General features: G+C 37.7%; 3 protein-coding genes, 2 long non-coding RNA genes, 1 other non-coding gene and 5 pseudogenes across 8 annotated transcripts in view; 7 read left to right on the top strand and 4 right to left on the bottom strand.

Annotated features, from left to right (window-relative positions):
• Positions 1-13,948: 13,948 nt before the first annotated feature.
• On the top strand, positions 13,949-16,008 carry LOC147292269 (hypothetical protein At1g04090-like). The gene is made up of 2 exons (XM_086237287.1): positions 13,949-14,136; positions 14,300-16,008. The coding sequence occupies exons 1-2, from the start codon at positions 14,022-14,024 to the stop codon at positions 15,847-15,849; spliced, it is 1,665 nt and encodes a 554-aa protein (XP_086093413.1). The 5' UTR covers positions 13,949-14,021; the 3' UTR covers positions 15,850-16,008.
• Positions 16,009-17,291: 1,283 nt separating this feature from the next.
• Positions 17,292-21,382, bottom strand: LOC147292268 (uncharacterized; annotated as a pseudogene).
• Positions 21,383-21,587: 205 nt separating this feature from the next.
• LOC147292267 (small nucleolar RNA R71) lies at positions 21,588-21,694 on the top strand. Its single transcript, XR_015121571.1, has one exon. It is a non-coding gene; the product is annotated as a small nucleolar RNA R71 (small nucleolar RNA).
• A 9,040-nt stretch (positions 21,695-30,734) lies between these two features.
• On the top strand, positions 30,735-32,208 carry LOC147292266 (uncharacterized; annotated as a pseudogene).
• A 1,668-nt stretch (positions 32,209-33,876) lies between these two features.
• On the top strand, positions 33,877-35,783 carry LOC147292265 (uncharacterized). Its single transcript, XR_015121460.1, has 4 exons — positions 33,877-34,075; positions 34,163-34,208; positions 34,656-34,739; positions 35,333-35,783. It is a non-coding gene; the product is annotated as an uncharacterized LOC147292265 (long non-coding RNA).
• Positions 35,784-41,878: 6,095 nt separating this feature from the next.
• Positions 41,879-47,109, top strand: LOC147292264 (cation/H(+) antiporter 15 pseudogene; annotated as a pseudogene).
• Positions 47,110-51,401: 4,292 nt separating this feature from the next.
• On the bottom strand, positions 51,402-55,710 carry LOC147292263 (uncharacterized; annotated as a pseudogene). Its single transcript, XR_015121185.1, has 11 exons — positions 55,416-55,710; positions 55,112-55,324; positions 54,915-55,007; positions 54,714-54,830; positions 54,178-54,635; positions 54,001-54,096; positions 53,664-53,912; positions 53,335-53,582; positions 53,059-53,229; positions 52,527-52,622; positions 51,402-51,700 (listed from the first exon to the last, which is right to left on the bottom strand). The product of XR_015121185.1 is annotated as an uncharacterized LOC147292263 (transcript).
• A 301-nt stretch (positions 55,711-56,011) lies between these two features.
• Positions 56,012-57,837, bottom strand: LOC147292262 (uncharacterized). Its single transcript, XM_086236156.1, has 3 exons — positions 56,951-57,837; positions 56,750-56,855; positions 56,012-56,665 (listed from the first exon to the last, which is right to left on the bottom strand). The coding sequence occupies exons 1-3, from the start codon at positions 57,820-57,822 to the stop codon at positions 56,012-56,014; spliced, it is 1,632 nt and encodes a 543-aa protein (XP_086092282.1). The 5' UTR covers positions 57,823-57,837.
• A 2,228-nt stretch (positions 57,838-60,065) lies between these two features.
• Positions 60,066-60,856, top strand: LOC147292261 (uncharacterized). The gene is made up of 3 exons (XR_015121186.1): positions 60,066-60,202; positions 60,290-60,335; positions 60,783-60,856. It is a non-coding gene; the product is annotated as an uncharacterized LOC147292261 (long non-coding RNA).
• A 37,246-nt stretch (positions 60,857-98,102) lies between these two features.
• LOC147292260 (UPSTREAM OF FLC protein (DUF966)) lies at positions 98,103-102,085 on the top strand. Its single transcript, XM_086238465.1, has 6 exons — positions 98,103-98,230; positions 98,360-98,429; positions 98,530-98,648; positions 98,924-99,593; positions 101,085-101,195; positions 101,682-102,085. The coding sequence occupies exons 1-6, from the start codon at positions 98,161-98,163 to the stop codon at positions 101,854-101,856; spliced, it is 1,215 nt and encodes a 404-aa protein (XP_086094591.1). The 5' UTR covers positions 98,103-98,160; the 3' UTR covers positions 101,857-102,085.
• A 10,997-nt stretch (positions 102,086-113,082) lies between these two features.
• Positions 113,083-114,136, bottom strand: part of LOC147292259 (cation/H(+) antiporter 15 pseudogene) — a 3,741-nt pseudogene continuing 2,687 nt past the window's right edge. The window contains exon 3 of the transcript XR_015121121.1: positions 113,083-114,136. This exon is cut by the window's right edge and continues 159 nt beyond it. The product of XR_015121121.1 is annotated as a cation/H(+) antiporter 15 pseudogene (transcript).

The raw sequence follows: 114,136 nt of genomic DNA, 5'->3' as shown, positions 1-114,136 counted from the left end.
AAACAGCTCATACTACACCACATCAGCATCTTCATTATTTAACTCGAAAAAAATAAAAGTCCAAAGAGAAAAAAGAACTCACCAAAACTGACGTGGAAAAGTTAACCCCGTGACTCTTATTTTGGTTTTTTTTTTTTTTTCTTGTCATCTTCTTGCCTGAACCACATTCTGTCTTTCTCTATGTTGTCCTTCTGCATCCCTTTCTGTTTCCACTATTTCCAACCATGACCGATATGTATTCTATAGAAGTAACCTTTGCCCATATCTGTCAAGTTTGGTTTGGTTTATAAATTTCCACAATTCCAACTAACAATGAAAGAACCCAAGCGGAAGAAAATATATAGTGGGTAATTTTAAACCCCCTAACCAACCTAAAAGTTTCCCTAAATCCCTACCCATCTAGAAACTCTCCCAAAACCCCCTAAAACTTATAATACCTTTTTTACCCTTCTGACGCACTCTGTTGCGTGTGCTAACGCTCTCTGACGCGCGCTGACGTGGATCAGTGAAACTAAATTTCAGAAATTCAATTACACTAAAATTCAATTACCCTAAAAAAAAAATATAATTTTACATTATTATTAACTAGAATAAAAAATAATACACTATTATTTTCTACGAAAAAATAATAATAATTACACCTTTACTTGACAAAAATAACAATTATATCAATTCAGTGTTTCACTAGAGAATAAATTCAATTTCAGTGAATTCAGTTTCAGTGCATTCATTAAATTCAAATTCAATTACACCTTGACTTGAAAAAAAAAAAAACAATTACATCAATTCAATTTCACTAAAAACTAAATTCAGTTTCATTAAAAACTAAATCACTGATACTGAATTCCTAAAACAGAATTCAGTAACCTAAAACCATAAAACTAAACTGAATTCATTGAAATTAAATTAAATTAAATTTCAGTGAATTCAAATTCAGTTTCACTTAATGCACTGAAACTGAATTTAGTGAAACTCACACCCTAAGCTATGTCATCGGCGTCCACATCTCCGATCTCAAACTCAAACCATAGACTACACCGTTGTCGTCCAGATTTCGAATATTCGACCACCTCACATGCGCCGAGTACACGACTCATAAATGAATCACCTTTTTCACTTCTCCCAACCATGCAATGAACTCTGGTCCTTTGGTCCTATACAACAGTAATCACCAAAAACGTGAGGCTGCCTAGATTTGTTTCCACCTGCAAATTTGATTCATAATTAATATGCATTTCAGGACCACAATTTCATTCAGAATTCATCTAAAACTCACAGTTGAAACTGTTTCATAAACTGAAACTATTTAATCTCAATAAAATTCCCTAAAACAAACCAAAAGATCCAAACTTTTAACAATTTTCTTCCTTTTTATATCTTTCTCCACAACCAAATAGAACTCCCAATAGTTCAAAAAAAACAAGTAAAAAAAAAAAAGCAAAGCGCAAGCTCTCATTTTTCCAACAAAACCAAACACAGTGAAACTGAATTTCTGATATTGAAGATTGAAGCACCCTCATTCAGATATTCATTGTTAAAAGCAAACATTTAGATACAAATAGTACATAAAATGGATATGCTCAGACTTCATACACCTATATTAATAAATATAAAAGCAAACATTTAGATACCATTAGTACATAAACATGTTTCCTCACCTGCTTCGAGTACATCAGTATTTTGTCAAATTCCCTTCTCTCAGCAAAAGGTACAACAACTTTTGGAGTTGCTTTGGCTTTAATATATATTTTCAAAGCCAAATCATTTTCAACAGTCTACAAGGAAAAGATCAGAGACATTAACATAAATTACAAATCTGAAAGTTAGGCATGCTAAATATGCATAAATTGAAATTGCGAAGCAAACCTTCACAAGATCTCTTAGTTCCTCCTTACATTCCAGTTTGTCCTCTGCCACCAGTTTTCCAAAAGGTTCTTCTTGTTCTGGTTCACAACAAGACGTGATAATTCCAATGACTCCAGTGACTTGAGCTTCCCTATTGTCAAGAGTGTCCCAAAGTACTGCAACAAAGGCGGTGTTTGCCCGGTTTGGACAGGAACACTCTGCAACATAAAGGAGAGAACAAAAAACAAAATTATTAAAGCATGAATCGAAGCCAAAAAAATGAACAAAATCAGGTCTTAATTGCCACCACTTGTGGCAGAGCCGCCGCAGTGGCCGTGAGGTTCAATTTGGGGTTTCTTGATTCATCAACAATTGGACCAATCTAAACACATATAATTGAAAAGCACAACGATGAGAAGAAGATGGGTACCTGACTCGACGGAAACTGTTACCGGAACACAGAGATCGCCGACAAGGATGTCGCCGGCTTCTCTCCTTTGAAACGACGAGCCTAGGGGTCGTCCAAATCTTCTGATGGCACCAGTGGACTCAGGACGAAGAGAGGAAGCCATCCATGGCGGTCCGGCACCTCGTCGTTGCCGGAATCAGCGGATCTCCAGCGAGGGAGCTCGGGTCTGCCTAGACCCGATCCTGCGTGGACGCTAGCTTTCATGGCGAGTGGAGCATGCGCCAGCGACAGCCACGTGGAGAGAGAGAGAGAGAGAGAGAGAGAGAGAGAGAGAGAGAGAGAGAGAGAGAGAGAGAGAGAGAGAGAAGAGTCTGATTTGTGAGTGAGTCTAATATGATTTGTATTACAATCAATGAGAGAGATTAAAAAAGGGTAAAACTGGAATATTAAAAAAATAGGGGTCAAACTATTAGTTGACTAGGGGGTTTTGGGAAAGATTAAATGTCCAATAGGGGGTTGGGAAATAGTTTTATTAAGGGTGGAGGTTTATAAATAATCAAGCTCAAAGTAGGGGATTTTAAATAGTTTACTATATATATATCAACAATCAATAATCCGAAAAATAAAATAACTATGAATTCCATAATCATATGACCTAGGCTCTAATAACACTGTTAGAAATAATGGCTAAGGATTGATCATAATAATAATTATTATAGAAAACACAGCGGAAAGAATAAATTAAAATTTTTCTCATCAAACCCAATACCTAGGATACAATCATATGCATATATGAAATTCAAATAACGAATAATAATAAAGACATACCTTCTTTTGTTCGTCGATAGAGCTATTCTTGTCCATGGTGGCTTCTTCTACTCTTTTGATTCACCAAAGCACCACAATGTCGTGCCTCTAAGAAATAGTCCACAAGTTAAGTGATCAATTAAGCAAGGTAGATGAGAGAGATGATTGGGAGTGCTATCTTCCTTCAACTCTCTTTTCTCTCTATGTGAGTTCTATCTTTGTTTTCTGCTCTTTCACAAACACACAGTAAATAAAAGAACGTACTTCTCAAAGTCTGAACCTTATGTGGACTCTTTCGTTTTTAACTGATGATAAATAACCTTTATTTATATTGTTATTAGGAAATCAAATTTCCCAAAGTCCAAGGGGTACTGGGTAGGAGGGGGGGGGGGAAGTAGGTTGTTGGGATATTTCTATTTATTTCACATTTATCCAAAAATAAATTACCAAGTCAAACTTGGTTGATCAGACTTAGGTTGATGATTTTATCCAAACCATTTACTAAGTCAAATATCCCAATTATATATATACCTACATATATATATATATATATACCTACATATATATAATTAAAATTTTCATAATATAAATATCTCATCTTAATTATTACGGGTTTTGCTTAAATCCAACTTACTTGGGCTTTACGCATTGCATAGGTACGACCCAAATAATAATTATAATTACAAGCTCAAATCCAATTTGAACTTTAATTAATTATTCTCAATAAATAATTTCCAACCAAATAATTAATTAATCTCATCAATTAATTATATTTTCCATCTATGTTCTATTGCTTGGTCATCAACCTTATATAGAGTATGACCTCTTAGGTTCTAATTCTTCTAGCAGTGGAATATATCGTTTTCCATTAGAAACACTTCTAAAATAAGAATAATTAATAAAAAGTATTTATTAATTAATTATAGCTTATATACTGGGCCTCCTTTTCTTCTATCTCCTTCTTCTTCTTCACATTTCATTTCTTCTTCTCCTTCGGCCACTCCGATCCCTATCCTCTTTCCATATCATTCTCACCTTCCCCTCCTCTTTTTTTTTATTTTTTTTTATTTTTTTTTTATGTGTTTGATTATTGGGTATGGCTGGGTACGGGTGGGCTAGGTTTGGGTTCGGGTTGGGGCTGGGTTCAGGGTGGGGCTGGGTTTGAGTATGGCTGGGTTTGGGTTGCTGGGTGTTTGGCTTTTCTGTGAAGGAAGGGAGGGTTTTGATTAAGGGGTTTTGATTTCTAAGTTTTTGTGATTTTTTACTCTTTACAGGCAATCTTGGATCTGTTTGGTGTGGGGGAGGCTGAGATTTTGGAGAGTAAGTCTTATTCTTAACAACAATCTATTGGGTTAGTGTATCGTTTTTTGTTTTTTGAATTAACTCAATTTAGTGTCTTTCAACAGGCAACATAAAACAGTGCTTAGACGAAAATTGCAACGATCGACGTTGCGATAACTCACAGAATTAAGTGACAAGACTTTTCATGAGTGGTTCAAGGTTCATGTCAATGTTGAATATACAGCTAATCCTATGTCAATATTTGAGGATTTACGTTGGTTAGCAAATGGTCGTGATATAACTGTGAAGAGATATAAGAGTTATGTCAGCTATGGTTTTAGATTCCGAGTAAAATATGTGGATGATAAGACAACCGATTGACACAAATTAGACAATCGATTGACACAAATTGGCAAGTGTTATATGTTGTTGATCCAATTGACACAAATTGGAATGTCGTAGTTAAAACACAACCGAGAGATCTTTTTGACGTGCTTGAGGATGGAGATGCAGTTGATCGATCACTAGGCCACACAACATCTAGATGATCAAGTGTTTGACAACGAGGAGATGGAGACTAGGATTGGCGTGGATGGGACGCATGTTAATGAAAGCTTACCTTTGCTTAATGAGCTTGACATTGCGGGTGAAGATGAGCTTGATGATGATCTTGAATGACAAATGTAATCACTTATTTTGTGTTTTAGTGTTTTTTTATCTTTTGTGATCACTTATTTTGTGTTTCTTATGAACTCTTGTGTAATATTGTTTTTACATAGTGGATATCTTTTATGTTGGACTAAGTCCCGTGCTTTTACCTTTCGAGGGTTTTCCATATTAAAATAAATCCTTGTGTTGATTTATTAATTATTCACACACGTTTATTATATTATGCATTGGAAATTCATTAATTAGATGAGTAGTTCGGAGGGTAATATGGACCAACACTTGGAAGAAGGTGGTACTCACAATGTGCAAGGTACTTTATTTGTACTTAACTTATTACCATTTATTTTATTAATGAACCCCCAATTATTATTTTTTAATATAATCGTTTAATTATCATCGTGCAATTCAACCCCCTAGGAAGGGTCATGGTCTAGGAAAGAACCTTGGGGTGACACTCCCAATAGAAAAGAATATTGTGCTTTTGATGATAAGGGTAGAATCATTAGCAAAAATTAGGCAAAATTTCCTCACCTATTGACCAAGTTGGTGAAGGACCTTCCACTCAAAAGGCAATGGAAAGATGTGGATGGAAATCTGAAGTTAGTGGCGCGGGATCGTTTATGGGTAATAATAAATTGCTTAAATTTTGAAGTTTATTAGTATTTAAATATTGACAAGTCTTATTACATTTTGGGTGTAGGGAACCATGATATTGAGCGAGGAAGATCAAGCTAGGATGCCCGTCATTAGAGACACAACTTAGAAGTTGATGGAGAAAGCGTGGAGAGACAATAAAGCAGAATTGAAGCGCGTTCACTATACTCCACATATGGGCACCGAGGAGTGGTTAGTATGTCCGAATCATGTGCGTTAGGAGGATTGGCTTGAGATGGTAGCGTATTGGGATAACCCAAGAACCCAAGTATGACATAATAATAAATTGTTGATCTTATAATATAGTTATTGCATAATTGCTTTGGTATTGGTTAATTGCATGCTATTTTTTCCTAATTTTGTAGGAGATTGCGGAAAAGAAAAAACAAAATAGAGTTGCACAAACGATGAACCACACAGGTGGAACTCAGAGTTTTGCAGTCAATCGACATAATTATGTAAGTAAATTAATCAAATTTATTAAAATCTTATTTAAATTTTATACATTTAGGGTTTTCAATTCTTAGAGGAATTAATTATTGTGTTTATGGATTACATAATAAGTTCCAAGAGCATGGACGTGAGCCCGACATCATCTCCTTTAAAAAAAAAAAAAACATACCCGTAAGGATGAAAGAAGGTCTTGGGTTGATGCAGCATTTTGTATATATCTATTTTTAAGACTTATTCACACCACTTGTGAAAATTAAATGTTTTCATTTTGTCACTCGAACTTCATAATGTTATTGTAAAAACTCCATTCCGTCAACTTCATCCAAAAATCTGTTGAAAGAGTTGGTGTGGCACATATGTGTCACTCATTGGACCCAGAACCCACCATGTAGACAAAAAATTATTAAAAAATTACTCTAATGTTAAAAAAAAAATCAACTAAAGAAAAAACAAAAAGATCCAGTACCCACCCTCCCCTTTCTACCCCAACCCACCACCTACGCCTCCCTTCCTCATCGTTGGTGGCACCTCCCACCGTCGGGGACTTTCCCTCCTCTCTCCTCTCTCTTTCCATATCTCCGACTCTTCCCTCCCTCCCACCGCTGGGCGGAGGCTTGGGCTGCTTGTCAGAGCAGTGTTGCAGGGTATGGTGCTTGGCTGCTATGACGAGGTGGTAGAGGCGTGGGTGCTAACTGCGCGCTGGGCTTGCGGTGGCAAGGCGAGCCTCGGGCTGGTGTGCAGCAGCGGCGTTGAGCTCGGAGGCGGCTGCTTGATGTGAGCACAGAGAAGGCTGAGCTCAATGGTGGCGCTGCTTGGCAGAGGTGCTGCGTACGGAGGCACTGAGGTCGGGCTTGGCTGTGGCAAACCGGCACCGGGAGTAATCAAAATAAGACATGCACCGGCATGAACTTCATCAACCATCTTCCCCTAAAGTGAAGAATCAGAAATGTCTCGGGAGTAAAACAAGACATGTTCATGGAAGGTGACATCCATGGTCACATAAAACTTGTGAGAAGACGGGTGAAAACACCAGTAGCCTTTATGAGAACCACTATAGCCAACTAAAACACATTCTAAGGCACGAGAATCAAGCTTAGATTGTTGGTGTGAGTGCAAATGAACATAAACTACACAACCAAAAACCTTAGGCTCTAAGTGGAGAACAGAAGGCAAAGAGCAAAAATCAGATAAGGCATCCAATGGCCGCCTGAAGTCTAAAACACTGGAAGGTGTTCTGTTGATTAAGTACACAACAAAATTTAAGGCATCGCCCCACATGTGAGATGGTACATGGCCTCTAAGAAGTAGAGATCTAGAAACCTCCAAAAGGTGTCCGTTCTTGCGCTCAGCCACCCCATTTTGTTGGGCAGAGTGAGGACAAGATGTTTGATGGAGAATGCCAACAGAATGTAGAAAATCTGTTAATTCCCTATTAACATACTCTCCACCATTGTCTGATCGGAGAACTTTTATAGAAGAATCAAACTAAGTTAATATCATCTGATGAAAAAGTTTGAATATGGTGCACACATCACTTTTATTCCGCATAAAATATATCCAGGTCACTCTTGTACAATCATCAATAAACGTAATGAACCAACGCATTCCATTAGTTGTAGAGAGTGAGGCAGGTCCCCAAACATCCGAATGTATTAATGAAAAAGGAGTGGCACCTCTAGTACTACTTGGATAAAAAACCGTACGATGGCTTTTGGACAAAACACAAGTAGCATGGGAAAAATTTGAAATATTATATCCAGTAAATAATTTAGGAAATAACCTCCTAAGATAGCCGAATGATAGATGACCCAGTCGCTGATGCCACAACCAAATCTTTCGCTTATTCTCCAAAGAACAAGTACTATCATGATGAACAATATTACCACCACCGTCTGATCTTGTGAAACCACAATCCAGTTAGTACAATCCACCCCTTCGTTTACCAGTGCCAATCGTTTCCTTGGTATTGATGTCCTAAAAAACACAATGAGTGAGAAAAAAACTGGGAATATAATTATAAGATTTGGTTAATTGGCTGACAGATAAAAGGTTACAATTAAGTGAAGGTACAAACAAAGTGTCGGAGAGAGATAAAGAAGAGGTTAACAAAACGGTACCAACTCCAATGACTGGGGAAGATACTCATTGACATTAATGATAAAGGACTTTGGACAGTTAGAAGACATACGCTGGAACAAATAGCGATCACAAGTCATATGATTTGATGCACCTGTGTCAATTATCCAAGTACTATCACATGTAAATTCCGGAGTACTCAAAGCATAATTGAATGTACCTGACGTGGCAATGAAGCCGGAAGCAGTGACAAAATTTCTTCTGGGAGCCGGCTCTTCCACTTTGGAGACAAAAGTTGTCGAAGATGACTTCTTAAGAGTAATCAAGGAAGATATATCCCTTTTTTTTCTTTTCTTTTTTCTTTTCTTTTCTTTTCTTTTAAATAAATATAAACATAAATAAATATAAACATCAGATATATATTAATCAAACATATTAAGGAAACTCAGTAAGATATACCGAGCTGTGCGGGGCAGAAGATGAAGACCGACTTTGATGAACAGGCAGACTTCTTCTGACAGTGGAACCGGAGGATCGGCAAGACTAGGGGTGTGATTTGGATTGGAAAATCTGAATCCGACCGATTCTAATCCGAAAATTTTCAATTTTGGAACGTCCGAATCAAATCTGAAATCCGAAAATGCCGAATTCTGAAAATTCCGAAAAAGGTTGGATTAGAATTGGAATGTATCTATAAATTCTGATCCAATCCGAAATTTTTCAAAGGCATTCCGATTCGATATTTTTGAAATTATTGCAATTTATTCCGTATTTATATTAATATTATATCATTTATTTAGTTTTTTACTATATGTTTCATTAATTTGTTATTTGTTTCAAACATACACATACATATATATTAAAAAAAAATAACTAATACTATTAATATAAACATATGTATATTATAAATATATGTGTATCATAATAACGTAAATGCTAATAAAAGCACCCACATTTTTTGTACGAGTAATTACTAATTTTTTTTGTTTATTTTTACTAATAACAAAAAGTAACGTGAAGATTCCGATTTTTTATCTGAAAATTTCGAATTTTTATCCGAAAGTTCTGAAAATGTGATATTCCGAAAAAAATTCAAAAATTCCGAGAGATCTGAAAATTCCAAATTGGAATGAGATGTTGAAATTCCGATTTTTTGGAATGGAAATTGGAAAAGAAATTTCATTCCGAAATTTTTTGGATTGGAATTGGAACACCCTATTTTCGATCCGATCCGTCTGAAACACACCCCTAGGCAAGACTCAAGGAGGCATCGCAAGTGTGAGCAGTGCTGATTTGAGCAGTGCGCGCGGGTTGCGAATCACGACAATCATGGCGAATCGTGAAGACTGGTCGAAGGATCGCACAGAGAGCAGCAGTGGCACAAAGGACATGTGCACGACAATGCAGAGTTGCGTCGCGACGGGCTGGAGTTGAGCAGCCGATTCGCAGGCGCGCGGTGGTGTGCTACAGACCTAATCTGCGACACCACATCACGGGCTGGGCGCGGCTGGGGTCGCTAGCTGCAGTGGTGGCAGGCCGTGGTGGATTGCGGCAAAGGTCGCAGTAGGCTGGGTCAGCCAGCGGTGGCTGAAAGTGTTGGGTAGAACACCTTGGTCTGGGTAGAACTATGCTCACACACCCAGAACAAGGTCAGTATAGAACTTTGGATTTTATGGATAAATCACTAACCAATTTGATCAAGAAACACACCTAAAGTCTAATAACAAACTCTGATTCCTACGATAAAGGAGAGGAAACCAGAGGTGGCTCTGATACCATGCTAAAATGCTTTAGGAGAATAATTTTCTGATACTGTATTCATCTTCAAAAGGAGGTATAAATAAGATGTTACAAAGTACATGGAAAGTTTACAAGGTTAACTCTCCACCAACCATCATGTGTTTACAAGGTCACAAATCCCATAAATCCCTCTAATCCTATTAATTACAATCTCATGAATTCCTCTACAATTATGATAAGATGACGCATGCCAACAGCAGCAAGCTCCAATCATAAAGTTGTTTTTTTTTTTTTTTTTTTAATGCTTTAGATTAAGGTAGGTGAAGTAGATGAGAAACGGGAAAAAGACGGCTTTGAAGAGAAAAGAATTTTCTCATCTCATCTCAGAGTCCACGTACGGAAATCTCTAAGGATGTGGCTGGAGAAATTTTGGAGTTTGGTATTTATATTTACACTCAAAAGTCTATGAAACTCTATCATTTAGTTAAATTTATGAAAGTCAATGACTTTTTGAATACTAGGTGACTTTTATAAAGTTCTTAAAAATTCTGATTGAATACCACTTGACTTTTATGAAATTCATAAAAGTTTTAGTTAAATATAACTTGACTTTTATAGACTATTTAAAAATCTATATTGAATACAACTAAATTTTCAAATTCCATTGAATTCTAGACCGAACACACCCCCCTAAACAATGCAAATCCATGGGAGAATTAGTGATGGATCAGCTTTCAATTAATAATTATATTCATGGTCAAGTCCAACTGCTGATGACATCTATTACAACATGCAAAACTTAAAGGTTCAGCTCTAACAAATTAATAACAAATATGCTGTGGGGCTGCCTTGCAGGGGTGGAATTACTAAACTGGAAAGAGAGGTTGGTTTGGAAAAGCCTTTATACTCTTCATTAGTACGTATCAGATTTTCCTCTAGGCTGCATTTAACATGTGCATGACTTTACCTAATTAAAGCATAACCAACAAGAATATCTCCCATGTTTGATGTTCCCCTGTTTTGTAAGTGTAGGCGCAACGGATTTTATTTTATTTTATTTTCCCAAAGCAAGTGAATGATATGATGTACGTAGCTAAAAAAAATAAGCAAATTTACCTCACCACTATTTAGGCTGGGCGGCTACCTCTACATTTATTAAACCAAATCCATCTCAACCCAAATTCTCTTCTTTTTGTGACCCAAATAACCTAGATAAATTATTATTTTATCTTTTACTTATTATCTTTGGATAATAAATAATTAAAATTCAAACAGAAACAAATAAATGATCTGAATCCATTCAGCCCATCAAAGCTAGAATTGCTTAAATTTACATTTGATTAATTCACCGCGCATTTTCCATTTGTAAGGAATAAGTAGTATATATGGTAAAATTACTTAATTAACCCAGTCTGATAATGTATAAAACTGAGTTTAGCTTGTGCACAATGATAATGCACATATAATATTTTTTTTTGGTTAAAAGGGCAGATGCACATATAATATTGCTTTATAGAGATAGATGCAAGATTGCTCCAAAAATGAAGAAGAGGTAGATGCAAGACAGCCAACACTTACCGGCCCGCATGTAAGTTTATTTCGTTGAAAAATCAAACAATGGGGCCTTGTTTGGTTTTCAATAAATATTTTGTGAGTAAATTCAGTATATATTCTTTCCTTACCACATAGTTTATCCTGTTTGGTGAGCATACTAATAATTAATTAATTATATGGTTGCCACAATAATGCCAAAGGAGTAGATGCTGTATGACCAAGAATGAAATTTCGAAAATTTCGCCGAAATTTTCGTTTTTGGGGAGCCCCGAAATTTTATAACATACCCATTAATTTTCGATAATTTTTCGGCGAAATTTTTGAAATTTCACTTAAATTTCGGCCGAAATTTCGAAGCTGCCACACGTGTATTTTTGTAAACTTTCGACGAAATTTCACCTAAATTTCGGCGAAATTTCACCCAAATTTCGTCGAAATTTCAAACCCATCCATTTTTAACACTTCCCAGCCCCTCCCCTGGCGACTTTTCTGCATTTCCCAGCCCTCCTCCGGCGACTTTTCTGCATTTCCCAGCCCTCCTCTGGCGACTTCTCTGCATTTCCTAGCCCCCCCCCGGCCGGCTTCCCCCCGTGACCCCAGAACAGAGATCGACGGCGAAAGAGAGTGAGGTGACGGAGATGCAAGGGAGAGAGAGGGAAGAGAGAGAACTGAGAAACAAAGATGAGGAAGAGAGAGAGAGAGAGAGAGAGAGAGAGAGAGAGAGAGAGAGAGAGAGAGAGAGAGAGAGAGAGAGAGGAGCAGGGGCACAACATTGAGAAAGGAGTGAAAAAGATATGTATATCACTGTATGACTAGGGTTAAGTGGTTAACTGGTAGTACAGGAATAAATAAATAATATAGAATATTAATGCTTTAAATCAAATCTTGGTGGAGGATGATTCAGGCGAACCTATCCATCTGGTTAGTGTTGAGTGGTTAACAAATATAATATAATATACTCAAAAAGCTTATTCAAAGGCTAGCTGTAAGCCTTTAAGCGGGTGGGTATTACTTTTTTTTTTTGGCCATCAGCATATTGGCTATTAGTATTACAAATTGGTGGAAGTAATAGCCTAATAGGTTTTATAATTTTTTAGAGTTCTAGAGTTTTAGGAATATCGAGTATAAAAAATTTAATAATAAAAAAATATATATAAACTAAACAACTATATAAACATAATTATATAATTTTTGTACCAAAAAAAACATAATTACATAATTTATGGGTATTAACTAGTTTAATTAAAAACTTTGTACTAAAAGTCTAAAACTATATACATTATATATTTAAATCTGTTTTTTTGTCAGACATTAGGGTATTAAAAATGTAATAAAACCTAATTAAAAGTTTAAAACAATATAAACTATAATATGGTTTTTTTTATTTAGAAAAACTATAATATGGGTTTAGTAATTTTATATAAGTTTATAAACTAAATATCACTATGGAGTATTTAAGTTTATAATTTTATATAAGTTTGTAAGTATATAAGTTTAATATAATTTAGGGTTTAGGGAGTGGTTTATTGTTGATGGTTTATGGTTTTGGAGGTAGGGTTGAGTAAATTTAATAATATACGGTATAGGGTATATAGAGAGTATAACCTTATAGGGTATATAGAGGGTATAGCCTTACATGGTCTAGGGTATATGGAGGGTTATAGCCTTACATGATATATGGTATATAGAGGGTATATAGTTTAGGGTTTAGGGTATGAGGTGTTATTTATATCATTATTAATCAGTGACCCATTTTTCTAATAGTATTTGCATTCAGCGCGCATTATATTCACCTTATATCACATGAAACCTACTATATATTTGGTTTCTTCAATATTTTTTATCTATGTAGTAGATAGTATGTTAAATAAACATATGGTCAAGTTTCATTCAAAATTTCCGTATTTTGATAGTAATTTACGTCGTTTTTGTCTAATTTTATCGAAATCGAAATCGAAATTTTAATCGAAATTTCTGCGAAAATTTCCATCGAAAATTTCCTCGAAATCGAAATTACACTCCTTGGATACTGATCGATGGAGTACTCTCTCTCTCTCAGAGCCTCTCGTACACGATAATCCCTCTTAAGAAAGCAGCTTGGTGTAGAAGAGAAGTTGAACAATTAATGTTTGGAAGCATGTACTTAAAGCCAAATTCCATCGAAAATTTCCTCGAAATCGAAATTACACTCCTTGGATGCTGATCGATGGAGTACTCTCTCTCTCTCTCTCTCGTACACGATAATCCCTCTTAAGAAAGCAGCTTGGTGTAGAAGAGAAGTTGAACAATTAATGTTTGGAAGCATGTACTTAAAGCCAAATTGGCTTGCTTGCACGACACATACATACATATCTATCACATATATCCAACTCCAAGGCCAGGCTGGTTCGTGGTCCTTTTTATGCCCATTAATTGTCTTTGTTGTCTATGACATTTATAACTTAACAGAATATGCTTTTTCTTCTTCTTCTTCCATCTGCTTTATTCTACCTTGTGCCTTTCTTTGAAGACATCAGCATTCAAGTACTCAACAATGGGAAATTGCCTTGCTCTCTCACCTTCAACAAGGAATGTTTCCAAGAAAAGTAAGGCTTTGCCGATCGAAACCACATTCAAGCTTCCCTCTCCATTACCCACTTGGCCACCTGGTAAGTATGTGTACACTCGATGGATGGATGGATCTTATAACATTAGTTTGATGATTTCATTGATCATCTTTGATCAGTTTATTAATTTCAAATGTACGTATATATAAATGTGACCTGGACATAACATGATTGATGATGATATATGGGTGGATGCATGTTGCAGGTGATGGGTTCGCAAGTGGAATCATCGATCTGGGAGGATTACAAGTGTGTCAGATATCATCTTTCGACAAAGTTTGGGCTACCCACGAGGGGGGACCAGACAACCTTGGGGCAACCTTCTTCGAACCTTCGCCCCTACCCCAAGGATTCTATATGCTTGGTTGCTACAGCCAGCCCAACAACAAGCCCCTTTCCGGATGGGCCCTTGCTGCCTTCCCCTCCTTACCTGGAGCTTTACAGAAACCAATTGATTACACTCTGGTGTGGAGTAGTGAGTCCTTCAACATACAGAAAGAGGGTAATGGCTACTTCTGGTTACCCACACCCCAAGATGGTTATGAAGCCCTAGGCATTGTTGTCACTACCTCGCCTGAGAAGCCATCCCTTGATAAAATCAGGTGCATTCGATCCGACCTCACTGACCACTGCGAGCCTGACTCCTGGATCTGGGGACCAGCAGCTACTATTGATGCCAACGGATTCAATGTATATAGTCTCAGACCCAGCAGTAGGGGAGCCCAAGCTGTGGGTGTCCGCGTTGGCACATTCATAGCCCAACATGGTAATGCTACATCTACTCCTTCTATGCCTTGTTTGAAGAATAAACTTTCTACGGCTTCTATGCCCAACCTAACTCAAATTGAGGCATTACTTCAAGCTTACTCTCCATTCATATACTTCCATCCGGATGAAGTATACCTTCCTTCTTCGGTGGGTTGGTTTTTCACCAATGGGGCGCTTCTCTACAGCAAAGAAGAAATATCAAAACCCGTCCCAATCGACCCGAGTGGCTCCAACCTTCCCCAAGGTGGCTCAAATGATGGTTCCTATTGGTTGGACCTACCCGTGGATGGTGGGGCCAAAGAAAGAGTGAAAAAGGGAGATCTACTCGACTCTCAGGTTTATGTACACATTAAACCCATGTTGGGCTCAACATTCACCGACATAGCTATATGGGTCTTCTACCCTTTCAATGGGCCTGCAAGGGCCAAAGTTGAGTTTGTCAATATTTCATTAGGGAAGATAGGTGAGCATGTTGGTGATTGGGAGCATGTGACCCTAAGAGTCAGCAATTTCACTGGGGAACTGTGGAGGGTCTTCTTCTCTCAGCACAGTGGGGGCATATGGGTGGACGCTTCCGAGCTTGAGTTTCAAAATGGCAACAAACCCGTGGCCTATGCATCTTTGCATGGCCATGCCTTGTATCCCAAGCCAGGACTTGTTCTGCAAGGGAATGGAAGAATAGGAATAAGGAATGATACTGCCAAGAGTAAAATGGTACTGGACACTGGACTAAGGCCTTTACTAATTGCAGCCAAGTATTTGGGCTCCGCTATTACTGAGCCACCATGGCTGAACTACTCGAGGGAATGGGGTCCAACAATAAGTTATGATATTGCGGATGAAATAAAAAAGGTAGAGAAACTTTTGCCTGGAAAGCTCAAATCTGCCTTTGGGAGTTTCGTAAAGAGCCTACCAAATGAAGTACTAGGGGAAGAAGGCCCTACAGGTCCCAAGATGAAGAACAACTGGAGTGGTGATGAAGTTTGAGGGTTTAGTTATGTTAAGACTATGAACACCACACACTATATGTCTATATGTGTGTTTAAATGTGTAATGTGAAAGGAGTCAAAAAGAAAGTGGGATATGTACGTAATTGGATTTGGTTGGTTGAATTAGCATATTATTTAAATTCTAATAAAATGTGTGTTACAGTCAACTTATTTTATTTATTGTTTTTTAATGTTTTGATCCCGACTGGTGATTATATACTCCAAAGTATTAAACTCTTTCGAAAATGTGATCAGAAAGTGAAAAAAAGCAATAATAATTATGCGTTTGTTTGATGATGAAAACAAACGTCCTACAGAAAGAGACTATATCTCTACTATTATACGTCATAAGCTAGCCACTATTTGGTGTTACGTACATACTTCACCAAAATATTGTTTTCATATTATAGATACCATTGTGTCACACCCCAAATTAGGGCTGTCACTTTGAGCATGTGGCAGCGCCACATTGATCACCAACCTTGAGATAAAGTCATCCCAAAGTCAATGATCAATGTAAAGCTTAATCAACACAGATAGTTATCTAAAAATTAGAGTAAAATTTTTATTTTTAAATAAACAAATACAACCAACAGGAGCTTGCATAAGTGGTGAGTTTGTAAGTTTAAAAATAAATTCATGAAATAGAAATTTAAACCCTTGCTTTAAAATTCAGTGAAGGAAGCAATACAATAAAAGTGAATTCATTAAACCTTCCTTAAATGATAAACCAGTTATAAATCCATCAAATGAAGTGAGTAATGAGTCATTCTATTCCTTGGAGTATCAAGTCAACAGATTTCTCAAACTAAAAGATAAAATAAAGGTGAAAATAGGAAAAAGATTGTTACACAATCATCCATACTAGGATCCTCTTCACTCACTACTACAAAAATAGGCTTTGATGACGTTGTTTCTACGTCATCTTTGACATTTTAGGACGCTTCTCAAAAGCATACTCTATGTGGGTGTAAGTCTACAATTATGACGCAGAAAAAGCGTCATCAAAACTATTATATAACATTCTTTAAGCGTCATGAAATCTCGTAAAAAGTGATCTTATATAAATATCATGACATATAAAAAGTGTTATAAATCCTTAAATTGAGCGTCGTTATATCTATTTTAGGACATCTACAGAGTGTCCTTAATCGTTCAAATGAGTGTCCCTAAAGAGAAACAAAGACATCTATAAAGCGTTATTAAAACTTGCAAATCCTCCAAAAAAAATATTAACCATGAAATACATAAATTAACCTATATATTATTCATTACAAACACAATAATTAATTAAAAAGAAATTCATGAAATTAAATATATAAACCAAAACGTAATACATAAATGTCACTAAAGCCATCAAAATTCAAATGGCTTATTACAAAAATGTTTCCCACCATCACTAATGATAGTGCACAAAGCCAACAAAGAATGCAATTTTTTTCATTCTTGACGCCATAATGGGGTGGCAACTCGATGGGTGACGCCATTATTTTTCATTAAATGTTCAACTGGCTTATTACAAAAATGTTTCCCACCATCACTAATGATAGTGCGTGGGGTCCCAAATCGAGTGAAAATGTTTTCCTTCAAGAAACGAAGCACTACCCTATGGTCATTGGTTTTACATGCAATTGCCTCTACCCACTTGGACACAAAATCCACACCCACAAGTATGTACAAATTGCCAAAGGAATTAGGAAAGGGTCCCATAAAATCAATGCCCCAAACATCAAAGATTAATTTCGACAACAAGTATTGGGTTCAAAGGCATCATGTTTCTCCTAGTGAGACTCCCTAACTTTTGGCATCTCTCACAAGATTGGCAATACACATAGGCATCACGAAAAAAGGAAGGCCAATAGAAACCATATTGAAGGATCTTGGCGGCGGTTTTCTTAGCACTAAAGTGGCCTCCACAAGCATGGTCATGACAAAAAGAAATGATATTGGATTGCTCACTATTCGGGACACATCTCCTAATGATTTGATCAGGGCAATATTTGTACAAGTAAAGATCATCCCAAAAATAATGCTTGACCCTAGCTAGAAACTTAGATCTATCTTGCTTGGTCCAATGGGAAGGCATCTTATTAGTGACAAGGAAATTCACAATATCCGCATACCATGGTGTTTGGGAAACAAGCATAAGTTGCTCATCAGGAAATGTCTCAGTGATAGGAATGGACTCCTCACATGACTCAACTATCAATCTAGAAAGATGATCGGCAACTACATTTTCGGACCCCTTTTGTCACGGATTTCAATGTCAAATTCTTGGAGTAAGAGGATCCAACGGATTAGTCGGGGTTTAACATCTTTTTTAGACAAAAGGTATTTTAAAGCCGCATAATCAGAATAAACAATAACCTTTGTGCCTAAAAGGTAAGACCTAAACTTGTCTAACGCAAAGACAACCGCCAAAAGTTCTTTTTCAGTGGTGGAGTAGTTAAGTTGAGCATTAGTGAGAGTCTTGCTTGCATAACAAATGACATGGGGCAACCTACCAATTCGTTGTCCCAAAACAGCACCTATGGCGTAATCAGAAGCATCATACATAATCTCAAAGGGTTCACTCCACACGGGAGGTCTAATGATGGGAGCGGAGGTCAACAAAGATTTAAGTTTATCAAAGGCACGGATACAATCATCATCAAAGACAAAAGAGAAATCCTTGGCAAGTAAATTGCACAAGGGACGTGAAATTTTGCTAAAATCTTTGATGAATCTTCGATAAAAACCGGCATGTCCTAAGAAAGATTTAATTTCCTTAATAGTACGTGGAGGTGAAAGATTAGAAATTAGATCAACTTTAGCCTTATCAACCTCAATTCCCTTAGAAGAAATGATATGCCCCAATACAATACCCTTTTTGACCATGAAGTGACATTTTTCCCAATTTAAAACAAGATTTTTCTCCTTGCAACGAATTAAAATCAATAAAAGATGGTGCAAACATTCATCAAAAGAAGACCCAAAGACCGAAAAATCATCCATAAAAACCTCAAGAAACCGCTCTACCATGTCGGAGAAAATAGAAATCTTGCACCTTTGAAAGGTGGCGGGTGCGTTACATAACCCAAAAGGCATGCGATGGTAAGCGAAAGTACCAAATGGGCAAATGAAGGTGGTCTTTTCTTGGTCCTCGGGTGCAATGGGGATTTGGTTGTACCCAGAATAGCCATCAAGAAAGCAATAATAGGCATGACCGGCTAATCTCTCAAGCATTTGGTCAATGAAAGGAAGAGGGAAGTGATCTTTTTTAGTGACGGCATTCAATTTCCTATAATCTATGCACACACGTCAACCGGTTTGCACTCATGTGGGAATCAATTCATTGTCATCATTTTTCACAACGGTGATGCCAGACTTCTTTGGAACAACTTGGACAGGGCTCACCCAATGACTATCGGAAATGAGGCAAATGACACCAACATCTAACAATTTCAAAACCTCACTCCTCACTACTTCCTTTATGGCAAGATTTAAACATCTTTGGGGCTCACGAGAAGTCTTGGTATTATCCTCTAAGTGGATCTATGCATGACAATGGATGGAGAAATGCCTTTAATGTCAGCAATGGACCAACCTATGGCTTCCTTATGTTCCCTCAAAATTTTCACAAGCTTGCATTCTTGCTCATTATTTAAATCGGAGGCTATGATCACGGGCAAGGTATCAGAAGATCCTAAAAACACATACTTGAGGTTATCAGGTAATGGTTTGAGATCTAGCTTGGGTGGCTCAACAGTGGAAGGAAGTGGAGGATTTTTGGAAAGAGGAAGAGGTTCTACCCTTGGTTTCTAATTGGTGGTGTTCATGATAGGTGTGGAGTCCAAAAGTGCATTGACTTCTTCTATGGCTTCATTAAAATCAAAGTTACAACCAAAGTGGGCTAAGCATGCTTCTAGAGGGTCCTTAACACTATCTCTATGGAAAGAGTTTACCACTATTTGTTCGATTAAATTAACCTAACAAATGCTATCCTCACCCTCTTGTGATTGGTGACTTATGTTAAAAATATTAAGATCCATAGTTAAGTTCCCAAACGACAAATTCATGACTCCATTCCTACAATTAATTTGGGCATTTGCGGTGGCAAGGAATAGACGTCCTAAAATTACCGGAATTTGATCACAAACATTGGTCACGGGTTGGGTGTCAAGTACAATGAAATCCACGGGAAAATAAAACTCATTCACTTTGACCAAAACATCTTCCACCATTCCCTTAGGAATTTTAACCGACCTATCTGCTAAAGAAAGAGTCACCAAGGTTGGTTTCATCTCTCCTAAACCAAGTTGCACATAAACGGAGTATGGTAAAAGGTTCACGCTTGCTCCTAAATCTAGCAATGCTCTTCCTATATGATGAGTTCCTATCGTGCATGCAATGGTAGGACAACCGAGATCCTTGTACTTAACCGGAATTCGATGCTCGATAATTGAACTAACTTGCTCGGTGAGAAAGGCTTGCTTTGGAACGTTGGTTCTCCTTTTTATGGTGCAAAGGTCTTTCAAAAATTTGACATAAAAAGGCACTTCTTTGATGGCATCTAAGAAGGGAATATTGATATGGACTTGCTTGAACACTTCTAGGATGTCATTAAATTGTGCATTTTTCTTTGTCTTAGCCAACCTATGAGGAAATGGGGCTTTGGGGACAAAAGTTAGAGAAGAATCAACAATTAAAGGCTCTTTTTCTTTTGACTTGATAATGTGATCAACATTAGGCTCTAGACCACCTAATCTATTTGTTTCATTTTTTTCATTTTCATCCTTTTCTTTTTCCAAATTGGGCATTTGAACCTTATTATCAATTTGCTTACCCGACCTAAGGGTTGTGATGAACTTGACATGCTCATGAGTATTGGATTAACTAGATGCATCAATATGAAATTGACCATTTGGATTAGGAATGGGTTGACTTGAAAATTTTCCCTTCTCTCTCTCCCCCACAATGTTAGCTAATTGACCAATTTGATGTTCTAGCTTTGCAATGACTTGTGTATTTTGGTGGGTAGAAGCTTTAACCTCAACAAAGGCTTGACCGGTCAATTGCATGAACTTTTGGAGTGTGTCCTCTAAGGGTGATGATGAATTTTGTTGTGGGCCAACACTTTGTGGAGTGGGATGAGGAACATAGGAAACATGAGAATATGAGGGATTAGGAGGACATAATGAATTGTTTGGCATTGAATTTCCTCCTAAATGTGTTTGGGGTTGGCCTTGTCTCCAAGAAAAATTTGGGTGATTCTTCCAATTGGGGTTGTAGGTCTCGGAAAAGGTACCTTGATTCACAAACGGCTTCCTAAAATTGTTAAGGGCATTCGCATACTCAACATTACTCTCGGAAAAAGTATACAAGGAAGGACACGCTTGGACATTATGCATCGGGCTAGCACAATGAGAACAAACCTCATTTTGGACATGGTTAACGACACTCATGGTTTGACTCAAGGCCAAGGGCTCTACCTTTCTCGTTAGGCTCTCAATCTTAGACCCTAAGTCTACATCGCCTCTCACTTCATACATCCCCCCACGCTTTGGTTCTTTGGCTTGTCTATCATGTGGGTTGGAGAAATCCCATTAATGAGAATTTTTGGATAATTTTTCAAAAAAATTATAGGCTTGCTCTTCCCCAAGATTTAAAAACGCACCCCCATTCATGGACTCTACCATATTGCGATTTATTTGAGTTAAACCGTTGTAAAAGTATTGCACCAAATGCCACGTCTCGAAACCATGGTGATGACATCTCAAAATTAAATCCTTGAATCGCTCCCAACTCTCATAAAACTGCTCATCGTCTTTTTGTCTAAACTCCGAAATGTCTCTCCTAAGCGCGTTAGTCCTAGACATTGGAAAGAATTTTAACAAATTTTTTTTAATAAGTTGATCCCATGAAGTGATGGAATCGGGGGGTTGGGAGTTCAACCAAGCTTTCGCTTTGTCCTTAACCGAAAATGGGAATAAACGGAGACGTACGGACTCATCGGGAAAATTTTAGTATCTAGAGGTTGAGCAAATTTCAATGAATTCTTTAACATGTGTGTACGGGTCCTCTCGATCCAATCTGTGGTAGGAGGGCAACAATTGAATGATGTGGAGTTTAATCTCAAAATCCGTGGTTTGTCAGAAAAGTGTATATGATGAATGGGTCAAGGTAAATCTACACATATCCTATTCAATATTGCTAATATTTTCTTATGAATTATTGATTTTATGTTCTATGATATGTGGTAATTGTAGACAAGAAAGGAGGCAAGTGGATTGTATGGTAAGTCATTTCCATTGTACTATATATTGGGAGAGATATATGGAAGAGAACATGCTATTGGTGCAAATGTTGGTAATGATGATGATGATGAAGAGGAAATTAGACGCGAGGATGCAAACATTGATCATAAACGTGGTGTGGACAATGATTTTGGTGAAAATGTGAATCTGAATAATGTTGATAGGAATATGGAATCACACTCTGAAGGGTTGGAAGAGTATGATTTATCATTTACACAACCAAGTGACCAACAAGGAAGACACACACAAAGTACTCCAAGTGTTTCAGATCATGGTCGTAGGGTGAAAGTGAAGGTTATGGAAGAGATAAGTAGGAATTTTGGGAGTATGTCAGCTTCCATGGCCGCAATGACATCTAAGTTTGATGTGATGGTAAGGATGATGAGAGCAAAATACTCTCTTAACGGACGAATTTCAATGTTTTCACCCATTTCAATTATCGATTCAATTCTTTTCTTTAAATGTCTAAGTGTTCTCTCAAGTTCAAGGTCAAAAGGTGCTAAATCGTGATTCAATGAACAGCGACCAAGCATACACTAGACGGCTTTTAAGAAAAGAATTTCAAAAACTTTTTTTTTTAATTTTTTTAATTTTTTTAATTAATTAATTAACTACCCTTTTTTAAACGAAAATATGGACAAACTAACAAACAAAGCAAACACAACTAAACAAAATCACAAAACAAGGAGTTAATCCAGACAAGCAATTTAATTATTTTTGATTTAGCCTTGGGAGGTGTCTTTTAGACAATCCTAATCTTGATTAAGCACTAGACAAGCTCCTCCTCTCTTTTAAAGCAAATTAGTGGCGTACCGATATAAGATTCTCAAAAATACAACCAGGCCGGTTCCGGAGGCAGTGGAGGAGTCACAGACGGTCTCTCTTAAAAACCAGTCCCCTTTAAGCATCAAGATGATTGCAACCTTAAAGAACCTTTCTAGACATTGTACTTTCAAAAACACTCACCGGAGTATCCACTAATTGACTCCTTCCAAGAGGGTCCTATGAGCTTTGTGAACCCTTTGGCCAATGTCTACTTGATTTTAATTAAATTGAGTTTGGGATTAAAAAATGCAAGAGATGGTTAGCCTAGGTGGGCAAGGACTTGGTGATTAAATCCAATCCTTATCTTGTTGGGGGTGAATGCCCTTACTAGTTGATTATGCAAGAATGCTAATTGAAGATGCAACAACCAACAAAACAAAGATATATGGAAGTTGAAATTGCACAAGTAAGGAAAACACCACTCAAGAAAGCTTTAAAAAGAAAAAGTTTAGAGTATACCACTAGTGTGGTGACATTGGCCACAACACACTAGGAGAAGGCAACCAAACTTTTGCTAGCAATTCCCCTTTCTTGATGACCACACCTTTGCAAACTTCTCCCCAATGCAAGCACTAAAAAGAAAATACTAGAATAAATACTAAAACTACAACAAAAGGAGAAAGGGAAATAGAACTAAAATAAAAATAAACAAGAGATGAAAATAGGAAAAGAGAAATGAAATAAGAGGAAATAGAAATTACCTTATCTAATGTTGCAATGGATAAGATGCACAACACAACAATAAATAAGATCTAACCAAATTATACTAAATGACAAAAATATTTGATTTTTTTTTTTTTTAACAATAAATAAAAGCAAGAAGAAAAATTCAACAATTGAAACTAGATGCAACAACCTAAAGACAACAAAGAAATAAATATGCTACTATATATATAATTTTGTTTTTAAAATTAGATGCCAAAGAAGACAAAACTAATGGTAAAGAAAATAAAAGATGATGCTAGATACTAGTTATGGAAACTATAAAGAAAGAGAAAACTATAAATATGCTAAATAAAAACAAGAATTTATATTTATCACAAGCACAAAATAAAGAAGACCACTAGAATAAAAAATAAACTATAAATGGTAAACTATAAATATATAATTTTTTTTTCTTTCTTTTCTTGGCACCTACAAGAGAAGAGATGCAAGAAAGTGTAAAGAAAAATTTTTATTTTTTATTTTTTTGGCACTTATAAAAGTGGGAAAAAGAACAAGGAAACTTAAAAAATACAAATTAAAGGAAAATTCGAATTTTTTTTTTAAATTTTATTTTATTGTTTTGTTTTGTTTTGTTTTTTTATTTTTTTGTTTAGAAAAGCAAAATAAATGAAAACTAGTGGAAGATTTAAACTAACAAAAAGCCTAAACTAGTGCATCAAAACACTCCCCGGCAACGGCGCCAAAAACTTGTTGTAAAATTTTATTTACTCGCAAATATACGAGTCTAGTAGTATATTAACGAGGTTGAACCTCAAGGAGTGATGAAAAATGATACACTAAACTTAAACTTAAGTAAATTTAAAACTAACCTAGTTTGGAAATTTTTTTGGTTTGTGAGGCAACTTAAAATAAAATGCAACTAAATTAAAAAGCAAATAAGTAGATGAAAAGAGAATAAAGTAAATATAGGTGTAAGAAATTAAATATTAAATCTAGAAAGAAAAATAACAACTTTTTGGTTATAGAAGCTAAACAATGGTATAAGAACCAAGGTTAGGGTTCCACACCACTTATGAACATATTGAATGAGATTTTTAGTAATTTTTCCAAAAAGGAGGGCACCCAAGAATCACTTGATGCCCTTTTATAAAGATAAATATGAATTAAGCACAAAAATGGAAGATTTATATGGTAGATCTTGATTTTTCTTAGAAAGTACAAATTTAAAGCAACTCAAGTGAACCAAAACTAAGGAACAACTAGAGTTCAAAAAGGTTTGTGTTTTAAAAGATTAACCGTAAAGCTAAAATGTGGAAAGAGGATCTAACTACCCATAATATATGACATTATGGGTGAAAGAGGATCTCTTTCTCATTTTAATATCAAAATCTAAAGCTTGTAGGATCTTAAACAAGGGAAAAATTAACATAAAGATCTCATTTAATAATGTGCATGGTGGTGCTTCCCCCTTACCTTGGTAAGGGGGTTTAGTGACCACTCTTGAGCTTATATCTTAAATAAAAGTAAAGAAATAAATAAATGAACATGAAATTTAAAGAACAATAAAATAAATAACACTACTAACAATAAAGTAAATAACTACATAAAATAAAAGGCATAAAGTAAATAAAAGATTAGGAGAAGAGAGAAGAGAGACATAATATTAAAGTTAACCATAAAATAAAGAACTACATAAAATAAAAGGCATAAAGTAAATAAAAGATTAGGAGAAGAGAGAAGAGAGACATAATATTAAAATTTCATTAATTAAAATGCAAGAACATTACATTTCTATTCTCTCCCAAACATCATAGCCAAATGGCTTGAGAGAGAAATCCTAAAAGAATACTAGAAAAGGCAGAAAATTAAATTGTAGAGTAAAAGATTGTGGTAAAGGGGCTGAATGCTTCCTTATATAGGCAAATACTAGGGCTAGTGATGGACAAGGATCAGCACAAAATTTGGTGCAAGGCTGGAAATATCTGAGATTTCTGCCACATGTCGCATGCTGATTGACTAAGAGAGGATATTTGTGAAAGGAGAAATGCGGAAGGAAAACGCTGGAGAAAGGCTGTGCACAGCTGCAAGAGGTGCCACGTGTCGCCTGCTGGTTGGAGGAAGAGATGATTAATGAAGTGTGGCTTGCGGCTGGGAAATGGAAATGCGACTGCTTTGAAGAACGTGAGAGAGAGAGAAAGAGAAGAGGGACCGGCTTGCGGCTTGCAACTTGGAAGTGGCTCACATGGGTGAGAGAAATGAGAGTAATCATGAAACGCCCCGAACCTCGGGCCCATGAAAATACTGAACATCAAACTGTTAAATCTATTTTCTCTTACTTTTGAGCCATGCACAACAACATAAGTAAATATAATTCTGTCATAAACATTTTAAACAAACCACTGAGTAAAAGCAATTAAATAAATCTTTCTGGGTCCCACTGCCTCGTCTTCTCCCCACTGCTTCCTCAGCCTGCTTATCCTGCAAAACACAAATCCTACACCACATCCAAGCATCAAGAAAATCAAAATATCTCAATTTCACATCAAATCTCATCAATAATAACAATTATACTTTGACAAGTCAATTGCCTAACTATCGACCATTAACCTCAACCTCAATCAAACACGTCCTAATTAATAACCTCAATGCATAGACACTATCATTTCCATCCTCACGATTCAAGCCTAGACTTTACCAAGTCCTAGCAAACAAATGCAATACAAGCAACCAAACAACCATCTATCTAATTTCACACACTTCGTTTCTTGGAAATCCTCCAGCTTTATAACTACTTTCAAAAATCTCCTTTCAAAACCATTTTTAAATCCCCTCAGCCTTAAGTCAAACTCTGAACTGAATTTATCCTTGGAAGCTAATATCTCGAAACACTTATTTTTAAAACTCACATCATTCTCGTACCTGTACTGTAGACAATGTCCTGGCCACAATCCCGCACTCGGGCAGGCTCAAATCCTAGCCACAATCTCGTACGGATGACCCTTCCGCACGAGCAGGCTTGTATCCTGGCCACAATCCCGTATGGAGGGGTCTCTCCATACAAGCAGGCTCATATCCTAGCCACAATCTCATACGGAGGGGTCTCTCCGTACAAGCAGGCTCGTATCCTAGCCACAATCTCATACGGAGGGGTCTCTCCGTACGAGCAGGCTCGTATCCTAGCCACAATCTCGTACGGAGGGGTCTCTCCGTACGAGCAGGCTCGTATCCTAGCCACAATCTCGTACGGAGGGGTCTCTCCGTACGAGCAGGCTCGTATCCTAGCCACAATCTCGTACGGAGGGGTCTCTCCGTACGAGCAGGCTCGTATCCTAGCCACAATCTCATACGGAGGGGTCTCTCCGTACGAGCAGGCTCGTATTTTAGCCACAATCTCGTACGGAGGGGTCTCTCCGTACGAGCAGGCTCGTATCCTAGCCACAATCTCGTACGGAGGGGTCTCTCCGTACGAGCAGGCTTGTATCCTAGCCACAATCTCATACGGAGGGGTCTCTCCGTACAAGCAGGCTCGTATCCTAGCCACAATCTCATACGGAGGGGTCTCTCCGTACGAGCAGGCTCATATCCTAGCCACAATCTCATACGGAGGGGTCTCTCCGTACGAGCAGGCTCGTCCAATCCGTACTCGCATTTCCAACTCACAACATTTTTCCCAAAATTTCTCTGAACTCTGCCGAATCCTTCCGAATTTGATCCCCGTTTATAAACCATCACTTGTCTGTCACTCGAAACATACTAACATTTCCTCAATAATTAATTTGATCATTTTGTATATAATAACTGCCTAATCATCAATCATTAATCTTGACTATAAACAATCTTTCTTTAATTTGGTGACTCTCCTCTAAGAAACTCCATAATTCCCAAATAATTCCTTCACCTCAAATCCTCGTCAATTCATTCTCCCAATTCAAATCCTACACCTAATCTTCTCTAGCGTAAAGCGGCAAATCTATAAAACAGACAATTAAACCACGCGAAAGACTAAAATACCCTTCACGGTGCCATTGCTCGGACACCAAATCCGGCAGCATAACGGCATCGGGAATGATATTTCCCAAGCCCCTGTACCTGTTAAGACCAGACAGCCAATATTTAAATATTCAGGTTTCAGAATTTGGCCGTTCAATGACCGAAATGGGCGGTAACCACCACGCACGGTGGCTACCCAGCCCCAAATTACACACATTACTCACCCATACGTAAACAAACCCTAGGGTTGGCCTCTAAAAGTCCTGGGGAGGCTGATAAACAAGAAAAACCACCCAACTCACCGCCACAAGTGGCGGAGCCGTCGGTGGCAGCGGCAGCACAACCTAAAAACATCCAAATTCAACTCCAAACAATCTTAATCATATAATAGAACCTTCAATTGCACTTAACCATCACAAATTTGAGTCCGATTTCAAGATATTCAAAACAGACATAAACCCAAAAATTCGAATCTCTAAAATCTCAAAATTGAACATCAACACCTTAAGGGAAAGATTACCCGTACCTAGAGGATCGATTTTGTCAACTGGATCGATGGCCATTTATCGCCGGAAACGCCGGAATCGGCAGCGGAAGCCGCTGGCCTTCTCAACCTCGATCTGCCGTCGTGGAGCGTCGGGTGGACAATCGGAGCACACCACCGTGCTCGGCTCGACGAGAGGAAGTTTCCAGGGCCGGAGCTGGGCTGCGAAGACGCCGGAAACGGCGAGTCAACGCCGGAGCTCTAAACGGGCGAAAACTGGATTCTCGGTTTCTGCGCGATTTCTGGGTGATCCGAGACTAGGAGAAGAGAGAGAGAGTGACGACGAGCAACCTGGGCCAAACACCCAGCCTAGCTGCCGCCGGACGCGCCGCCACGCGCCGGTGACAGGCGCAGCAAGGGTGAGAGGCGAGAGAGAACAGAGACGCGAGGGAGAGAGAGCCCAAAACCGGGGAGAGAGGAGAGAGAATAAAAAAAAAGGAGAGAGAGAAGATTCTAGAGAGAGAGAGAGAGTTCTAAAAAAAATCTGATTTTTAAACCCAATTTGTCCATTTTACGAAATTGCCCCTTGATTCAAACGCCCATATCTTTCAAACTGTAACTCCGATTGACGCGTGCCGCGTGTCTACGAACTCGTGAACTCGAGACCTATCTAACGGACCCAAAGTCAAAAATCAAAGGCCCATTTATTTTAAAAGTCAACTTTGGGTCGGGTCGTTACAAATCAAGTGAAGGAGTTGCGACTGGAGGTGGAAGGGAAAAAAATGGAGAATGCCACGTGTCGTCATTGTATTGGCTGGAGCCAATATTAATCAAAGGAATTTAATTTGGGCGGAAGTGGCGAGTGACTCTTCGCCTCCCATTGGGCTGGGCCGGCTGCTTCCTCTTTTAGGCTTCAATCTCTCCACTTGGGCTGGGCTTGTTCTTCTTCCTTTATTTGTTTTGGGCTTTGGGCTTTTGTTTTCATTTTCTTTAATTAAGCCTACAAAATTAAAATAAACTAATTAAAAAAAATAAAATCTAATAGACAGTTAAATAAAACTTATTAAAATCTAGGAATTAAGACAAAAACTAATAAAACCCACTAATTAATTAAATAATAAAAATAAGAATTTAAAACACTAAAAATGCTCAAAGACATAGACAAAAATATATGATTTTAAGGATAAAATATGTATATAAATTAAGCTCAACAATGATTTACATGTACTGAACGTGACCGTCTGAACGAATACCTGTCAACATAGAGTATTACTCACCCGTCAACAGGAATTCATTAAGTCTTGATAATACAACTGGTCCCTAGACTTGAGACGCCACAATTGTTTTATACACTCAGTTGCTATGCTTTAACTATATTATAAGGTTAAGCTCCTAGAGTTTAGTTAAAGGTAAAAATTGGGACATGCGTGTGTTCAACATATGAGCTATCACTCCTGGTAATAGGAGAGATGTTCAAAGAGCTAACAGATGTTTAGATTCAAGAATCTCTGACCAAATGGAAGGATCTAAGAATGCAATGGAAGGAGGCTTGGATCTAAGAATCTTTGGCCAAATGGAAGGAGGCAATGGAAGCATTTGATCCCCTAATTAAGTGAGTGCGGGCCGAGGTAGCTACGTACCCATCATTCTATATTTAATGGGTCTTCCAATTTATGGTGTTTTATACTTCCAATGTTATTGGTCATGGTGCCTTGCCTATAGGTCCCTTTTGATTTACATAAACATAGGTCCTATCATTGAGTCAAGGGACCTCCCCTATTTTATGTCAAGTGCCCCATGCTCTTTTCTCATTTGATATGGACCCATTCTAAGTAAAAGGGATATATTGACCCATATAAAAGGGAGGCAATTTTCGCACTCCCATTTTTTCTAGTTGCACAACTTTTTTTTTTTAAAATGTTTTTCTTATATTTTTTATTTATATTTCCAAATTTGCCCTTTATAAACTTTCAAAATATTTTTACTCTTATTTTTATCTCTTTTAACACGTTTTCGTTTTATATCAACAAATCCGGATCCTATCCAGTCTCAGTACAATATTCCTCTACTTTTATCTTTTATTTGGTCTGGAACAATTCCTCCACTAAACTTACATAGGTTGATTTGTTTTTTTTTTAGCTGTGTTTCAATAAAATGACACCGTTTCTTCTATTCATAGTCTTTGCACTTTTGCCATTATGCTTTGCTCTCTATCTTCCCCTCTCTTTTTCTAATATTGCTTCTCTTTCTTCATCTCTCTCTCTCTCCCTTTTTATATGATATATATTTGTTGAGGAGAGTAAAGTCAACTAGACAACAGGAGCAAAATCAGAGATCTCCTTGATTTACTGCTGTACAATAGCCATTTATATTTCCTTTCCTTTACTGCATATATTGCATTGATTTAGGATTCATATTAAATTAGGCAGCTAGTCTAGGCTAATACTTAGGATCATGTTTCTTGTCTATTTGTATAAAAAGGTCTGATGTACATCAATAGTATTCATCAATTCAGAATAATAAAGCTTTACATGGTATCAGAGCACCATCGCTCCTGATAACAAAAAAAAAAAACTCCAGTAGCCCATCACAGCCACTTTCTCCATCCTTCTGTCAGTAACCATGACACAAGGAGATAACTCATTCACACATCAGACCAATTCCAAATCCTCAGCCAAGCTTGAGAACCAATATGAAAATCCAAACGATCCCCTATACCTCCACCACTCAGATCAACCCGGTGCTGTTCTTGTTACGCAGTTGCTGAACGACGACAATTACGGCACATGGAGCAGAGCCATGATTATGGCGCTTAGCACCAAAAACAAAGAAGGTCTCATCAATGGCACAATTAAGCAGCCACCGCAGACTTCAATCATCGAGCTACAACAATGGACCCGTTGTAACAATCTTGTGAAATCTTGGCTTCTTAACTCAATTTCACAAGACATCCGTGCTAGTGTCATATACAATGAGCTTGCCTCTGATATCTGGACTGAACTCAAGGAACGCTTCTCACGTGTCAATAGCGTTCACCTATTCCATATTGAACAAGCCATTCATGATTGCATCCAAGATGGCATGACGATCAGCGCCTACTATACAAAGCTCAAGGGATTATGGGATGAACGAGACTCTCTGTGTTCTATCCCAAGCTGCAACTGTGGCACCGTGAAAGAAGTACTGCAATTTCAACAAAATCAGAAGACCATGAAGTTTCTCATAGGTCTTAATGAAACATATGCTGCAGTACGTGGACAAATACTACTCATGGATCCACTTCCAACTGTCAACCGGGCACATTCACTCATTCTCCAAGATGAGAAACAACGATCAGTTTTTACAGGGAAAAATAATGCACCCGAAGCCACTGCCTTTGCTGTCAGGGACAATTCTCGTGGGTCTGGAAGGAATTTTGCACCGAAAAATCCTCATCTTAAATGTGATCGCTGCGACAAGATTGGGCATACCTCCGAGACTTGTCGATCTCATCTCAAGTGTGATTTTTGTGGCTGGAAAGGGCACACAATTGATGTTTGCCGAAAATTACAGAAGGTCAACACCTTGGGGCAAAATCTGGGACCAAAGCCAATCATGCTGATGCCAACACAGCAGCACCACCACCTCTTTCATCTCTCACACTCACACCGGAGCAGTATCACAATCTCATGACAATTCTTGGTAATACTCAGTCGAATCCTATGGCTAACCATGTTGGTACCTCTTCCACCATGAGTAATCTTTCAGGTAACAGCATTTGTGCTTCTGTTTGTGGCAAAACCACACGTTGGATCCTTGATAGTGGAGCCACTGATCATATGGTTTGTTCAGTTACATGTCTTACTACTAGTTTCCCTGTTACTAACCGATTTGTGCATCTTCCAAATGGTGCTCTTGCTGCCATTACACATATTGGGAGTGTTCAATTCTCACCACACTTTGTCCTCCATAACGTTCTTTGTGTTCCTTCATTCCAATTGAACTTGATCTCTATTAGCAAAATTTCACAACATTCTCATTATTTCACACTCTTTGCTCATAATACTTGTATGATTCAGGACCAACGATCGGGGAGGATGATTGGGATGGGAACTAAGCAAGGAGGACTATACTATCTTGATACCTTGCAGAAAACTGAGTGCAATGCGGCAATTGTGGCAGCCAACCCGCCTTCTCAGCTTTGGCATCAACATCTTGGCCATCTTTCCAATAAGAACTTTCGTTTACTTTCCAAAATTATTCCAAATATTCATTTTTGTGATGTTAAGGATTGCTTGATTTGCCCATTGGCTAAACAAACTCGCTCTCAATTTCCAATTAGTTCTATTCATACTCATTCACCATTCGAGTTATTACATGTTGATATTTGGGGAGGGTATCATGTCCCTTCCATCAATGGGGCGCGATATTTTCTCACTATAGTTGATGATTATACTCGTTGCACTTGGGTCTATTTGATGCATTCTAAATCTGATACATCTTATTTTCTCACTTCTTTCATTAACCTTGTTGAAACACAGTTTTCTACTAAAGTTAAAATTCTTCGCAGTGATAATGGCCCTGAGTTCACATTGGCCAAATTTTATTCTGAAAAAGGGATTTATCACCAAACCAGTTGTGTTTCTACCCCGCAACAAAATGGGGTAGCCGAGAGGAAACATCGTCATCTTCTCAATGTGGCTCGTGCATTACTCTTTCAGGCTAACCTTCCAAAACAATTCTGGGGAGATGCCATTCTAACCGCAACTTATCTCATCAATCGTACACCAACACCCCTTTTAAAAGGTAAGACACCATATGAGATGCTTTTTCATAAGTCACCTACCTATGATCATTTGCGGGTGTTTGGGTGTCTCTGTTTTGCCTCTACACATCATTATCGTCCCACCAAGTTCGATGCACGAGCCACCCGATGTCTTTTTCTTGGCTATCCCTATGGTCAAAAAGGTTATCGCATGTATGATCTCACCTCGGGTAAAGTTTTTGTCTCTCGTGATGTTCTCTTTTATGAACATATTTTTCCTTTATCTTCTTCCGCTGCAGTTCCTACTCCTGTTTTCCCACCACCACAAGAACTATTGTGAGACCCGGAAATTTTCAAATTTATTTTGTGATTTTTCCGTATTTTCAAAAAAGGTTTTATAGAATTTATTTCTTGGAAAATCTAATTTCTTTTCACCTTGAGCTTTAAATTGTTTGACCAGCTTTGACTAGGGTTTTGACCCAAGTTAGAACTTTAAAAGGTAGTAATTTTACTCACGAACCCAACGGTGCAAGTCTCGTATTATTCCGAGTCCGGGAGATTATTTTATAAATTTCCTAAATTTTCTTAGTTTGTGGAGCTTGAAATTTTCGAATTTTTTTAAAGGGAAAATTGGTAATTTGACCTCATAGTTAATTAGTACTAGTCGATACGAGTCCGTAGTATTTTTCGGGATATTTTTCTGAGTCCCGAGCTATTTTTAATTAATTTTTGAAGTTGGGGAATATAGGAAAAAGAAAATAAAATAGGAAATCACCAGATCGCGCCACGTGGCACGATCTGGAGCGTCCATCGCTGCATGGCAGCAAGATCTGATGGCTGCATGTGCAGCCAAGTGTTAGTACACATGCCACGTGTCACTTCCCCATTGGCCCATTTTGTGACGGTTGACTTGAGTCAACCCAGTCAACTCGGATGAGTCAACCGAGTTGACTCACTCTCTCTCCCTATAAATAGTGCCGCACATCCCAGCTGATTTTCATCCCATTTCAGCCGCACGCTTCCCAAGAGAGAGCTTCTCTCTCCTCTCTCCTCCTTTCTCTCTCTTCTTCAATCTTGTTTTGAGTTTATCTTGAGTTCTGGAGCTCCGATCGACGATCCGATTTCGCCTACGCGATCGTGGCGACGAGCTCTTCAATTCTAGTAGTGTGAAGGCTATGTTTTGGTGAAGTTTTAAAAAAATCATTTCTGAGCTCCATAGGTAATTTCTTGATCCCTGTCGAACTTCTGCTAAAATTTTGTTAAATTAATCTCTTGTTAATTAGGTTCTTTTAATCTTGTTACTTAGCAAGTCTAGTAGTACCGAGACTTTGCCCGTGGGAAGTCTTCAACAGGTATACCCTTAACCCAGCTTATTTAATCTGCAGTTATTTAAGTTGTGGTTATAGACGGAACGCTGTTTAACTGTTGTTATCAAATGAACTTAATAAATATTGAGGCCATATCAGTGGTAACCAAATAACGTGATGACTAAGGTCAGTCCATGAGCATACAGGCGTTGGGTACTGAGCCAGAGCTCCCTCAGTTTCCCCATGCACTGACCTGGTCACGTTGTAGGTTCATATCTGATCAACCTCCTCGACAATAAATTAAAATGGATATAGAAACCACACGGTCTGACATGACTGTTTGCCTCGGGGTGCAAGGTCATATCGGATTAAGAATTCAGAGAAGCCTAGCAGTTACGCTAGTGCCAAACCTCTGAATTATACCTGGTCTTAACAGACAAGGTCATCGATTTACGTGAAGACCGTTTTTAACACCAGTTGTTGTCAAACTAGGAACTCCAGTTACCTAAAGGAGATCGTTGCGACGTGGCAAATTGTGATTTGTACTCGAAAACAGGCAAAAGCTTTGGACGCTAGGTAGGGGGACAACACACTCTGACTAGTGGATTTCCTGCATGTACTATATAATAAATACTGTGTGATAAAGATGCATGTTTTTGATTGGCATATCTGCTTGGTTTTATGATGATGAGAATGATGACTGTTATGCATATTCTCGTGAGATTGTTATTGTGTTTGACTTGAGAGTGAAAGGTCCCTTACGGTAGACCCTGGGTTTCGATCCCCAAAACCTCATGAGGGGTTGTACGGACGGACTGGTCGATTGTCCTTCTTGGGAGGCCAGTCTAGGCGGTACAACCATGAAATGGCCACTTTCGCTACCCTGTCCCGGTCAAATGACTGCAGGACTTTGTTATGTTTTTGTGAGAGGGTAGTTAGCCCTAACGGCTGGTCAACAGGTATGATTCTGAACTTGGGCCCGGAAAACTGTATTTTGAAAACTGTATGAGCATGTTACTAGTTTTACAAAGCTTGACAACTGGTTTGTGTTGTGCATTGGATTTTAAATTATCTCAAACTATTTTTCAAACCTAGCAGGGAGTTCCCTGAGGGGGAGCAATGAACGTATGTGATGCTCACCCCTACATTGTTGTTTTTCTCCCTCTCAGGTGCTGCGCGTGTGGACTTTGACGGCCTCGATTGAGGGGTGGTGGTGCGGTCTCGAGCTTGTCAACTCCTGTGTTCCTGTTTAGTCAGTATATTTCCTTGGGCAGGTCCTTGGTGTCCTTTTACTATCTTTATATACCCTTGGTCATATCTTGTATATACACTGAGTCCTTGGGTTGTCTACTTTTAAATTATCGAGTCTATATAAACAGTTTCTTTGAAGTTACTCTAAACAATAGTAGCTCCGAGGGTTGGTTTAATTATAAATTAATTATTTCTGAATAAATTTTCCGCTGCAAACTCAAGCACTCTGATCCAACCCATTTTTACTAAACCAAAAGGCTTAACCTATTTTGTGGATATTTGGGATTATAACACCGGGGGATTGGTTGTTGTAGTCTCTGGTATTCTCAAGATAGGTGCCTCTGTTACGTACCCGGGTTTCGGGGCGTGACAACTATTTTCGGAGAATTCTCCTCATTCAAGTTCAGCTGACACTGCTCAAGCAACAGCTCATATCAATCCCCCTGACATTGCTCAATCACCAGTTGTTCCTCCTCTTTCCGTTTCCGGTCTCAGCAATGATGATCATACTCAATCCATCTCCTCTCCAGTTCCCGCTGGATCATCTGCTTCTACCAGCGACACTATCATACCTCGCGCACCTATCCCTTCTCCACCTACCACCACTACCATGCCTATTCATTCACCCTCTCCGCCTGCGGCTCCTACATCTACTCGACCCACACGTGCCACACAAACGCCCGGTTATCTCAATGAATATCAAGTTGGTATTACTCTTCCTTCTCGTTCCTCCCCATCATCTAACTCGGCCGTGGTTCAATCTCCAGGTATTCCTTATCCCCTTTCTCATGTTCTTTCCTATGATCGTTTATCTTCCTCACATCGTGCTTTTACCATAGCTCTTTCTATCGAGACAGAACCTCGTTCTTTTTTACAGGCTGTTAAGGATCCCAAATGGCGCCATGCCATGCAACAAGAACTTACTGCCCTTGAAGCTAATGGCACTTGGTCACTCCAATCATTACCTCCTGGGAAGAAACCTATCGGTTGCAAGTGGGTTTATAAGATTAAACTCAAACCGGATGGATCTGTTGACCGTTACAAAGCCCGTCTTGTTGCTAAGGGCTATAGTCAGATTGAAGGATTGGATTATCGGGAAACTTTTGCCCCTGTTGCCAAGCATGTCACCATTCGTCTTCTCCTTGCCATCGCTGCTACCCAGAACTGGCATCTTCACCAGCTTGATGTTAATAATGCATTTCTCCATGGTGATCTTAATGAAGATGTTTACATGACTCTACCACCCGGTTTCGGACGAAAGGGGGAGACTCGGGTTTGCAAACTTCACAAATCCTTGTACGGGCTCAAACAAGCATCCCGACAATGGTTTCTCAAGCTCTCCTCGTCACTGAAACAAGCAGGATTTCAACAATCCAAAGCTGATTATTCCTTATTTGTCCAATCCCGAGATGGTAACTTTACTGCTGTCCTTGTCTATGTAGATGATGTTATTTTGGCAGGTAACAATTTGCAAGATATAGAGGCAACCAAATCATTTCTAAAGCAGCAGTTCAAATTGAAAGATCTTGGTTCACTGAAGTATTTCTTAGGAATTGAGGTTGCTCGATCCAACAAAGGGATAGTGCTCTCACAAAGAAAATATGCTCTTGAGATTCTTGAAGATGCAGGCTATCTCGGTGCCAAACCAGCCTCATTTCCAATGGAACAAAATATCTCTCTTAGTCGATCTGATGGTGATTGTATCAATGATCCTTCCTCATATCGTCGGCTTGTAGGACGACTCATTTATTTAACAATTACACGTCCAGATCTTGTATATTCAGTTCATATCCTAAGCCAGTTTATGGACAAGCCACGCGTCCCACATCTAGAGGCTGCTCATCGTGTTCTCCGTTACATTAAGAACACCCCTGGCCAAGGAATTTTTCTCTCTGCCACAAGTCAGATACAGCTAAATGCTTTTTGTGATGCAGATTGGGCTAGATGCCCAGACACAAGAAGGTCTGTCACTGGATACTGCATATTTCTTGGACGATCCTTAGTTTCTTGGAAAACCAAGAAGCAAACCATAGTGTCACGATCCAGTGCAGAAGCAGAGTACCGGTCCATGGCTGCTACATGTTCTGAAATTACTTGGTTAAAATACATATTGCAAGACTTGAGAATCACACATTCACATCCTGTCAAATTATATTGTGACAATCAAGCTGCTCTGCATATTGCTTCAAATCCAGTTTTTCATGAAAGAACAAAGCATATAGAAATTGATTGTCATCTCATCCGGGAGAAGATTCAAGAAGGCATGATCAAAACTGCACGCATCCCTACATTTCAGCAGCCAGCAGATATCTTCACCAAAGCATTAAGTTCGTCACAATTTATGACTTTACTTGGCAAGTTGGGAATTATCAACATACATTCCAACTTGAGGGGGAGTGTTGAGGAGAGTAAAGTCAACTAGACAACAGGAGCAAAATCAGAGATCTCCTTGATTTACTGATGTACAATAGCCATTTATATTTCCTTTCCTTTACTGCATATATTGCATTGATTTAGGATTCATATTAAATTAGGCAGCTAGTCTAGGCTAATACTTAGGATCATGTTTCTTGTCTATTTGTATAAAAAGGTCTGATGTACATCAATAGTATTCATCAATTCAGAATAATAAAGCTTTACAATATTGAAGAAAAATTTAACTTTGTATAGAATTAATTAAGAAGCTCCATTAACTTGTGTTTTTTTTCTTCTTTCTTCCATTTTTTTTTCTTAATTGATGATGTATTATGGACTTGTTTTACTCGGGTGAGATGAATCTACCCAATCAAAGTGGAGAAACAAATTAAGTAAAAGTAGGTAATCTATACTAGCTAGGGCCTTGGATCACTACAAGAAAAGTACTCATTTGCAGCATTCAATAAATGCCGCAAATGATATTTTGCAGCGTTTTATTAAACATTGTATATTGAGACGTTGCAAAAGACACCTTGTTTTTGCAACGTTTATTTCATGTTATTCAGAAATGCTGCAAATGATATTTTATAACATTTTTTCATCGTTGGATATTGACTTTTATAACAGTTGGATAATGTTGCAAAAGTTCCATTCACAACATATTTTTAACATTGCAAAAGAGGTCTTACATCCCCCACAAATATTATTCATAACATATAATAAATGTTGCTAAGATATTAGATTGCAAATGTTGTTATATATTACTCAGCTTGCAACATTGTTTAAATGCTGCGAATATTGGTTCTTTTTTTTTTTTTACATCATTATTCTCTTGATTAACCATTATTGTTCAATTAGAAATATTTTAATACACCCACTAACTTCTAAAATGCTCCTCTCAAAGTCATCCATGAATCAAAATAGACATTGAAAAAATTAAATAAAATCAAGTGAATAATAAATCGCATTCTTACAATTAATTATAAAATATCACATAGTAAAATAATTACATCATTTCGCCACCTTAGTTTTTAGTGGAAATTACAAAAGATCTTAAATAAATTCAACTAGAAGTTAAATTCTACATCAGACCAACTATGTAGAACAAAATAAGGTCACCTACTTCTAACATACACCAAATGCATGTGTAGACCACAAAAAGGTCAATATATACATTATCAACTAGAGCCAAAATAATGGTCAAGATGGAGCTACAAAAGACCAAATATGCACAACCTCAAAAACATATCCTGCATTGGTATAGCTAGACCATGTGTAGAACCAAAAACACTTTAGTTAGACTTTGGACCTAGAAAGATCACCCTTCTACATAATAGCCAAAAACTACATTGTTCTAAATTAAGTACTTAATTTAGAACAACGTAGTTTTTGGGTCAAGCAATAGTACTTCCAATTGCATCATCAACCACATTAAACTTTGACGTTGGACGATATAATGGAGTATCTTCTAATACTGTAAGTGTCACCCAAACCTTCCAACAATCTGGTCCAAGACAAATATGGTGTAGGAGTCTTAATTTGCCCATGTTCCTTGAAATATTACTGAGGTAGGAATGAAGAATCAAGTACAGTAAAAGTCTTTGTGAGAGATCATCAAAGACATTTTATATATATATATATATATAAAACTAGGGATGTAAATTTTTTATAGAAAAAATTGATTTATCTGAGTTATAGAGATCTGGAAAATTAGAGAAAAAGATCAAGATATAGAGCAAAAGAGAAATTGAACGAATCTAGAAAATCTAAATGAAGAGAGCTAGAAAGCATGAAGGGTAGATTTGGAAATATAAATATAAAAAATTTATAAAAATAATTAAAAAATAAAGGGTTTTTTTCATATCTAGTACCTGAACTTTGACCATTGTCTTAATGTGGTACCTAAACTTTTATTTGTCCCAATTGAATACCTAAACTTTTATTTTGTGTCTAATAGGTACCAAAATGAATTTCTGTTAAAATTATCAACAAAAATTAAGGGCAATATAGTCACTTCAAAAAATTTATATTTTAATTTTTAATTTTTAATTTTTTTTGTTTGTTGTGTGTGTTTTTTTAATAATTTTAAACATATAAAGAAAATAATTAAAATATACTTTGACTATATTGCCCCTAATTTTTATTGACAATTTTAACAAAAATTCATTTTGGTACCTATTAGACACAAAATAAAAGTTTAGGTACTCAATTGGGACAAATAAAAGTTTAGGTACCACATTAAGACAAGGGTCAAAGTTTAGGTACTAAATATGAAATAAACCCAAAAATACAAATGATTGCAAATAAAGAAAATGAGAGTGTGAAAATCGCCTCCCATATAAAAAAATATATTCATGGTCCCACAATCGCCTCTCAAATGAACCCATGTGTATTTGCTATGGTGCACTCTGTGGTCAGGGTGACCACTTAAGGCAATAGTTGTTTGGGAGGAATGTTTTGATGGTGCTATATATATATATATAACTTTTATTGCTATAGTTTTCATCTCACCATTGCTTTTAATATTTAGTTGTTTTTAGTCTATACAATATCAATTATCTAGCTAGCAGGTGTGTGTGTGTGTGTTTTCTTTTGGGCTCGTTTGGTTCACGGAATTAATTTCTTGGGAAATCAATTCCTTTGCATTTTCCAGGAGGAAGGGAATGTGAAATTTCCTTTCCTGTGTTTGGAAAGCTTAGGAAAGTAAACTATGAATTGGAAGCACTAGCCTCTTCGAACTCGCTCCCGCAAGTACGAAACCGTTCTTTCTATTGTACAAACACCAATATTTTGGCAAGCATAATCAGTTTAATAGATAACGGAAAGTAAATTTGAAAAAATTAATTAAGGAGAGAGAGGCGGCAAACCAATTCTCATGTGCAGGAAAGTAAATTTGGGAAATAGATAACCGATCATTGGATTTAAGCCAAAAATGATCTCAGCCATTCAGACCCTGTGATAATTCGAAAACCGTTCTGTTTTATTATATAGATGAGAGACATGTTAATATTAAAGTGTTTTGGCTAACGTTATTGTTTCTAGTGATGTATGTGATATTTTTCACTTAGTAGGCATACCTATACATATTTTGTACAAAAAAAAAATAAAAAATAAATTTCTTGCACAGAAAACTAACATTATTGCATGTATGAGATAACATCGTTATGTGATAATATATTTATATATGGTAAGAAAATAACAACGTATGTATATGCAGTAACAATGTATATAAAGAGGTTCGTTTTTTAAGGAAAAGGTTAGTTTTTTTTTTTTTTTTTTCTTTTAGATTTAGGGGGAGGCAAAATCATACTTAGGTGCAGATCGAATAACAAACTCTATAACCCTTCCATCTGGGTTGTCCATCAACTGAGAGAAAAAGGTTAGTTAGTTGGTTATTTCGAAGTACCAAAATTAAAAAAGATAGTTAGTTGGTTATTTCCAAACTTCGTTACCTTGTAAAAGACTAACAAATAACCTCATAATTGAATGAAAAATTGTATAGCAAAGAGGATGAGGATGATCAATAATATTGATGATTAGAAAACGAAAAAAAGATAACAGAACAATCGTACTCACCTTACAATATATACAACTACGTACGCCCTTTTATCAACATTTTAAATTGCTTAGAGCCTTCCCCTCCCTCCTTCATCCCCTTCTCTCTCTCTCTCTCTAGCTCTCTCTCTCTCTCTCTCTCTCTCTCTCTCTCTCTCTCTCTCTCTCTCTCTCTCTCTCTCTCTCTCTCATGGTGGTCCGAGCTTTAATTTCTCTTTAGCGATCTTAATTTTTAATTCTCTTTCCCAGATATACCTCTATCTTGTTGGGAAAGGGTTTTCGCCACTGGATGTAAATAATAAGGAAAGAGGACAAAAAAGAGAAGACCTATTTAATTTGGGTAAGGAGAAGAATAAGCTACAATGAAGGGAGCAACATATGTTTTAACGACAGCCTCAAAAGGTGCTATGCAGGTATGTTATAATAGAACAATAACATATGAAAGTGGGCTATGGCGTGTTGAAAACCCCTTGATGTCATCTCTCCCACTCTTTGTTCTCCAAATGGTCACCATCATGTTCATCAATCGCATCGTCATGCTCGCCCTCAAACCTTTCCACCAACCACGGATTGTCGCCAATATTCTTGTGAGTAATACATCCCTATTACTCTATTATTGATGCTATATTTTACTATTTAATTGGTGTGCTTAAGAAATACACACATACACATATTGACATATATATATAATACCGTTCTCCTATGCAATATTTCCCATATTCCTAAAGGTGTCTCTTTCTGTAAATTGTCACATATAGAGTTAGGACTTTTGGACATAATATTCTAAGAAAAATAATAAATGAATTAGGCTAGTGCCAAAAAACGAATAACACAATTTTTACCGACAAACTTATTTAACTTGTAATGTATAAAAATATTTTTGTTTTCATCTTTCTTCATTTTTAATATGGCATCTTAAGAATACTTATAAATTTAGATTCTTTTTTATTGGTTCGCACTTCGCACTGAGTGGACTTTTATTTTATTAGGGGAGTATAGATGATGAATTTGTTTTGAAGATAATGATATGTCTTGCCCTTGACTTTTTGGTTCACGAGATATGTGTCCACTTGAACACCACACAATTAATAATCAAGTATAATTACAATTTACTAGCATTCAATTAGAACCCGTATTTAGCATTATTGAGATTCAAATGCTTATATTAAGTTCCCTTTCTAAACATCCCATTCACCTATTGTTTCCACTCACCGCCACCCTTATTTTTCTGAAATCATATTACCTGATATTGTTGGAGAGTATATAGAACATGGAGAATGTGAAATCTTGCATATATGCAGAATATAAAAGGTTTGGGCCGGTCCATCATTTCTAGTTGGTTTTAAATTAGATGCTACAATTTCTTCATGTATTGCATATGTCAAGTTCAACGATTATACATGCTCCCACGTCATGTAAAAGGTCTTTGGCCTACTCTCCACCCAATGTCTATTGGTCTTGGATTAGATGCTCAAATTTCAACTAATTATTATAGAGTTCTACATATCAAGTTGTAGAGTCCGGCGAATAGCAGGGACTAATTATGGGGGACTATGAGGGACAATTTTATAAGAGTCTTTAGATTAATCAAATGACACCTAGTTTGTCGGTTTAATTATGTTAAGTTTTAATTTTGAGATTAATCCAGAATTAAAACCTAACATATAATCTCCACAAATCTTATTCTACATTCTAGGAGGATATGGCGTAAACCCGTCGACGGATGAGGTAAAAAAGGGGACGAGGAAGAAAATGGATTAGGGTGAGGTTAAATATGTGCCATTGAATTAATCTAAGGGCTTTTATAAAATAGTCTCTCATAATTAGTCCTTTATACTAGCCATTCTGTCAAGTTGTATTGCATGTATTCATGGTTAAGTAGAGGCCTTGTATCTTCAGAATGAGAACACAACTTGTATTTAAAGAACACGTTTACTAGCTAGAACTGAATCTGTCAAAAGCTTTCCTATCCCTCTCTTTTTTGCATATATATCCTAAATATCCTAAAGACAATTTTCCTTCAGAAAATAATTTTATGCAAGGATATATATATAACTAGCTAGTCTCACTGCATGCTATTCCGCCGGAGAAGTTTTTTCTATTGCGCATATGTTGTTATTTTGGGCAATATTGTCAGTTATCATGCCACAATCACTCTAAATCTAATTTGCATGGTACGTAATAAGGTTTCTTATTTGTTGCTGCTAGTTTTTTTTTGCTTAATTTTTATATTAATTTTTTCCTTAGACGGAGATTGGATCAAGAACAAGTTCTTGAATATTACCAGTGTCTGTTTTATTTCTTAATTTTTGTTTCTACTTTATATTTTTGTTGACAGAAGTTGGATCAAGGACAACTTCTTAAACATGGCTGGTGCATGCTATTTCTTTTCTTAATTTTAATATTTAGTTTTCTCTTAATATATAGAAGTTGGCTCATAATGTTGTTTATTTTATGAATTTATCTCTTTTAATTAAATTACATTTCTTCTGCATGACATTTTTATGAATTATGGACAATTTTAAAATTACGAATGTTTACCAAACTGGAGGAGTTCTCTCTTTATATATATATATATATATATTAAAATTTTATTGAAGTGATGAAAGGAAAATTGGGTGAGGAAAAAGATAGCGGGAATAGAAGTAGAAGTACTATATATATATATATAGTGTTTAACAAAATTATGACTAATGAATTATATGCAGGGTGGTGTGCTACTGGGTCCATCTCTCATTGGCAGGACAAATTTTTTAAGAGCCTACGTATTTCCTTTCAGCACCATGTTGTCCACACAGACTTTGGCAAACTTGGGCATCGTATATTACATGTTCTTTGTGGGGCTAGACCTTGATTTCAAGCCAATAATAGGTGCTGGAAAGAAGACTCTCAGCATTGCTCTTGTGGGCATTGTCTTTGCTGTCCCCCTCGGGTGGGCCTTGTATCGTTTTTTGTTCTTCAGCGACTTTACTTCACAAACAAAAAACAAGCCCACTGTGAAAGGACCCATATTTTGGGGCATTGCCCTCGCCACTACCAACTTCGCAGATCTCGCTCGAATCCTTGCAGACTTCAAGCTCTTCCACACTGAGATTGGAAGACTTGCCTTATCTGCAGCAGTTATCTCCGACTTGTTCTCGTGGTTTCTTCTTCTTGTAACAATGGCCATAATCAATGAGCAAATATATACGGTCCTGTCCACCTTGGCCTTCATTGGATTATGTGTTTTTGTAGTTCGCCCAGCTCTCTCGTGGGTAATTCGTTGCACAACAAAAGAGGATAGCTACAATGAACTCCATATATGCTTTGTTCTAGCCGGTATTGTGCTATGTGGGTTCATAACCGATGCCTGTGGTTCGCACTCTATGGTGGGGCCTTTTGTGTTGGGAGCTATTATGCCTAGGGGAGACCTCAATAATGTGCTCCTAAAGAGGGTTGGAAACTTTGTGTCCGAGTTTCTCATGTCTCTTTTCTTCTTAGTTATAGGGTTAAGAACCAATACAAGGTTTATTCTCAATCAGATTGACAGAGCTAATGAAGAACAAACTGGAACTACCATATATCGATTTTTGGGGGTTATCATCGTGGCTTTTTTAGCTAAGGTTGTGAGCACTTTTGTTATAGCCTTAATCAACAAAATTCCACCTCGGGATAGTCTGGCTCTTGGACTACTTATGAACACCAAAGGCTTATTGGCTCTGCTTGTACTCAATGTTGCTCGAGACCTAAAGGTACCTATTATGCATGCATGTTTAAGTTATGTTTTTGAAATATTCTTTTACTTTATCTTAATTGAAAAGTATTTGGAAGTGTAAAATTACACATGTTGATCCATCATGCCGATTGATGAACATATGTAAGTTTGCACGAGTTGGGATGTCAACTCGATCATATATAACTATATATATATATATATATATATAGGAGTGCTCTAAAACTAATTAGTTAGCAAGTTAATTAATACGAAACTAACCATGCTTTTGAGACCACCACATAACTAATCTCATAATCTGAACTATTAATTATTTAGGTCATACTTCAAAGATCATCATTACAAAAAATCAACAAAATCGAAAATCATTTAGTCATCTAATTGAGATCAAATAAATAGACGATTAGTGTTTTCGATAAAAACATATAAATAGTTGTTGTTATAATTAAATGACTAAATGATTTTCGATTTTGGAGATTTTTTACAGGGATGATATTTGAAGTAGGGCCTAAAAAATAAATGGTTCGGATTTTTAGATTACATTGTGCGATGGGCCCAACATGGTGGTTAACTTTGTATTAACTTACTAACTAGTTAGTTTTAGAGCATTCTTATATACGAGATTCTTATATATATATATATTATATATATATAAAATCTTATACGTACCTTTCCATTCATTACTAATTTATTTTAGGTTGAGTGCCTTACCTTTCACATAATACTTCTCATAATATAAACCCCTTGAAATAACACTATATATATACACATATAACCATACCTGTAAATTATCTTTGAAATCTTTGATGTGTTGTGTACTAGGTCTTGGACAACCAAACGTTTGCAGTGATGATAGTTGTTTGTTTGGTAATGATGGTTCCGATTGGACCTTTTCTATCCATCACCTACAAGTCCACCAGGCGTGTCACCCAATACAAACTCAGGAACATACAAAGCGTAGGACCTAATACGGAAATTCGAATTCTTGCATGCACCCACACCTCATGCAACATAACAGGCATGATCAGCCTCCTCGAAGCTTCCAATCCAACCAAACAATCTCCAATCAGTGTCTTTGCCGTCCAACTCGTGGAGCTTATCGGTCATTCTTCGGCCATGTTGATCGTGCATGATGCTTGCAGGACCGACACGGATCACACCAATGAGGTACAATCTGACTTCAACTCCAATGCTTTTGAAAACTATGTGAAGCAAAGAGAAAACGTCTTCGTCCAAGCACTCACCGTGGTATCTCCGTACAACACCATGTATGAGGACATATGCAACTTGGCTGAGGACAAGTGTCTCAACCTCATAATCATTCCGTTCCACAAGCAATTTAGCATTAACGGAGGGATGGAAGATTCTAACCCTTCTCTCAAGAAGGTCAATAATGACGTGATTGCCAATGCACCGTGCTCCGTGGCTATCTTCGTCGATCGTGGACTTGCAACATCTAAAATTACCGACTCCAACAACAGCTCAGTAGGCTGCTACCACATTGCCATGCTTTTCATAGGAGGGGCAGACGATCGTGAGGCATTAGCATATGCATGGAGGATGGCTGGACATCCTAGGGTCAACTTGACAGTTGTACGACTTATTCCAAGTAAATATGCATTAGGAGTGGGATTAGATGCTGATGATAATGATGAAATTCTAGAGGCAATGGCAACGACTGGGAGGCAGAAACAACTCGATGACCTATACATGGATGAGTTTAGGCTCAGGTCCATGAACAATCCCTCCATAAAATTATTAGAGAAGCTAGTCAATAGTTGGGAAGAAACTCTCAACCTAATAAGTGTGATGGAAGTTAAATATGATTTGTATTTAGTGGGAAGAGGGCGTGGACCAGTCACAACAGTACAGTTATTGGATTGTGACGACTCTGATGACTTGGGACCTCTGGGGGATGCATTGGTGTCTTCAAGCTTTATGGCTAATACATCCATTCTTATAGTGAAGCACTATGACCCTATGGACGAAGTACAGGCGGAGGAGAAATATTAATGGCATTCTACTGATCTAACCTAGCCTAAGAAGTATGTATCATATGCATGCTAATAAGCTTTCCTGTTTTCTTCATATCATTTTCTTCCCTCTTCCTAAAGTTTGTCCCCCAATCCATTCTATATATGTAACTTCTCATAAGCGATGTAATTCTAGCCATGGGTTAGTTGTGGGGACTAGTACGTACAATTCCTTAAAAAACAAAGTATCTTATATATATTTACCAATTAAGCATTTGGGAAAATAAACCCAGTTTTACATAAAAACCAAATAAGCATAAATATCCATGAGTTTAGGAATTTGGATTATGATTGATATTTCAAATTTGGTGACTTGCTATCAAGTTTAATTTGGTAGCTTTTTTCAAATTTCAAAACTTCTTCTTGAGGGATATGCAGTGTGCGTACATGGGTGATGTCCTAGAAAATTCCAAGCATTTAAATTGAAGAAATTTAAATTTTTGGGCAATAATTTGGATTTTCTAGAATTTTTCTAGAATTATTTGAGATTTCTTTAATGGAAATACAATTTTCCTCGATAGTTTTGGATTTAAGGAATGATGTACGAAGGCCATTTGGTCAATGTAAGACCATAGGAAATTAGTACTCTTCGAGACAAATCCAACTCTTCTAACGGTGTGCCAATCAGAGTTCGGAAGATTAATCTATGCATGATCGAATTTCCAAAGTTGAATAGTTATTTGAAATTATTTGTTTTGGAGATATAATTTTTTGGAATATTTTTAATGTCAAATTATTATTTTGAAGCTTTAGATACTCATTGAGATGAGTCCGTAGGATTTTATGAAATAGTTTTTTAACTTCTTATGAGTTTTTGTTGATTTTTCAAAGTTTGATAGAATTTAGAAATTAAATAGGAAAAACGAAAATTCAAAAGGAGGGACACGTGGTGCGCCACGCAACGGGATCCTACGGCTTGGATGTCACTAGCACCTTGCCCACATATCAGCAGTCATGTCCCTTCGCCACATGTCACGAACATATTGGTCTACACCTGCGTTTGCCCAGATAATTAATACTTCCCTTCAATATATGAAATATCTATACATAAAATTTATATTATTCACATTTTAACTACTGCTATATACAACATTAATTTCAAATTCACAAATGGATACCTTGTTCGTTGTGAATTCATTAGTATAGTCACGTGAGTATTCGGTCCCAACCTTGTCCTCAGTGTCAGCCCCAACTTTTTCGTTGTTTCAAGTATAAGCATCATCATGTTGCTCGCTCTACACATAAAACCCTATATTCAACAGAAGGTAGCCAAACTAAATGTCTTTGTTCTGCAGATGATTGCCGAGCAAATGTACTAACATTCGGCTCTCCAAGTAACTGATCGGATCACTTCTACACAAATATCAGAATTTAATTCGGTGGCTTTCTGCCAAATATATATAAGTAATCTATTCGGTGGATAACTGCCAAATGGTATGAATGATATCTTCTATGATATTTATTTGCAATTATCATTCGGCGGTGATCAACCAAATAGTTTACTTATGTTTGGTTGACACTTGCCGAAATTTTTAGAACCATTCGGCCCTAGTTCGCTGAACGAATTGCGACCAGAAATGAAAGAATACGAAAAAATATTTTAAAAAAAAAAACTCAAAAATTTACTATTATACCTCATCTGAAGATAAATAAGCTAGGGACGAGTGAAGACTTCATTCATCAAAACTAATATGCTTTTCTACAATATTATTACTTATATATATAGAATAAAGAGAGAAGTTTTAGAGTTTAGTGGATGAAAAATGAAAAAGTGAGGTTATAGGAGGAGGGGTGTACGTGCCTGAAATGTTGTCGTTGGGGTTTAGGAGTGTTGGGTTTAGGGTGCGTAGAGAGTTTTTTTTTTTTTTTCCAAAAATTATGGGTTATCCATTAAAGTCTTTTTACTTTGTGTCAAATATCACAAATTAAGTAAGGAGATGTATAGTGAGAGAGAATGAGATGTATATAGCAGTACTCTAAAGTTGAAACAAATAAATTAAGTCTTTTCAAAACGGCGGTGAATTAATTTTGGTAAAAAGTTGGCCTGGTAAGTTGTAACTCTATTTGTCAAATCGCGGGGAAATTTGATAAAGCTCCGGTACATATATAGATAGGGTTGCAACCAAATTAATCTGGTCATATTCCACATATATATCCTAACCGTAGTAATATGTTATAAATTTATAATTAACCTAAATACCTATTATTCATTTGTACGTCTCTCTCTCTTTCTCTTTCTCTCTCTCTCTGCATACTTACTTACCAAAGGGATGAAAAAAGCAACAAATTAATAATAATTTATAGAAGCAAAAACAAGGTAATCTCGACAATCGATGATTCCTTTTTGTTCCGCCAGAAAGTGTAGCAGTTTCCAAATATATATTATATATATATTCTCCATATATGGTTCATGGTTGTGTTACTTGTTTGTACCCATTTGTTCAAATAGGCTATGTGGCAAGGAGAAGGCTCAATTCAAGTATAGTTTTAGCCCAAAGTCAAAAGCCCAGAGCATGTCCGAGGCCCATTAGATGCTCGGGAAGCACAAAGAAGATCTCGACGAGATCCCTTGCTAAGAAAGCTGTTAGGACAAAAGAATAAAGCTAGTACCAAAATGAAAAGTGTCCTGTGAAAGCTATCAAGATAAGTACAAAGTTTGGAAGGTCATTAGTGAACGTACAAGTGTCAGCAATCCAGAGGTAGGTGTACTAGGGTTTCAGCGTCACCTTTACTATAAAGACCCTACTAAGGAAAGCTGTAAGGAGGACTATACACACTCGTACCCAAAAAATCTTTGCAATACTGCAAATCAAATTGGCATTGCCATGCATTGAATTTCCTTTATAGTTCTTATCTTTCCCTTTGAGGAATTTCTTTATTACTAAGTCTTGCATTTAATTTTAGTTACGTTGCATTTAGTTCAAATGATTGTACTCGATTTCAGTTTATTTCAGTGATATTTAATCCTTCTTTGAGTATTAAATTTCAGATCTAGTTGTTTATTGGCCATTTATTGCATCATTTCCAGTTATGTTTAGTTAATATATTGTGATTTCCGATTCGATCATCTTATGGCTAGATCTGTAGTTGAAAACTACTATTGTTGATCAGCTAACCTTGAACTCGGCTTACTTCCTTATTGAGGGTGTTTCCATTTTCAAATTTATTACTTGTGATCTAGTAGTTAACCATTGCAAATCCACATTGTCACGATAAGAAAGAAATGTTGAAAGTCCTGGAATGCCCAGGCGAAGAAAAGAACCTATACGAAGTTTAAAATTCTCTTTTGGCACAGTCGTTTGATTACTTTGTTTATCGCTTTTATTTTAAGTTTTATTGATATTTGTACTCATCCAAGTACAAACGAATACTTGGTGGCACGCCTTTTCCAAAAAGAATCAATGATATGAACTAGATCATAGACGTACACGTGGTTAGCAACATTTTCGACCATAACATAAATTGGCACGCCCAGTGGGACATACTTTTTCTTTTACTTGGTTGCCTTTTCACTTTTTACATTTTCGGTTTGCTTTATCCTTTTTGTTGTTAGTGCATGCATGGTTGAGACCCGTCGAGGGTTTGTAAGGAGAGTGGTACAAGAAATACAAAATAGGGGTGTAACTCACTACTACAAAAATCTTCATAGATGACACAGTTTACATGTCATCTTTGACATTTAATGACACCATGGAATAGAGTCATCTATGTGGGTGTCATTAAAAGTCACATTAGATAACACATTTTAGGTGTCATCTAATATTTATCATGACATCTAAAAAGTGTCATAAAAACTTAATTTAAGTGTCATCATAGATATTACATGCATTACATCTAAAAAGTGTCATAAAAACTAAATTTAAGTATCATAATAGGTATTACATGACATCTAAACAGTGTCATAACAACTAAATTTAAGTATCATAATAAGTATTACATGACATCTAAACAGTGTCATAACAACTAATTTTAAGTATCATAATAGGTATTACATGACATCTAAACAGTGTCATAACAACTAAATTTAAGTATCATAATAGGTATTATATGACATCTAAACAGTGTTATAATAACTAATTTGAAGTATCATAATAGGTATTACATGACATCTAAACAATGTCATAAATCAGTATAAATTTGCATTTATATATATTTTTTCAACATTGCATATATATATATATATAATTTTATGGCTTTTAAAACCATATACTAATTAAAGAATGCTTGATAAACTAAAAATATATTTAATTGCACTGCAAAAAGATAGTACATTTGCATATATAATTCAATTTGTACAATATTACATATAATTAAGTGCATATATACAATTTCTTCAAAATATATATTAGCCCTAGCTAATATGAAGTTCTTCAAAATATTAGGCCTAATATAATGTTCTTCAAAATATTAGGCTTAATATAAAGTTATAATTAATCAACAAAATATGAAAGTGTCGATCTCCTAACTCACTAGCGCTCTTGGTCCTCTTCGATTAATGCATCAACAAGTTCTGCCCACTCTATTCGCGCCACATCAATTTATTCTTGTGTGTATGTGACTTTTCCTTTGAACTGCAATACCGGCCAATTAAGAAGAGATAAATCAAGCTCTAAAAATCAATTGACTCAATTAATTGATAGAAAACTAAAATTAAAGCACCAATAACTAGCCAATAAGCAGCAAGCAGTCTGCAACCTGAATTGACTCAATACCAAAAGCATCGATAAGTAGCCTGCAGCTATTAACAAAACTAAACAGATAGCTAGCTAGCTAGAGGGTGCGTGAGCTGCATCAATCTCCTTAGAAAAACCAGGAACACAGCCAAAGAGAAATCACACTCTCCACTTCAAGCATATATTGAAAGCTGATGCATTGAGGGTTAATATATAGGCAAAGTCAAGTGAGAATCAAAAATGCAAAAGCAACACGTTGATACATTCACAAATATACCATAATTGAGGTTGCTGCAAACAACAAAAACCGAGGGAATTCCCACCATAGTAGGGATACTAGCTTTCAAATTAAAAGCAAGCCAATTCAATCTTCAAAGCCAACCACACTACCCAAGGAAACACCAGCAAAATCACTAAGAGTGCCAAATAGACACAATAATTAAGATTGCAAGACTCACACTGCCCATGCCATCTAGGACAATCAAAATTAGCAGTACGTAAAATGTCTTCTATTGATCTATATGGTTGCATCTTAAATCCTGATATATATATATGGAACCAGTCCATAATTTAACATATATTTAGGCACTAAAGATCTAGTCAAAACAGTATTTTTTCCATTACAAGGACACAATAGTCAGGGCATTCAATATTTACAAACCATGACATAATTAGTATACATATCCAACAATTAAATTCTACATTCTTAGTAATTAGTACTCACCTTGTTTATAATTGAGCACCTTGGATCTTCAATGATCTCCTTCACGTACTTCATCACATAATAACCACATTCCACACTTCCTACTTGACTTGGACACTACACCAAAACAACATGAAATGTAATTTAATGAGATCATTGTAATAATTTATTATTTGAGGTGAAAATACCATTATTTACTTTTACTACTTTCCAAATTACATTTTTTCGACCCTTTCTTCCCTTTTGACCATTAAACATTTTTAATGCACTGCACATAAAACAGGTGAATACATTGTTCTACCAGTTTAATGAATAACAAAATGAAATTAATTAATATCAGATAGAAAGAAATAGTTACAGGTCCACAACGTCCTTCATTCCAGGATTTATGCTATTTTCATTCAGAGGGTCCAAATAATACACCAATGCACTATAAGGGTCAATGACAGCCAGCAACCAGTGACCCCTACATATATATGTAAAATAAATATTGCATCATTATTTTATATCAAATACAACTTGCAAGAAAGTTAATCATGGACATTAAACTTACCCTTTATTGTAAGGAGCAAAAATTAATTGGTCTTCTATGGCATTCTCTAATCTTACTGATAGTGCACGTGATCTTTCTTCCATTTTACCTGCCAAATTAGAGATACGACCAGGATCTACAAATCCAAAAGAGCTATCCTGATTTTTCTTTTTCAATATCGACCAAAGGTGCCTAATAAAAAATGATAATATTTAGATAATTAGTATCATACCTCATCGATCATATGATTAATATTCAATGTATTAGACAATGCACATATTTATTCATATATCTAACCTCATGTAGATTGAAATGCAAACGTTGGATATTTCTTGCATTAAGCAGAATTGAATGATGTCGTCTCTAAACAGAAACGTATTGAATTCATTCCCAAATACACCACTTTCAAATGGGATTTTGGTTGACTCATTTTCAACCATAGTTCCTTTAGCCAACCGCAAAAGTAAATGTACAGACCCAGGCATCTTGTACGATTCCTTAACGAGTGACTGTGTGGTTGACAACTTTTGAAGCTTCGCTGGACGCTAATAGCAAAAACAAATAGTGTATTATTACTATAATTTTTTTCGCTATATAAATAAGTCATAGACAACCAGAAGTTGTACCTCATCATTCGCCATTACAACAAGATGTCGAGGCCATGCTACATGAGTACCAATGGCTTGCCTCACAGTCATAAGTTCATCATTAACAGGTATTGGGAGAATAGCATTTTCATTAATAGCTACGTCAATAGCAATGCGCAAATTTTTAACCCCTAATGGCACTCCATGTAAAGGTCCATCTAGCGGGATGATTGTCCCACATGCAACAATATTTTCAATTGTCTCTACAGCCAATTTGCATTGTTTGACCTTACAAAACAAAAATTAAATCATAATTTATAATTATTAAATTTGGGAAGAAACCAAAAAGAACATATATATATATATATATGTGCACCTTCATATCTTTTGGGTTTTCCATAGAAGCCTCTATATCATCATACTTTCGATTGATTTTTAGCTTAGAAATTTCCTCTTCATTGCATTGTTTTACCTTACAAGAAATAAATTGCAAAGATATTCAATATTTATTATTAGATAAAAACAAACTAATATATAATAACTATGCATGTACCTTCATATCTTTTGGCTTTTCTATGAAAGTCTTCCTCTTGTCATCTTTTCGGTTGACTTTAGATTTTTTCTCTTTATCTTTCTGGTTTACCACCCTAGACATTTTTTCATCTGTATCAAACTTGATTGAGCAACTACCTTTCTCAGATGCTTGATTAACTTTGAGCCATTCTTCCATCATTCTCACTTGATTAGGTTGTAAAAATGAAGTAAACAAATTCAGCTGTTTCTGCATCTCCCCAATGTGTAGCCTTTGATTCTCCAACTCCCTTTGCAATATTAGTTGCTCACTCGATTGAGATTTACATCTTGGAGTATTGAAGTACATCTTGGGTGTGACAAAGCCTCCAACAGCTCTTACATGTCCAGAATTTTCAGTGTTTCCAAAGCAATTGTCAATATGTCAGTGCTACCAGAAGTTGATATTGTCCCATCTTCAACACCTTTAGTTACTGCATCCTGTAACCATTGCAAACAATTTGTTTGTATTGAATATATTAATTTAGCATATTTAAAATACCTATCCATACAACTTACAATTCGCTCAGCACGTGCTTTGATTGTCTCAGTCAAATAATTTCCTTCTTTATCAACGCGTCCCTTCTTCCATAAGACTGATCGATCAATGTCAGTGGTGGCCCCAGACGCCAGCTTCTATTTAGATGAACATGTCTGATTTGACAATAGCCACGTAGTTTTTGTATATTAATAAAAGATTTAAACACGGCATTAATTTACCAGTTCATCTTCCAATTTAGCATAGCCTTTTATGGAGAGTCGATGGTTATACTGATGAAGACCTCGCCTCCTTGAGTTTTCTTGACTAAGTTTCTAACAAATTCATACAAAAAATTAGTGTCTTGTAGGTGTCATATATATATATATAACAGTTAGTATTGTACACTTATGCACATCAAGTGTTTTCATTTACAAACCATAAATTCTGGAGTCAATCGGGCCCTCACAAATGCATCCCAATCTGTTTGAAGAATGAAACCATAGGCTTTTGGTGGACTCTTTAGGTGATTAGGTTGATATTTGAACTTTAATATATACCTTTTTGTTAGAGTGTTTTTGAATATTCTCCACAACTTTCCGGCATTGCTAATAACATGTTTCTTGCTTCTTTCATCCACAATGAAAGCACTCTGCAGGGGATGTACAATAGAAACAGTGTTTTCAATTTATCAAATGAATTAATACAAGAAGTGTAAGGCCAAAATTATATTCAATACATACCTGCACCATGTCCCATATCTTATTTTTTAAAGATTCTGGTACCTCTATCCAATTCTTATGTGTAATTGGGACTGTGGTACGAGCCATAAGACCAATGAAACTAGATAATTTACTTCCTGCTTTGCCTTTTGGCTGTCCCTTCGAGTTATATCCAACTTCCAGTCGGTCCCCATCACTTCTACAATAAACGTACTAAGTCTGAAAGCTGAGTTGGACCTCTGGCTTTCCTTTCTTTAGAGGTTTGGTCATTCTCTGATAGCATTCTAGCATCACCATTTTCTTCTTTGGAATTCATATTAAAAACTGTAAGATTCCAAAAATAAATTTATTAGTTAATTACCAAATTGTAGAAATACATATATGCAAACATTTTTATTTATTTATTTATAGAACCTTCATAGCATAAGAAACTTTTATTAAATGATAAAAAAACAATTACACCTAGTCAGGGGGGGACTTAAGGAGCCTTACCCCTCAAAAGACTAAGCACACAAAGACAAAAGAAAATGCATACAACACCTAGTATAGACAAACATATAAATGCCAAAAGAAAATTCATGAAAGATAAACATATATATCTATCTTATAGTAGATTCCTAAGATCCTGATGCAGTATGTTCAACCCAAGTTCCCTCACAGTCACCTCGCATGTAAACCGATTCAGTTTCAGTCATTATATCAAATGATTCAACTGATGGCAATGTTTTAGTAGGGCATTTATGGTCAATAAGAGTATCTCCTAACTCTTTGTCATCTAGCCAGTCCATTTGAGGAGCTGCAAGTACAATCGACCACCTTGAATCCATTGGGTCTTCAATGTAAAATACTTTTTTAACTTGAGTAGCTAAAACAAAAGTATCAGATTTGTGCCCAATTTTACTATGGTCAACTAATACGAAGCCAAACTCATCTACTTTGATGCCATTGTTGGTTTCCACCCAATCACACTTAAATACTATAGGCTTAAATTTAGTATAATTCAACTCCCATATCTCTTGAATCACCCCATAGAAAGTCATATTTGTCAAAACAGGATTCTTATCTTTGGCGCTTGCTACTTGGAGAGTTTTCGCTACTAATATCACTCCACTATTCTGTTGGACTTGTGAATTATCACGAGACTTGGTATGATAATGAATACCATTAATGTCATATCCAGAATACTTTGTTACTTCTGCCCAAGGCCCTTTTGCTATCCACCTTAAGGTTTCTGATATGTCACACTCAGGAATATTGAGCTCATTATCAACCTGCAAGTTAACACTCACATTGTTAACTTTTAAATATAATATTTTTGATAATTTAGAACATCAGTATGAGGAAGAAGAAAATACTCTTTGCTGCATCCAATAAATGAAAGTTCGATTGTGTTCATCTAAGAGCCACTTTTCACGTTTAGATTTAACAGGATGAGCCATCTTCAAGATTTCCTTATGCTCTCTAACAAGTTTTGAATAAATAACATATATTGTTATCTCACTAATCATGTCTAAAAGTTGTAAAAAGAGGTATAAAGGATAAGATTTTAATCTTACTGGATATAAGGTAAAACCTCAGTTGTGTTTTCCAACACATAACGATGTGCCTGCTGCCATAGCTTGAGATCAACCTTTGAAACTTTTCCTCCTGATAATGGACGATCAACATCTTTTTTGTGTGAACGAATCTTCAATGGAATTCCAATTGCATCTACTTTTGATAAATACTCTGTACAGAATTCTACAGCTTCTTCTGCAATGTAACATTCAGCCATGGAACCCTCAGGACGATTGCGATTTCTCACATAACCCTTTAAGATTTTCATGTACCTTTCAAATGGGTACATCCATCGAAAATAAACGGGTCCACATAAGCGAACTTCCCTAATGAGGTGGACTGTAAGATGGACCATTACATCAAAAAAGGATGGTGGAAAAATCTTCTCAAGCAAACACAAAGTCTCCAGAAGATCAGTTTGTATTTCATCCAACCTTAAAACATCCACTGTTTTCTCACATAAGGCATTAAAGAAGAGACAAAATCTGGTAATGGCATATCTTACATGCTTAGGCAATACAGCTCGAATTGCAATAGGAAGTAGTTGTTGCATAAGCGTATGATAGTCATGAGATTTAAGACCAAGAAGTTTCAAATCTTGCATTGATACAAGGTTTCGAAAATTTGAAGAGTATCCATGGGGAACCTTGACTTCTAACAAGGATTTACAAACTGATCTTTTCTCCTCCCTAGTTAATGTGTAACATGCTGGGGGGAGATATGTTTTTTTCTCCCCAACTTTTGCTGCCAATTCAGTTCGTATACCCATCGCAATAAGATCCTTACGAGCTGCCACACCATCCTTTGTTTTTCCAGGAATGTCGAGCAATGTGCCAAGAAGACTCTCACAAACATTCTTCTCAATATGCATAACGTCTAAACAATGTCGGACATATAATGACTTCCAATATGGTAAATCAAAGAAAATTGATTTTTTCTTCCAACAAGTCTCAAGGTCAGCATCTTTCTTTCTAGTGTTTGCTTCATTCTTTGTGCCTCTACTCTTTCTTTTTCCATAACTTGGTGTCTTCTTACCTTTAGTTGGCATCTTCTTACCCCATGATAATTTAATCCCTTCAACTTTTTTCAAAATTTCCTCTCCGCTTAACGGATCTGGAGCTGATCCAAACTCTTTCTTACCATTAAATGGTTTTCTTTGATTTCTAAACAGATGATCTTGGCTTAGAAATCTTCTGTGACCAGTAAATGAAACCTTCTTACCAAAATGTAGCCAAGTAGAAGATGTTTTCTCACTACAAATTGGACATGCATAATACCCTTTCACACTACAACCACACAAATTTCCATATGCAGGAAAGTCATTAATTGTCCATAATAACACAGCCTTTAACATAAACGTCTCTTGATTGTATGCATCATAAGCTTCAACACCAATATCCCATAAATGTTTTAAATCATCAATTAATGGTGCCAAATAAACATCAATATCATTACCTGGCTGCTTAGGACCCGATATTAACAATGTTAACATCATAAATTTTCTCTTCATGCACAACCATGGTGGAAGGTTGTAATTGAGCATTATTATTGGCCAGCAACTATATCTACTGAGTCCACTATGAGGATTTATCCTATCTGCTGAAATGGCTAGTCAAAGATTTCTTGGGTCAGCCCCAAACTCAGGCCACATATGATCTACAAGCTTCCATGCAGGAGAATCTGCTGGATGGCGTAGTTTACCATCTACTTCTCTGTCTCGAGCATGCCACAGCAAATGTTTTGCTATATTATGGTTATAGAACATTCTTTTAAATCTTGGGATAGGCGGAAAATACCATAGAACCTTTGCTGGTACCCCCTTCTTACTTTCACATGAATTCTTATTAACCTTCCATCTAGACAAATCACAAGTGGGACATGTAGTTGCATCCTTATACTCCTTCCTATATAGAATGCAATCATTTGGACATGCATGTATTTTTTCGTACTTCATTCCTAGTGCACATAATGTCTTCCTTGCTTCATACAATGATAAAGGCATTTCATTCTTGGATGGAAGTAATTCTTCCAAAAAAGCTAGTAAATCTGAGAAACTTTGATCAGGCCACCCATATTTTGCCTTGATGTTGTACAATCTTACCAATGTTGATAACTTTGTAAACTTTGAACAACCAGGGTAAATGGGTTTTTCAGCATCCTCAAGCAATGTCTTCAATTCTGCAGGGTTAGTAACAAAACCATCATATGCAGCTTGAACCATCTCTATAGTACTATCCATCATAGTTTCCTCATTATACCTCCCCAAATTTTCCTTTAAATTATCTGAACTCATATTGGGAACTTCTTCTCCGTGCCAATACCATATACGATAACTCTTATCAATACCATTGAAAAATAGATGATCTCTTATGTGAGACCCGGAAATTTTCAAATTTATTTTGTGATTTTTCCTTATTTTCAAAAAAGGTTTTATAGAATTTATTTGTTAGCAAATCTAATTTTTGTTCACCTTGAGCTTTAAATTGTTTGACCAATTTTGACTAGGGTTTTGACCCAAGTTAGAACTTTAAAAGGTAGTACTTTTACTCACGAACCCAACGGTGCAAGTCTCGTATTATTCCGAGTCCGGGAGATTATTTTATGAATTTCCTAAATTTTCTTAGTTTGTGGAGCTTGAAATTTTCGAAATTTTTCTAAAGGCCAAATTGGTAATTTGACCTCATAGTTAATTAGTACTAGTCGATACGAGTCCGTAGTATTTTTCGGGGTATTTTTCTGAGTCCCGAGCTATTTTTAAATAATTTTTGAAGTTGGGGAATATAGGAAAAAGAAAATAAAATAGGAAATCACCAGATCGCGCCACGTGGCACGATCTGGAGCGTCCATCGCTGCATGGCAGCAAGATCTGATGGCTGCATGTGCAGCCAAGTGTTAGTACACATGCCACGTGTCACTTCCCCATTGGCCCATTTTGTGACGGTTGACTTGAGTCAACCCAGTCAACTCGGATGAGTCAACCGAGTTGACTCACTCACTCTCCCTATAAATAGCAACGCACCCCCAGCTGATTTCCTCACAATTCAGCCGCACGCTTCCCAAGAGAGAGCTTCTCTCTCCTCTCTCCTCCTCTCTCTCTTCTTCAATCTTGTTTTGAGTTTATCTTGAGTTCTGGAGCTCCGATCGACGATCCGATTTCGCCTACGCGATCGTGGCGACGAGCTCTTCAATTCTAGTAGTGTGAAGGCTATGTTTTGGTGAAGTTTTAAAAAAATCATTTCTGAGCTCCATAGGTAATTTCTTGATCCCTGTCGAACTTCTGCTAAAATTTTGTTAAATAAATCTCTTATTAATTAGGTTCTTTTAATCTTATTACTTAGCAAGTCTAGTAGTACCGAGACTCTGCCCGTGGGAAGTCTTCAACAGGTATACCCTTAACCCAGCTTATTTAACCTGCTGTTATTTAAGTTGTGGTTATAGACGGAACGCTGTTTAACTGTTGTTATCAAATGAACTTAATAAATATTGAGGCCATATCAGTGGTAACCAAATAACGTGATGACTAAGGTCAGTCCATGAGCATACAGGCGTTGGGTACTGAGCCAGAGCTCCCTCAGTTTCCCCATGCACTGACCTGGTCACGTTGTAGGTTCATATCTGATCAACCTCCTCGACAATGAATTAAAATAGATATAGAAACCACACGGTCTGACATGACTGTTTGCCTCGGGGTGCAAGGTCATATCGGATTAAGAATTCAGAGAAGTCTAGCAGTTACGCTAGTGCCAAACCTCTGAATTATACCTGGTCTTAACAGACAAGGTCATCGATTTACGTGAAGACCGTTTTTAACACCAGTTGTTGTCAAACTAGGAACTCCAGTTACCTAAAGGAGATCGTTGCGACGTGGCAAATTGTGATTTGTACTCGAAAACAAGCAAAAGCTTTGGACCCTAGGTAGGGGGACAACACACTCTGACTAGTGGATTTCCTGCATGTACTATATAATAAATACTGTGTGATAAAGATGCATGTTTTTGATTGGCATATCTGCTTGGTTTTATGATGATGAGAATGATGACCGTTATGCATATTCTCGTGAGATTGTTATTGTGTTTGACTTGAGAGTGAAAGGTCCCTTACGGTAGACCCTGGGTTTCGATCCCCAAAACCTCATGAGGGGTTGTACGGACGGACTGGTCGATTGTCCTTCTTGGGAGGCCAGTCTAGGCGGTACAACCATGAAATGGCCACTTTCGCTACCCTGTCCCGGTCAAATGACTGCAGGACTTTGTTATGCTTTTGTGAGAGGGTAGTTAGCCCTAACGGCTGGTCAACAGGTATGATTCTGAACTTGGGCCCGAAAAACTGTATTTTGAAAATTGTATGAGCATGCTACTCGTTTTACAAAGCTTGACAACTGGTTTGTGTTGTGCATTTGATTTTAAATTATCTCAAACTATTTTTCAAACCTAGCAGGGAGTTCCCTGAGGGGGAGCAATGAACGTATGTGATGCTCACCCCTACATTGTTGTTTTTCTCCCTCTCAGGTGCTGCGCGTGTGGACTTTGACGGCCTCGATTGAGGGGTGGTGGTGCGGTCTCGAGCTTGTCAACTCCTGTGTTCCTGTTTAGTCAGTATATTTTCCTTGGGCAGGTCCTTGGTGTCCTTTTACTATCTTTATATACCCTTGGTCATATCTTGTATATACACTGAGTCCTTGGGTTGTCTACTTTTGAATTATCGAGTCTATATAAACAGTTTCTTTGAAGTTACTCTAAACAATAGTAGCTCCGAGGGTTGGTTTAATTATGAATTAATTATTTCTGAATAAACTTTCCGCTGCAAACTCAAGCACTCTGATCCAACCCATTTTTACTAAACCAAAAGGCTTAACCTATTTTGCGGATATTTGGGATTATAACACCGGGGGATTGGTTGTTGTAGTCTCAGGTATTCTCAAGATAGGTGCCTCTGTTACGTACCTGAGTTTCGGGGCGTGACATCTTATCTCTCTAACAGTGTGCATTTTAACATTCCCACATTTGAGGCATGGACAACGAATGACATTAGGATCACTTTCATGGAGTAGCCCGAAATCTAGAAAGCTTTCAACCCCAGCCTCATATTCTTGTGATCTTCGATCCGAGGACATCCAAGATTTATCCATTCTATGTAAACCCAATGAAGCACACCAAATATTAATATATTTTATAACATACATCATAATTTATTAGACAACTGACATGTCTTCAAGGTTTAATTTATTTTCTGCTATTACTTCTTACTTCGACATAAATGGTTTTCCCACAAAGCCTTATATATATATAATAATAATAATATTATTATCCATATAATCTAAAACAACTTAGTGTTATCATTCATATCTTATTTTACTATATTTTACTACTAAATGTAGTACTTATTTATGCATAAGTGCACAGCCAGTAGGGAAAATGGAAATAGAGATATATAAAATTGGGAGAGAAAGAGATATAGAAATAACAAATGCAGTGCAATTTTTTTTTCAAGCCTATGTTCATGCAAACTTTAACCAGCCAGGACACAAATTTGATAGTATAGTATTTCCATATAAGCAAGAAAGGATGTACATTAGGTAAATCTGTTTTATTTTATTTTTTGTAAATGAATGATTTAATAAACAAAAAAGGAGCAGGGGGACCCCTGAACCAAAGAACAAACATGCAACGCAAGAGCAACCCGAAGGCCCGCTCACAGAAGGACAACAAATGACATCAAAGCTTGAGGACCGGACCTCCCTTTTGAGGTGCGGACCTCCAGAACATCCAGGAATGACATCAAAACAAGAGAAAATATGTTTTACCTTTTCATTTACAGCAGATTTTGCTTCCTTAAAACATATGCAAAAATCTTGTAGGCCAAAGATCAACTTTTTACAATGCCCAAACCTGAATGGAAAGTGAGAAAATTATTCTTACTATTGCCACATTAGAAAAAAAGGTAATAAATAAATGCAAATAAATTTTATAGAGAAATATAAATCCAGTGGGTCTATCAACATATACTATTGTATTCCATTGAATTACTATCTCTAAATGGAATGGTATTAGGATTTCATTCCAACATTTGGAACAATTTTGGAATCAAGGTTAGGAAATGGTTTGCATTCCCATCATGTTGTTTGGTATATCCAGAAATGGAAAGAAAAAATATTACAAAGATACCCTTTTTAAACACATATATATTCATCAAATTAATCAAGGATACTTCATTAATATATACATATAAATATATATATTGTAATTAATTTGATGAATTAATATTGCTTTTTTCAATTTTTTAATATGAATATTTAAACAGAAACCAACAAGCAAGGATAGTACGACTTCTAATAAATTTTTATATAGAAAATATATAATGATAAATAACTAGAAAGTACTACACAATTTTCTTCTCTGTGTAGAACAAACCAGACGAAGAGAAACTTGTTCAATGATAATAAACCAGAGGAAGAAAAAGTATGAAGATCAGTCCCTTATTTGGCTATTTGCGACGACTCCAACTATTCAACAAGGCAGATGACAAGAGAGTTTGAAGATGAAATTATAATGAAGGGTTTCAGAGTATATTTTATTTTTTAATTTTAAATATGGGTATGAGTGGTATTTTCACAGACCAACTCACATATATATATATACTTGTATAAAATTCAAACAGAGATACCTGGAGTGACTGGCGATTGGAGATTGAAGACTGAATGGACTGGAGCGATTGGCGACTGGCAAGCTCGAGATGGCGACTGGAGTGACTGGCGACTGGCGAGCTCGAGATGGAGAATGAGCGACTGGAGCGACTGGCGAGCTCGAGATGAAGAATAAGCGACTGTTGACTGGCGAACTCGAGATGGAAGGAAGACTGAATTAAGAAGATGGAGAAAGAGACATTAACTCATAAGAGGATTTTTTCGGTGAAGGCATAGGAGAAGATTCATAAATCTAAGTTGGGAAAGTGAAATTTTTGGGATAAGTGATAAAGTGAAAACTATTGGAGGGAAGAGAAAGGGAAAGTGAAAATTATTGGAGGGAAGTAAGAAATGGCCGGAGGTGATTGATCAGATATTTTTATTTGTAAAGACTATGTGTCATAAAAGGGGTTTAATAACTTATTTAAAGGAATGAGTCATTGTATCAAAAAAATGGGTGTCATGTATTTAACTTTTTGTAGTAGTGACTATAGGAGAGTTGCAAAGTGTGGCTAATCAACAAGGAGCTTTCGAAGTCTTGGGTCATGTGCAGGTGAACTAACAACAAACAGACCAGTGTCTTAGTCGAGTAAAAAGTCCCTGACGAAGCCATGTGACAACATATGAACGAGGTTCGCGCGGCAAATCTTCGGATTGAAGGAAGTTTGGAGGCCGATTTTCACGGGATGACCCAAGCCTTCCTTAACATGTAGAATGCCCTCGTCCAGGCAATACATAATCAAGGCCAGGATGAAGGCAAAAAGATCTTCCTGAGCAAGTAGTGTCGGAAGCAGCAGTTGTATATGCCCAAGCTGAAGGGTCGGCTCATGTGGTGCATGGGTATCATCACCCGTTACCTCATGCACAACAAGTGGTTGGTGCCAAACAAGCCATCCCAGTCCAACCTCAAGCAGGAGTGTACGTGCCCCCATATAACCGAGCGCTACTGGTGAATGCTCCACTAGCTAACAAAACTAGTTAGAGGGAGACATTGATACTGAAGAGGAACCAAGGGCTGAGATTATAACAACAGAATGTGAAATTGAAGAGGTTACAAAGCGAGTAGGAAATTTGGCAATAACTAGTTATGAAAAAGTTATCATACAAAAGCCAAAGGTTCTAACTGCTGACCACCTTCGCCCGCTATATATATATCCGCTCATTTGAATGACATTCTAGTTGATAAGGTCTTCATTGACCCTAGGCAATTATGAATATTCTGCCGAGAACCATGATGAAAAAGTTAGGTAAAACTGAAGACAACTTGATCAAGACAATTATGTATATCACAGATTATGTGGGAATGACACACAAGTCAGCTGGTTGTTTACCTCTTGACATTTTGGTGGGGAGTCAGAAACAGAGAGCAGGATTCTTCATCGCTGATTCGGTTTCGCCGTACAATGTGTTGTTAGGAAGGGACAGTATCCATTTGAACATATGCATTCCCTCCACATTGTTGCAAAAATGCATAATGTGGGGAAGGGATGGTGTGGAGATAATAAAAGCTGATCTGAGACCTTTCATAGCCTTTACAGGCAATGGTATACGACAAAGATATTAGAGTTGTAGAGTTGGAAGGAAACCGAAGAGGACATCCCATCAGAGTTTGCTGACATCTTTCGGGAGAAAACTTATTTATGATGTGTGATACAACTGGTGAAAGGTTTGTCATAGCCAAAGCGGTTGAAGAGTTTAAAAAGCTTGTTATAGCCTTGTGTCGAGAAGAGAATGATGAGGCTTTACTTCGCTGGGAGAGGGGCAACGAATCGAGATTGCTGCCGATTACATTTATGAAGCCCAAGAACCTGAAATATGCATGGAGGATTTAGAATATAAGCCTGCCGAACTAGATGATTCGAAGGCCAAGTTTCAAGACCCATTACTAGAGATTAAATTGGCTACAAAAGAAAAGCCTTGGCCGATCTTTATTAGTAGGTTGTTGAACCTAGGCGAACAAAAGGCAATGATAGCACTTCTTAGAGAATATTCAGATTATTTTTCCTGGAGCTATGAAGAGATGCCAGGGTTAGAGAGATCTATTGTTGAGCACATAATTCCATTAAAAGAAGGGTTCAAACCATTCTCCCAGCTTGCGAGAGGGTTTTCTAAAGAAGTGGAACTAAAGATAACTGACGAGATTCAACGATTGGTTAATGCGAGGTTCATTCGCCCAATTTGTTATGCCAAATGAATTTCTAATATCGTACTAGTCATGAAGAAGAACAGGAAACTGAGGGTTTGTATTGACTTTAGAAATTTAAACACAGCCACCCCTAAGGACGAATACCCGATGTCTATAGCAGACATGCTGGTTGATGGATCAGTTGGTCATGAGATTTTGTCATTCATAGATGGCCATGAAGGTTATAATCAGATCTTTATTGCTGAAGAAGATCAGATCAAGACAACATGTAGATGTCCAGGAGCTGGCGGACTGTACGAATGAATTGTTATGCCTTTTGGGTTGAAGAATGCTAGCGCCACTTATCAGCGAGCTATGAATGTCATTTTCCATGATTTGATTGGAAAATCAATCAAAGTGTACGTGGATGATATTGTTTTTAAGACTAAGTAGAAAGCTATGCATTTACATGACCTTCGCCATGCCTTTGAGAAGATGAGAAAACACAACTTGAAGATGAATTCGTGGAAATGTGATTTTGGGGTCTTGGTAGGGAACTTCTTAGGTTTCTTGGTGCACAAACGAGGAATAGAAGTGGATACGAACAAGACGAAAGCGATTATGGAAGTTGCCCCGCCAATAAATAAGAAAGAGTTGCAATCTTTTCTCGGCAAGGTGAATTTCCTTCGCCGGTTCATTTCAAACCTATCTGGTAAAATTAAGCCTTTTACTACTTTACTTCGCCTCAAGAAAGAAGAAGAATTCGTTTGGAATCAGGAACACCAATAAGATTTTGATGTTTTGAAAGACTATCTTACCAAACCTCCTGTTTTGATACCTCTTCGGCGAGGAGAGGTGTTAAAGTTATACATCTCGGCATCTGAGTAGTCTATTGGGAATCTACTCGCCCAAGACAACCTGCAAGGGAAAGAACAAACTATCTATTATCTCAGCTGGATTCTCACTGTCGTGGATGTTAAGTACTAGGCTATTGAGAAATTGTGTCTTACATTACACTTCTCGGTGATAAAACGTACTCAGGCATTATTTATTGCCTTGTTGTGTTCATGTGTTTTCGAAGACTGATTTGGTCAAGTATATGATGACTCGGCCTATGATACATGGCCGAATTGGTAAATAGACCTTAGCTTTGAGCGAGTTTACTTTGCAATATGTTGCTCTAAAGGTCATGAAAGGACAGGCTCTAACAGACTTCTTAGCTCATCATCCATCCACGAAGATTTAAAGTGTTGAAGAGATTGAGATTAATATGTTGGATGTTGTTGATGATGAACAACCAACAAAGTTTTTGCATCCATGGAAGCTTTATTTTGATGGGTTCTAACTAAGAGTTCGGCTGGAGCAAGATTTCTAATTATTTTGCTTGAAGGGACGAGATATCATTACTCGTTCAAGCTAGACTTTGATTGTACGAACACCTAGGCAGAGTATGAAGCCTTGTAATTGGCCTAAAGATACTTCACAACCTTGGGGTAGAAGAAGTTGATATATTTGGTGACTCTCAGTTAGTGATCAATCAAGTGCGAGGCGAATTCAGAGTAAAAAAAATGAGACGTTGCAGGGTTATTTTGAAGTTGTTAGGGAGCTTCGTCGAAGGTTCACTCGATCATTTTTCTATCATTTGCCAAGGAGTCAAAATGCTGAAGCCAACGACATGGCTTAAGTAGCCTCAGGATAGAAGATTCCCCAAGATCAGTTTGAACGAATAATTGTCATTGAACGAAGGAGTCTGCCAGCCATGAAGCGAAGAGATTCTCTCACCAAAATCTTCTCGTCGAGGATCCTATTGCCGAGACGTTGTCCTATTATCCAATATCTCCAAACCCTAACGGAAATAGCAATTGCCAGTTCAGATATTTGGTGAGGAATTATATCATAATCAATGATAAATTATGCCAAAGGAGTAAGGACGAGTTGTTACTACCTTGCTTGGGCGAGGAAGATGCAAAGCTGGCTATGGCAGAGATTCATTAAGATATTTTTAGGGCTCATCAAGGTGATCGCCAGATGCATTGGTTGTTAAGAAGACATGGTTATTTTTGGCCAAAGATGATAAAGGACTGTATAGAGTTCGCATGACGGTGCATGCCTTATCAAGTACATGGCTCTGTCCAACATGTCCCATCAACCAATATGCAGCCAATGGTTAAGTTCTGGTTGTTTCGAGCATGGGTGATATATGTCATTGGCGAAATGAAACTGGCTTTGTCTGGCAGACATCATTATATTGTTGTGGCTACCGATTATTTCATGAAGTGACTAGAAGCAAAGCCTATCAACAAAACCACTAGTGCAACCATAATCAAGTTCATCAAAGAGAGTATAATCCAAAGATTCAGGATTCCAGAGGCTATCATGTTTAACTGAGCAGCTTATTTCATGTCTGACGAATTAAGTCCGAGAACAAATTGGTGAAGCATATCACATTGAGTTGCATTACTCAACTCCTTACTATCCTGAATCTAATAGTCAGGCCGAGTTAAGCAACAAGATTTTAAAGGCAACAATCATAAAGATGTTGACTGAATGCTCGGCCACATGGGCCACTCCCTTCACCCTAGTATATGGACATGATGCTTTGCTGTTAGTTGAGATTACTGTTCGCTCAGTTCGTATCCCTTATCATTTTGGTTTAGATACACCTGAGTGTGACCAAGCTATGACGCAAAAAATTGAGGCTGCTAAGGCTTATGACAAGAAAGTTAAGGGTAAGTCTTTTGGCGAATGAGACTTAGTTTGGAAGGAAATCTTGCCAATTGACAAAGATAATCCATTTGGGAAGGGGAGGCCTAATTGGCATGGACCATTTATTATTCATCAAGTATTGGGCAAAGATGCATACAGATTGAAGAACTTGGATGACAAAGTAAAGAAAAATCCAATTAATAGGCGATACTTAAAGAAATATCATGAAGCAATGTGGCAGCCACCCAACAAGTAGATGTTCATAGATCTATCTTTTCATTTGAATATTAAAAAAAAAAAAAAAAGGTTTACAAAATTTGGCACAAATTGCCAAATGAAAAATGCATGAAAATAAAACTCTAGTTTTTAAAGAAAGCCTTCGAAGAGGCTAAGACCATGTCCCATCTGGCGAGGCCCTCTTCACAAATTCACTCACACTTTCTCTTCTTCTATGGAACTAGTTTGTACTCAGCCTTTAATTCTTGCACTGCATGAACATCTGCTTCTAAGGGTTCATATTGGGCAGCATTTCGTTCACTAGCCAAGCTATTTCTTCGTATGAAGTAGCTAACTTGGCTTGAAGATTGGCAATACGTTCCCTGAGAGAAGCACTTCTTGCCTTCGCAACAGACATCTTTTCCACGAATGGAAGTGATGCTGCCTTTTGTACCAAGAAGGCCCTCTTCGTTTCTTCGAAATTTTGGCTAAATTGGTCCAAACGAAGTAGCTCCTCTTCAGCACCAAGGAACTTAGGCAAGAAGTCCCCAAGACCAGCAACTTGATCTCTAACCAGCTCACTCATCTCTCTAAATAGCCCATCACTTGTTAGTACTTTAAGAGCTGCATAAAAGAAGGAGCTACCTCGGAAAAAGGTATGAAGGAGCTTTGAATAACAAGTATTGACCATGTTTTTCAAGTGTTCAAGTATAATTTATGTTTAATGTATAAATTATGTTCTAGATTTGGAATATTGAATAATAAGTGTTTCCCATGTTTTTTGTAACAAGTATATGTACCATTAAAATGTAATGGTTGATTGGTTGGCTTTCATATTGATGTGTTGTTGTTTCGAATCTTGAATAGCAAGTATTGATGTGTTGATTGGCTTTTGTTCATATTGTTGTTTTGTTGGTCGGAATATTGAATAGCAAGTATTGATGTGTTGTTTGGTTTTTGTTCATGCATGTTGTGTTCGTGTTGGTTAATTGGTTGATTATCCAAAGCACAGTGAGTCCATAACCATGACCAGCACCAGCAATATAGCCATGTATCTTAAGAGGCCATTTGTTCCTGATAAAGTGATCAAATCCTCTATATTGGAAAACAAAAACTTAATAAGATCTCCGAGAGGCAAGGATGCGGACCTTTCAAGGGTCCTCTTCCCAGCCATCTATCTCATGATGACATGTCAATGTGTGTCTTCATTTTTATAGAGGATAGGTTTGACATGTAAGATGGTTACTTATTAAAAGTTTATCAATATACATTACATAATCAATGTTCCAGATTTACTCATATGACATCCCCTCAAATCATATAGATATGCCATTGTGACTCTTGACAAGGATACGGATTTACATTCTATCGGCAGAGTTTTGAAACATTGTGACCTGAACAACACATCAGCACGGACCTGATGGATGTGGTAGGAAAATATCAAAGGCATCCTGGTTCTACGGATTGGTTCTTTCCCTTTTTCTTCTCGGTACCTTACCCTAATAAGCTTACTATAGTGATAAATATTGATGTTGAATGAAACTATTTATGATTTTCAAAATATTTGTAGGAAAAGGCACACATGCTAGTATGCTACCTCTCGATAAGGCCAAGGTTGAAAAACAAGTGAAAGGGTAGAAGAAGAATGCACTCGTCGAGGCAACATATACTTGCCCTTTCAAGAATTGTGCGCGAGTATACATCATTCTCTACTTTCTTAGTCAATAAATCAATCAATTAGTTAATCAAACAGAGTTACTTAATATAGGTGCAAGCATGACACCACTTCATATTGTTGCAGATGTTTTTCACTTTACGCGATGCCGAAACACCCCATCTTTTTTTATTAGTTGTTAAGCCTAAAAAAAAAAAAAAAAGACTGAAATATAGGATTCACTTAGGACGCCTAATCGTGAGTTACACCGTCAAGGGATGGTTTCTAGTTTGGTGAGTTTACTTGTCCGACGTATACAACATGCATGTATCTTATTTCTTAATGTTCTACTGATTGTTAATCTGTTCGTTTGAATTGAATTTACCTCAGTTGCGCCTACTCGATTTTTTATTTTGTAACGAGCAGTTAGAAGAAATGTTGAAATTCAAAAGTTTCAAATTCATTTACCCCAAGGGTGTCCCACAACAGCCTAATGGCTACGACTGTGGGTTATTTGTGATGAGGTGGATCATGAATTTTGAAAATGCCTTAGATTTTGCCAAAGAAGTGAGTTTTTTTAATATCTTATGTATTATTGGTTATTTGAGTGTTTGTGTTTCTGCATTGTGAATATTATTGGGTTTCATGCAACCTTTTGATTCAGTGGGTGAGGAGATAAAAATCGCACTTGAAATTGTCAGACATCCACAAAACCTTAGGCTTCATGCGATTTTGAAGGACATTGAGACTGGATCACAGCCCAACTCCGAGTCGCCGAAGAACTCATTTGATAAATTGATGTCAGAAGTGCCTCCATCTACCAAAGCGCCAAAACAAACAGGAAAATAGACAAAAAGAGAAAAGGGCCGACCGAAAAAGATTATCAACCTTATTTAGGCGACTCGGTTGTTTTTGTACATGGTTCGGATTACTTTTGTACATAGTTTGGATCCTTTTTTAACATATTTCAAATTCCTTTTGTACATGATTTGGAGTTTTTTTGCACATGGTTCGGATTTCTTTTGTACATGGTTCGGATTTGTTTTGTATAGCGCACATGCCACAGTACCAAAGGACCATGTAATGCAATTGATACATTTATATAGCTACATAAATGTAATTGGTTTTTTGTCCAGGAAATTAGAGCTCATGTTTGACAATTTCTATATAAGTAACAATTGAAATGTACGTAAACCCTACAAAAAAAAGTTATATTTTTTAAGAAAACAATTCATGAAATGTCTATTCACCGCAATTGTAAACTGATAAGACAACAATTGCATTATCAGACTATTAAATACAAGCTCTTGTTTGCCAATCAAAAATGAAAATGCAATAACATCCAAGGCCAGCCCTGAGAGTGTGAAACCCATCCAAGTCCATTCACCGCACAGAGCCCCCCACATTGAAGGGCCCCCTCCACTCTTTCCTCTTCATGACTGATAATGATTTGCCTCAGATAGAGATCACTGCAGCTTCTTTCGGTACAGGGCTTCTGCAATTTATCTACTTCCTGTTAATTAGTTTCATTTCTTTAGCTTTCGTGTTACACATGGCTTTGGTCTTATGCTTTAGAATGTTACACCTAAGAGCTTGAGTGTCAAATCTTCCAAACATAAAAGTCAAAGTATAAAGCAAAAAAACATAAAAAGATATTTTCTGTCAAATTTGGCTTTGCGATCGATTGTCAGTGACTTGACGATCGATTGTCGTTCTACGTCCAAATGTTCATGTATCACAATATGTAACACATCCTCATGCTAATAAGGGCATAGCACTAAAATTGGCAGCATATATTTTGTACACATTTAAATTAAATTTGCAAAATCAAATAAATCTGAAATTTACATAGACTGAATGGACTTGCCACGCAAGGCAAAATGTTTCCTTCAAAGCCTCCCTCTCCTGCACCTTGGTTGGACAGAAAAATAGATCACAAAAAAAATATTTACATCCATGCCACTCTCCTCTTCAAAACCTTCTGAGCTACCAAAGTGAACACTAGGTCCTGCAACCCTTCACCAAATTATTGTTAGTCAATAAACTTCTTGGTTTTGTGTAAATAGAAAAAATGAGGTTTCCAGTGTTCATGAGGTGAGAAAAAGTTCAATGCATATGTGTTACGTATACAGTGTGTACTAGCATCATGTAACAAATACAAATATACACAAATAACCAAGCCCAATCACTATAAGTGTCGTGGGTATAGGTTTGAATCAACCTCTTTTCCTTGAGGTGATAGGCATTACTTTTTGGTGAGCATGCTCTTGAGATTTTTGGGGTCATTGGTGAGAGCTCATCTTTTCAAGTAAGAAAATGGTTTTGAATTTCAAAAACAAAAATTATTTTCTTAACTTGTTTTCGATTTTCTAAAATCTGAATGTGTTGAGTGAGTTCATGAAGTTTTCACAAATTTATATACACACTTATTTAGGTTTTAGATATAGGATTCTCCATTAGCCTTTTTATGTCTTTATCTTGAGGAAGTAGATTTTTATAGAATCCAAATCTACATTTCATGTTCATACATTGAAGAATCCGCTGTGCTTGGTGTGAATCGGTGTCATGGGTTGATAAGCTTGGAAATTGAGCTGCATACTTCATGATTGACTGATTGCCTAGCTTATAGAAGTTGCACAAAGGGGTAAGAAGCTGCCACTTAATTTAGGACTTAGTGATTGAGGTTATGTGTTGTATGCTGCCTTTGTATTAAACCTCCTACATAGTGGATTGCCTAGTAAGCTGAACAAAATCCCCAGTTTTTACCTTTTGTGGTTTTTCTAAGTGAACATTTTGTGTGCTTTCTTCTTCATTCTGTGTCATGATGTTTACTGACATACTTAACATTTAAACATGAATCTGCTTTGAACATTTATGCTTGATAATGTTATATGTTATATTGAATTATCCAGTTAATCACACATCACTGTAGTTGTGGATTACATTGGGATGCCTACTGTGATGGGTCCTCTGAGTGTATAGGTTGTCACTTAATCCTTGTGTTGTGTGTGTTTGATTTGTTTTGGCTACAAAATTTGTATTTCGTTTTTTGAGTGTCAATCTTTAGTTTCATATTTAAGTCTGTTTGATTAGTTCCTGAGTCCTCACGTAAACAAAAATTGGGGTCTGATTATTGATTGTGGTTTTAATCAAGTTGATTAGGTAGTTAAATCACCTAATACCAACCTTCAACGAGGAAAGATAATATTTTTTGAAAAAATTTACAACTCTCCTAGTTTTACTGAAGACGATTAAAAAATCCAAATTAAACCAATTGCATAATTTTGATAAACCTCCACACAATGTGATATTTGCTATTTAATACAAATTTGATGGCTTCTTGGAAGGTTATGCACCGCAACATGTGCAAATATAGTTGTTTGTGGATAAACCCACACCGATCCAACAGCCAGTCAGGGCTGGACACGTGGCTGGTCAGACCTGACTTCAATGTTTGACTTTTCAGTGGTCAGACTTTGACCTCCACATCATCACTGCTCAGCACTTCCTCAGCCAGCTCAGATCCGGTCTCCATGCCGAGTCCTCCGTGCCCGGTCCGAGCCGAACCGATGATTTTCCAAATGGATTTAGTGTCCATCTTTCCAGTCATTCCGGTTCGGCTCGGCTCGGCACAGGAATACCCTCCTTTCGAGTTCTGGCGTCGGCCAGTTAGGGCTCGAAAAGACCCCTATCAATTGCCACATTAGATCTTTTTAGATCTGCTTGAAACATAATTGTTTTTCCCTCCTCATGCAAATCTTTTGCTCCTGAGCACAAGGTGGTCATAGCTTTATAGTAGATCCTGTAAACAATGGCCATGTTCTCAGATCCTGGAATCATATCAAATCCATGAGACTTGATGTTTAGGGTTAAAGCTTTCAAGATTCCTTTGTCAGTTAAGGATACAGAGAAATTAGGAAAACAATTAAAAAATATAGGACCTTCACTTAGAGAGGATTCAACTACTCCAAGTAGAGAATCAGAAAACTTGTTATGCCTTTGATCCCTTACACAGACCAAGACAGAGGTATTTAAACCTGTTCTTACCAAAGGTTTTACCGCAACCTGGACTACACCTATGTGTAGGTATTTGAATTTTTTAGAAATATGCTGATTTAGCATACTTGGTGTGAACAACTGGAAGTTGTCCTGGGCATTGGAGATAGGCACTGTCCTTTCCGTTGTTTTGATAACATAATCTGTTTTCCAGTCAAATGTGCCTTTTCTGTATATCTCTTTGGTAGGAAAGGCTGGTATGGACTAGTTCTGGAGCTGCTTTTCATAGTCGGCAAAGACTATTTCTTCGGTATTGTTCAGCTTCATACCAGCCTTTCCTACCAAAGAGATATACAGAAAAGGCACATTCGACTGGAAAACAGATTATGTTATCAAAACAACGGAAAGGACAGTGCCTATCTCCAATGCCCAGGACAACTTCCAGTTGTTCACACCAAGTATGCTAAATCAGCATATTTCTAAAAAATTCAAATACCTACACATAGGTGTAGTCCAGGTTGCGGTAAAACCTTTGGTAAGAACAGGTTTAAATACCTCTGTCTTGGTCTGTGTAAGGGATCAAAGGCATAACAAGTTTTCTGATTCTTTACTTGGAGTAGTTGAATCCTCTCTAAGTGAAGGTCCTATATTTTTTAATTGTTTTCCTAATTTCTCTGTATCCTTAACTGACAAAGGAATCTTGAAAGCTTTAACCCTAAACATCAAGTCTCATGGATTTGATATGATTCCAGGATCTGAGAACATGGTCATTGTTTACAGTATCTACTATAAAGCTATGACCACCTTGTGCCCAGGAGCAAAAGATTTGCATGAGGAGGGAAAAACAATTATGTTTCAAGCAGATCTAAAAAGATCTAATGTGGCAGTCCCAAGGATAATTAGCTGGAATCAAGTCAGTCTCCCTCTAGAATGGACAGTAGCTCAAGAGGCACCTCAAAGGCCTCTCCAAACCAGGAAATTGACCAAATCGTGGAGCATGATGATGGCGAAGTAGAAATTAGATTTTCTAATCTAAGATCTACACGTCTTGGAACTTCCACAAACTCCAGGTTTTCTTATCCAGAAAACCCACCAAGCCGACCAGTAACCTTGCCAAGATCTGTATCATCTAGAACCGTGGATGAACCATTGATGGTTGGAACAGAAAGGGAAGGATTAATCAGTAAGCCTATTTATACTGATTTTGAAAAAACTAATGCAGAGGATGACCCAGTTGGGCCAACCTTTTCTGATGTGCAGGGACCAATTTATACTGGGCCGCAAATTAATGTTTTAGGAGAAGAAGGCCCATCCCATTTCCAGTACGATCTCAAAGCTTTGAAATCAGAGTTTATGAGCCCAAAGCATAGGCTTAAAAGAGCCTGGTTCCATGAGAATTTTGACAATATGCAAAGGATCTCTTTCCATGCAGAATGGATTTCCTGTATGGAAAAAGCTAAAAGGGAAATTCCCTTTTGGGCCTGGTTCTACCAAAAGATCCAAGAACAGGGTAGTGATAAGCTAAAAGCTTCAATTAATACTATCACAAGCTCCATTAAAGAATGGACCACCAAAGAAGGAGACAAAGTAAGGTCAGTACATCCTCCAAATACTCCTATAATTGTTTCTGGTAGCTTGGCTACACCAGTTAAGGCCTCTTCACTTTCAGGAGTAGATAATGAATCTAGGGTTTGTTATAAACATATTGATGCCCTAGTACAACAGAGCAATTATACTAATTTGTTTTTACAAACCTTAGGGGAACAAACCAGTAGAATTGAGGATAGTTTGAATGAACTAGCTCCTAAAAAGGAAGACTTAAAGTCTAAAGTGGCCTTTGAAACAGATAAATCCATCTTCAAACCACCACCAGACTTAGGAGAATTTAAACTTTCAAAAGGAAACCAGTCAGAACTAGTTGAGGAAATCACAAATAGGTTGAATGACCTACAAGTGAAGACAAAAGAAAAACAAACGATAAATGTCTTATCTAAATCTGGATCTGATTCCGAGATAGATGAGATACAAGAAGCCTTCCTGGATTCTGGCAATGAACAGGATAAAAATCCTGTTCCATCCCTAGATATTAATAGACTTACCTATAATTCAAGGTCCAGCTATGGTTTTCAAGGAAAACCCCAGTTTTCCCCTACAAGGAATTACTACCATAGGCCCACACCGGTAGATATGCAGTATGAAGAAAATTGGTACAATGACTCTGCAAGGTATGATGGAAATTCCATTGTTGAATGGAATATTGATGGTAAGACTGAGTACCAAATCCTTGATACTTTTAAGCATCTGATGATGTTAGCCACTGCTTATAGAGCCTCTTCTAACAATACAGAAAAGCAAATTGCAGGAGCAATTATTGCAGGTTTTGCAGGCCAACTAAGAGGTTGGTGGGATTTCCTACCAGAAGTAGACAAACAGGCAATCTTATGTGCAACTAAACCAGTTGTCAAGATTGAAGGGCAGACCATGACCCAAACAGCAGAAGGAGATGCTGTCAATACTCTGGTCTATACTTTAACTCTCCATTTTGCAGGAACAGGAAGGTTAATGGCTGATAAATCCAGAGAAGTTCTTATGAACTTAAAATGTGCAAGCCTTATAGAATACAGGTGGTATAAAGACGTTTTTATGGCAAGAGTCTTTACTAGGGATGACTGTCATTCCGATTTCTGGAAAGAGAAATTTCTTTCTGGATTACCACCACTCTTCGGGGAAAAGGTTAGGCAGAGGCTAAAAGCTAAATATGGTGGAGTGATCCCCTTCAGAAACTGTACCTATGGAGAACTCCACAGCGAAATTTGTGCTGAAGGTATAGCCATATGCATAGACATGAAGTTAAAAAAGCAGCTTGAAAAAGAGAAATTCCTTAAAGGAAAAGAAATGGGTGATTTTTGTGAACAGTTTGGGCTAACCACTGAAAAAAGCCCATCACAAAAAAAGAATTCCAAGCCCAAATTTATACCTAATAGGTATAAACAGGCCAAAAGGTCAAAACCTTTCCAAAGACCTTTCCAAAGCCCAATCCAGAACAAAAGAGAGCCTACCAAGAGAAGATATCCGGGTAAGAACTCAGGTAAAGCCCCTGTTTGTTTTAATTGTGGAAAAATAGGTCACTACAGGAGTCAATGTAAAATGGAAGAAAAAATAAATTCCTTAGAGATAAGTGATGAGCTTAAAGAACAAATTAAAAGCTTATCCCTAAACTTTGATTATTCTGATAATGAGATTGCAGGCCTTAGTGACTCTGAAGGATCTGACTCTAGCCAGGATAACTGTAATTGTAAAACCATCAATGTTATCACTAAGCAAGATGGTTTTTTGTTAGATCTCATTGACAGGATAGAAGATTCCGGCGAAAAGAGAAAAGCCTTGGAAGGATACTTGGAGACTTTAAAATGGGAACCTAAGCAGGAAGAGAATGTGGGACAAGATAAGATTAAGAAATCTTATGAACCCTATTCATTCCAAGAAATCCTTAACAGGATTAAGGGACCACAACAAAAGGAGATAACAATTGCTGACCTAAAAGCAGAGGTCAATCAGCTCAAAGAAGAAGTTAAACTTCTAAAAACAAGGATGGAGGTCTTAGAAACCCATCAAGTGAATGAAGAAGACTTCAATCAATACTTCCCTGATGAAGGACTTAACCAACAAGGAGAAAACCAAGACCTAGTCCAACACATACAGAGTATTGAGAAAATTATATACCAAAAATGGTATACAGAGGTAACCATAATAGCAAATGTTAATGAAAAAACCTTTTATTTTCTTACTGTTGCCCTCATGGATTCAGGAGCTGACTCAAATTGTCTAAGAGAAGGACTGGTTCCATCAAGATTCTTTAGCAAGACTAGTCAAGAGCTAAGGGTAGCCAATGGAAGGAAGATGAATATCAAATACAAGCTGCCACACTCGGCAGTGTGTAATAATGGTGTATGTCTTGACACACCATTTATCCTGGTTAAAGATCTGAACCAAGCTTGCATCTTGGGCACACCCTTCCTTAGCACTCTTTACCAGTCAGGGCCTATCTCTGTAGATCAGACAGGGATTAAAGGTAAGATACAAGGTATAAAGGTAAATTTCCCTTTTATAATAGAACCCTTAGTTCGGCAGGTAAATTCCCTAAATAACCTTATTAAGGGAAAAGAAAAGTTCATAATGTCATTAAAAGGAGAAATTAAAAACAAAAGGACTATGCAAATATTGCAAGATCCAAAGGTTGAGAAAAGGGTGCAAGATCTAAAAGATCTTATTACAATGGAAGTTTGCTCTGATCTTCCTACAGCCTTTTGGAACAGGGAGAAACACATTGTTAGTCTTCCTTATGAACCTGACTTTAAAGAGTCTATGATACCCACCAAGGCAAGGCCCATCCAAATGAATAAAGCCCATTTGGAACTATGTGAAAAAGAAATAGAGGATCTCTTAAAAAAGGGATTAATTCGAAAAAGCAAATCCCCGTGGAGCTGTCCGGCCTTCTACGTTGAGAAAGCAGCAGAAATTGAACGCGGAGTTCCAAGGTTAGTAATTAATTACAAAGCTTTAAATAAAGCCTTAAGATGGATAAGGTATCCTATCCCAAACAAAAGGGATTTGCTAAACAGGTTACATGAAGCTGTGATATTTTCAAAATTTGATATGAAATCTGGGTTTTGGCAAGTCCAGATCAAAGAAGAAGAAAGATACAAAACAGCTTTTACTGTACCCTTCGGGCATTACGAATGGAATGTTATGCCATTCGGACTCAAAAATGCACCGTCAGAATTCCAAAATATCATAAATGATATTTTCAATCCTTATTCCTTTTTCACTATTACTTATATTGATGATGTTTTAATTTATTCTTCCTCACTGGAAGAGCATTTTAAACATGTTAACATCTTTCTTAAAGTTGTGAAGAATGCAGGGTTGGTGGTCTCAAGCAAGAAAATAGTCTTATTCCAGACTAGAATAAGGTTCCTTGGACACAACATTGATCAAGGAACAATTATTCCTATTGACAGAGTTATTGCGTTTGCAGATAAATTCCCAGATGAATTAAAAGACAAAACGCAATTACAGAGGTTTCTGGGAAGTCTAAATTATGTCTCAGACTTCTATCAAGATCTTGCTAAAATAAGCAAGCCATTATACGAGAGGTTAAAAAAGAACCCTCCACCTTGGGATAAAAGACATACCCAAGCCGTAAAAGCCTTAAAGGCTCATGTTAAAGAACTCCCTTGCCTATCCATTCCTAAACCAGGAATGTTCAAAATTGTGGAAACAGATGCTTCAGAAAAAGGATACGGAGGAATCCTAAAACAAAAGGATTTAAATTCAAAAAAGGAGGAATTAGTCAGATTTACTTCAGGAATCTGGAATAGCGCTCAAAAGAATTATGCCACAATTAAAAAGAAATTTTGGCTATCGTTTTGACTGTTACCAAATTCGAAAGTGATTTGCTAAATCAAAAGTTTTTAATACGTGTTGATTGCAAAGCTGCTAAGGAAGTTTTGCTAAAAGATGTTAAAAATCTAGCTTCTAACCAAATTTTTGCCAGATGGCAGGCCATCCTTTCAGCCTTTGATTTTGATATAGAATACATAAAAGGGGAGGATAACTCTCTTCCTGATTTCCTAACAAGAGAATTTCTGCAGGGCAAGAATGAGGAGAGGCTCATATTTCAGGAGGGGCTCAGGATCAAGGATGAACCAGAGGCAACAAAAAGAAGCTCAACAGCACACCCAGTGGCTTAGAGAGCCTCAGCCTAAGGAGCCTAAAAGGACTCCCTATTTTCCCTCCTTGGAGGTATCTGTTACTATAATTGAAAATCAGGATTTAACTAATCCTCCGCCAGATGTTGCTAAAAAGTACCTGGTAAATCATTGCAGCCCTGCACTGGGTAATAAAACTCGTGAATGGTACGAGGCAGTCTTAACAGACTGTGGATCGGTGCAAATTAAGCATCACTTCAAAAATAGAGGGATTATTGCCTTTTCCCATTTCATCATCTGTGATTTCATCACACCTGATGAATGGGGAACATCCCTATTCGCTAAACAGCGTTTCAATGTGGAGCAGGGACTTATCCCAAACCGCTTTGATTATTATGATTACGTAAAAGCTTGGGAAGTCTCACTGCTTTATCAGAATCAAGAATTTACCCATTCTTGGTTCCTCCAGTTTAAAACAACTGGTTAGAAGCCCCTTCCAAACTGGCTTAAAGCCTGGTACGCCGTATGGGGACATTCTCCAGACATTATTCCTGCTCCTGTTATGGACAGCCTAATCCGTTTTCAAAACTTTAATGAAGATATTGTTCCTAAATGGGAAACGGGTTTATGGTTCATGTATTTATACAGTGTCCCCTGGATCCTTAAATGGTCCTATACTATCTCTCTCCCAAACGAAGACGAAGACATCTACATCCCCAATCTTCGCCGTTCGATTTGTGTCAAATGGTGGGACAAGTTCAACTCCAAACCTATTGAAGGAGTTTCTTTTAAATCTAAAAAGATTAAGGACATTTTGGGTTCCTCTTCCTCATCTTCTTCCTCTGATTCAGACAGGTTGAGGCATCTTGAGGCTGAATGCAACGAGCTAAGAAACCAACTCCTTAGAAGGACTGGTAAGAGGTCGGATGCTGAAACCCCTACTTTTGACATCACCTCTGACAATGATAATGAGGATGACTGTTTCGGAGTCTTCACCCCACTTAAGAAACTTTACTAAAAGTAAAGAAAAATCCTGTGATGCTTATCAGCATCTCTGATGGTCCCACTTATCTTTCGGTGGTTTGGCTTTTTGTAAAATAATTAAACTTTACTATTTACTTTCTGACTTTTGTTCACGGGTGGTTGTTTCCACTCTATCTTTTCTATTTTGCTTTTTAAAGGATAAGATTCCTTGTCGGGCCAGCTGTTAGGCCTAGATCTTTTCTCTCTTTCTATTTATAGAGGCAGAAGCCTTAGTTGTAAGTATCGTAGAATTTTAAGCTTTCTGAAGTGTGAAATTATAAGAGTGTGCAAACAAGTCTCTTGTTAAGACTTGATATTAATATAAGTGTGAGAATTTGTTTTCAATCCCGAAGTGATCATTTCAATTCTGTAAGTTTAAATGTTCAATTTAATTTCAGTTCTTCTATATGTTTGTTCATTTCAATTCATTCTGATTGTACTTCTTAGTTTATATCTTTGGACCTTGCCAATCTTTAAAGTTCAAAAAGATTAATTTTTCGGTTTTAAAACCCTTCCCCTTGCCCTGAGATAGTTTTGGTATCAGAGCCATTTTTCACGGGAGATTGTAGTAGGGGTTCTAGTCTGATATTAGTGCTGAGATCTGACGAGTGAAGGGCAGTTGAAGGCAGGTTTAGCCATTGGTAAGTCCCAGGGAGTAACTCAGGTTCAGAATTCAACACTTTTATTTTCTAATCGCTTCTATGGCCAATCTCTTTAGAAGTCTGTCCAGATCCTCCGAAGCTAGTTCCGGCCCGATGCTCGGCATATTACAGACTCATCAGGTCTATAAACTCCTGTGCCGAGCTGGCGCGCCACTTCCGGCCCAATGCTCGACATAGTACAGACTTTTCAGGTCTATAAAAATCTCTGTCCGAGCCGAAGTGACTTCCTACAGTCCTAACGTTCAACAAGATATTTAAAAAAAAAAAAATATACACTCCAACCAAAACTTTCATCGTGCATGCCGAGCCGATCTGAAAGTAGGTTTGAATATTTTTCTCAAAAACGAAATTCCTAAACATCTCAATGGGTATACCGAGCCCATCTGGGATCACTAGGGTCTTCAAAATTCCTACTTAATCTTCATCATGCTTATCAAGCTCATCCGAAGACAATTGGGAATTTATCATTACTATTCATTTCATTGCGATCGGTATGCCGAGCCGACCTCAAAATACCTTGGCTTTTATTATGTTTGTTACCTTTATCATTTTCGATCTTATTCATATGTTATTGGTTATGTCTTTAGCTTAATTTTCGAGCTGAACTGACAACAACTTGTTTCATAAAAAGAAAATACTGATAAATTAAACAAGATAAATCCAAATACAGATTGTTCCAAAATCAATCAAAACCAAGCCATACATCGGCTCGGGGATAAAACATAAAAAATAAAAACATAACAAAATCATGCAGATCGCTCGGCACGCCCCTCCGGGATCGGCTCGGTGGACTCTTCAGGCGTCTCCTCGCCGAGCTGCACCACCTCAATCCCTCCAATCTGCATCTCGGCGTTGGGATCAGACTCGGGGATTGGAGGAATCGGGGTCGGCTCGCACTCAGGCAGCGGAGGATCCTCCGGAGTCGGCTCGGCCACTGACACGACCACCTCGGCGGCAGCTTGGTGATCAGGAGGAGGAAGGTCTTCTTGCTGGCTCTCCTGGGTGTCCCCCTCGCCGAGGAAGGACACATCCCACTATCCCAGTCCGGCCTCTTCGACCGGATCTCCTCCAGCAACTCCTTATACCCCTCGAACTGGGCATCAGCAAGTGCCTGGACGCTCGGCACCCCAGCTTGACGCCGAGACTCGGCAGCCCTCTGTTCGGCAGCCTCGACGTCCCGCTGGAGGTCGTCGGCGAAGTGGCCCAGTTCGGCCACCTTCTGCTCGGATACAAGGAGCTCCTTTCTGAGCCGAGCCACCTCCACTTCCTTCTCAACCAGTTCGGTCTGGAGACCGGCCGACCGATCGCGCTCCGCCTTCACCTCCCGCTCGGCCTCGGCCAGCTTTTCCCTCAGCTCGCCGTTCCTCTCCCGAAGCCTCCTCATCTTTGCCTCGGCATCGACGGCAGCTTGGGCTGCCTCAAATTGCCTGAGGGCGAGCTGTAAAACATGGAAAAGAGTTAGTCCGAGCCGATCATAAAAAGAAAATAAAGGCCGAAGTCAAACATACTTACCACCATGGCTTGGCGAGAGGCGTTCAGGGCCTTGCTGCCGAAGCTCGGCGTCTCCTGACCGACCCACAATCCCTCCGCGATCTTCTTCGTCACCACGCGCTTAAAGCCCGTGACGAACGGCTCGATCGAGGGGTCAACCTCCACCGTCTTCGCCGGCCGAGCCTCGGTCGCGGGGCCTTTCCTCTTCTCGGCATGCCGAACTGACCTCGGCACCGAAGGCCCAGGTTGGGCTGCAGCGGCGGCTGGTGCTGGGATCGGCTCGGCGGGTACCCGACCTGCAGCCTTCCTCTGGGCACTCTTCTCCGCCTTCCTCCTGAGCCGAGCCTCCAGGTCGGCCGAACTCATCCCTCTCTCCGCCCTCGGATTCCACCTGGGTACAAACCAGGAAATCCCGCTCGACCTGATCTGGGTCTGCCCGAGCAGAAACTTGGTGGACAGGTACTCTGCTGGTGAGTCTCTGATCGCGGCGATCTGGTCCTTGAGCTCACCTCGGAGTTTGTACTTGCCCCAGCTAACTGCAAAGGTAAAACAGAAAAGAGTTAGACAAAAGAAAATTATCACAAAACATATACAAGTTGCCCTCGGATCGGCCCCAGACTTCCGATGGCCACTTGGAATTCTAAAGGCTCTGGGAACCCGAGCCGGGGTGGGGCTGCTCGGATCGGCGAATTTCCAATCCCCAGAAACAAAGAAATATCTCCTCTTCCAAGTCTTCTGAGAAGAGGGATTTCCCGAGAACAACGGCCCCGAGTAGGCCTGCAGGTTGTAGAAGCCGAGCTCGGTGTTCTTCGACCTCAATGCGTAGGAGCATAATAGAATGTCCTTGTCCGGCACACACTTGCGCACCTTGTGCCACAAGATGTGCATGGATAGGATTATCCTATACACATTGGGGTTGAGCTGGTGCGGCGCCGCGCCGATCATAGCCAGCCAATCCTGCAGGAATGGATGCAGGGGGAGCCGAACCTCATTTTCGAACATCTCGGGGTACATGGTCACCCATCCCTTGGGGGTTCGGCTCGGCTTCTCCTCTTCGATTGGCAATCTCATCAGCACGGATCCGGGACTGAGTACCTGTCCCTCAAATCTCCGAGATGAAACTCGGTCATTTCATTGGGGATCTGATCGACCTTCCACGCCATTTCCTCGTAGAAATCCGGGTCGATCGGACTCCCCATCACCTGCCGAGCCGAGGTCGACGCATCGTGACCCCTGTCCCTTTCACTTGAGCTCAAGGCGAGTCTACTCGGAATGGTCGCGATCGGCTCGACGTCCAGAGGTTCCTCGTCATCACCTTCGGCCACCCCTTGTTCCCGATCGGAACTCAACACTTCGGGGTTTTCCTGGCCTCCTCTAGCTCGGCGCTCCTCGCCCGGATTGTGATCCAACGCCGAGCCGACCTCGTCCAACTCTTCGGACAAACCGTCCCAACTTGCCTCACCCGCTGGTGGGCTTCGGCTCAGCTCGGCATCACTTTCCCCATCAAATGCCTCCCCCGAGCCGATCCGACCACTCGAATCAGTGGTTGACATGATAAACACCTTTTTTCACTCTCTCTCTAACCTTTTTAGATCGAAAAGTGCTTTTTCTCAAGAACACCAAGAACAAACCCAGAAAAACCCGAAAAAAGCAAAAACTCAGAAATGAGGAGAATCACTTACTGGTTTTCCTCCGCCCAAGATCTCCGCCCCCAATACCCTCAGAACCACCTCGCCTATCGCCGTACTTGGTCGGATCTGAGATCGGACCACCACTCAACTGGCGGAGAGAGAATGAGATTCGCGGGAGAGAGAGAGGTTTTGCAGAGAGAGAGCTTGAAAAAAACTGAAAATGTGAGGGGGAAGAGAGAGAAACAGCCACATTTATACCCCCATGCAAACCGATCTCAGCCCTCCAAAAATGGCGCTTCAAATCCCATATCTTGACACCTGTCAAACATTCAAAATACCCATAAATGATGTGACCCTTACGTTCCCCCATGCAGACACCAAACGTCCCTTCGCCTGTCCCCGAGATATCTTGTCCAAACACAAGTCATCACCTGTTCGGATCTTCAGGAACATGGACCTGTCGGGTTCGGCTCGGATCAAGCAAATATAAATTTTTGGGAAGACCACCACGCTTCAACTTCCAATCCATCACTGTCCGCTCGGATCGGAAGCTGGGGGACTCCTGTTTGTGGATAAACCCACACCGATCCAACAACCAGTCAGGGCCGGACACGTGGCTGGTCAGACCTGACTTCAATGTTTGACTTCTCAGTGGTCAGACTTTGACCTCCACATCATCACTGCTCAGCACTTCCTCAGCCAGCTCAGATCCGGTCTCCATGCCGAGTCCTCCGTGCCCGGTCCGAGCCGAACCGATGATCTTCCAAATGGATTGAGTGTCCATCTTTCCAGTCATTCCGGTTCGGCTCAGCTCGGCACAGGAATACCCTCCTTTCGAGTTCTAGCGTCGGCCAGTTAGGGCTCGGAAGGACCCCTATCAATTGGACCGGCTCGGTCTGGAATCCCGTGTCCGATCCGATCACACATGGGCTTCATGCATACGCATAAGAACATGTGTTCGGGTCGGCTCGGCTCTCCGCCGCCATCCCCAGGAAGATCATGTTGGGATGAACCGCCACAATTAAATGCACCTGACAAAGGTCTTCAGACAAAAGAGACAATCCAGCCTGCATTCATGACTACTGAGGGAGTTCACCTAGATCTTCCATACTTGCATTCAATGCAGCATTGAATGCAAAGGAGGTGGGTAGCTGTGCATGCTACTGTTCACGACCGAACTCGTGGATCTTTCTCAACTAGCCAGTCACATGCAGGTAACTTACTCATCACAATCTTTTTTGCCTATATATACCAACTCATATGTGCAAAACGAGATCCCCAATCTATCCACCAATTATTCACCAGACAAACACTCAAAAAAGAGCCTTTACTCACCCAAGAGCATACCCAACTTGCTGAGAATAAACCCAGAACATTTGCCTTGTTCTTCCTATTCTCCCAAGTTCATCCTTTGTTCTTCCTCACCTACCATCAAACACCATCACTGACTTCATCATCGGAGCGTGTTTGGCTGGTACCACACCGGTCCATCTCCTCTGATCTTGTTTCCCTTACAGGAAGACCTCACGTCATCATCCAGCAGGACTTCGGATCAGCCAGGTCACTACCTCTAAGTTGTTGCATCTCTCTTGCGGAAATTTGCATCAACAATAGTCTTGGAGGGATTGGTAATGAAATTTTTACTTTTTGGTTACAGAGATTTGTCATTATTTGTGTTTTCTGTTTTGTTGTCTTTGTCTATTTTGCTTATTATCTGCTGCCACTAGACAAAAAGAAACAAACCTTAAGGCTAGAATTTTAAAAAGACATTCAGTATCCATTTCTGGGCTTCATACTTGTCCCTTCTTCCTTTTGTTATTTCATGAAGTTTGCTTTCTTTGCTTTGTTGGATGGTCTTATTATATCTACTCATTGATGGATTATATATTTGTTGTCGTTGATTGTGAGGTTATTACATGCAACTAATATCATGGGGGCGATTTGTTTTGTTATTGCTTATTCATGTCTGGATTATTGTATGTCTTGTAAGAAAATCTGGTGTTACTTAGTTTTGATAAAGAGAATGCATGGAAAATATATTAAGCAATATTTTATTCTATCTTGTCACAGCATGACCAAATTGTATATGGAATAGACTGGAGTGCAAAGTCAATCAAAATTGTTACTGCATCACATGATCGGAATTCGTAAGTACCTATGTGGTTTAAGATACTTTTGGTTTTGTGATTTATTTAATAAAATAAAAGTCATGAGTTATGCTCTCTCTCTCTCTCACACACACACATATTATTTATGCATTAACCTCTGTTTCCCAAACTTGTTATGTCTGGAACCTAGAAGGCTTAGAGTGGGTACCAACCCTTGTTATCCTTAGCCTAAATCGTGCTACACTTTGTGTTCAGTGGAGTCCAAAAGGCTTACTTTCTGGAGTTTGTCACATTGAGGTTCTTGTAACAACTCCACTGGCCATTTATTATACATACTAGTTATATTAGCTAGCAATATGCAATGTAATTCTATACATTAATCCGACAGCATAATTATTATAAGAATCCAACTTTAATTTTGATGTTTATTATGCATCCAGTAATATTGCACATGAGTCTCTGCTACTGCACTGCTACAAGAGAAGTTTTAATGGATTTGCTGCAAAGTTAATAGAGGAAGAAGCACAGATAATGGCTGGTGCTGAACCCAACCTTTTCCTTTTCTATTGTAATTCAGAATTGAATTAAACCATTATATATGCCTAATTTCCGCAACTTGCATTGATAATTATTAATTAAGCAGTACATACTATATATAACTAATTATGTGTATAACTGGATGTGTATATATAGGCATGAAGGGTGTAGTTTCTGTTTTCCCAAGTAAAACAAAACATCTTCACACAACAAAGTCATGGGACTTTCTTGGGTTTCGGAAAACAATGAGAAGAAGCACCCTTGAAAGCGATATCATCGTTGGGGTGTTTGATAGTGGAATTTGGCCGGAATCTGACAGCTTCAGTCACACTGGATTTGGTCCACCACCCAAAAAGTGGAAAGGCATTTGCCAACCCGTAGCCAAATTTACTTGTAACAAGTATGATGCCAAACTAGTTTACCAATTAGGAAAATATATATTCTCTTGCCACAAAGTTAGCAATCTGAACTATTGATGAGATTGACTTGTCAAATTATATGGTTCAAATTTACAGTTTTAATCCTTTTATCAAGCATACTATGAGCTTTGCCATTAATTATCATACTGCTGCTGCTATGTTTGGATAGTAAAATCATAGGAGCAAGGTACTATCGCAGTACTGGATTCATCTCAGGGGATATCATGTCTGCAAGAGATTCCGATGGGTATGGAACACACTGCATCAACAGTAGCTGGGAACGTAGGAGTTGTTACAATCTCATTGTTGGTGGTACGCAATTATTGTTTATAACTTTCTATGTGTATCTTGTAGGAGGTCCAACCTGTCAAGGAGGTCTCATCCGTGCTTTTGAATGCCATTCAATCACTTCTTCCATTCTGTGAGTATCTATGCTCCATTATTTTACTGTAAATTGGAATTGGTTATGATTTCTCCCTTTTGTGTTAGAAAATCCTTGGTTCTGAGTTGTTATCAAATGGTTTAATTAAGGTTTATACCTATTGTGCACCCTGGTATTCTAAATTCTTAAACGAAAAGAGCTATACCATAATATATACACTTAACCACATCTATTATACACTTCAATAAAATATAAGTTTGAGCTTTGGAATACCAAAAAGTGTTGATAGTAATCATACAAAGTCTTTATTAGGCATTCTCTTAAGGAGGCCCTTAGAAATTATTATAGAAGCCTAGTGCTTTATCTAATGATATAAACCAAATTCAAAATTTTTGATGTTCAATGATTTATTTTTGTCTTATGTTTGTGCTGCAGACAAATCCCTTTTGCCCTTGCATGATTTATTTTCATTAAGCCATGATTGAAATTCTGGTTTGACATCTTAGAATGTTATCTTTGTTAGTGGTGTCCGCATATTTTTCACTTAATGCATGTTTTCAAGTCTGATTTAGGCCACTTTGAGTTACTGAAAATGAGCCATTGTTTGAATAATGCATATATATAGTATTGATATTGCAATAGATTTGGACCACTTTGAGTTAATGAAATTGAGCTACAAGCATTTTGGGATGATAATTGAGATGGCTTTGAATATATGGCTGTTGTTTACCCTTTAAAAAATAGCGCAATTTACTTATTTAAACATTAATGCAGGGATGATATATAATAGCATGGGTGAGTTGTAAAAAATGCAGGCAGCTAGCTTACCCTTTAAAAAATGGCAGTATTTACTTATTTAAATACTAAGTATAGGTGTGCGTTGAGCATAGCAAGGTGTTCATTTGAAAAGGATGAGATAGTTGCATAGTAAAACCTGTTTGTTTATTGTGGTTTTCTTTTTGTTTTGTTTTGTTTTTTTTTCTTTTCTTGTTTTTGCTTCTAAGGGTGCAGAGCAGGGGTGTTAATTTGAAAAGGATGAGATTGGTTTTGGCGGCTGTTAATTTGCAATCTGAGTATCTTTGATGAATATATCTTTCAGTAATTTCTTTGATGTTGGTCGAGTCTAATTTGGTGTTCTCTGTTTGCTTGCCCTTCATCATGTGATTTATGTAATGAAGTTCGTATGTTCTCTGTTTTCAATTCTTGTTGACTTGATGTTTTGTTGCTTTATCTTCTTAATTGTATTGAATTTGATTTATGTATAGGTACTCTGCTCCTATAAGAGGACTAATCCGAAGAACAAGTGAAACAGTTACACAAGAACAACTTGATGAGGTGCAGGTTGAATGGGGAGGAAACACTGACATTTAATATCAGTTTTTTTTTATTAAAAAATATTTACAATATCAGCTAACAACTTATATCTAATCTTATTAAATCTAATATTTATGCATGTATAGACATCTAAATAACAAATAAAACTGATATCTAATTTTATTTTCATATCAGATTGTAAGTCAAATATGATGTATAAGAGACTTATATTATCAGAAACAAGGAAAAAAACTGATATATAATATACATTGTTATATCGGTTCTTGATAAAATAATGATATTTAAAGTATCTTGCGTATCGTAATTCGTTCTTTTAGATATCAGAAATCTGAATATCCGATATCTATTGTTTATCACTGATATTAGATATTCAAGAAATAGGACGTCTAAATTGTTATAGATATCAATGAAAAATCGATATCTTAAATAAGTATATTAGATATCACATGCCTAAACATTACCTGAACACATCAATAAACATAAGTTATTCACTGATATCTAAAGGGGGTATTTGTAATAATGGATATAGCAAAAGATGTATTCACAGATGAATGCCATGATCTCATGGTGATGGGCTGGCATGTGAGGATCACTTTTAACAAGGCTGTTGTTGATTTTAAAATGAGCAAATACGTGCGTGGCATGGATATTGAATCAAACAGTTAAACTGGTTGTCCATTTTCCTATGATATGCTAGTTTTGATTATAAATGTAGTCAACAGTGGATGCATATAATAGTTTGACTATGAGACCCCGTATTTTTTCAAGTTTTATTTTGAAAAGTATTTTAAAGATTTTAGGAATTTATTTGAGAAATAAAATATTTTGGGTAAAATTACAAATTTTTGTTTTTAAATTAGTTTGACCCAAAGGTTGACTTTTTGGCTTATTGGACCTTTGACTTTGGTTTTGGGCTTGTTGGAAAGGTCTCGACCTAATGAACGTGTATGCACGAATGGTTCGTTAATCGGAGCTACAAGTTGGATATTACGGACGATTAAAGTTATAAGGGAATTTTTGTTGTCTCACTTTCTTTCTCCTCTCTCCCCGACTCCCTCACTCTCTCTCTCTCCTCCCTCTCCGATCACACTCTCTACGTATCTCTTCAATTCTTCGCCATTTGGCGGCTGATGACGACGAGACAACGACAATGGAGTCCTCTCCTCCTCCTCTTCCTCTTCCTCCTCCAGCGGCGATCTGCCTTTTCCATGCACAACGCAGCGGCGGACCTACTAGGTCGTCTTCCAATGGCCACGGCGAGTCCACCCATGGCCTTCCCTTGGTGGAGAATCGACGCCAAGAAGCCGCCACTTTCCGACCAGTTTTTTAGCGAATCCCACCGTCGTTTCCGTCGAGTAAGTTACCAATCTCAACCCTCTCTCTCTCCTCTTGTTACTGGTTGTCTTGGATTGGGCCAATTTGTGCAGGAAATCAAAAACAAGTTTTGGGTCTCACGGCCACCGCGGGCTCCGTCGTGTGTGGTGGTGCGTGAGACGTTGTTTTTGCTGTTTTGTTGTGTTTTCAGCCTTTTTGTTGATTTTGGTGATTTTTTGAACAGATTTTGCTGGCTTGAGAAACCTAACTCGATTCCGTTTCAGTTTTTGAACCATAGCAAAGGACATTTCAATCATTTCACGTGGTCAACATGAAATGGTCAATCGAGCTAGCATTGTGAGTGACATTATCTGTTTGTTTAACTTGTCTTTTCTGCTTGTATGCTAGAAAAGGATAATCCTAGGATTGAATAAGGAGAATGGTAATGATAATGATATTGTCTATTAAATGATTAAATGGGATTATTTAAGAAATGCTATAAGGTCATTGACTATGATGTGAAATGTCTGTATTGAGGTTAATTATTATTGATTAGGCTTTGAATTGCCTGAATGATTTCCATATCATTGATGGAATTTGGTGGAATTCAAATCAGTTTATGGTTATGTTATTTCACTCATACAAGCTTTTGAGCTTACCAAGTTTGTTGTATAACCCAGTAGACCATGGATGTGGTGTAGGGTTTATGTTTTGCAAGATAAGCAAGCTGATGAGGAGTCCGTGGGGAGAAGACGAGGCAATGGGACCCATATCGAGTTTTATTAACTATTTTTACATAGAGGATTTGTTAAATGTGTTTGAATAAATGCATTTTATTTATTTATGTACATGGCTAATTAGAAAGAGAAAAGAGGATTAAAGTGTTTTTATGTTTTTCACGTGCCCGGGATTCGGGGCATGACAGAATGGTATAAGAGCTAGACTCAGCCGGAAGTGTGTGGATTGCATAACCAAAGGACCAAGACCCTGAGGGGGTGGCTGCACGAGGCGGTGGCAAGCTACTAGGTGAGGAGAAGTGAGTGCTCTCACACCACTCGGTTGAGGAAAGGTGATGTTACAAAGAAAGAAAAAAGGAAAGAAAGAAAGCAAAGAAAAAGAAAGTTTGAGAAAGAAATGAATTTCAAAGCATTTTAAATGAGCTATGAAAATGTTTGAGAAATTTTTGAGAAGTGTCCCATGCACTGCCATCTCCTCCACTGCTCCTCAGCAAGTTCAAAAAAAGTTTGAATTTTGGTGAAGTTGATAAGTGAGAACATAGTGTTCTAGGTTAAAGTGAAAATGGATTTATTTAAAGTTAAAAGAGGAAGCTAGTGAAATTGTTTTATTTAGTGGATGGAACAGTTTCACCTTAGCGAGTTTAGTTCATCGAGTAAGTAGAGTTACCAAGGAAGTAGATAGGTGGGACCTAGGCTTTCGTTTGTTGGCCAGAACTCAGGAGGTTGTAGTTTTGAAATCTCAAATGGCAATGCTTCAGAAATGGCTGAGCGATTCACACAAGTAGGTGGAAGTTCCAAAGAAGGAGAATCGAGAGTTATTGAGAATTGTGGCAAGCTACTCGAATGAAATGCTGAATGTACTGGAAAGTTTTGGAAAACGATGCGGGAGGAGCACGACAAGCTCGTTGCCTCCAATTCTCAAGTGAAGGATTAGGTTTTCATTGTATTTTTATTTCCTTCCTTCTTGTGTTATTCTCAGTTTTTTTTTTTTAAATGAAAGAGCTTTTCTAAAGTGTGATTTGTTGTTGCTTGTGCTTGCTTATGACTATGAGAAGTCACTCTATTATTATTTTCCTTGGAAATTTTGAGGACGAAATTCTTTTTAAGAGGAGTAGATTGTGAGACCCCGTATTTTTTCAATTTTTATTTTGAAAAATATTTTAAAGATTTTGGGAATTTATTTAAGAAATAAAATGTATCAGGTAAAACTACAATTTTTTGTTTTAGAATTAGTTTGACCCAAAGGTTGACTTTTTGGTTTCTTGGGCCTTTGACTTTCGTTTTGGGCTTGTTGGAAAGGTCTCGACCTAACGAACGCGTAGGCGCGAACGGTTTGTTAATCAGAGCTACGAGTTGGATTTTACGGACGATTAAAGTTATAGGGGCATTTTTGTCTTTTCACACCCAAAGGTTTTAACTCACCCTAAAGGGTCTGGAACCTTCTCACTTTCTAGTGATTTTTTAACAGATTTTGACGGCTCGGGAATCCTAACCCAATGCCGTTTCAGTTTTCAAACCCTAGTAAAGGGCATTTCAATCATTTCACGTGATCAATGTGAAATGATCAATCGAGCTAGTACTGTGACTGAAATTGTATGTTTGTTTACCTTATTTTGTCTGCTTGTATGCTAGCAAAGGATAATCCTAGGACTGAATAAGGAGAATGGTAATGATGATGATATTGTCTATTAAATGATTAAATGGGATTATTTAAAAAAAACTATAATTAAGGTCACTGACTATGATGTGAAATGTCTATATTGAGGTTAATTATTGTTGATTAGGCTTTGAATTGCCTAAATGATTTCCATATCATTGTTGGAATTTGGTGGAATTGAGAAGTATGATTTATGCCTAATTGAAATCAGTTTGAGTTTCTGGTTATGTTATTTCACTTTAACGAGCTTTCGAGCTTATCGGGTTTGTTATATAACTCGGTACACCATGGATATGGTGTAGGGTTTATGTTTTGCAAGATAAGCAAGCTGATGAGGTCCTGCGAGGGATGGCAGCGAGTGGCAACTGAACCGTCTCCCTCTCCTCTTCCTCCTAGTGGCAGCCATCAACCCATAAATCCAGCGACGACGGAGAAATGACGTAGAATAGGGCCGATGTCCTCCTTCGGCGATCTGTTTATTTCGGCCACGTCGCAGCGTCGGACCACCACTTAACGAGTCCCCATGTTGAGCTGAGCACGTCGGTGCCCTTCCTTCCCTCCGACAACCACCTACGATGGCGGTATGAAGTCACACAGGCCGACGGCTTCTCTGGCCAGTTTCTGGCTTTTCCGACGGTTGTTTTCTGTCGACCCAGGTATCAAACTTGATCATTTCATCGTGTTCTTGCTTCTGGTTGAATTGGTTTGGGCCATTGTGATTTTAAATTCGAACCCTATTTTGCAGCGACAGTCACCATGGCTCCGCCGTGCGTGGTGGTCGTGTTGGGTGGTTATGCCCTGGTGTTGTCTTGTTGAACCTCCCGAAGTTAATTCCAGGTTCGGTAGTGAGTTTTGTGGTTTTTTGTGTGTTGTTTATGGTTGAGCAGCCACCGTGTTTAGTGGTTGGCCACTCGTTTCGGTTGTTTAACTGTCAGTTTGTGAAATCTGAATTAAATTATTGGTTGTCTGGTCTTAATAGGTACTCAACTCGAGAATTCTATCCCCTCTGCCATTTCGGTTGTTGGACTAGAAATCCAAGAAAAGGTTGCAATCAAAGGGCATTTTGGTCATTTCACGTGGTCAACGTGAAATGGTCAATCGAGCCCAACCTAAAGTAAACAATGAGTGAAATTAGATAATTTGTTTGTATTGTTTGCTTGTATGCATTGTTTGCTAGAATTTGGTAAAAGTTTAGGCTTGAATCCCGATGATGGAAATGATGATGAGTTTGAGTTTAAGTAGTTAAATAAGGATTTTGAGGTTAAATGATTAGTTGAGGATTATGGAGATTCCATGAGGATTATAACGTTGGTTGTAATTTTGTAAATTATTTATGTTGAGATTGCTGGAAGATTATACATGATTATTGTTGTATTATTGACAAGAGTTGCTATTTATTATTTATACTTAGATACTATTATGGATTATCATTGAGTATGAAAATTGAGGAATGATTGTTAGATCATTTCACTTATACGAGTTTTCGAGCTTACCAGGCTGTTTGTTTGAATGACCCAATATATCATGGACATGGTGCAGTGTGGTTGTTGATATTTTGCAGGTTAAGCAAGCTGAGGAGGTAGTGGGGAGAAGACGAGGCAGTGAGACCTATTTTTGATTTGATTAAATATTTTTATATAGAGGTTTTGCACAAATGATTTCATTATATGGCAGTGGGATTCATTTAAGAACTGTACTTTCACTTACGGTTCAATTAAGAACTTTCTGTCAATTATGTTATAACATCTGTTAAGAATTGATCATATGCTAAACACATGACTAATTTTTAAGGGTAAAAGTGTCTATTATTTTAAAAATTAATTAAAAAAATAAAACTAAACTAATTAAACAAATAAAACTAAAAAAATTACAAAAAAATTAAACTAAAATAAACTTAAAAATTAAACTAGAACTAAAAAACTAAACCCACTGGCCACCACCCAGCCCCTCCCCTCTCCCCCCACCACCTACCCCCGATCCTCCCCCTTCCCCCACCTAGCCCCGGCCACCCTCCCGGGTCTTGAGATTTGAAGAGTGACCCATCTTCTGAGGCTTCTTCAAGAGCTTCCCTGAGCTTGTTTTCCTGAAGCTTTCGGAGAAATGATGGGTTTTTCTTGATGTCAAGGTTTGAATCTGATGACCCTTCTCTCTTTTTGCTGCTCTTCTTGTTCATGAGTAGAGCAGCACAGTGAGATATGGGCTTCCATAGTGAAAAATGCATGGAAGCTTCAAGCTTGTGTGGTATAATTCAATCTGGTAGAAAACCCAGAAGGGAAAATTGGCTTAGAGCAAAAGAACTCAATGGGTTTAATTTTAGCCCATCAAACAAGGATAGAGAAGAAGGTTCAGCTTCAAACCCAAGTCCTCTCAGGCAAAATTGGATTTTGGGCAGATCAAGAAAACCCAACTCTGGATTTGCTTAGAGTTCAATTAAATGTCACTCCCAACAAATAAATTGGTGAGCTAGTGAAGCATTCGAACAATTTCCAGGTCAAAACCCACCCAAAATTTCACTAAAAAAGAAGCCCCATTTCCAAGAAACGTCAACTCTGCAGCAAAGCAAACCCACTGCACCAAATGGCTCATTTACTCAGATTCTAGTAAAAAGTGTATTTTAGTTTTTTTTTTTTTTTTTTGTAATTGTTTTAGTTTTATTTGTTTAATTATATTTTTTTTTTTGTCACATTTGTTTAATTAGTTTAGTTTTATTTTTTGTAATTATTTAGTATTATTTTTGTAATTATTTTTTAGAAGAATAGACTCTTTTACCCTTAAAAATTGGTCATGTGCTTGGCACGTACATGATCAATTTTTAACAGTGGTTATAACAGAGTTGACGGAAAGTCCTTGATTGAACCAAAAGTAAAAGTAAAGTCCTTAATTAGAACACTTTGAATGTCGCATCCTCGACTGTGAATGAGTGGTAATGTCAGGTCTTTTTGCTCGAATTTTCTCGAACAAATAATGGTCTTTTTGGAAAGGCAATGAATTAATTAATTTGGTCAGAAACTAACCTAGTAAATGGTAACTGTGTTTGTCAAATCGCGGGAAAATTTGATAAAACTTCGGCACATGTATAGATAGCTGGATGCGACCAAATCTGGTCATGTTCTACATATCCTAACCTTAGTAATACATTATAATTAACCTAAATACCTATTAATTATTATTCATTTGTATCTCTCTCTCTCTCTCTCTCTCTCTCTCTCTCTCTCTCCTCTCCCTCTCCCTCTCTCCCTCTCTCCTCGCATACTTACTTACCAGAGGGATGAAAAAAGCATCAAATTAATAATAATTAATAGAAGCAAAAACTAGGTAATCGCGACTACCGATGATTCTTTTTTGTTCTGGGAGAAAGTGTAGCAATTTCCAAATATATATATATACCCCTTCCATTGTGAGATCCCATAAATAATTTCATTTGTAGGATCCCTCATAGAGCTCACTCCATATATTATTTTAACGATCCGAACCGTCTATTTTTTAGGTCTCTATTCAAAGATCATTTTTTCAAAAAATTAGCCAAATCAGAAATCATTTGTCAATCTAACTTTGATCAAACAATAGACGAACCAAATATTTTTGACAAAACCGTCTATTTGTTTGATCAAACTTAGATAGGCAAATGATTTCTGATTTAGTTAATTTTTTGTAAGGATGATATGTGAATAAAGGCCTAAAAGATAGACGGTTTGAATTGTTGAAAAACTACATTGAGTGGGCTCATTTGCCCCATCCCACAAATAACCTTAAATGTGAAATATCACACTTGAGGGGCCTATATATATATTATCCATATATGGTTGATGGTTGTGTAGCAAAATGCATGCTAGGTGTCACGAGCTCAATTTTTACGTAGCGGCTTGGGTTCGGCCATGCACAATATATGATACTAGCAGGCACGGGAAGGGGCGACCCCGTGCCAACGAGAGAAAGCTAACGTGGGGCATCGGAGAAGAGTTGCTCACTCGGGTGGCATGCTAGCAAGTTGGCTTACATGTTCAACTCGAGAAAAGGACTATGGGCACGAGCTAGCCCTTAGTGCCATGACGGTTGAGATGTGAAAACAAAGGAAGACCCGACATGCATGTTAGAATGGAATGCCGGCGTCATAAGAACCTATCGATCGGGCGAGTGTCTTGGCTGAGAACCTTGACACAAGGAAACAATCGTATAGTCATTACGAGCGAGACTCTGGCAAACCTCGAGAAGATAACGAATAGGTCTAAATCTTAAAAAGAGCATAGAAAAAGGATGGCTGGCCTTGATTTAGAGGAATTTTGACGCCGCACGGGCAAATTCCACTGCGTAAAAACTAAGCCCGTGATACTAGGCTTGCATTATTATATATATGTATAGCTATTGAAATTGAAATTCTCTTTTTTTTTTTTTCGGCCAAAGAAATTTTAGTATTAACTTAGTATGAAAGCAAATTTGTATAGCATGAAAGCAAATTTGTTGTCTTTCCCCCTTTTTGTGGCGCAGGCCGGCAGAGAGACTAAGATTTCTCGTGGACTGGGTTTCATGAGATAGCTACCTAGCTACCTAATTAATTAATTAATTAATTTATTGAACCTTAATTTATATCATATATGTTTATTAATAATTTTGAAAAGAAGAGAAGTGTCTTCTTCTGTTGTTGAAGTTATTCTTAATTTTGTTGGTTTTGGCAAGTGACAAGTATATATATATATGAAGAATTGAAGTAACAGTAGTAAAAGAAGAAAACAAGAAGAGGAATATTAAAAATAATGGAAGGCTTAGCCAAGGGTGGTGGTGGAGGTGAAGTAAGGCGACTTCACATAATTTACTTCCTCAGTCGTATGGGTCGCATCGATCATCCTCATCTCCTTCGTGTCCACCATCTTAACCGCAACGGCGTCTATCTGCGAGGTACGTACGTACCTCTCACACCTCTCTCCATCTGTATTAATTCACCATATTTACATGCCTGCCTGCATTCAATTTCTCATCAATTAAGGAATTAATATTGTTTTTCTCTCTAATTAATTAATAAGAAAGACATTAAGAGGTGGCTTGCGGATTTACGAGGAAAGGACATGCCAGAAGCCTTCGCTTGGTCTTACAAAAGGTTCTTAATTATTCAATATCAATCAATAATCTGTTTAATTTGTTTGACCTTAAATTAATTATATTATTAGCTAGTTAAACTGAATGTGAATTAGTTACAGGAGGTACAAGACGGGTTATGTTTGGCAAGACTTGCTGGAGGACGACCTCATCACCCCCATCTCTGACAATGAAAACGTCCTCAAAGGATCCCAAATTATCATCTCTTCCCCTAATTTTGGTACAAATCTATCTTTATTATTTTAAGCAATTAAATTGATCCATCGTCTATATTTCATATGTAAATTGAAATATTTGATACCCTAAATTAAGAAAATTAAGATCAATTAATGCCATTTATCATATATATATATATATATATATATATATATAATATGGTTGATTAGTTTCCCTAAATTCTATTCTTTAAGGGATTACATTAACTAATTAATCGATCGATCTTTTTCTGTCAACTTAATCAATATTTATGATGATGATATATATTAATTATAACAGATTCTCCTCCACATTCATATGCTGAAAAGAAGAGTACTTGCTTGTTTAAAGATGAACAGCAGCAGCAGCCGCAGGCCATTAAGGTTGAATTTCACCAAGAATATCCCCCCAAGATTAATATCCAAACCCAAACCCAAACCCAAACAAAATTATCCTCTGAATTTGATGCAATAAAACAGCTTCAAGGAAAGAGAGTCAACTCAGAGGAGTCGGAGGCAATCACAGCCAACACTAGTACAAATTGTCATGAAAAGATGAGCGACAAGTTGGAAAAGTACTCTTCTAGTTTCTATTCCAATTTGTTATCAACGAAGAAGACGGACGAGGACAAAGACGGCAAACAACAAATGGCTTCTAGTAACAGTAATACTCCATCTTCGTCACATTCATCATCATCTCATGATCAATCCCCAAATGGCTTTGCAACAAGTAGGAAGAGCAATAGCAGCAACATGTTCCGCAATTTGCTTTCTTGCGGTGCTGTGGATACAAATGACTCCGTATTGGTCATGTCCAATCGGGCCAATCGGGTCAAATCTACATCCTCCACCCAACACATTATCAAGTCTCATAGTGATCCTATTTCTAGAGGAGACAAGTCGGCTGGTGGATCTGCCAGAGTTTTTGGGACTTGTTGGAATCAGCAGGAACTGCCGCACCAACCCCAAAGGTAATAAATTTATCAAACAAGTCATTTCATTTTCTTTTAATCAATTTTACTTTTCGGTCCGATCAATTTTTTTTTTTGGCCACTGTAAAACCTCCATTAAAAAACCTCAAAGGCAAAGAACAGTACAGCAACATACAAAGTAAATCATAAAACAAAGCAGCAAACCCAAAGAACAAGACAGAAAACAACTCAGTCAACCAAACTAAACAAACTCCTCAAAAAAACAGATAAGCTAAAACCAAAATATCAATATAGAGGAAGCCCATCTGCCACCAGGACTCATCTGGACACATCCTCCTGCAAGCTAGCAAGGCAATTGCATCAGCAACACCATTTGCTTTTCTTGGGATCCAAGACTATCTAACAGAGGAGAACTCAGCTGCAAGATCCCAGATGTCTTGAATGATCGGAGAGATTTGCCAAGCAACACAACTGGCAGACCGGTTAAGAGCATCAACCACAGTCTTAGAATTAGACTCCATCTCCACATCTAGAATATCAAATTTCTTAGCACAAAGCATCTCTTCCTTTACTGCCAAAGCTTCAATTATATCAACAGAGTCAGCCAAGCAACTAACAGCACTACCACCAGTCACCCTACAACTGCTATCTCTAACAACAACTCCAATCCCAGCCTCTCTAGAATCCTTGAGCCAAGATCCATCCACATTGATTTTTAATCTTGGAAAGTAAGGAGGACTCCAAGACCTTGGAACAGATAAGTGAGAAGATATAAGGAGGATCTTAGCAGTAGAAGAAAGAGAATTAAGAAATTCAATGCAAGCTCTTTTTGCAGACAAGCAAACCACAACAGGATCAGGAGATACTTTCTGAAAAATGGCTAGCTTTACACCTTGCTTTCCATATAGACCAGAATACGAAACTGATCCAAGTAAAGACATAATCTGCAGAATCCTTCCAACACCAGATTAATCAATGCTAAAAATGGTTATACAACACTAATGCTAGCTGTACGTCTTCTCCTTCGAATTTCTCTCCTGTCATTACCATTCCACAATGTTTTCGTATAATTTAAACCTTTCATTTTTAGATCAGTCTTTAAATATTATCTATGCAAAAAAATTAATTAAATCGAAAATCATTTGATTATGTAACTCTAACAATTATATGATCAAACGATTTTTTATATAATTAATTTTTTACATAAATGATCTTAAAGAATGATCTACAAAATGAATAGTTTTTATTATAAAAATACACTGCAGAATGAGAAAGATAAGAGAGAAAGATGAAGAAGAAAGTAACTATAGCATTTCTCGATTGTAATATGTTTAGTTGGTGTAGAAGTAGGGTAGGAATTGTGAAAGATGTCCCACAATAAATATTTATGTTCCGACTTCTTTCAATTCATATTCCTAAAGAAGTTCATATTATATGATGATTAATGATCATATATGACTTCCATATATGGCCACACAAAAAAAATGATCATATAAGAATAAAGGTTGATATTTGTATGTGATGCTACAGGAAAAGCTATGCTGGAGAGAATCGTTCGAACAAGCAGCAAAAGGAGCGCCAGTTCACTGACCAAAAACCGGTTTCTACTGCCTACAGGCCAGTCGGTGGGCCACATTGCTCGTAAGTGACCATCCTAACTTCTCCTGCTTCTTTATTCAGTCTTTGTTACTTACATTTGAGACTTGAGAGAGATGACTATTAATTTGCACAAACCACCTTAATCCCTAGTACTTAATGAGCTCTAATTAACTGTTGGTTTTGATTTGGTTAGGCTTAACTCCCCAGCTTAATCTTTAGGACTAGTATTAATTCACAAACTTATTATGTTTTTGGACATTTAAGATTTTATATAAATGTTTTATTATCTACAAGAAATTATGCTTAACTAGAAATTGAATGTATAATTTTTTCCTATATAAATTATAGGCCCAAATACGTACCTTGAAGTTTGAAGCTTTTTCTTTAAATACATAGGAATCTAGTCATAATATATCCAATTCAATCCTAAGCATCAAACAAGGTCTGAATGTGCTCAATATATATTGTCTGTCATTCATAAAATTGGATATGCTACGCACAAAAATTTGAAGGATATATTTAATGCAGGCAGTGCAGGAAGGTATTTAAGCCAGAGAAATTGCACTCACACATGAAATCCTGCAGAGGAATGAAATCTCTGACTAAGACTGCTGCAGCTTCTGTGGAGAAGAAACCTGAAATGGGATTAAACACTTTAACTACGTACAAGGAATCAGCTTCAGGCTATTTCTTGACCAGCTGAATATTTCTAATATAGGACTTGTAAGTTTTCAAATATACTCTTTTGTAGCCAGGATGAAAGGTAGGACGGAGGCTTCTTTTGCTGTTCTTCTCTCTTTTCTTATGTAAAGTGAAAAAGTATAGCAGACTTTGCATTGGATGGTAAAGGATGAAGAAAAATTAAGTTACATTATTCTCGTTCCAATTTTGTAAACAATATATTGTTCCAGTTGGGAAACAAACCAGTATTATACTATGTTTTCTGCACTCCATCACAGGACAGGCTAGTCTGGTATTGTGTAGTTTGTACCTGCGAGTCTATGTGAGAGAGAGAGAGAGAGAGAGAGAGAGAGAGAGAGAGAGAGAGAGAGAGAGAGAGAGAGAGAGAGAGGATGTATAGCATAAATGACATTATATATGTATAATATATGTATGACAGGAAAAAATACATAACATAATGAGTTTTTTTTTTTTCTTTGTTTTTTTCCCTTTCTAATAGATATACCAATGTGCCAATGACCATTTCGTCTAATAGATGGTACCTAGTTTAATTTCATTGTCGGAGTAAGTCCTGAATTAATTCAATACTCATGAGCTAGTTAATTAATCAAAAAAAGAGAAAAAGACATGCCAACGTCCAGGAGTAGCATATTTTTTTGTACGAATAACAGGACCTGTAGCTATAAATGTACTCTTTAATAGGCTAAGAAATCTAAAAAGCTGATGTTCCATCCCTTAATACAATTAGACTCCAAAAGGAGCCATGCACATTGTGAAGCATGAAATTAATCAATATTGAACAAAATTGTAATCTAAATTAAAATCTAGCATGATTTTATAATTACTAGAGAACAGCTAGAGTTCGATCAGCCATACTCTTGAATAACGTACAAAAGGAGTTCTCTATATCGTACTCTCAACTTCCTTGACTTATTAGAAGTGATCAAAAAAGGGATTGTCAAAAGAGTGCTACTATTCCTACCCACCAATTTTATTTTCCCACCCAGTTTTTTTAAAAAAATTTAATTGAATTTAACTCTTTTATGAAATTACTAAAAATGACACATTTAAATTAGAAAAAAAGAACTCAACGTTTCATGGCAGCCATGGCAGTCCATCTTCTATGGCAATTGATCAACCCGGCACTGTACATTCATAGATCATCCACCTTATAGGAGCATTGGATTTAAGAAAAATCATATTTCTAATGTAATAATAATAAATCCCTTAACAAATTCATGACTCAATCCTAAAAAAGTCTAAGGCATTAAACAAGTAGTAGTGTTAGGGATCCCACTTTATTTTCCCAACTTTTCCTTCTCACCTTATGTGTCATTCATACATTGAAATAGTAGTGTTAGGGATCCCACTTTATTTTCCCAACTTTTCTTTCTCACCTTATGTGTCATTCATACATTTGACGTCAGTTATGAAGCAATTACCAAATTTTTTTTTTTTAAAATTAGTCATGAAGATATATCCTTAAGTAGATTTGCAAGTGTAAATACATTAACTGTAGATCGAGGAGCTGCTGAATTGCAACATCCATGGTTGGTTTCTTTCATTTTCCCTTTTCAAGGTTAAAGTGTGGCCCGGAGATGAAGGGGAAAATGATGTGGTAGGGAAAGAGATAAGGGTAATTTAGGAAAAAAGTGAGTGAAATAATTAAATTAATATTTTTTGAAAATTTAGAAGAGGGTGGAAAAATATGGTGGGTGAAAAAATATGAATAAGAGAAAGAATTAAAAGGCATCCTAAGATGATAACTGCCGGAATATATATGCAGTTAGATTCTAATTTCTACACCAATTTCTACCTGAACTAGAAATGAGTAATGGTAACAAAAAAAAAAAAAAACCATTTTGAGAAGTGATAGTTTTGTTCACACGTACTAGATGTGTCATCTTCGGAAAGGATAGATGGTCAACGTATTCGTTATCCATGGCAGGCACTTGTTTGGTCAAGATCTCGTGCGGGAGCTTGATTCGAATGATGAAGATGTTGACCCTGTAACTCTTTAGAAGACCCAAATGTTCAATATTTATCTTTTCATGCATGAACCTTCACAATTTGTACCTTATGCAGTATATGTTTACTATGAAGGTAACTGATGAAGTACAAAATGAGGTGAGTGTTTCCTTTGGCCACAAATTCTCTGCTTGGTTTTAAGGTGCTTGTTAATTTTCACTTGGTTTTAAATATGAATGGTTCATTAAATCTAATGGATGAAAAATACCATGTCAAAACATGAGGTTTTTTAACTAAAAAAATAGAACTCATCTCTCTCTTCTCCTTCTTCAGCTAAAACATAACCCACTACATGAAAAAAAGGTTTGGGCGACGAACCTAGTTCCTCTCCCAAAGTCGAATTTCGTCGCCCAAAAGTTTGGGCGACGAACTGAGTTCGTCGAGGGTTTGGCCGCCCAATGCACGATGCCCAAGAGTTTGGGCGACGAACCAGTACATTTCGTCGCCCAAAGACACCTTGGGAAACAGTGTTTTTTCGTCTCCTAAAGCATATGATTCCTCGCCCAAAGTAAGTTTAGGCGACGAAATTATTCGTCGCCCAAAGCATGTTTTGGGCGACGAACTTAACTATTCCATGCTTTGGCTTTGGGCGACGAAATTGTCCGTCGCCTAAACCTGCTTTGGAGGAGGAATAATTAATTTCCTCGCCAGAACATGCTTTAGGCGACGAATAATTTCGTCGCCCAAACATATTTTTTTAATTGTTTTTTTATTTAGATTATATATTTGAATTTAATAATTTAAAAAAAAATCTTTATTCAAAAATTATATAAAACAAAATTAATAAATTTATATATCAAAATATCCATACAAAATAGTAATAACCCTAATGGTCAATCTATTCTAAATCAGTAGCATCATCATCATTTATATTTGACGGAGGTTGATGAAAAGATGGTGGCGGGACAAACCCAAGTATCGCCTTGGTCAATGCAACATACAACGCCTCCTTCTCCGCTCTCTCAGCTCGTAAGTCTTCCTGCAACTTCTTCACTTGAGCGGACAACCCTGCGACGACTGCAGATGGCTGAGAAGAAGATGAAGACGAAGACGAGGATCGAACATCACGAATCCTCCCATATCCCATGCCGTGTATTTCCTTACCGGGCCTAACACCCAATGAGTCTATCATAATACAAAGTCCGACATCGGGATCGAGTACTGGAATCGACTCCAACGGAGTACCCGGAGGGTGCTGCTCGGCCAAGCTCTCCAAATATATTCTCGAGTTGGCCACCATCTCATCCTTCAAAATGTTATATATACAAGTAACCAATTAGAAAAATAAATATAAAAAATTGTGAAAAAAATTAAAATATAAAAAACTAACATGTTTTGCCTTGGCAGCATCACAACCGGGATGAACATAGATATTTCCAAAAGTGTCTATCTCCGAGAATTGCGACACACGCTGAAAAAGAAAATAATTTTGTCAAAGACCCAACCAATATTAAAGAATATATATGTATTAAATTAAATAATGATGTACCCTTCGTCGCGACTCCACTCGATATGAGATAGGCGTCGGACCACTATGATGGTTAAACGGCTTCCCTTTTCGGTTTCTGGCGTTGGCGACCAACTTCTTCTGTTAAATATTAAGCAAATTATAAATGTGTTAGTGTATGTATACAATAATAGAATAACAAAACAATAATCGATTTTTTAAAGTCTTAAAATGATAAAACGTACCAAAAACGACGGAGTCATGAAATGCTCGCACAAAAAACGCCACTGGTCAGACTGCTCTACCAACTCTATAGGGGGGTTCGCCAATGCCTCAACTGCCGACAAAAATCCCTTGAAATACACATGTAGTTCGTGCTTCCACTGCCTGTAGGACTTGATGAGTAAATCTGTCATGTACGTGACGGTGAGGGGATCATCCATCCGAATGTCAAAGTTAACCTCAAAAAAATATTAGATTGTCATGAATGATCAAATTTATCGTTTTGAATTAATTATTGAGTTATATACTCACTGAGATGGAGTGGATCACTTTGTGTTGAATTTCTGCCGGCTATTTTTTCCAAGTGGTTGCAACCATGGCGCACTCGGCACGGATAATAGCCCCCACATCGTGCGAGAACAAACTGTCAACATTAGGATCTAACGGTCGTAGGCCGTTTTCCACACACATGACTGGAATCCGCGCCCCAGTACTGCGCACGATCCGAGAGGACTTCAACCCACTACATGGTCCCCTCGTCGCAGTGGATGACGTCGCAGTAGATGAAGCGGAAGCGAAAGCGGTGATCTGACTAGAGCGGTGAGATCGACGGGCCCTCTGTGGCATAGAGGGGCTCCCAATACTCGAGGATGGCTGAACTACATCATTGGGAACTGACTCCATCGCTTTCCACCTAATAACTAAATTATATTTCTCAAACTAATTAATCTACATTTTGTAATTAAACTAAATTTTATATTTAAAAACTAACAAACTAACTAATCTACATACAAACTACCTAATAAATTTTATAATTAAAAACATATATAACTAATTTTATATGAAAACTAATTTGTTATGTAACATAAAAAAATATCAGCAAACTAATTTCCCTAAGAACAATGATCAGAATTAAACTAATTTATTCAACACTAATAAACAAATTTAAGAACAAAAAATTAAAAACACCAGCCAAATAACATTAAAGGAGCGATTGAGTCTTAAGTCTGACCTGAAAAATTTCCCTGGGTATTACTATTCCCCTGGCCACCTGCACTTGATTCCTCTGAAAAAAAAAAAAAAACTAAAGCTAATGAGCAGAAAACACAGAAAACAGAAAAACAAAAAACACCCAAATAAAAAAAAAAAAAACCCAGCAAAAACCCACAATCGGTGGGTTTGCTGCAGCTGGGTTCAGTGGGGTTACTGGTCAGGGTGGGGGTTGCTAGTGGGGATAGCAATGGGAATCGAGGGAGGCGGCAGGGAGAGGAGAAAGAGAGAGAAAGAGAAAGCCGGGGAGGGTTTCGGGGAGAGAGAAAGAGGAGAGGGTGGGTTTCGGAGGTTTTGAGGAGAGAGAAAGAAGAGGGGGTGAGAGATCGGGAGAGAGAGTTTTCTGTGGGCAACCGGCGGGGATGGGCGAAGTGGCGACGAGGGGAGGTGAAGCGACGGCGGGGCTGGAGCTGGGCGGGGATCAGGGTTTCTGTGGGGATCGGCGGGGATGGGAGGGCCTGGGGCTGGGGCTGGGGCTAGGGCTAGGAGGGGATTGGCGGCCTGGGGCTGGGGCTGGGGCTGGGCGAGAAAACAGAGAGATGAGAGAAAACAGAGAAAGGAAAGAAAAGAAGAAGAAGAAGAAGAAAAGAAAGCAGGTTTAAAATTTCGAGAATCTTAGGCGACGAAGCATTTTCGTCGCCCAAAACGTTCTTGGGCGGCGAACTAATAATCTCCTCGCCTAAGAACAACTTGGGCGACAAACTTAGATTCATCGCCCAAACATTAAAATATATGGCGGCCTAAATACCGCCCAATTTTTCAACTTTTAGGCGACAAAGGCGAAATTCCGTCGCCCAAAAGAGTTTTGGGCGACGACTTTCCCAATTCGTCGCCTAAAAGCTGTTCGAATAATTAATTTTAAATAACTAAATATGCTGTTAATTTTATATAATCAATTTATTAATTTTATTGATCTGAACCGTTCATTTATTAGTCCCTCACTAAAAGATCATCCCTACAAAAAATCGGTCAAATTAGAATTCATCTAGCCATTCGATTATCATTATTAAAATCATGATCGTTCATAAGTTCGATCTCCGATACATAACTTCTAAAACTTTGATTGAGTTAATTTTTTGCATAAATGATCTTTGAGTGGGAAACTAATAAATGAACAGTTCGGATCATTGAAAACATGATCAATATATGAGATTATATATATAAATGAACGGTTTATATATTTGAAGAATAAAATTTCATTAACTTTTTCATTGAAATCTTGTCATTTCAATAATTGTGAAGACCATAACGTGATTACAACGATCAGAGCCGTTCATCATCTATGTTCATACTCAAAGATCATCTGTGCAAAAAATCAGTCCAATTGGAGTTCATCTACCAGTTCGATTATTATTATAAGAACCACGATCGTTCATGCCCCAAAACGCCAAACCTAACTTCTACATCTTCGATTGAGATAATTTTTTGCATGGATGATCTTTGAGTGGGGCACTAAGAAATGATCGGTTTGGATCGTTCAAACCACAATAGAAAAGTGTGCTTCTACATACATATACACTTGAAGAGTATAATTCTATTAGCTTTGTCATTGAAACTTTGTCGATTCAACAATTGTGAAGACTATAATGTGATTTCAACAATCGGAGTCGTTCATTTTATTCGTTTATACTAAAAGATCATCTCTGCAAAAAATCGACCAAATCGAAATTGATTTACTTGATCGATTAGTATTAGAAAATTCACGATCGTTCATAAATTCGAGCACCGTTACGTAACTTTTACATCTCCGATTGAGTTAATTTTTTGCAATGATGATCATTGAGTGTGGAATTACAAATTGAACGGTTTGGATTAATGGAAACACGATCACATTATATGAATATAACCTACATAAAATTGCACACAAAAAAAAAAGGTAATGAGACTTTGGGCGAGGAATATGTATGTTCCTCGCTCATAGATTGGGCGATGAATACATAAGTTCCTCGCCCAAAGTGACTTTGGGCGACGAATCGAAAACTTCCTCGCCTAAAATGACTTTGAGCGACGAACTGTTTCATCGCCCATGATTTTAGGCGAAGAATTTTTCAGTTCGTCGCCCAAAGTCACTTTGGGCGAGGAACTTACGTATTCGTCGCCCAATCTATGGATCAAGTATCGTTTTTGTGCGTGTTTTAGGCGACGACATATTTTCGTCGCCCAAAGTATCTTTAAGCGAGGAAAATTATATTCGTCGCCCAAAGTTATCTTGGGCGACGAATTGGTTCACCGCCCAAACCTAGATGGGATTAGGCGACAACGTTTATGGTTCATCGCCCAATGTTACTTTGGGCGACGAATTTTGGTTCGTCTCCCAAAGTTTAGTCGCCCAAGTATATTTTTCTTGTAGTGACCCTCTCTCTCTCTATCATTCTTTTTCTCTCTTGAGAATACGTCTCTCTCTCTCTCTCATTCTCATTCTCATTCTCGCCGTTTGTAAATTTACGTTTTTTTAACACAAACAGAATAATCTATAGAATAGTTTCTTACTCACACTTATCTTCATTCTACATAACCAAATTAAACGCACTCTGGGAAGAACCCATCTCTCTCTTCTCCATCTTCAGCCAAAACTTAAACCTCTCTCTCTTTCATTCTCTTTCTCTTTGAAGAAATCAAGTCATCCATTCCAAAACAAATTGACAATGGGAGGACTAGCTCAAACCCTTATAAGCCATTATGCAAGGTCTCCCATTTTCGATGTGAGATTTTTCTCTCTACACCCTCCCGTACGTGTGACTTCATTCAAGCCTAACACATGGACAATTTATATTGGGTGACGTAGAATCATGTGTGGTTGTTGGGCCTAACACGTGGATAGCATGCTTTGATACTATGAAGGAATTTAGGCATCCATCCAAAAAATCAATTGGCAATAGGAGGAGTAGCCCAAGACCCTTATAACGTACCTACTATATATGCAAGGTTATTATTTTCCAATATATATGAGCCAACACTTCACATTCTCACACGCCCTTGCACGTATGACCACTTGGCCTAACACACTTGGGTGAACCTACTCTGATACTATGAAGAAATCTTAGTATCCATCCCAAAACCAATTGGCAATAGAAAGAGTAGCACAAATCCTTATAAGCTACTATGCAAGGCCTCACATTTTAATGTGGGATCTTTTCTCTCAAAACACCCTCGCATGTGCGATGTCACTCAAGTCTAATACGTGGATAATTCATATTGAATGATGTGGGAGTACGAATGGCCAATGAGCTCAACATGTATGTGGATAGCCTGCTCTAATTTTATGAATGAATCTATGCATCCATCCCAAAAACAATTGACAATAGGAGGAGTAGGTAGCTCAAGACCCGTATAACTCACTATGCAAGGTTATACTTTTTCAATGTGTAACAATACTCTACATTCTCATACGCCCCTGTACATGTAACGTCACTTAAGCCAAACACATAACAACTCATATTTGGTGACGTGGACAACTCGATCATATTGGCGTAGCCCAAACCCTTATAAATCCAATATTGTCAAAAAGCTGGTGGTGAGAAAGCTTCTTGGGTTGATGGAGAGAAACTATATACATAAATATTCACATACAAACAAAGAAGGAATTTGAAAGGGACCACTCAATTTTCCTTAATATTCATGGATTCCTTTAAGTATCTTTTTCTTAATTTTATGTAAAAACTATATGTTATTAACTATTGGTTGGCTTAAATAGAACTAACATACTTGTACGTAGTATATATATAGATCGTCTAGCTAAAGGTCAAGTTTGACAACATTCATTTGACAATAAAAAATGGTTGTGATTAATATTTTAATAATAGAAACTCACTCCTTAATTTTTGAATGTGTATTTTTTTAGGGGTTGGAGCGGGACAACCATCTCTTACGGTTGATCCAATAGTTAGGGACTTCTCTTGGTTTCTCGAGTTTATTCATGATATGGTTCGCAGATTTCTCATTATGAATGTTGTGCTCAATTTCATTTGTCAAAAACAACCTGATTGCAGAACTTGACATATCATCAAGTTTCTCCTAGTCTTCATCCGCATTTGACTAATGTTGCTTTGACATCAGTTGTTGGCCTACTATAAATTGAGCTCCAGCCTGCATCGATATTGTCCCCAATTTAAATACCTGGAAGGACAACATATGTAGGCTTTTATTTCAAAAGGTATCAATGGAATTTATGGAGAGTTTCCAATTAATTAATATACCCAATTAAGAACAATTACTTTTCCAATGTGGTATATGATAAGCATAAGTTAATCACATAAGGTACGTGTGTTTATGTCTATCTTGGTTTACTAGGGTTTACCATATGTACGTATTATCTAATTATTTATCTTTGTAAATATATGATAGTCATTACTTGTACAAGTCATACTTGGACTCTAATTTCCAGTTCATGCATACTCCTACGAAAATTGATTGGGCAATGATTAAATGAAGACTTCGTTATTTAAAAAATAGTTATTCTCATGGAATTCTATATACTCCAAGATGCAAACTATGCAGGCCATCATGATGATCGTCGCTCTATAGGAGGTAGTATACTGCATCTATCTTGGTTTAAATCTCGTTTCAAGGTCTAACACCGAAATAGAAAGCAATATCTATTTTTTTCTTTCTATTATATCATATGGGCAAAAAATAGGATGTATAACATTGTTATAGACATCAGTTAAACATGATATCTAAAATAGGTACAATAGATATTGCGACAGCTAGCCCTTATCGGTTGGATGCATAAATAGATCACATCAATTTTCCACGAATGTCTATTATAGTGCGTTTGAATGAAATAATTTGAAACTACTAAGGAATTCACAAATGACGGAATTAAAAATGACGTGATTTAAAATTCTAGAATTTGTAAATTCTCTTGTTTGGATAAATGTAATCATAATAGAATTTAAATACGAAATAGTTTTATAAAAGAGTGATGGTGATGGTGGCAACAATAAAAATGATGTTTGTGGTAAGTTGATGATGGTAGTAGGGGTGATGGCCCACGGGCGAGGGGAGAAATGGTGGTGGCAAAAATTGGGGTATTGGAGGTGGTGGCAACGGCGACATTGGTGGTGATGGTGATGGTGGCGGCGACGGCAACGGCGATGGTGGTGGTGATGGCACTGGTGATGGAGGCGGCGGCGGCAGCGTCAATGTCGGTGATGGCGGTGTCAGTGGTGGTGACGGTGGCGGCGATGGTAGTTGTAATAGTGGCGGCTGTGGTGGTGTTGGTGGTGGTGGCAGCGGGTAGTGGTAGTGAGGGTGGCAGTGTCGGTGGTGGTGGTGGTAACAGTGGCGGCGGTGGTAGTCGTAGTGGTGGTGGCAAAGGTGGCGGCGGTGGTGGTCGTAGTGGTGGCAAAGGTGGTGGTGGCGGTGGTGTCGGTGGTTGTGGTGATGGTGGCGGCAGAGGTGGCGGTGGCGGTGGCAGTGGTGGTGACGATGGTGGTGGTGGTAGCGGCGACATGATGGTAGTGGTGGTGGTATTGTAATTAATTGGCAAGGTGATGGGTGGACACGACTTTTTTTTTTTTTTTTATAAAAATTGGAATTTTGCAAATGACACCAATTTAGGTAGAATTTAAACTTGGAATTTACAGCCTTCAAATCCCAAGTTTTTTTCCACATAGAATTTACGAAATTCTATATTTATGGACCCAAACAAGAAAATTAGAGCATGTAATTTCTTAAATGCTGAATTTTGTTTAAATTCTAAGTTTTTTTTCTCCATCCAAACACACCTTAAGGTTTTTCTTGTAGACATTGCTCTATCTTGGTTTTGTGCCTTGTCACCTACCCATATCTCTTGCTTTACCTAAGCTTTGGTGTGATAACATCAGTGCCCTAGCTCTAGCGTCCAATCCTGTCTTCCACGTTAATTCATACCCGCCACATGGAATTTGATTACCATTACAACATAGAGAAGGCCATTTGAAAAGAGATTGATGTGGGTTATGTTAATTTCCTCTCATGATTAGCTTGCAGATATCTTTACTTAAGGGTTATCCACACCTCATTTTCGTTATCTTATCAACAAGCTTCCGGTTCATAATCGCCCTGTCAGCTTGCAGGGGCGTGATAAGCATAAGTACTTTAATCACATGCATAAGGTGTTTGTGTCTAACTTGGTTTAATTAATGTAGGGTTTATCATATGTATTATCTGATTATTTATCTTTGTAAATATATGATCCATAATAATTACTTCTACAAGTCCTAATTGGAACTCTTGTAAACATATATATGTACGTAATCCTGCAATATTACAAATAAAGCTTTGAGGTTTTCAATCATACTTTAACTGTAAGTTGTTGCAGTACAATTGTATTTGATCCATAATTCCTAACAATGGCTAGATGTTGAATCTACAAGGGATAAATAAGTTTCTTATAAATGTATAAATTAATAAAGTCCAGCACTTCGATCACTCACATAAAAATAAAAAATAAAGTCCAATTCTTTTTCTTTTTCCAACGGAAGTTGCCAAGTCAAATGCCCACACCATTCCCCGTATATCCTATTTCCCCTTATGCATCTAGTTCATCCACAGAGCCACCATGCTGCACTATAAGAATGGATGTATTAGCTGTAAATACCGAAGACACCAATTCCTCCCCCAGTGGTCCTAGATCATCAGAGTCCTTGGAATCCAATATTGTTTTGGTGACTGGTGCAGTCTGTGCAGATAAGTTTCCCTGCCTTCTTCCCACTATGTAGAGATCATATTCACCTTCCATAGAGCTTATTATCTTGAGAGTATCTTCCCAGTTACTCACCAACTCCTCTAATAATTTTATGGAAGGATTGTTCATTGACCCGAGCCTAAACTTATCCATGTACGAGACGTCGAGTTGTTTCTGCCTCTCTGTAGTGTTTTTCTCTTCTTCCACAATTCTTTCGTTCACCTCATTATCTGGGTTTACTCCTGCTACCTCTTTACATAGGATAAATCGTACAACTGTTAAGTTAATCTTGGGATGCCCAGCCATCCTCCATGCATACGCTAATGCCTCGCGGTCATCTGCCCCTCCAGTGAAGAGCACGGCGAAGTGGAGGCGACCCATAGAGTTTTTGTTGGACTCAGTGATTTTGGATACACCAAGTCCACGATCCACAAAGACACCCACAGAGCACATTGCGTTTTCAATCACGTTGTTGTTGACGCCCTTAACATCAGGGTTAGAATCCTCCATCGCTCCATCAATGGTAGATTGCTTATGAAATGGGACTATTATAAGGTCCACATTCTTCTCCTCAGCCAAGTTACAGATGTCCTCGTGCATGGTGCTGTAGGCAGACACAACAGTGAGTTCTTGGACAGAGACACTTTCTCTTTGCTTTGCATAGTTTTCAAATGCATTGGAGGTCAAGTTTGACTGTCTTTCATTGGCATGGTCTACCCTAGTCTTGCAAGCGTCGTGCACGATGAGCATGGCTGAAGAAGGGCCAGTTAGTTCAACGAGGTGGACGGAAAAGACACATATTGGGAATTGTCTTGTTGGATTGGAAGCCTCAAGGAGATTGATGATGCCTGAAACATTGCTTGAGGTGTGGGTGCATGCAAGGAT

Source organism: Dryas octopetala, chromosome 3 (assembly GCF_963921425.1).
Source record: "Dryas octopetala chromosome 3, drDryOcto1.1, whole genome shotgun sequence".
NCBI classification, from domain to species: Eukaryota; Viridiplantae; Streptophyta; class Magnoliopsida; order Rosales; family Rosaceae; genus Dryas; species Dryas octopetala.
Note: the sequence above shows the minus strand (reverse complement) of the source record. Positions and strands in the feature narration are given on the sequence as shown.

What these genes read in the sequence shown, in the direction of transcription:
- LOC147292269 (XM_086237287.1), top strand. Translation starts at nt 14,022, where the DNA reads ATGGGAAATTGCCTTGCTCTCTCACCTTCAACAAGGAATGTTTCCAAG. An exon ending in ATTACCCACTTGGCCACCTG is followed by an intron (nt 14,137 to 14,299) that starts GTAAGTATGTGT and finishes TGCATGTTGCAG; the next exon opens with GTGATGGGTTCGCAAGTGGA.
- LOC147292262 (XM_086236156.1), bottom strand. Translation starts at nt 57,822, where the DNA reads ATGCATATTGAGAAGAATGTTTGTGAGAGTCTTCTTGGCACATTGCTC. An exon ending in GAGGTTTTACCTTATATCCA is followed by an intron (nt 56,856 to 56,950) that starts GTAAGATTAAAA and finishes AAAACTTGTTAG; the next exon opens with AGAGCATAAGGAAATCTTGA. An exon ending in TTTATTGGATGCAGCAAAGA is followed by an intron (nt 56,666 to 56,749) that starts GTATTTTCTTCT and finishes GTTAACTTGCAG; the next exon opens with GTTGATAATGAGCTCAATAT.
- LOC147292260 (XM_086238465.1), top strand. Translation starts at nt 98,161, where the DNA reads ATGGGTCGCATCGATCATCCTCATCTCCTTCGTGTCCACCATCTTAAC. An exon ending in CAACGGCGTCTATCTGCGAG is followed by an intron (nt 98,231 to 98,359) that starts GTACGTACGTAC and finishes TTAATAAGAAAG; the next exon opens with ACATTAAGAGGTGGCTTGCG. An exon ending in TTCGCTTGGTCTTACAAAAG is followed by an intron (nt 98,430 to 98,529) that starts GTTCTTAATTAT and finishes AATTAGTTACAG; the next exon opens with GAGGTACAAGACGGGTTATG.